This window comes from Lampetra planeri, chromosome 34 (genome assembly GCF_965212315.1).
Source record: "Lampetra planeri chromosome 34, kcLamPlan1.2.h2, whole genome shotgun sequence".
NCBI lineage: Eukaryota > Metazoa > Chordata > Hyperoartia > Petromyzontiformes > Petromyzontidae > Lampetra > Lampetra planeri.
Window position 1 is genome coordinate 5,683,749 of NC_136140.1, and position 121,896 is coordinate 5,805,644.

At 46.5% G+C, this 121,896-nt stretch overlaps 2 protein-coding genes across 2 annotated transcripts in view; both read right to left on the reverse strand.

Moving 5' to 3' along the window:
- RRP9 (ribosomal RNA processing 9, U3 small nucleolar RNA binding protein) overlaps positions 1-9,053 on the reverse strand; it is a 24,559-nt gene extending 15,506 nt beyond the window's left edge. The window contains exons 1-8 of the mRNA XM_078610582.1: positions 8,831-9,053; positions 6,911-7,002; positions 5,913-6,025; positions 5,684-5,751; positions 5,006-5,047; positions 3,939-4,065; positions 2,702-2,829; positions 1,767-1,859 (exon numbers count right to left, since the gene is read on the reverse strand). Of these exons, the coding sequence (XP_078466708.1) occupies positions 1,767-1,859; positions 2,702-2,829; positions 3,939-4,065; positions 5,006-5,047; positions 5,684-5,751; positions 5,913-6,025; positions 6,911-7,002; positions 8,831-8,905 (738 nt within the window). The 5' untranslated portion in view covers positions 8,906-9,053. The remainder of the gene's footprint in view (positions 1-1,766; positions 1,860-2,701; positions 2,830-3,938; positions 4,066-5,005; positions 5,048-5,683; positions 5,752-5,912; positions 6,026-6,910; positions 7,003-8,830) is intronic.
- A 13,100-nt stretch (positions 9,054-22,153) lies between these two features.
- On the reverse strand, positions 22,154-121,455 carry CACNA2D2 (calcium voltage-gated channel auxiliary subunit alpha2delta 2). Its single transcript, XM_078610585.1, has 38 exons — positions 121,198-121,455; positions 92,446-92,527; positions 81,474-81,590; positions 80,265-80,324; positions 78,606-78,647; positions 73,918-74,062; positions 71,667-71,798; positions 68,060-68,120; positions 66,839-66,889; positions 64,872-64,971; positions 63,082-63,240; positions 61,846-61,956; positions 58,793-58,871; positions 57,265-57,314; positions 56,283-56,372; positions 54,110-54,175; positions 52,428-52,502; positions 50,170-50,244; positions 48,567-48,638; positions 45,377-45,448; positions 44,222-44,283; positions 43,729-43,805; positions 40,859-40,925; positions 39,827-39,924; positions 38,703-38,793; positions 37,502-37,564; positions 37,019-37,119; positions 35,166-35,261; positions 33,783-33,880; positions 33,083-33,130; positions 32,557-32,628; positions 31,440-31,592; positions 30,473-30,525; positions 29,292-29,347; positions 27,720-27,846; positions 24,358-24,467; positions 23,881-23,957; positions 22,154-22,729 (listed from the first exon to the last, which is right to left on the reverse strand). Exons 1-38 carry the CDS (start codon positions 121,365-121,367, stop codon positions 22,613-22,615), a joined length of 3,375 nt encoding a protein of 1,124 aa, XP_078466711.1. The 5' UTR covers positions 121,368-121,455; the 3' UTR covers positions 22,154-22,612.
- Between the last annotated feature and the right edge of the window lie 441 nt (positions 121,456-121,896).

The following is a 121,896-nucleotide window of genomic DNA, read 5'->3' on the forward strand; positions in this document are numbered from 1 at the left end:
ACATCTCATAGGTGGGACAAAGTCATTGTTATGCAAGTCCAAGTCGAGTCGCAAGTCATCAAATTCATGACTCGAGTCTGACTCGAGTCCAAGTCACATGACTCGAGTCCACACCTCTGCCGATCTGCCCCGATCACGTGTGCCGGCTCGGGGCGCTTGCGACCACAATCGTGAGCACATTATCCCCGAACGCCCCAATGTTGTCACATTGCGGACACAAAGCAGGGGATGAGTGTGAATAGTACTTGGATGGCAGACAGCTTCAGCACACATTATGTTCACCCATAGTTGTTTTTTTTTGGGTGAAGCCACCTAACAATCGGGTCAAATTTACACCGTGAAACTCTCCCACCACCCGACGCAGCCAAAACCAATTAAAGCTGTCACGCTCACCGGTAAGTGTGATAATTATTTGCGGCAAGTGTGAGAATTATTTGCGGTGCGACCAAATTTAGCAAATCAGATACGACGTTCCGCACCGAAACTGTGCCGAGCATTCTGAGGTCAGATCCGAGGAAGGCAAGCGATACGTTACAATAGGCTCGGGCCACAAGGCAACCCAGGGCATGGCAACACGGCGACGTATTCTAGAATCGGAGTAAATTCCCTCACGTGTTTGGGTTCTATCCCGTTATTTGGGTTCGCCTCCCGAGTGCCAAACCACTTGTTCATGGATTTGGCCAAACATCCTCATGCAGCACTCTTGAGACTGGGCGAGGCCCTCGTGCCTATTGGGCGTTGTCGTTATGGTAATTATTATGACAGGATTCATACAACACCGCTAATCGTAGCACTTAGCCAAGCATAGCAGGTTGCTATGACAACAAATGAAATTTTACGATTAAAAAAACTCCCAAACCAAATTAATGCGAGCATATTTAATTACAACAGCATTACAACTGGGAGCCCCATGGCCTGTACGAAATGAGCGCCTTGATGAAAGTGTTTAAAAAACCATCGTCTGACAATTGGAAGGCTCTTCCTTCCAATATTAGGAAGTTACTGGAGCTGTGCACTTTTAAGTCACCCAGTTTTAAAACTAATTTCGTTCCAGCTGCTTTTGTGTTTAGTTTGTTGTCCCTTCCCCCCGCACCTCCGATTAGCACGGTTGGCTACGTACGGTGCGAAACACGTTCAACGTACATACGTACGTTCAATTTCCTCGGTGCATTGTGGCACTAACACGGTTGCACCAGCCACACCCTCGCTCGTATTTAGCGGCGACTGTAGCCGCTTCATTTGTATTTGAACGGACGGCACCGGCAGACAGGGCAAGCGTGGGCCTTGGTTGGATCGTGAGGACTGCACTGGGCACCGAGTGAAGCAAAGCTCGGGCAGTGCCGGGTCATCGCAGACACAGCGACGGTTTACCACCACCAGACGGCGCCACGGGCCCACCGTGCGGCGCAGAGATTGTATTGTCAACTCAAACGCAATGGTGCGGGGGTGGAGGAGGCGGAAAACAAATATCGACGCGTCGGTGGACGATTAGCACCCAGCCTGGCAGTTTTTGTCTCCCTCGTGGCGATGCTTTCGCACGGCATCAAGTACTCATTTGAGGCAGAGTCGACCTAGGGGAGGCCCAGGACCAACTCAAATATTCGCCACCGCTATTGGTCGTGAGCGGGAATCGAACCCGGGTCGCTGAGTTTGTAGTGCAGCACGCTAACCGCTACACTCCCGCTCTCCGCAGGACACACACATACGAACACACGAAGACACACACACGAACACACGAAGACACACACACACACACGAAGACGTACCGACACGGCGTCGCGATGCCCCTTGAATGTGTGCAGCAGCTGCATCGTGGCCGGGTTCCACAACAGGATGAGTTTGTCCCTGTCGCCCGTTGCCTGACAAGAGTGCACAAACGCACGCGCGCTTTCAGTCATTGGTCATCAGTCATCAAAGTTGGCACAGTAGGGGGCACAGGCGGTGCATCGGCAAGTCATCTCCGTCAGCCGACCCATGGCACCTGGGTCTGTCCCATGACCTCCTGCCAGCGGGCGTTCGATGCTTCACGTAGCCTTAACGTGCACATAGCCTGGCACAAGCGCTGTGGTGATGTCATCGCCACTGAGTGGCAAATGGCCATTGTTGTTTCAGTCATTATCACGTGGCCCACAGCGGTTTAGTTCCCATAGATATGCCTACCACTCAGTAGATTTGATACCAGGCAGGATGGTGATAAATATTGACAGACATATAATAGTGGATATGTAGCACATATAGAGGAGCTATGCTATAGGTAGACCATGAGGCTTTGTGAAACTCCCAAACCTGCTGATCTGCGAGGTGACCAGGAGATAGCAGTAGAGAAAGAGGGTTCCTCGCCCAAATGTCAGGGGCCTTGGGCATTATCCCCTGGTATGCATCCATTGCCTCCCACGAACAAAAACACTCGACCATAGTGAGCGATGGCGTGTGTGTGTGTGCGTGTGTGCAATGCGCTACGAAACCGGCGATTTCCGCTCACGGCCAACTTCAGTGAGAAATAATTGAACGGATCCTGGGCCTCCCTTATAAGTCTACTCAACCTTAAACGAGTACCCCCTAGTGCGTTGCGTGGTGCTGGCCGCCCACCCACCCCGTGTGTCGTGTCGGCCTTCATAGGTGCTCGCTAACGGCATTTGCCCCAACAGTCTGTTACGGCTATAAACGGGGGATCTCTGTCTTTGTGTGTACGTGTACATACCAGGTATTTGCCATCAGAGGAAATGGCCATGCAGAGGACGTGCGCTGCGTGGCCGTCGACACCACTCTTGTTGTCCTTCTTCTTGAGGCCCGGCACGGAGAGCACCCGGCGCCCTGACTCCACGTCCCCTGCGCGCGTCACGACCCGGATATCGAGACAGCAGCTACTACCTGCCTGTGGACATCTGGTTGTGGACACACGGCTAAGGACACCCGGCTGAGGCTGCCAGGCAGGACTAAAGCCAGGATTGCCTCTGCTTGAGCTCTGATCGGAGTGTCCTCGCATTTTAGCGCTATCTGTTGAGGGTTCCCTTGTGAAAATGTTTCTCACAGGCTGGGCCACCTGATCGTACAGAGGCCCGAACCCATTGGTGTCTGCTCCAGTGTATAATCTGGAGTCATGTGTTTTGCCGATTTATGACGGAAGCTCCGAAGCAAATAAATTCTGCGGGGCACCAGTCACGCCACGTTTGGCAAGAGAGTGGCCTGTGGCTGTTGGTACTGCGACTGTACGGGACCAGTTAATGCTGTGGTGAACAGCTGTTTTCTTGTTGCTGGCAACTCAGCATTTTGCAACCTTTGGGCCGATGTTCAGTAACCGTGCTGCGAGATGTTAACTACCTCGCCTGGTATACAGGAGGTCGTGGGTTCCATCTCGGCCCTGACGGCGCCTGCTGCATACTTGGGAGTTTGCATGTTCTCCTCGTGGCCGCATGGATTTTCCCCCGGTTTTTCCCTCCACATTTAGAATCAACATCACGCGTTTAGAATATTTGGCTGCAATAAATTTCCACACAATAAGCCACTTGATCGAGCTATCATTTTCGCCACCAGGTCGCCTCTGAAAAAGAGCGAAATAGCTCAGTGGGCTTTACCTCGTAAATTAAAAATAGTTAAGTTTCGTTTTCGAAAAAAAGCATGTCGAGTTTTGGCGTGTCCATTTTTTTATGCAAACTATAATCAAGTTGTACTATCTTCTTGGTTCTTTCGGTAAAGTCACGTAGAAGGGAAGTAATAAAAATAAAACATAATAAAATAATAATATAATATATTCTTTTATTATTTCCCTTCTACGTGACTTTACCGAAAGAACCAAGAAGATGAATCCCTGAAGTCACGAAAGCTTTAAATCGAAGTTGTACTCTATTTAAGTAAATTCGATTAATCGAGAGCAATAACCGACAGCTCCCGTGGGCACGGCGGCCCCACCGCATGGTGCCGGGGTGATGGCGGCTTACACTTGATGAGCGTGCAGTCCTTGGAGGCGGAGAAGATGTGCTTGCTGTCGGGAGATATGACGAGGCACACGATGGGCAGCTGGTGTCCGCGCAGCACGCGCACCGCGCCGGGGTCGGGCAAGCGCAGCTAGTGGAGCACACGGAGAAGCGCACACACCGTGTATGTACGTACATGGAACCATTTACATTCTACGCGTATGTATGTGCGTATGTTGAACTTCAACCAACCGCGCTGATCTGAGTTGCGGGGAGGGGGGGAAGGACAACAAACTAAACACAAAAAGCAGCTCGAAAGAAATTACTTTTCAATCTGGATTTAAAAGTGAACAGCTCCCGGTGGCTTTATAATATTGGAAGGAAGAGCGTCTCCAGACGGCCGCAGAAGAGGATCTGAAAGTGTGCGACACGGTGACCGTCTTTTGTTCGATGGCAAGCCCAAAAGCCGCCGATGCTGCGGAAGACCGGAGTTCGCATGATGATTTATGCTCCTTGATGAGAAAACGCAGAACACGCGCAGAGCTTAAGGGGTCAGCCACACAAGAGGGTGAGCTTCCGTCTCGTTCTTCTTTGGATGCTCTCTGCTTAAACAGGTCAGGTTCCTGGTTCAAGTTCCCTCCATCCTTCTAGATTTGAAGCTTTCGTGACTGTAAGGATTCATACTCTTAGGTTTTTTTCGGTAAAGTCACGTAGGCAAAATATATATAAATAAATGATTAATTATAGAAATATTTTTTTTTTTACCTACGTGCCTTTACCGAAAAAACTTAAGAGTATTTTCCCTCCATCCTGTCTGGCTGTACGCTTTCCTCCTCACTCTGTCACGCACCCCCCCCCTCCCCTGACGTTCTTCCAAGTTGCAGAGCAGCTCCTTTCCAACCCCTTAGGTCTCGTCCCCAGCATCCATTCTCCCAAGTTTAAGTTAGCCGCATTATATACGTGAAATCGCACAAACCGAAACCGCATAAAGCGAGGCAAACCTGTACAGGGTAAAATACAGACGTTATGGGTGATAAGCGTGAATGCGAACAGGGAGTTTGTTCAGGCAAGTTAGAAAAAAATGCACAAACCTCTTTTGCGATTTGTCGCTGAAGAGTGCCACTTTGTTCCATCTGAAAACACAAACATCCACCCTTAGCTCAAACGTCGACCGGTACACAAAAACATGCGCAGCTCGTCACCGTTCCACACACAGCAAAGGTTTCCTGGCATGTGCTCGTGCTTTGTTTAATTGATACATTTTTCCCAAATATATATTTTTTCCTCATTGTGCTGAGCACCATGTCACAAGACCAAGTATCCATTTGGAGCTCTTGCAAAGCAAGGACACCCATTCGTGTTCGAGATCGGCCCACATAGATGGGTATTAAAACAACTAGTTTTTATTTTACCAGGTAAGGCCCACCGAGCTATATATCTTTTTCAGAAGCGACCTGACCGCAAATGATAGCTCAACGAAGTGGCGGCTTATCATGTGGAAATTTATAGCAAAGGTACCTCGCAGAGCTCCCTCTGAGCTACCTCTGAGGTCTCTTCAAGTGACCACTGTGCAGTCATTGCCCACTGGACTGAGACCATTAACTCTCTCCATTAAAAGTACAACTAATGAACCGAAATTCAGTAATGAATCTTAAGAACCCAGTTTCATCACAGAAGGCTGCCCGACTTAGAACCCAGGGTCTCAGCAGAGCCAGCTCATGCTGTCCACTCCCGAGCCGCTCGCCCATGCATCGTCAAAGGACATTTACCAGCTCGTCCTGCAGCCGGTCCGCTATGACGTCATGACGGAAAGCTCGGTCATCAGCCTTATGGTCCTCTGCACGCGCACGGACACACACACACACGTGAGATTCAGCAGTGGACCCCACTCTGCATGTCGCGGTTTCAAGGAACGGGAAAGGGTTGAGGTGTTTCTTGTACATTTGCAGCCAGCGAGGGGTTTAGATCTGCAAGTGGTCACAGCGGGTGACAGGGTACCTTCTGTCCGCAGCTGCTCCAGATACAGCTTGGTCAAGCGCAACTTCTTCTCCTGAGCCGTCTCCTCCACCTCCAAGTCATTCTCCTCCTCCTTCTTTCCTCGCTCGCCATCGCTGCGCACGCAGCACGCCGAGACGTCGCTTACTACACCGCGGCCGAGGAAGCTACGGTCTGCGGCTGCATTTCACGCGGCCCGCAGCCATGGGGCCTATCACCTCTAAGCGGCTCGCTAAAAAATGGTTTGTAACCAACCTTGCGAACCTCCGATAAGCAAGGTTGGTTACGTCTACCTACAGCGTGAAAAAAGTTCTACATACATACAATATCCACTTATAACTGCATCTTAGCCGCCCTAATTGGGAGAGGAGAAAATTATCCATCTGGCAACAGTTTCTAATTTGAGTGCACGCAGCAGGGTTGTGTGACTGAAAAGGCCCCTTTATACTTTGAAGACACACGTGTTATTTTTCAATAAACGTCAAGGGTGCGTTTCAAAGTGCCTCTTGCCAAGGGTCCTCTTCGGAAACGAGTCAGGAAATAGTCCCCCACCACCCCGGCGCTACTACACCCTTGTAGCAAATGCGTGCAAGTCGCACAGTAATTAAAAAATTAGATGGTAACACTTTGCTACTTATTTGAACAGAATTATTAAATTAAAATGCATTCTCATACTCGACAACATGCAGCAATTTATATCGAAGAATTAACTATTTACAGTCAATGCCATTTTTACGCAATCGTTGCACATTGTACAAATGATACCTACCAACAGATCACATACAAGGCAGGCAATGCAAACACAATAAATAAAATAATTCATTCTTAAAACAAAATCATGATCCTGAATACTGACAATGCAGGAATCACACACAGTGCATCGTTACAGTACTCCGGTACTGTTAAATTAAGGAAGGTATCGAGTTGTATAAGAACACATTTCTATGCATCATGGTGTCCACGTGTTATTCTAACAGATACTACCGACACCGTAAACATACCTCTCTTTTTCGGAATCGCTCGAGATCTCATCGTCTCTCGGGATGTTTTGTTTTCTTTTCGCCTTTATGGCCGATGTTTTGTCATCGGCACCCTGAAAACGCAAAACGGGTCGCAGCATGAATACGACAGACAGCTGCAATGTATATTTGTTTCCTCTCGATTTAAAGCTTTCGTGACTGCAGGGATTCATCTTCTTGGTTCTTTCGGTAAAGTCACGTAGAAGGGAAATAATAAAATAATAAAAATAAAACATTATAAAATCATTCTCACGACGTTTCGGCCACAACGCAAGCAGCCGTCCGCAGGTGAGGTCCTCAGGCGAGGACGGCTGCTTGCGTTGTGGCCGAAACGTCGTGAGAATTATTTTATTATGTTTTATTTTTATTATTTTATTACTTCCCTTCTACGTGACTTTACCGAAAGAACCAAGAAGTTGTTTCCTCTCCTTGCGAGTTCCATCACTGCGTGATCCACAAACCCCGCGCCTTGGTGGGCGCCTCTGTGCAATCCTCCAGTCCATCGTTCTTCATTGCAAGGCGCGCGGGCCATTTGCGGCCTTTTAGTGCGGCCCCCGACAATACAGCAACACGTGACAACACATCCCATCAATTTTAACACGCGAACAATATTATTATCCATAAAAGAGGTGTTTTTTGGGTTAGATCGCGTAAATATGTGTCGTTAAACCCGCCACCAACCGACAGCAAATGATTAAGGTTTGTCACGTAAACAAAACATGCTACCAAACCCCCAATGACTTCAAATGTTGTGGCGGCTCCCACACTGATGATGATGTCTTAACGGCGAAAGTGTCGCCTTCCCGCCACCGATCAAAATTGGTGAAGAACCACTGCCACCAGTCCCAGCTTGAGAACACAGGGACATCTCACGATGTCCCTTGCCACCTTTAAGGTGGCCTTCATCACGTCGACGCTAGCTGCAAGTCGGCACGCACGGCGCTCGTGTTAAAACTATAGGTGCACATTGAGGCCACGGTGCAGTGGTTAAGTTTCACTGGCAGGAAGGTTCGGAGGCAGTCACATATGTTACGCGTTAACAGGCGAGGGCGAATGGCAGGCGCATTACTTGAAGCTACCCACCGTATCAACCACACAGTCGCAAAGACAAAGACCCCCCCCCCCGTATAGCCTAAACAGACTGATGGGGCAAGTGCTGTTAGCGAGCACCTATGAAGGCCGGAACGGGACACACACACACTACCTCACATTCACACTGCCTGGCTCATACCCCCCAACCACACACTTACTTTTACAAGTACACCTTTATTAAATTCACTCTCACGAAAATCAACACTTTCATTCATCGCCAGGAATGTATGCACAGTACATGAATGCATCAATATTTACTTTATGTGCCAATATCTCCCTCAACAAAGTAGGCATCAGTGCAAGTTACAACAGAACGGGAAGAGAACGAGACTGTTGCGGGGCAATTACTGTGAGCGATCGATCATGCTTTCTCATATACTACTAACTCAAGTCACAGAGAATTACACTCGCTCTCAAATCATACCCATTGACACACACACACTCACTCTCGCATCGCTTATGTTTTCTCTTTATGCAACGGTGTTGTTGCTATTGACAAATATGTTGAGTTTGTGTGTTAATCGCGTTTGTTCACCACTGCCAACGCAGCAGCAGCAGCGCACGCGGTCACTTTCACGCGCTCACTCAAAATTACTCACGATGCTTTTCACTCGTACTTTAAATGCACTCTTTACGCTCACACTCATCGTACACATTCCAGTACATACTCGGTACACAGTCTCTCTCGCACTGTCTCAGACACGTGTTCACTACCCCGACTCCAATGGCCTACCTAGACGAACCCTCAATCGCAAGCCCACATTACCAGCATCACCACCACCACCACCATCATCACCACTGCAGCTGTACCTTCCTCTTGCTGCCTCTGACGGAACCGTTGGTCCGCTCCCTGTCCACCACCTTCTTCTTGATGAAGAAGGACATTGCGCGGCGATGGGAAGCGGCAACGAGAACGAGGGGAAACAGCAAACTTCTACTGCGACTTCACTAATGCCGGGACCCACGAACGAACACGTGGAGGAGGGGCAACCACGTGGTTCCGGGTTAACCCTGACCCCAAGCCCCACCCCCCGCGAACGACGGCGAGCGGCGAGGGTCGAAAGCGACGCCCGGGGCCGCGTGCAAACGGAAACGCGTTTTGTAAATACAAAAGCGACTTCCCAGACCGACCCACCGCACCCCCCTGCTCCCCCCTCCCCTCCGCCTATCGTTTGAATTTGTTATCGCAGGCACGGGTAGGCAGGAAGATGGGCCTGTTGGCGAGTGGGTGAATTAGGTAAATTGGCATAGGGGCCGTCCATAAATGACGTCACGCGATTGTGGACGATTTTTTACCCCCCCCCCTCGTCATACGGCGTCACAAAAAGTCAGACCCCCCCCCCTCAAATATGACGTCACAAAGCTCTGCCCCCCCCCCAAAAACCATATTTCCATTGTTAAAATAAAACATGCTTCAAATCGCTTTAAACTATTGTCATTGTAGTGCGTATTTAATGTGGCGCTGCACTCTGATGTTGTAGGAGTGTTGTTATAACAATTCGTGTTGTTATAACAATTTTATATTTATTTAAAGTTGCGCATTTTGATGTGACGTCACATTTCTCAAACCCCCCCCCGTGGTGCCCTTATAAATCTCACCATTCATCCTAAAGTCCCATCACAAGGGAGAAACACAAACAGGCAAAAAATATTGGACTATACAAAAACCTACTCTTGGGTCTTTCGGGAAAGTCACGTAGATATGTTCAAAGAAAATAACAAAAAACTACGACATTTCTATCGCAACACAAGCGGTCGTCTTTTGGCGATCGAAACGTCGTAGTTTATTTTTTATTTTTTGTTATTTTCTTTGAACCTATCTACGTGACTTTACCGAAAGACCCAAGAATATGAATTCCTGCAGTCACGAAAGCTTAAAGTCAAGATTTATTTTAAAAAATTTGGATTAAGTTTGATCATTGGTGTCAATGATACTATAGTGACATAAATGGAGTCACTAGGGCAGGGGTCGGCAACCTACGGCTCCGGAGCCGCATGCGGCTCTTTACGGGCTGCTTCTTGACGATATGTACGTGAGTACAGTATGTACTCAGATGCATTGCGGCTCTTGAAATACTGAATTTTGTACCGAATTGGAAAGAAATGGCTCTTCTTGTTATTTTAGTTGCCGACCCCTGCACTAGGGTGTTCGTGCCAGCTCCTGTTACAGGAGTGCAACTGTGTGTCTGAAGCCTCTCTCTAGCACCAGAGTAAGTACGGCATTTCTCTTTGGTTCTTTCGGTAAAGTCACGTAGAAAGAAAATAAATGAAACAATGGAATACGACGTTTCGATTGCAACACAAGCAAACGTCATCAGGTAGAACTAAATTTGAGAGAGAGACAAATCACAGACACGGAGACACACAGACAGACACACAAGCAGACACACAGAGAGACACACAACATAGACACAACAGAGACCCAATGCCTCTGTGTTGAGAGAGAGAGAGGTGGGTCTGCTGGGGCAGCTGATGGAGCAGAGAAATTAGCATGTCAATGAATCCACCCGGAAGCGACCGAGGGAGAGAAAGATCGAATGGCCCTATGAGAGCCTGGTAAATTTTAGAGAGAGAAATAGGCAGTTTGAGAAAACAAAATTTAGCATATTTTTGGGGAAATGTAATGCAATGCAACACAGAGAGTGTGTGCCTCTGTGTTGAACACTACAATACCACTCATCATGCTTATTGACTGATCTTGGATGCTGATGCTGCTTGCTTGATATGTGGATGCACACACACAGATACCTGTGAACCCCTTATCAGTGCCCTACCTTATTATAAACCAATTCCAACCTTATTGCTCAGCCCGTGCCCTTATACATCTCAACGTTCATCCTACAAAGTCCCATCACAGGGGAGAAACACAAACAAATGTTTTTGCCCGTATTGAAACGGCTGAACGCCGTCTGGACCTGAACTCAATTTTCCTCGACAAGTGTAGTGAGTCAAACTGAGTGGCAAACGTTGTTCTTTAGAGGCAACACATTTATTCGAAGCATCAACACGTAACACAAAGAGGTAACTGCCCCTTAACCCGACACAGCCTAGGGTGGTGGCACCCAGCTAACTACTCTATACGGAGGAGTTGCAGCTACGAAGGGTCTGACCCTCACTCGGGTCCCGACCACGTGTTGATGCCTGCAGAGCTTCCAGCTGGGAGGACCCCGTCCTTCTCAGGGACCCGCCTTATATCCCCCTACGGTCGGGGCTGCTCAGCCCCTGGCCCCGCCCGCCTTCTGGAGCCTTCTAGCTCCCTCTTGATCCCTCTCGAGAGCTCTCCCCAGACACGTGAACACCCCCTAGTCCACCCACATGGGGGCCTCTCTGTGGACACTCCAGATCAAGTGTCTGCGGGGTCAACCAAATGGCCCTCTTGGGCCGGCACCATACAGTGACATCCCTGATGTCACTACACAAGTATACGGGGTAAACCGTATGGGTTGACAGGTATGGATAGGTGTACGTGGCTGTACGTATCTAGGTAGGGACGTGGGTGGATATCGGTAAGGTTTGTGAGTAGGCGAGTGGGTAAATAGGTCGTTGGGGAGGTACGTGGGTATATCGGTTGGTGAACGGATAGATAGGGAGGCGAGTTAACTAGGTAGGTGAGTGGGTGTGCAGGTAGACGGGTGAGTAGGGGGTGGGTGGGTGGATAATTTGAGTCACCAGTATCTATCCTCAATGCGAACACTGACTTTTTTCTGGATCGTGGAACCAATTTTAATTTGTAACGAAGCCCACCTGTTCACTCACTGGGGACGGAGTGCTGAGTCTCACCATGGGGACACACCAGCCCCACACTGCAATCCAATGGCTATGCTCGTGTTGCTCCTAAGGGTTCCCGGATGCTTATAATTGTCTGAAGTCTCCACAAAAGCACTATTTGAGAGATCACGGGCAAGATAATTAAGCATCATTAAACGACGTTATATTAAAAAGTCGTAAAAACTGCAATTATTACATTGCCTGATGGGAACAAATCACTAGAGATTGCTGTCAGTAGTGGTAAAGCTATTCCTAATGTAGTCAACATACTGCCATGCTCAATACACTGCTGCCCGTGGGCGTTTACTCTTCAGACGCAGTGGTGTGCTTTTTAAAATACTTTATATTAAGTTCGCTTGCTTGCTTGCGTGCTTACGACCGTGCAAATCTTTCGGTCGTTTTTTAACCCACTTCCCGTGATCCAATCGAGCTGACATTTTCCACACAGACTCGTTGTGCGTGACAATTAATTTTCGTGAATTTTTTTTAGCAAAATTGTACACTTTTAAGGAAATTTTTTTTAATATTTAATTACCAATTGCTTAATGCTGCCAGGCAATCTGACCCATAGGTGGCAGCCATCTCAAGCCAGAGGACGAGAGGACTCTAGCCGCCACGCATATAAAGGATTTATAGTGAAAAACTTTGTTTTTGCGGGTTAATTTTTTTCCTTTCATAAATCATGAACACTGGCAATTAAATTACAGCAACAGCCAGGAAATGTCCTAGTCTGCCACTGCTTGGCGAAACGACCTCTACTGGAGAACCCATCGAGGAGCCATGTGGCCTGTACGTGTGTGTATGTTGAACCTCTTTCGCACCGTACGAAGCCAAGATTGCTCATCGGAAGTGTGGGGGAAGGACAACAAACAACAGGCAGTTCTAAAGAAATTAGTTTTCAACATATTTCAAAATTGCGCAGATCTCAGTGGGCCCACTAATATCGGAAGGAAGATCGTTCCGGACGACCGCAGAAGCGCATCTGAAAGCGCGCGATGCAGTGACCGTCTGCGTTCGATGGCCAGCCAAAAAGCCGCTGCGAGGATGACCGGCGTTTGCAAGCACGTGTGTGTGTGAGATGAGTGCGACGCTCATGATGTATTCGTTCGGCAACCGGATGCCAATGCAGCTCGGCGAGCACTGGACGGACACAGTCGGACCTTGCAGTACCTGTCACGACACGGTGCCTACTCTTCAATGCTCGCCAGGCGCGTTTTTTTTAAAGGAGTGGGAGTACCCCACACGTTACCGTTGCCATGGAGGGTCGTCTGGAGCCGACTCGGGTGCTCAAATTGCCCTTAAATCCAGTGGAAGGACAACTGGAACAGTGGCGTATAGTTGGTTTTTTACCATTTTATCTGGCAACAAAACTGACACCTTTTTACAAGGAGTCATGTTTGCATAGACCACAATACCTGCAGTCATAATGCAAACAAAAAACATAACTCTGATAATGTATGCACTGTCCTTGAAGTTGATTGGTCCACACCCGAGACAGCTTTCCTTAGAGCCTAGTCTCACATGGTGTTGGACCAGATGACGCCAAAAGGCGCACAACTCAAAGACAATGCACCATCAAGAGTATGAGAGCTCGGGGTAAACATTTACACCATTGGAACCTCATTTGCCAGTAAAAAATATGATCATTGGTTTTTAACCCTTTTTTCTGGCAACAAAACTGACACCTTTTTTACAAGGAGTCATGTTTGCATAGACCACAATACCTGCAGTCATAATGCAAACAAAGAACATAACTCTGATAATGTATGCACTGTCCTTGAAGTTGGGCTGCAGGTATTGTGGTCTATACAAACATGACTCCTTGTAAAAACGGTGTCAGTTTTGTTGCCAGATAAAAGGGTAAAAAAAAATTATCAAATTTTTTACTGGCAAATGAATTTCCAGTGGTGGCGTATAGTTGCTATGATTGTGTGAGTTGCTCGAGTTCACACGTGGATTGGACGTGTCTTTCCTCGAGATATTTCTGAGTAAGACTTTCCCAGAAATACTTGCACGTAAAAGGTCAAGACCACGCTGGTGACAAATTGAAATATTTGATGTAAAATTACATGGTTATCGCTGCTTTCAACATTTTTGATTGACATGTTTGGGTGATGAATTTCCACTCCCCGAATGCTAACGTGAAAAAGCACGTGAAGCAAAATTTGTCCTGCACAATTTGGGACCCAGCCCAATTTTTCTGCCAGATTTAGTTGATTAAAAAAAAAGATGTACAAGCAGTAACTAGAGTTCAAAGACCATCTGTGACCCATGAAAATGCTAGTAGTAACGACATTATCAGCTCAGGGGGGTGTTGCAATCGGTTAGGTAGGGCCCCAATATTTGATTTGTCTCGCACGGTCGCACCTAGAATAAATCTCGGTTCCTCATGCCTAATCATATAATTGCATACGTTGGTGTTCTTTGACACTGTTGTTTAACACATATCTCATGATGGCAACTTGGCCACCAGGGGGGGGGGGGGTTAACGGGGCAAGGCACCCCCTGCCCCCATGCTTGTTACGCTACTGGTGAACATATAGAAATGTTTCGATTTAAAGCTTTCGTGACTGCAGGGATTCATCTTCTTGGTTCTTTCGGTAAAGTCACGTAGAAAGGAAATAATACAATTAAAAAAATAAAACATAATAAAATAAAAATGTAATATATTATGTTTTATTATTTTATTATTTCCCTTCTACGTGACTTTACTGAAAGAACCAAGAAGACATATAGAAATGGTTTGATGTAAATGATCAAGGGACACAGACAAGTTTCCGTCAGTATAAACACATGCAGTATAAACATATTTATTTACCGTTTCATGGAATACATTTAAAAGACGTATTTCAGTCACAGTCACTATGCTGTACAAACATTTTACAAAATGTTTTAATCACAATAAAATCATTACTCTCAAAAAATAACATTCCGAATTAAGCATTTACAGAGTTTGTTTTATTGGAACAAAACCATTGCATTATAAACCACATTGTTTAACCATACCATTACCTATATGTTTCAAGGCAGTCATTCAGACCAATGAAGAGGAGAGCCATTCGACACACTGAAAAGCAACTGTGAAACAATAATCTTAGTAGTGCAATGATGGCTGATAGAGTCTTAGCAATACGTTATCTTATATACAGCGGAGAACAAGTTTTCCTTTTGGCATGACAACCCAACAAGACTGCCTCCGAAGAATTCGCGATCTGACGTGACTATGTTAGCTCCGTCCATCACTGTCAATAAAGATACTGCACAACATTGCGTTTTTCAACCCCTTAATTTCATCAGTGTTGGTGCGAGCGGCTGGAAGGCTGTCACTCACGTGGTTTTGTGATCGTGATTTTAAAGTCTGGCTGTAAATACCCAACGATGCAAACATTTAAAATTCGCCCGTACAATCACCACCTATCCACGCGATTCGCTAAACAATCTAAAAGTCAAAAAATGAGCGCGATTTTTAAAGGGCACAATGTCGAGTGTCTTTCCTCGAGAACCATGCTTTCTTTATTTGGTGCCTGCTGGTTCACTCCTGTAGGGAATTTAACGCTCTGCAATAAGGATCGTGGAACTTTGCAGCAACGAGACAATGCAAAGAAAGATAGTGAAGGGGGGGGGCAGGTGCAGCACTCACTACCATGCCGTGGCATTGCTGTTCTTTCCCGGAACGCGAGGTTCCTCAGCGGTGGCGTGAGATGGAGGTCATCAATGGACTTCAAACTGCACGAATGCAATTTGCTGCTCACCTAAGTAAATAAATGCATAGCATTCACTTAGAGCTCGAGAGGCGATGTTCTTAATGGGCGGGGAGTGGGGGGGAGGGACTTGACAATGCATTGTATAGGAAGCTCTCATTATCAGATGTTAAGGGAAGCACCTGCCTAGGCTCAAGTAAAGACGCTCTGTCGTCGTCGTCGCTTGGACTAATCCACCAAGCGACTGTGCCACGGCGCACGCTGCATTCGGTTTGGGCGTTCCACTTCGTTGCGGCAGTGCGGTGGGAATGGCGCGATGAGCCGATTTGAATTATGAGCGGGTCGACAAAGTGGGTCTCTTGTGCGACTTGCACGAGGGAACCTTTTTTATGGGAAGATGCAACTCAAAAAAATTAACCCGTAAAAACAAAGTTTTTCACTATAAATCCTTTATATGCGTGGCATCGGTTTTATTTTATTATTAATTTCTGTTTTTCTTGAGTAAGAGTTTCATTTTTATCACATTGGTATTTTAAATTAAATGACATTTTTTTCCCCTAAAAAGTGGAAAATTTTGGAAAAAATTTTTCACGAAAATAAATTGTCACGCACAACGAGTCTGTGTGCAAAATGTCAGCTCGATTGGATCACGGGAAGTGGGTTAAAAAACGACCGAAAGATTTGCACGGTCGTAAGCGCGCAAGCAAGCAAGCAAGTGAACTTAATATAAAGGATTTAAAAAATAAAGCGTACGCAAGTTTTGCGTTCGGGGGGGCTTGTCTGACAAGGGGTTCTGTAGCTTTGTTGGTGGGAAACGAACTTTAAATCGAATCTGCTTCCCTCGTGGACACAAAAGCGTGCTCCTTCAGAGTCAACTTAAATTCCTTCAGTTCTTTTCTTGTCTCACACATGAAGCTTCAAATGTACACGGTTTCATTTTTGATAGCACTTTTCATCTACAGCATCCCATCAGGATGCTTTACAGTGATCAAAACAAGAATAATTTAAAATCCATTTCCCTATCAATCCAGCAAAAAAAAGACTCAAACACGTTCTTAAATTTGATTACAAAAAGATAGATTGTGCCAGCAGGCAATCCTGCTTCCCCAACAGGAGTTAGAATTGAGTTCTACGAGGCAAGGAACATCATTTTTCGTTGGACAATTCAGGACACGGAGGTCTAGATCGTACCTGAAACAGTTGTTTTTGTTTGGTTGTGACGGCCGTAACTGGATCTCCAACATCGTTACCAAGTGACACTAAAGCATATACCGCATATATAATGGATATGTAATGATGCATCAATTCAGAGAGATTTACGATCATGATACAAAATTGTAATCTTGCGCGTACGGATCATTTACATACAATTCAAATACGTTGTGTATAATTGGTTAACGTCAGTTTTATTGGCGCTCAATTGAGCTTAAAACCAAAAATTATCGAATTGAATCACGACCCTGGAATAGCGATGATTCATCAAATTGCGAGGGGAACCAAATCGTTACGGGGCCTAATTATCATTGATTGTAATACTTATCTAAGGGCTTAATTTATCGTACAACATGGAGTAAAACCACAGGCCAAGATAAACAGGAGGCCATAACATCCGACAATTCCGTAGAAAGTTTGATATGCAGCTTAGGGTAACTGCCTAGGTTGCTTCAAAATGATCTACCACCAAGTGTTTGCAACTGCAGTACAATCATCGGGCGCAAACGCTTGGGATGTCCAGCGAAACGTTTCAAACACATTTGCAATGTTGTGGGGTAGTACGCTTTTTTAACCATACTTGATTTGCTTTTTACAGCGCTCTATTTTGCATTCAGTTTTCATGTGTTTAACGCTCAATCTCATTATTCAATCATCATTATCATATCGTTTTTAAAGAAGCACTTTAAAACGTGTTTTCAAACAATATAATTGTCAAACTATTTGATTTAAGAAGTCAAAGTATTATTCTCAATAGCGACTTACCAAATCATCATATACCTGTACATAAAACAGACTATCAAACCATGCCAACTCACAGCTTCACATTCAAGAAAGTCCATTACAAAAAATCACTACTATGAAAATACGACAGATGATGGCAAAATGATTCGGCAATAGCGTGCATTTGCATCACTTGACGGCTGGGAGCGGATGCAAGGCTATTTCAGTTAATCAGCAGCATAGGGGTAACAATTACCAGGTGTGTTGGAGGCCAATATGCCTTTTCCATTGGCACATCTGAGCCAAGCCTGTGTGGAGCCTTCATGGTACAGTCAGTTTTCCACTGTCTTTCTGCCAAGCCGAACCAGAACCACACGGTAAATACACAGGCCTGGCTCCGGGTCAAGCAGGGCCAGGGCTAATAATGCGTTCATTGCATTTGCCACCAATCATTACTCTAAGGACGGTGTCATCATACGTTATCTACGTGCATCTCCATTCTTTCACTGTGTGTGACATCAGCGGCACGCAATATAAAAACAACCGGGCGGCCACCTAACCCACACTGAGCTGGCTCTGCAGGTACCTGGCACGGCTCGGTTGCACAGTGGAAAAATATATTTTAAAGGTCTGAGGAAGGAGGGGGTTTGGTGAAGAGGTGTGAGTCATTAATGAGGACAACGCTGTCGGCTGTGTTTTATTTAAATGCCCATGCCACTTTGGCTGCTCAAACAAAGGGAGTCGACCAATAAAGAATTTTCTCAATGCAGTAGACCATTATAGGGTTTCAGGAGGGACCGATATGGGATGTTTGGCCAATTTGAGTAGTTCAACTTACACGATATAATTCATATACCCGGTAAAGCCTCGTTAAGGTCTCACAGCCGGTCATAAGAATTATTTCCATTTTGGACGTTTGGTCAATAATTTTTTTTTTCAGTTTTTCACGTGACAGGAAACCGTATTGCTTAAAAAAAGCCACGCATATGAGGGAATAACGCTCAAAGTCCACAGACAAATCAAGCAACCAACTTCCTACAGGCATCCTCTGCTGCTGCTGCTTTGCTGGTGGGTGCCTCAGCCACAGCGTGGCTTCAACTCGACATGATTCACCACCGCGACTCCACGAATTGCGCTTGGGGTTCGTGCTAAACAATGCAATGAGCAAAACATGGGCCCGACAGATTAGACTCACCTCGTCACTGGCACCCGGAGTAAGAGAACAAGGGCAAAAGAGGCGAGGGGTGTGGGGACCCTTAGATGGTCTGTTCAGAGAGGGAGCTGTCTGGCTCCTTACAAACAACCCCAGCCAAGGTGACGATAATAAATATGCAGACTGCCTCGGCTCTTGGCAGCCCAAAAATTTTTCCCGTAAAGCTGACAAACGTGCCCACTGCCGCAGCGCGTGTTGGTAAACTACTTGACGCCGGCGCAAGTTAGTGGGCAGATGCTGAATCGGTGGCGTAGCTGTCGAGTGGTTCAGGTGGTGCAAACGGTGCCCGGAAGGGCGGGGAAGAGAGCACGGACCGGAAGAGCCCAGGCACGGGGCTACAAAGGAGGGAGGCAAAGTGGACACGTGCCCCCGTATTTCACTCCTTGCACGAGGGGCACCATGCCAACCCGTGCTACGCCACGGCACTTGGCCTAAACGTTATGGCAAGAAGTGGGGGGGCCTTCAAAAGCAAGCCCCGCTGGTGTGTCGGTGCTCCGTCTGCCATTGACGGTAAAATGCGCGCCAATAAATTAATGCAGCCTGAAAATGTTACACTTCACAAAGGGCTTTAAAAATACACAGCCCAAACCAAAAACGTAGCTTATAATGTAGAGTACAGCAATACAAATCTGCTTTTAAATTGATGAGTGAGGCAGTAAGGCTCTTTTCGTTGAGTTACGTATATTATCTACATTAGATATGCCAAATAAAATGATACGTTCCTAAGGTGTCAATACGCTTATATATGCAATAATAAGCAAGGCATTAAAACAATCAAAAGGTTGCTGAGCAAAATATAGTATTTTTTTTCTTTTCTCCCATTTTCAGTAACCACAAGCAAGCAAAATTGAATTAAAACAGGCCAACCCATCCACGTACGACTAAATTTAAGATTGGCACAATAAAATCTTTACTTGAAACGGTGTAAGATATAGATAGCTTTTGAAAGTAACCATGCGAACAGGTCACGGACTAAAAACTGCCACGCAGAGTTGTTTTTTTAAAAGCACACACAATATTGCACGAAGGCAGATAAGGCAAAATCGAGTCTCACGAAGAACTACCGGTAAAAAAAAATCACACCACTCGCTTGTCAATCGACATATCGATATTAATTGAATCGGCACAACGCCCAATGTAAAGACCGAAAATCGATAGATGGCATTTTACTTCCTGCCGAAGAGCCAAACAAATTCGAATGACAGTAACGAGTAAAGTGATTTCAAAAAGTTTATACAGCTCGTTATTTAAACGTGACGACATGCCAAATGTAAATAACAAAATAAATAAGCAGACGATACATCTGTCATCTATCCATCTCTTCAGATAAAAATGTTTTAAAGTATTTCTTACACAGCCCATCAGCCACACGGGCATTCTGGGGAGTGCATCATTTCACCAGCATTTATTCAAGGCAAGCGAACCCTGGACCGAATTGAACATCAAGTGTCTCATCAACGGTCAGGCATGCTTGAAACAATGCTGCTGAAACTGCCGGTGTTACAGGCAAACCCCCCCCCCCTCCCTTCAGGATTATGGGTCTTGGTTCAATGCAAAATTTTACAATAAAAACTGAAAACAATAAAAGACATATGAAGAAGACATTGCTTATTTATTTTGTTTATATCCTGCCAAATGTAAAAATCAGTGCGAAACGCATCTCAAATACGCGGGATTTTTTTGCGTGGCTTTCTCGGTGCACCAACCTTCCACGAGCTAACCCCATTTTTATTCATAAATAATCCCATCGATTGCACTCCTCATTGTGTACTTTACACATTCATAATCTTCAGACTAGATAACAAATAAAAGGGCCAGTTTGTGACTCTCCCAAAAGGAACAGCTAAAATTGCAGCAAATCAGCAGCGTACACGTCGCCTCTCTCATCCACAAAAATGTACATCAACAAAATGGCTTCTGTTGTTGTTTTTATGAAAACCGAGATGCGCGCGGGTGTTGTTTTTTTTTAACACAGGAGATACGAGTTGGCTTCCTTCTGTCAGCCAGCACTGCGAGGAGTGAGCCCCAGCATTAAGATCTCTCTCTCTCTCCCTCCCTCTGCTCGCTTTATAGAAACCCCGCCGCGCAGAACCGCGTTTCCGAAGAGAGCATCGCTTCGAAGAGTGGCGCTAATGATGCCCCCGTGCCCACAAAGTGTTATTAATAGACTCTCTGCGGCGAGTGGCAACAATAATAAAAATGCAGCAGGAAAATAAAAACACCAACAAGCAATCTCACCGAGGGATCCATTTCAAAGCAACGTTTGCAGGAAATAATCCCACTCATCCTCCCAAGGCAGGCCATATGAAAAAATAATGCGCAAGTTAAAGTGGTAACATTTCAAAGATGAGATTCGTATGTAGACGGGAAATGTAAAGGAGAAGCCACAGTCGTAACACTATGCGCGCATGAGTGATGTTTATCGCACAGTTCGTGGAAATTAAAGGATTTATTTAACGGCAAAAAAATGGCTTCTGGTGTTGTGAAATGTAATTATCATCACTAATTATTCAGCACAAAAGCAATTCAGTGCTTATCTTATATTAATGAGTTACTACTAAATTAACGTGCACTTTCCTGGAGGGGAGACTGTGCTACAAATTAGTAAAAGACACCAAGATGTGTCCCATAGAACGTGGGGTTGGGGGGGGTTGGGAGCCTATTAATTACGATACCAGACTAGCCATCCACTGAAGCGATTAATTGAATGTAAATAATTCATTATTATAGAATTACCATAATCCCTTGTTGGCCAACCAGTTGGCCATTTCTCGAACATCCCCAAAGCAGCTGTGAAGGGGGAGAGTGTGCGGCCAATTTTACGACACGTGGTCACGTGATCGCGAAGCCAAACAAAATCTCGTAACACAAAACATTAACACCGACGGGCAACTTGGCTTTTTCGTACAGAAACGTCGATTCGTTCAGAAAAATTTCCGTGCAGGCAAAAAAAAAATCTCCACGCATTTGATGAGCAACCAAATCTGTACGCCGATCAAATTGTCCGTTTAAATGGCCGGTCTCACAACATAAATAAATAGGCTTTAAAAACACCCCACTCGGCGTACGTGCACATGCGTGCAAGTAGCAATAATGCTCAAACACACACGCGCGTAAGTTGATGCTAATTGCTCAGAATGGTTTGGCAAAATTAGAAAAAGTGAAGTTTCCATCGAGGTTTGTTTTATATAAAATAAATTTCAATCGGATGATGGAAAAAAAAAGAGGGAAAAAAAACCCGCCGTATTTTAAACCTGACGCAGACTCCTCGGCGTGGCGCACTAAACGCCCGTCGCACTCGCCCGGCAAACACGCGCTCACGAGAAGCGAATGCAAAAAGAAAAAGATATCGAACGTTGACAAAATATGCTGCAGAATGCAATGAAATCGACAGAAAAAAAATCACAACGTCCAATGCTGGGAACAAGGTGACGGCGCTGTTCGAAGAGCCCTCTCGAGCTAAATGCGGGTCGGGGTCACATCACGGACAAAGCAGCCACGTGATGAAGCAAGGACATCGATGGTCTCCGACTGATCGAGTTGGAGGGGAGAGGGGAGGTGTTCAGCGGGCGTTGGTGGCAGTGCGCGACGAGAGACTCACAATTCAAGGAACTGCCCTCCAATGGGCAATTAAGCACGTGCCAAAACAACACAGCCAAACAAAGGCATGCAGGCGCTTTAGACTCACGCGTGTACACACGTACACAACAGCCACGCGCACGCTTCAAATGCACGCACGCTCTCAGGCACGCCTGCACGCCAACGCACACCATTTTCTTTTTTTCGCGAGGACCATCGCGGGAACACCTCGGCTCATTGCGAGCCACTTCCGTCGGCCAGGCAAGCGCTGACAAAACACATACGCAGCAGCGCATCAAGAGCTGGGAGCGTCAATCCTGGGTTAAGGATGGGAGTGGGGGGGGGGGGATTTTTTCCGGGGGGGACCACTGTGGCTCTGTGTTGACAGCAGAGTCCTCACGAAGGGCAGAAGTGGATGGGGCTGAACAGCCAGAGCGCCAGCACTTGCAGACCGACCAGCGCCAGGAAGCTTGGCTGCAGCATCGAGCCTCGGCCACAGTCCGACGTGTCCTCCTGCAAAAAACCAACAAACAAATCCCACCACCACGACCACCCCGACACACACGGTGACCATTAGTGACGCTCCGTGGTTTACTCGAAGGCTCTAAGCATGCATGTCTACGCACGACGCACAGACGCTGAGTGCTTTGCAAATCCTATTCGTCAGGTGTCCCCCATGGCAGCCAATGTCCTCCAGCAGGTAGTTGTGGTACTACGAACCCAGCAGCTTGGGTTTAAATCCCAGTAATGGTGCACTGCAGTCACCAGTGATATCTGAGTTCATCCTGGGCCTCCCCTATATTGATTCAGCCTTAAATGAGTACCTGGAGCAGTGTATAAATATCAGCACTGGGGAGGCAAATGTGGTTGGGCTTGCCGCTTGCCATACCACCTACCTCGCGCATGCCGGTTTACACCTTGAATGACTATGGGAGGAATCTTTTGCCACACTCCTACAGTCTGGTTTGTGATCCAGTCAAGTGGGCTGGATCCGGATGCCCTCCGCAAGCGTCGGTTGGTCAAGCGAGCGCCAACCACGCGCCGCGTGCGCTTGCCTCACTCGTGGCCCTCATCGCTAAACTCCAGAAGAGTGCGAGAGGCTCCAGCGCTCAGAACCACGCTCGGAAATAGCCGTGATGTCACGAGGTCATCGCGGAATGGTAACGTGTTCCTGCGCAGAGGTCAACCCTCGTGGCTGCGTTTTTGTTTAGATAAAAAAAAAGACGAAAATTGGTAAGAAAGAAAAGTACACACGCGTGTTTTTTGTCTTGGGACAAGCGCAATGATAATGTCGGATTTAGAATGGGCACAGAATTTGTGCGGCGAGTCGTTAACGGAAGACAGAGCGTTTGTTAAACACTAGCACAGAACCCGATGCTCTGCAATTGGAAATAAGAGACGGCTGTCATTTTCATATCCTTCTCACAATCCTGTGCTCGGAGAGCTAAACGGCACGTGCTTTTTTATGCAGGAATAACATAGCGAGATAATGAAGGCAGGGGGCATGGGGGGGCATGGGGGGGGGGGCATGGCTGGAGCCCATGGAGCAGCACTTTGGGGCACAATACGATGCCAAATCATTCCTTGAAATGGTCCGGCACCGCTTTGGTGCAATCTCATTATCAGCGCAGGAACGCGGCGTTTGCCTCTGCGCAGCACGGTACCAGGATGTTGTAGTCGAAGCAGGAGTCCGGGCCCTTTCTGTAGCGCGGCGCGAGCTCGCACATGTTCGGGCCGTCCGCTGTGTGGGGGGTTCGTCAAGGAAGCTGGGCAAAAAAGCACCGCAAAGCAAATAGCGAAACGAGGGAGGGTGGGGAGTCTGCCACGCAACAGAGCCACCAGAAATAGTTTAACAAGGAAAGAAGAAACACAACTGGAACATTTGAAGAACTTTGGGCCACTGCAAGTTGCATAAACCACACCAAACCATCTTTAAGAATATAATGAGTCGGTGTAAAAGGTCAAAGGCTCTGATGGCCAAATTAAGGCGACTTATTAACGACTCTAAGAGCAGCGGGGGAACCATGCAATGCTGAGCTCTCCACAGCTCGGCTTCCTTGTGGTGTAACGCGTCTCCCTTTCAGGAGAATAATCTAGGGAGGTGTGAACACTGCCAGGGGACGCATGGTAGCAAAGGATACACCTCTGCTCAGCCTGTATAAGAGGCCTGTTGTCGCACATGGGACACATGATCTTCTCCGAGACCACGAACACCAGGTTGGAGTTGGCCAGCTTCTCCGCGAAAAAGAACCTGCGGCAGAGAGTTCAGTCGGGAATTGAAGAGCGGCACTGCGGGCGAAGCGCTTGCGGAAGTTGAGCATCCACAAATAGCGAAGCGTCGAGGAGGGGCAACGCCACAACACTCGCCAAGATCATCGACTCAAATTTCTACTCCTGTTAATTGTTTTGTCGGGTGTTTCCAAATGGCTTTTTAATTTACTGGAGTGCTGCTCATTCGAATTCATCTATAGGATGAATTCGATCGCCTATACAGGAGTCCTTTGTATTCTTGGTTCTTTCGGTAAAGTCACGTAGAATGGAAACAATAAAATAATAAAAATATAAAACAATAAAATTCTCACGACGTTTCGACTGCAACACAAGCACTCATCACCAGGTGATGAATTTTATTGTTTAATATTTTTATTATTTTATTGTTTCCCTTCTACGTGACTTTACCGAAAGAACCAAGAATATGAATCCCTGCGGTCACGAAAGCTTTAAATCAGGATTCCCTTGGTTAACGTTTGTATTCCGTTCCACGAAAAGTACTGTAAACCGAAATAACTGTTCATCGAGTAAATGCATTGCATGCGTCTGCAAAGGGCTGTTTCCACAGCCAAAACATAAAGCGTAATGTAAACAAAGCCAGTCAAGGTTTAAACGCCCATAAGTGGGCATCGCTGATTGGCTGACGCATGCTCAGCCCACTTATGAGTGCTCGCATTGGCCGAAATTGGCGCCCGCGTGCATAACGTAAACATATTGTTAATCAAAATTTGAACATTAGTCGAATCCGTGGGGATCCCTATGAGAGGCGAAACGTTTAACCGAAAAAACCGTTAACAGATGTCACTTAACTGAGGGACTACTGTATATATATATGTCCTTCGAACAAATCTATCCTCCTTGCCAACAGTATAAAAATGTACACATCCTCTATATTGTTATGAATAATTGCACCTAGGATGGATTGACTGTATTTTAAGTTCAAGTAAGCTACACACGATTGATTCCTTCCGATTACAGATAGTGAGAAGACATAAAACACTAAATGCAACATGTAAAGCACAATTCAAAGCACCTGGAATGGATATTCAAGAAAAATAAACTATTCCATCTTGGCACAACTGTTACTCAAGTTACAGGAATAATTTCAGATTCGAATAATCCGAGTTGATTTCTCCTTCTGCTCGATGGAAACCCATCGATTTGAAGCCCAATCTAACGATCGCAGCAGTTCACACTAATGTCCACGACGCACCCACCAAAGGGACAAACACGTGGGACAGGGAATAAGCAATTCACACTTCAGAGACACATTGCATAGCTTGCAACAAGCATGACTTAACTTTGTCAATCCACTGCAGGATAAAGGGACTTACCACGTCCTGTCTATTCTATGACTTGCATACGTCATAGATAAGCAATGTGTTCGGGAGCTGGATTCCAATTTCAATGTCGAGGTCTGCTCGCCACAAGAGGGCTTCACGAGAGAGTTTGTGTAGTTTTGCTATTCGTCTGTTGAAGGGGCGTAGACTACAGTGGTTCACTAGATATGGTCCACAGTATCGACCATGGGGAACGTGTTACCAGACTTAACCACGCTGGTCAGTGTGGATTGGTGAAGGGGTTAGGGTTGGGCCAAGGACCAGTTTGTATATCGCTCGTCACCGATGTTAGACCTGGCCAAGAATCGAATTCAGATGGCCAGATTCAGAGCGCAGTGTGCTTACCCATTGGGATGGCGCTCTGCTCGCAAAAGCCATACGGATTGCTGAGTAAACGTGGTTTCTCTGTGTGCCTATGTTTTGTCTTTCTCTATGTATCTCTGTGATATCTGTCTCTACTTATATGTCTGTCTATATGTCTCTGGTTCTGTGTTTTATCTCTCTCTCAAATTTTGCATTCTCAGGAAGAACGTAATCAACCAGGTAGGGGTGTTGACTGTTATGTTATCCGACTCTCTGTTGTATTACATTACATTTCTAAGTACACTAGATTTGTGTTTCGATTTCATTTATACCTGATGATGATTGCTTGCGTTGCAATCGAAACGTCGTATGCAAGTATTTAATTTATTATTTTATCTTTATACGTGGCGACTTTACCGAAAGAACCAAAGACTGAGTGGCTAAGAGGCCCCAGAATCTTGCCACAACGGGTGAAGAAGTGCAGTACCTCCCACGCATTCAAATCCTTCGTATTATCCCTTGGGCTGCTGGGGACCCCGCATTGCTCATGCAGAATTTAAAAAAATAATTTAAAAAATTCAAAGCAAACCTCTGCCTGTGGCGGTAGGACACCGCGACTCGAGATTGCAGCAGAGGAAGAACAAAAAAAAGCACCTGCTGGGGGCCGACCTCCGCAGTCAGGAAGAGTGGGTTGGGAAACCGCACGTGTAGGCGCACCATCGTGAGTCACAATGCCATTGCCTCCCGTGAGTTTTCTGGAGCTCGCCATTCATTGTTTTGCGAAAGCCCAGTTTTGTTGTCCTTCCCCCGCACCTGCGATTAGCACGGCTGGCTACGTATGGTGTGGCAGAAGTTCAACACACGTACAGGCCAAATGGCCCCTCGGGATGTTCTCCAGGTAGAGGGCCCTTCCACCAAGCAGTGGTCGGACTAGGACGTTTGCTGGCTGCTCGTGTAATATAATTGCCAGTGTTCATGATTTGTGAAAGAAAAAAACACCACTGCATCTGAAGAGGAACACCCACGGGCAACATAGAGACAAGCAGACTACTTTGAGACTGTAAGGGCTTTCTGCGTGCGTCGTCCAAGTGACCCTGAGCTTACTTTTTACCCACATCACAAGCAGTCCCACCCTTCAGCACCGTGCGCACCTGAAATCGATGCTGCAATTGCTGTTATAATTATAAATAGCTTCACATGTATGGCCCTTTGGTCAATCCACTGCTGGATGAGGGCCTCCGTCACACACCGGCCATGTGGGTTGCGAGGGTTAATTCAACTTCACCGTGCAGTTCAATGAAGGTTGGCGAAGGCGAGTAGCATACACGTGGCAGCATAGAATCACAGTAACAACAATGAACGTTGCTGCAGCTACCCCGTCGCCAACTACCACGAAGCCCGACTATGCCTGACGACACCCTATTCGGGGCATTGCGGCCGCCCATCAAAGCACCGCAAATCCAGACTCAACCCTACTCGGCTCTCCGAGGTTTGACGAGGTGGGGCGCGCATTCCGGGCGATTTCGTCACTCGCGTGCAGGAGCGACTCCACGCACGGGGGTCAACTCGTAAGCAGGTGAGCAACTGACCTGGAGCAGTTGCCACAGTCCATGAGCTCCTGGAAGGTGGTTTTGTTGTTGGGAAAGTAGTACTGGGTCTGGAGGGTGATGCAGCTGACCTTTTCCTTGTAGTTGGCCCCATCCGCATAGCTGAACTCTGGAAAGGAAAAAAAAGGTGGCATTACATTTCTATTGCCCGTATTGCGCGAGGGTTTAAGACGTAATTACTTCTGACATTTTGAATCCCACTCCGTCATCACCCCCTCCACCTCCCCCCCGTTTGTTAATTTGTGTCTCAAGATACCTGGCAGCTGTGCAATACCACAGAGCTCCCCCCTCCCTTCAAAAGGTCTCCATGACACGAGAAGGGGATTCATGGGAATCCTTTTTGGCAGTGTTCACCAGCAACAAATTTGGCGCAACTATGGAAAATGAGGGGCAACTTGCTATGGCAGAGGCAATGGCATTGCCTTTGGGTTTATTTTCCGTCATTAAAATGTTTTAGTTTTAATGGCATGTGATGAAGGCATATGCAAGCGATACAAATTTAGTGCCTGCGGTGTGGATAATGAGGTTTATTGAAATGTTCTTTCACCAAGGGCATTGCCCTGCTAATCTACATAAAGTAGTTCAAAATGTTAATTTGTTAATTTCATGCAATGACACCGACAGCAGCATGATAATATATATGGTAAAAAAAAAGTTTTATATACATAGAGACCACTTCATAATAAAGTCACCTATTTGTAATTGGGTCATGCGACGGCATTGGTTAGTGGTGATGGTTAGTAAATGACACTATGACCTGGCAACCGGAGTTAATTTCTGGCCAAGGATAATTCATACGAAACACCCTTTTCGTCACTAACACTGCCTCATGAGGAAAAGTAAGGGCCATTATTGCCTGCAAGATCAGCCTATTAATTTTTTTGTTTCGATAAGCCAGTGTTAAAGACAAACAGGGTGGAGGGGCGAGTGGTGGCACAGTGCTTAGCACACTGCACTTTTACTCGAGCGACACGTGCTTGATTCCCCAACCACGAAAACCATCCAGTGGTGAGTGGCTATCTCAGCCAGCCCTGGTCACCCCTTTCCACTGACCATCAACCCACACCGACAGAGGTCGCAAACGGGTTTTGATTCCTTACCCGTACCCTACCCGAAATGAGTGACAAACGGTTACTCACCAGTGACTCACGGCCTACCCGTACCCGTACCCGGCTGCACCGGCCGGGTACGGGTAGCCGGGTATCGGGTAGGGTACGGGTATCGGGTACCCGGTTGCGACCTCTGCACACCGACCAGCGTAATGAAGTATGGTCTAACAACCCTCCACGACGAAAAGGCATGGAGGGAGGGCCTTCGTCCAGCAGCGGATTGACAATATCAAAACATTACTTATTCACGTGTTTAAAATTGAGCGATGAATTGTTAATACGCCCGCGGCTGGCGGCAACCAACAAGCCCAGCTGTGCGTCAGCTCGTGGCTCGCAGCTGTGGCGATTGACGCGACGCCAAAGGCTGCGTTATTTATCGACGAGATGGTGCAGAGACGCAGCAGCGATCGGGCGGTGCGGCAGCGTCGGCGTGCAGGTGACACACCTGCACTGTACCACGTCTGAAGGGTGAGCGAGTAGAACAGCTGCTGCAGCAGAGACCTGCACAGGGTAGGGAACAGGTCAGCGGGGCGCACACGTCGTTACTTATCGCCGCAGGTGTAATGGCGCATCGATTCATTGATCACGAGTAATATTGTTTCGCTCGTGAGACGCGCGTTGAGCCACGTGCGTAAGAATGGATTAGTTTCGATTCGATGTTTGTATCGAGTTCATATGTACTATGTAGCCACGAATGCCCGATAGCATTCACCACGATGTAAAAAAGTAGAAAGCGATTTTTCACTAAATTGCCACCCTGAATCATGACAACTCATGAGAATAAAGCAAGCGAATTGGTATAATTATACCGACATACACGTGCAAAACTCAACATGTCTGACTTTTTTTTTCCCCATCAGTTTACTGAAGTACACCTAAAAAGAACAAGTTAATTTAAAATGAATTATATAAACTAACAAAAATATAAATACACAACATTAACATTAAATGACTAATACTATTCCATAAAAACAGAGCCCACAATGTCCATGTATTATAATTATCCTTGTTAATCCAGGAAAGCCTCACCGAGTCTCAACTCTTTTTCAAGAGAGACCAGCCAAACCTTTTGAAGTTGCTTTGCGCAATCCCAGATGAAACCCCATGCAGAACAGCGGGAGGAGTAGTGCATACGAACCCCAGAAAGAAAAGCGCCCCAAGCTGGGAAGCGAGACCGAGCCCTTCTTACGGAGAGACACGAGCTTTACCACTGCGTTGCCCTGCTGCCCTGACAGGCAATAATGGAATACCAAGTATGCTTCTAGATTTGAAGCTTTCGTGACTGCAAAGATTCATACTCTTAGGTTTTTTCGGTAAAGTCACGTAGGTAAAAAATAAAAAAAACGTTTCGGAGGCAACACAAGCTTCCGTCTTCAGGTGGAACCGTCACAGCACGATTGCTGTATCAAGTACTTGATACAGCAAGCATGCTGTGACGGGAAGCTTGTGTTGCCTCCGAAACGTCGTAATTTTTATTTTACTTTCATTAATTTTAATTTAATTTTTATTTTTTACCTACGTGACATTACCCAAAAAACCTAAGAGTACTAAGTATGCTATCGCATGAGTAGCGGCGACCCCCGATGTGCATCGGTCGTAGGCTCGGTGGTGTGGTAGGGGCCTTACCAAGCGGCCGCTGAAGCCAGCCATGCGACGTTCAGCACGTCCGAAATCCTCGGCTGTGAATATAGAGGGGTCATTAAAAAAAACACATATTAATATAAAAACGCACATGTATGCGACTCCCTTTAATCATTCACAAGCACATTTTAGGCGAGAGTGAAGTTAAATAGATCCCGCACGTGGATTAACTGTGCTCATGCTCGATTAAAATTTGATGAGTGACGGCAAAGGCACGATTCTGCCTGTAAACACAATGTGCCATGAATGGAAGCTGCCCTCTGTAGCCCATTACACCTTTTCTACTTCCTGTTGTCCAATCAATTCGAAATTTTGCAAACGTATTTTACATGATGAGACCTCCTTTGCCAATAGCAAGATATAGTAATAGGTTTTTACCCTTTAATCTGGCACCAAAACAGACACCTTTATACAAGGGGTCATGTTTGCAATAACCACAACACAAGCAGTCGTAATGCCAACAAAAAACACAACTCTGATAATGATATGCACTGTCCTTGAAGTTGATTGGTCCACACCCTAGACGGCTTTTCTTAGAGCCTAGTCTCACATGGTGTTGGACCAGATGACGCCAAAAGGCGCACAACTCAAAGACAACGCACCATCAGAGTATGAGAGCTCGGGGTAAGCATTTACATTGAGACCTATAAGAGTCAGCTGGGTGGTGCAGAGGGGTCAGAGCAATGAGCCAGGATTTCTCCACAACTCTGGCTGTCTGCCTGATGGTGCTAGTTGTAATTACTGGCGAAACGTCGTACTCAAATTGTAAATGTTGTGGGTTTACTGTCAAACACATCGGTGTGCTGAACGAGTAACGAATTGGCACGTTTTGTTTAAGTGACAGACCATACTAATTGGCTGTGTCGGATGGTGGCGGGTTTAACCACACATGAATATTCACGTGATCTAACCCGAAACCATCTATTATGAACTCCCACAAGGCCACACTTACGATAGCGATGGATCTGGGCGCCGCTCCCGCCTTTTGCTCTTTCTCGGGGTCGCAGGTCGACTGATAGTCGTACGACTCGACTTTGGCGAACAGAGACACGTTGTACAGAGCGCGCATCAAACTCGGGTCCACGACACCAAAGAATTCTCCGACCTGCAACACAAAGCAGGCCCTTTGTCAACTTGGCACACGCGCGGATCGCACTACTATTGATTTCCTGAAATGGTGTAAGTCGGTGTGCAACTAGACAACACAGAGTGGTATGAGAATTGGCGACGTAACAACATTCTACGGAAAAAAAAACACTCCTTTTAAGAATGCAAGCTTGCGTATCGATAGAAGATAATCTGGCACGGAGAGCAAACAAAACACCTTCAATGGAGCGATCAGTTGTAACTGCTGCTGACGGGTGTCTGAATTGCAATACAATTTGTTTTCATCATCCTACCTAATTAAACATGTTCAACATTTTCTACGTTAAAACTCTAGATCCAAGAGCGATACACGAATGAGCCTCCGTGAATACGGCCACAGTGGTGAGACTAAGGCACTGCCACAGCTAGTTACTGCATTTTCAGTATTCATGACAAGGGTTTTTTTTCCCCCCCAGAAGTCAACTCGGAGGCGCGAGGAATCCCAGACAAGCACGGCGAGCCGGCGCCAACGATAGCCCAAGTTCAGCGGTCATCTGTACACCAAGATGTTTTCAGCCTGTTACTTAGTATTTATACGTGGCAATCAACCGGAGCAACTGCACAACACCCACGGCGTGCGAGGGAGAAACATTCAATCCGATACAGATGATACGAGTTCACATTCTGCTGCACCGCCTTCTCCTGGCAAGCCGGTGTAAGGCAGCTCGACGCCCACAGGAAGGGAGTTTCGCGACATCCGTGTGATCCACCAACCCTCGCTGCCTCCAGTGCTGGATCACAGGCCATGTGCATAGCCACCAGCGTCCGGCTGAATCCATAACCCCGTGGATTTAGACCGCCTTCACCTTTACCGAGAGCTCAAAATGTAGTGTTCCATTGGCAAGCTCAGTGATTATATAGTGCATGTGAGACAGTTAAGTGTGGGGCAGCATTTTGTGGACGGGCAGGTCCAAAGTTTCCACCTTTTTCTCTTGGTCTTCTTGATTGGACATTATGAGGAACCCTCCATCATCCAGGATGACACACTGCAGCTCCTAAACATACCATACAAAGACAAAAAACAAAGATTCCCCGTATAGCCTTAACCGACTGTTGGGGTAGGTGCTGTTATCGGGTACCGATGAAGGCTGGCACGGTACACAAGGGGGTGGGGGTGGCCAACACCATGCCCAGCCGCCTTTGTCTCCCCAGCAGCACACCGCATCATTTCAGGCTGAGTCGACCTAGGGGAGGCCCATGACCGGTTAAAATAATCGTCGCTGGTGTTGGTGGCCGTGAGCGGGAATCAAACTTGGGTCGCTGGGTTCGTAGCGCAGCGTAGCGCTAACCGCTACAATACCACACACACATTGTAGCCTCTAAGCATACAGCACACATAATACCACAACATACAAACCGTACACAATATAAAAAAACATGCCTTGCATTAATGAGGTACACCCCTATGATCCCAGCGCATAGCATATTTGAAATAGATTGAGCACATACCTTGCTGGACAGATCGCAGTCCATCTCACAGCTTCCAAGACTGTCGCACTGCAAATGTCAAAACATAAAAATGGTTTACATTTAAGAACACATAAGCAACTAAAGAGACAATTGTAAACCGACGTTTTCAGTTTATGTATGCGTTGTAAACAATGGAGGTTTCACAAGGACCCCTCCAGCCACACTGCATTCGCTACCATTCACCACGATGCTAAACAACATCGTTACTGCTTAATTAGATTACTCCATCAATAGCGGGTGTTGCGATATGCACAGATTATTTGTACACACTCGCACGTTTAAGAACTAGCGCTATTTTTACCGGTTCTATCTCCGTGTAAAGAATAGTGGATTTGTGCCAATCAGCTCCTCAGAATCGGAAACATGAAATAATAATTCACGTCACTGTGAAAAACACAACTAAATAAATAAACAGACAAGATGCTTCCATCATATATCTGTCCTTCCACACAGCAAAGTATGTTTTACACTCCTTATAAACCACAAGGCCTTCTGGGAGTTTACGTTTAATGAATCAATGCTGCCGAAATTATTGCATTCCCAGATGGCCTTGTGTGGTGGCCGGGAGCTGTGAAACAAACGTTTGTATACTTTATACGCAGGGAGGAATACACAAAGCATTTGCAGTGCCTGTCCCCGTTATTGTGAGAATCGGGGGGTGGGGGGGCGAGTCGCTCACGTTGCTGCTGCGCTTGCTGCGGCCCTCCCCCGTGTGGTTGCTGGCCAAGAGCTTGAACTTGGCCGTCCAAACCTCCAGCTCGAGCTTGACTCCAACCACTGGGAAACGAGGAAGCCAAGTGCTCGGAGAGAACGCGTGCATACGAGGGGACGCAACGACCCAGAGCCCCACATTGTTCAACGATGTATAATAAACAATTCGAGTGTAATGTATACACCAAACACATTTGACAGCCTATTGGAAAAAAAAGAACTGTTGAAGATGATCGCGCTTTGTATGTAATCATTAAGATAATCTCAATAAATAATCGTCAGATATTTATCCACTGCCAGATGAAGACCTCCCCATGTCGTGTTTGTCAGCGGGGTTGTTTGGCCATACGTCACCACGCTGATAATTGCGGGATGATGAAGGGGGGGGGGGGTGTCAGGACTGGTTCTGATATCACTCACCACTGATGTTAGCCGTGGCCAGGAATTAAACTCCAGTTGCTGGTTTCAACGTACAGAACGCTAACCGCTGCACCACCACTCCGACCCCCCATTTATTAGAAAGGTATTGAGACGATTATGTAGTTACTGCTTTCAATAAATTCGTACAATTATCAGCTTAGTTTAAAAATATTCCAAAACATGTTTTACAGCCATCTAGAGGAAATATCTGAATGCTTCGGTCAACTGGCCTTGAATAAACTGGGCTTCTTTATCTAAGAAACCTTCACAGAGTCCCATGACTTTTTCAGAAGGTCCTTCCAAATTTGTTCGCGGTTAGCGGGGGGGCGGGGGCAACCATTGTGTACATTCCAATCCCGGGTGATGTTTTAACAGATGGTAACTTTGGAGCGACGATGGCGGCACGCAACGGCCTCCTCTTGCGAACGGGCGTCACGGGGGTCTTTAATGTCCACCATGAAGCAGACGGAGCGTATCTTTTAAAATCACCCGAATTAAAAACTCGCATCTTTCCAACTGCTTTTTTGTGTTTTAGTTTTGTTGTCCTCCCCCCCCACCCCTGCACCTCCGATTCACACCGTTGTGCTACGTACGGTGCGAAGGAAGTTCAATATACATGCAAAGCTATTGCACACGCCGCAGGACTAACCAGGGCGGCCGCTGAATTCAAACCATGCAACCTCAAGTGGCGAACTCGCTACCGCTGGGGCCGTTGTGGGGGGGGGGGGGGGCGGGGGGGTGGCTTCGTCAGTCAAAGTGAAACACGCCCCGGGTCAAAAACACAGACGAGAGGGAGCAAGAGGCTCCTGCAGCGATAGCGCCGCGTTGAATCTGCCTGCATGCGTGCCGCTGCCAGGCAAAGGCACCACCCCCCTCCCCCCCCGAGATCCCCCTTTGTTTGAGTCGTCGAGTGCAGGGCGGAGGCGAGCACCTGCTGGCTTGAGCACCTTGCCGTCGATCTCCACCTCCACGGCTCTGCTGGCCAAGATGCTAATGTTGGAAGGGTCGTAACTGCCCCCTTTACCGACTAGCGGCAAAAACGACAAGAGCGACAGCAGCAGCAACCGGTAAACAGAGGAGTTAAAACGTAAATATTAACCAGAAATACTGCGTTGCATGCATAATGTAACATTTGTCTACGACAGGTTTATTAACGCCGCACGGAGTGCGTGCTTGGCTTCGGATACCTGAAGTGAAGGTGACCTCTAAAACCAAATGTGACCGAGACAACAATTTCAGATTTCATAATTTCAAGTGTTTGTGTGTGCACCAATTTCGATGTTAATTGCAGGATGGCACAGGTGGTGCATCTGCCAGTCATCTCAGTCAGTTAATCCATAACACATGGGTCCGTTCCGTGACCTCCTGCCTGCCAGCAAACCTTCCACTCCTCGCATGGCCTCACAGTGGCACCTAGCCTGGCACAAGTACTGCGGTGATGTCACCATCACTCAGCAGTGAATCATAGCCATTGGTTGTGATTTGGTTATGGCTATTGCTAAGAATTTCGCTAGATAAAAATTTTTGTACCACTAACTCTATCTTTACCGGTACACTGAGAACAGTCCAATTAACATTTTCTAAATATTTGCAATATTTAAGGATATAATGTGCATTCGTATATTGCACGTATGTGACATAAGGATGGTTCTGATAATTAATGTGCAGGCTGTCAGTTCAGCTGTGTCTATTTTCAGCTCTGCACAAAAATCCCTTCCATCGATTCCGTCTGTCTGTTATCCGACTGCCTCAGGAGCCATGCCACCTTCACGATCTATTTCAGTTCCTCACCGCTAGAAATTCTCACGTAAATTAACCATCTCTAGTAATTATTTTTGTTTTTTTAAACGTATAACACGAGAACCACCTCTACCTCGGGTTCAGAATACACATTAAGGATATGCTTCAGATTTGGAGATCTGAATATGAAAGATATCAATGCTTTACGTTTCAGAGAATATTCAGAAACAGGCGGACGTGCCTCTATCAAGGAATAAAAGAGCACACATGCAAAGGCAAACTTCAGTGAACACAATAAAAATGAGCATGACAGTCCGAGCACAGTTATAATCTACTGATGAAAAATACAAATATAACATTCTCCAGCATATCGCATATATAACAAGTATTTAAAATGTGCTTCTTCCCGCAGCGCAAGATCAATTTATTGGCGTATGTTTAGAATTCTGTGGGATATAGGAGATACCCAAAGGGTGGCTCAGGGTCAGATCACCGAGCCAGCATGCCCATGGGATCCTGGGTTCAAATCTAGGTAGCTGCTTGTGATTAAGCCCAAGCTGACAAGTGTCGTGCGTCGATGGCCTCAGCCTGGTCACCAATGACTGTGCAAAACAGAAAAAAACTCATCGTGAAAATTGAGGCTTTCTGCTTCATTGGGCTAAATTTTAGCTCTCTGCAACACAACATATATTTAACCATAGCAGCGAGTGTGGGAAAGTTCAACCCATAATTGAGTGGTTAAAGACGGTCGCTCGAAATGAATCTCAGAAGCAGTTCACGTATTCTATGAGAAACGTGATCACTTTGTACGAGTACACTCACAGCTCAGGGAGAGTTATGAAAGGATTCTTGGTCTTATGAAAATGCCCAATATTGGAATAAAATTTGGTCCAAAGACAACAAATATTTTAATTTGGGAATTTCTCACGAATATTTCTGCAGCGCATGTACAGCTGTGCCGGGCACATCTAGGTCATGATCTGAACCCAGGATCTGAAGCGATGCTGGCCAATATTGCAGGTGGGCAGCGTTGGTGGCGCATACTGGGAATCACGGGCTTGTAGACAAAGCCCTCATTGTCCAGGCTGCGCTTGTAGTAGCTGGCATTGTACGGCTCCGGTTCCTCGTCCCAGTCTTCAACCTCTCTGCAAACGCACACGTGCACACGGCCCACTCATGACGGAACTCCGCCGCCCAAACCTGCCGCGGTGAATATAGCGGCCTCGAGCGGTCGCTAGGGGCCACGCAAAACTACCGTCGTGCGGCGTGCAGCAAACATTTGTGGCAGCAAAACCAGTTTATACTGTGCATCTAACGCTCCCTCCCCGCCATCCCCGCCTTCACCAACCCGCAGTGGCCAACGAGGCGAGTTATGGTCGTACAACCCCCACGGGCCTGCGCATGGCGTGGAGGAGGCCCTCATTCAGCAAGCAGTGGATTGACAAAAAGGGCTGCAAGCGTACGAAGCAAACGCCAGTGCCGAACGTTGCTTGGAATCGGGGGGTGGGGGGGGGGGTTAATACTCACTCGAGTGGATAAATGCGTGTGACACCCGAGTCGGTCGCGACAAAGAACGTCTTGATCCCATGCCTGCGGAAATAAAAACGAATCTGAGTCACGGCTGCTGCCCATCGGCATCATTCGGCACGCGTGGCCCCCTGGAGCGGCAGGCGGCCTTTACTCCTGACGGTGGGAACACCGATGCCCTGGCCGCGGGAGAGGTGCAGGACCCAGGGGGTGGGGGAAACGTTTTCCCGATGGGGGGGGGGGGGGCGGCGGCAGAGAATATAGACGTTCAAAACCATCTTTGGCAGGCCGCGCATTACAAACACACACCTTGGCGCTGTCCGATAATAAAACAAATCGTGCGTAAAAGTTACGAGCGTGTCAACAAGTAGAAAGTCCCTTGCAAATGACCCTCCTGAAAAGAAAGTCTTCATGCTCAAGTGATGCGTTCTTGGATATTTAAATGGTATCATTATTTAATTATACATCACCGAATGTGCCAAGTACTGTCAGTGGCTTAGCTCTAAGGTAAGGGGGTGAGGAACCTTTACCCGACCTGATTCAGAGGTGAATAGGACTTTCAGACATCTTCGGGAGGTGGCCACACAAGAACACTCCCTTGGCAGTGATAGAAGTTACGGAGCGCGTGGAAATTGAACAGCGTTACCAGATTAAATTTCATACGTAGGCTTGCACCACCAATATTGCGATTCACAATTGAGTTTATTTTGCTTTCGGTCGTGTAAATAACGTGCGTGTCGGAAACCGTCCTCCACTCAGCACAACCAATTCATAAAAAGTGTTTCCAGGTTGGAGATGTTCCCCTCTAGTTCCCGATTTGTGCAGTCAAGATGCTTGCAGTGATGAAGGGAGATACCATCTGTGGGTCATTTCGTAGTTGGGCAGCCTCATGCGGCCAAGGTTCGTCGGAGTTAAACTCATGGGCCGAAGGTTCCCAACTCCTGATCTCGAGAATGTTTTGTTGTGCCAATCTATAGAATGTGTAGCGGGGTGAATATATAGCATCTACAGTGGAATGTATTTTTACAATGTATAATGGTGTGTGTGTGTGTATATATAACATGTGAGAACTAACAAAATCTATATTGGAACGAATCAAGAGAATCTGCAGTGATGTGAATTTAGGTAACATACAGTGGTGTGAATCTATAGAATGTGCCGTACATTCTTTATTCCTTGTGTAGAACAAGTAAATACGTACGTGCTCTTGTTCAGGTCCTGCCATGCCTCCTTCGCCAATCTGTTGGTGATTTCTACATCCAGGAGGAGGTTATAAATCCACTCCTTTTCACCTGTAAAATAAACCAATAAACACCGCAAACCCATTAACCTTGATTTGTAGCATACAGCTGTGCAGTATTTGCTAGTGGTCTACAGGGCCAAACAAAGCAATCCTGGACCCATGGATTGTCATTTTGGCTTTTGTGTCTTAACAATTTGCATTGATCCCAAAACACACAAAACAGCAGGCAATTAGCGATTAACTGATTAAAATCGATTATTAAGCTCGAGATAGTTGGCATTGAATCGTGCGTGCAATAATTTTATGCAACGGTAGGACTGACAAATGTCCAAGAAGATTAAAAATTATATGCGGTCACATTTAGGCTCACGAAGAAAAGAATGTGAACGAGATGGTATAAATGAGGCAAAAAATAGTCGGTTATCGAATCAAATGGTGATCCCCAAGTCACGACCTCATGCAACCACTCATGCATGGGGAGCGATTCGATCCAGACATTAGTATCGTCGGGAATATGATAAGGTAAGTTCTGTTTTCTTCGACGTATAAATAAATAATTTGCGTACACGGATGATGGAAGTAAGAGCATTTTCAGAACACGATTTAAGGAAACACCATTGCGATGCTACATTTAAACAGCAATACGTCGCCATCGTGAGCAGGTTATCCTTCTACGTGAGCGACAAATATAATACAATTTTGGTGCGTGTATTTATCATCCCTTTTTACACGAAGCTCACCGTGTACATTAAACATTTTCACGAATTTACCTTCTTGCGAGAAGGCAGCCTGCCCTATGGACAGGGTTACCCGACACATAATAACACTCACCTGGCACTCGTCACACATTCACTACTCGCCACTCTCAGACATGAACACTCCCCCCGGGCACACACTCGCACGCATGGCACTCACCAAACACTCACGCTCACCAAATACTCACACTTCACCACTCACCGGGCACTCACCACACACTCACTGATGACAGAACAACACCTGGGAGAGTTCAATGCTCATCAAAAAACGAACAGGGGCAATGCAACGTATTTTTTTTTGCCATATTTAACAACATAACGACTCACAGTTGGGTGCATCTGGCGATTTATTATCTATCTCGTCGATGAAGTTGAGGAGGAACTCAGTGTTGTTTCTCACTATTTTCATATTTTTGCAGTACTTCCTGCAGACAAGAGGAAAGAGCGCAGAGGTGAGGTGGGTGCAGGGTAAACCGACGGACCGACAGCTCCAAATTAAAGAGCGCGAAACAAGTGGCCACTGTCCATGTGCGCTCTGCTGCATGCCCCCCCCCCCCATTAGACATTAGCAATTGTGAGCCTCTTACAGTGGTTGGAGAGGTTATTGAGGGAATTACAACGCACGTGGCTTGGCGTACCCCCACACACACAACACACAAAAAATGGGCGCGGCGAGATTATTTTGACCACGAGTTTTTGACGATTATTCGGGACAATGTCAACCACAACAACAAGTGCAGCAGCAGCAGCAGACAAACAGCAAATTCATCTTATAAGTCTGAATTAGTCGCGTTGATATAAAAATAAATCACGCTGGGAAATGTAGGAAAACACAACACATCGACGAGGACTGGCGGTGTTTGAGGCGGAAGGTCACTCGCCGAGTCACGAGTGGACTTCAAAGTTTGACGTTCACCCTCGACGGCCGACGCAAACGCGGGCACATCGCCATCGGCATGCAGCGTCACCCCCCCCCCCGCCCCCCCACGTCGAGCGACCGCGGCAGCAGCAGCATGCAAGCGTCGGTGCCCGCACCGCACGGCCACGGGTCGAGCAGCACAAGGCGTTGCACGTCACATCACACAAACACGGCGCATGCTTTACACGCCCCTCCCCCAACGCCCCCCCCGTCCTCCCACCCACCAAAAAAATCACAACAAGACGTTCACGCATGCAGTCACGAGTAAAGCCCCCCCCCCGACCCTCTGCAAGCATGGCGTTTGAAAACAAACAAAAATCATGGTCCGCAACGGATCGAGGAAGGCGCAAGGATCATTTATGGAGGCATTCGAGAGAGAGCAACCCAACACGGCATGCCACACATGGCGATGAGAGGGAGAAAAACACACACGTGGCTACCTGGGGGCTATGAATACATGTCCCCTGGTTTCAGAGTGGGAAGATGGAGGTAACATGGACGAAAAATCTGCAATAAAAAGGAACAGCATCCAAGGAACAACCATCAAGGACTGCAGAATGGTAGGGGGCTGATGCGGTGGACAGGGAATAGCCATTCTTCAAATCCGTAAACCGGCACTCTATTTTAAGCTGCATCAAGGAGCTGCTGTTGCACGTAGACCGTATTATACATTTTACCGCGCGCCAGCAAAGGAATGTAAATTTTAGCAACGCTTTACGAGATAACTTGTATATGCTCTACAACTGAGTTTTTAAACAAGGACCACCCCCCTCCCTCGTGGTCTTTCTCCGTGTTTAAGAGGCACTCATCAAGGGGAGCAGTGCTTCATCACGAAGCCTGGTGCCTCCGCGTTCCAAACACGGCTCTGTCCATTTGCCAGTCTCCTCTTAGTCTGTGTGAGCGCACACACCGCAGTGCCAACACAGACACATTTGACAAGATGCTGCATCATTATGAATGTAAATGCCCGTGTATCTGCATGAGTTGCCGCCGACCCGAGTTTGATTCACGGCCACGGTTAATATTAGCGGGGATATCTGAACCGTTCCTGGACCCCCCCTCCCCAGCTGCTTCATCAATCCGCACCGACCAGCGGAGTGAAGCATGGTCAAACAACCTCCCATGGCTGATACAGGATGGGCCGGGCCTTAATCCAGCAGTGGATTGACAGAGGGCTGGATTACCATTACAATTTACGCGAAAATCGAAATCAAACAAGGCAACTTTCACGGCTTTAACTTACACACATTCCGCATGACGTCTCGAATGGCTAAACAACAGAGAATGTTTTTTACAAGATGTCGCATTAATCGCGACCTCGTAACGTGAACAGGATCATGACAAGGCGTTTTAGGATAATGAGACACGTAATCTGACTTGCCAACTGAACAGGGCAATGATGGGGGTGGAGAGGGGGTGGGTATAGGGGAGGGGAATGGGTGGTGGTGGGTGGTGTGGGTAGGTGGGTGGGTGGTGTGGCTCGGGGGAGGGGGGGAGGGTTAGGGGACGCATTGCCGAGACGACGGTACCGTCGTTAGCGTTCGGCGCTGCCCTCCACCCGAGACTTACGGCACAGGGGTTCGGAGAACGAGACGAAATATGCACAGACGCCGCGTTGTAACTCGATGTGGGAAGAGAGAGAATACTGGGAGAGGTCAGTCGTGGACATATTTCGGGGAAAACACGCTACCGCTCGCTCTGGGAGGGTGACATAGGAGGGGCAGTAACAGCGAGGGTGGATGGGCAAGCAGGCTGGGAAGAGGACGGTAGGAAAGGCACCAAATGTACAGGTTCGGGAAGACAGGGTGGGGGACTAATAGTCAAATACTTGCCCTTATTTTTGTTCAGATTGGCTGTACGAGTCCATCAGAGAGAGAGAGAGAGAAAGCAGAAAAGGGTTGGGAGGGGATGGGTTACAAACAATATTTTATTCAATTACGACTTGAATAAAAATATTGTGTGTGCATCATACCGCAAATACTCGCCACCAACAAACACAGTGAGTTCAGACCAGTCAGAGCCCTGCGCTTTTGGCTTGCACAGGGCCAGAAGAACAAAAGGTAAAATAAAATAACTAAATAAGTAACGAATAAAAGGGTGCAAGCTTAGAAGCAATGATTCCAAAGCTGCATCTCGCTACCGACGCTTGCAAGGTACACTACGTGACAGTGAGGCCCTATCTGAGTGTTGACAAGCTAGGTCGGGCAATGAAAGTCATTTTCAGCAAGGTAATTTTTACACATCTAACCAAGATGCAGAATGATGGGGGGAAATCTATGAGATGGTTACGTGCGCTATAAACATCTGAAAATAGTTTTTTTTTTAAAGATCACAAATACAAACGATGCCTGCGATGCTCTCTATATGCCTGTAATCCAATTGTTAATTGTAAAAGGTAGCTATTTCCCAGAATCACGAGGGTCACTAATTACATTGGGAGATAATTTTATCAGATTTAAAATCCAATCTCAGCCAAGAGTTTTTTTTGCATCAACAGTCTAAAGTTAATCCATTATTTGATTAATGTGGCACAGACTTGCTACTGTTCAGCCATCTCTGCAGAATATAAAACAATATCACCCTGGGAACACAGCGCCAGCATTTCGAGTTATTCCCAATCAATGGACAGCGTACGCATACTTTAGTTGCTTCCTTCAAAGCTAGACAAAGATGTGCAAAAATGGCAGTAATCGCTCTACTGCTGTGACGTCAAAGGAAAAAGGGGAATGGAAATAAAGAAAAAAAATTGAAGACTAAGTAAAAACAACATGGACATTATTTTAAGTGTAAACATGTTGGAAAATTTTTTCTAATCATTTTTTTTACCGTTCACCTCTCCTTAGCGCGATTAATAGTGCATGTTCAAAACCTGTTTGTTTACGCATCACCGGCTGATACAAACATTAAACACTCTGACTCGCACGCTGCTCGTGTTGGTTATGTCTTGCAAAGGTCTACTCATTTTTCATCCGACAGCATTTAGTAAATCACGTCAGTGGCTCGTTTAAATCCAACGCACATAAATAAATAACAATACGCATTTAAAAAATAAAATCACCGCTTTGGAATCATTTGTTGTGACATCATTTAACAGAAAGAGGACAGCCGTTTTCCAAATATAGATAATATAGGAAATTGAATAAAGTTGAAAATAAAGGCATAAGGTCAACGCAACAATGAAAACATTTACTATCTTGCAGAAAGAGGAGTCCGTGGACGTGCCGCTGTTGGGAACCGCATGTCGCCTACAAAGACAGCAGGGTCACGCGACAGGGGGTGTGTGCGCGGGTGGCTCTGCTGTGCGCCTTACACTTGGCTTGCGTGATATCGTCACTCAGCCGGGCCTTGATGCGGTAGAGACTGTACGAGGGCATCACCAAGGCCAAGCTGCGGGCACACAGAGGGGGGAGGGTGGGGACAGGGCAGCCAGAGCGCGCCACTCACCGACGACACACTGCATATGTTGAACGTCTTTCGCATCGTTCACGTTGATTCGCAGTTTCGTTAAAAAAGCAGATACTCTAAACAAAGCCGAAGTGATTTTCCTGCTCAAAAGGTCCACATTCCTAGAGCGGGTCCAACCGTGTTGACTTCGCCACTAGGTGGTAATCATATTATCAACCCCAGTGGAATGATGGGGCTGAGTCAAGCCCCAACCGGGACTTTAAACCTGCAACCTTCCGATTGTGCTGCTCACTCTACCACCGAGCCAACAGGCCGGGTAAGACCCCAACACCAACGTGCTCATCATCAACGGCTGCGCAGTTTCCCAGTGGGGTATTTTGATTAAAAAGAAGGGGTACCTGTAGTCTGTCTCCCGCACTCGCTTCCACGTGTACGTCCTCAAACCTTTATCCACGTATCTCTGTAAAAGAACCGGGGGTCACGTTAAGGCCTTCTGTTGCACACAGGAACTGGCCTTTGCTTTGATGTGCACAGTACTCGAAACAGATAATGCACGCTCATACCCATTCCCACAGAGGATTCAAAAAAACTCTTTGTTAAGCTGCTGGATAAGCAACATAGACAAATCGATGGTTTAATCATTGGAATGTATCCATCATGCCACTTCTCCACCCATAACAACAATTCAAGATATTAAATCATCTATATAAAAGGATCTGTAGATAACGTACGTAAGAAGTAATGCGGCCTTCGCAACTGCTTGCTCACGCCACTGCCAGCGGGATAGCATCCACGACAGTGAGCTCTGGAGGGTATTTTGGCCTACTCTTCCTCATTGACCAAACGCGTTGGAAGGAGTGGGCGTACTCACACTCTACCCCCACCGCACGTGGCCGAACGATCAACCAGCCGTGACGTACCCACGAATATTGCTAAAGTGGACAGAGGTGGCGGCATTTAAAAAAGAAAAAAACTCGTACCTTTGTTTCAACTGTCACGCCGAGCATAAATCGGGGGAAAAGGGGTGGAAATTCAAATGGATGTAGAAGGTTGGAGAGGCACGGAAATTTAGGAACGTTGTTAAGGGAAGTGACTTGTCAATTGCAGAGGACAGAAGGAATTATTTACTATTTTTTTAATTTTACCAGGTAAGGCCCACACTGAGCTCTGTAGCTCTTTTTCAGAAGCAACCTGTCCATCACAAATGATAGCTCAACGAAGTGGCTCTTAACGTGGAAATTCATAGCAGCCGAATACTCTACTATACGCCCGTTTCTAAACGCGGAGGGGAATAAAAAAGAAACCTGACGATTACGCCGACGTTGAAAATGCTAAAGACGACGGTGATGTTGACGACGGTTGGGGTAACGCACGCGGTTCCGCGGACCGGTGCACAATGAAGGAGCAAGCGTACACGCGTTTTTAGGTCTGAATCTAAAGAAAGGAATGGGATCGGTAGAGTGGACGATGACCAATGGGAGGGAATTCTGAATGACGGGGGTGGGGGTGGGGGGGGGATGCAAAAGTGAAGGAAAAACAAAAAATCATCTTGCCTCATCCAATGACTTGATTAGCGTTTCAAACGTCTTTGTGCCAGATTCTCCTTTGATCATGAGCTCTCTAATCTGAAAAGAAAAAAAAGACAAAACAGACCGATGCACATCGTCAAAGCTGCGAATCAAAGGTGTCCCTGAGAATGGTGATCGATGCGCCTCTGCTCATGGATTCACTCGAGTTGGCGTTGTTCCATCGCTTCCCTACAATTCGTTTAGATCACAGTGTTGAGTCTATGAGCAGTGTTGAGTCTATGGGCAGTGTTGAGTCTATGGGCAGTGTTGAGTCTATGGGCAGTGTTGAGTATATGGGCAGTGTTGAGTCTATGGGCAGTGTTGAGTCTATGGGCAGTGTTGAGTCTATGGGCAGTGTTGAGTCTATGGGCAGTGTTGAGTCTATGGGCAGTGTTGAGTCTATGGGCAGTGTTGAGTCTATGGGCAGTGTTGAGTCTATGGGCAGTGTTGAGTCTATGGGTAGTGTTGAGTCTATGGGCAGTGTTGAGCTATGGGCAGTGTTGAGTCTATGGTGCAGTGTTGAGTCTATGGGTACTGTTGAGTCTATGGGCAGTGTTGAGTCTATGGTGCAGTGTTGAGTCTATGGGCAGTGTTAAAATAATCATCATAATCATTATCGTGAACTTGACACGGAGACGCATTCAACGTTAAGGACTCGCCGTTCGACTAGATTAACAAATGCATACCGTGTTCAATAGCCTAATTTCATGACAGAACACTTCTCTCCCCTCGCACTTCTTCCCACAGTCTCTTTTTTCAACTTTCCCAATCTTACTCGATTCAAATAAAACACTTTCGTTCTCATCTGCTGTACAATCATTATTACTCTCTTCGGCCGGCTGCTTTGCATCATGGGTCCTCCTTGAGCCTGTTCTCAGCAATTGTGATAAAAAAAAAATCATCATAATCAATTAACAGCTTACCCATGGTGCCAGTGAAAGGCAGAGAGAAAGTAATGTACCCCCAAGTCATCATTATGCAGGAGTTGGCTTTTAAACATATCAAAGACACTCACTAATTGACAGCCAGTAAGATCCGTCAGTCCGCGGCATCGGGTACGCGATGTACTTGCACACGTGATTCGCAGGAGCCACGTGTGATTGGCCAAACACTTTCACAGACAGTACTCCCATAATTGAAGCCAAGATACCTAATTTCCATCAAAACTGTCAACCAGGCTTTGCTAACCAAGGAACAGCTCAGGAACAACCGCATGATAAGGCCTTGATCCACACACTCAATATATAAAATGGCTCCATGGTGTTAGCCTCTGTTGCTCCATCGCTGCTAGCTCTTGCTCCTTGGCAGATGGTGATAGTCTGGATGTATGTTGAACTTCTGATGCACTGCATGTAGCCAACCATGCTAATCGGAGGTGCGGTGTTGAGTCTATGGGCAGTGTTGAGTCTATGGGCAGTGTTGAGTCTATGGGTAGTGTTGAGTCTATGGGCAGTGTTGAGTCTATGGGCAGTGTTGAGTCTATGGGCAGTGTTGAGTCTATGGGCAGTGTTGAGTCTATGGGCAGTGTTGAGTCTAAGGGCAGTGTTAAGTCTATGGGTAGTGTTGAGTCTATGGGCAGTGTTAAGTCTATGGGGAGTGTTGAGTCTATGAGCAGTGTTGAGTCTATGGGCAGTGTTGAGTCTATTGGCAGTGTTAAGTCTATGGGGAGTGTTGAGTCTATGGGCAGTGTTGAGTCTATGGGCAGTGTCAAGTCTATGGGTAGTGTTGAGTCTATGGGCAGTGTTGAGTCTATGGGCAGTGTTGAGTCTATGGGCAGTGTTGAGTCTATGGGCAGTGTTAGTCTATGGGTAGTGTTGAGTCGATGAGCAGTGTTGAGACTATGGGCAGTGTTAGTCTATGGGTAGTGTTGAGTCTATGGTGCAGTGTTGAGTCTATGGTGCAGTGTTGAGTCTATGGGTAGTGTTGAGTCTATGGGCAGTGTTAATCTATGGGCTGTATGTATGTTGAACTTCTTTTGCACCGTACGTAGCCAACCGTGCTAATCGGAGGTGAGGGGGAAGGACAACAAATTAAAGACAAAAAGTAGGTCGATAGAAATTAGTTTCAATTAAAAAATGGTAAGGAAGCGATGCTTCAAGTTGGTTAATAAATCACCATCCTGGTTATGACTGTGGTGTGTGTTAACCAGTGCACGTTCACGATCACGTGACGTCATTCGCAAGAGTAGGCCATTGTACACCACATTTTACTCAATGTGAATCTGTAACGCCATCGTCACCTCCCCCTCGGACCCCCCCCCTGAAAAGAAGCCATCAGACACATTGTGGCTATCCTGGGTAAAATAAGCACATAAGAGAAATATACAGTGAGCTGATGTTTCAGGCAATAACTCTGTCATACATGCGCAATTTATTTTACTTTCTCAAGATTTATTTGATGATCGATATCAACCAACAGAAAACTGCTTATTATGTCAATTCCAATCGGTTGTTTTCGTTTTCAACTTCATTAATATGTTCATAATATAGGTTTTGTTGGGTTATATCGCGTAAATATAAATGTGTCATTAAACCCGCCATCACCCGACACAGCCAATTAGTAAGGTTCGTCACGTAAACACAACATGCCAATGAGTCACTAGTACAGCACACCGGTGTGTTGGAGAGCCAGGCCACAACATTTACAATCTGAGTACGACGTTTCACCAGTAATTACAACCAGCTTCATCAGGCAGACAGCCAGATTTGTGGAGAAATCCTCCTCTTTCCTTCCTTGAATAGAGGGGTAGATGTGATGACGTCACTTGTGAGCCCTTCATGTGCGAAGGGGGGGGATTAATGAATGCATATAAATTACAATGGGTATCCATTACCGGTTGGATTATTCATAAGGTAATCAACGTAGATTATACGCATGCAAATTGTTCTTTATTAATATGTCCTAGGTTTCCCTGGGAACCCAACGAGTAATAATGTCCAACTGTTAAGTCGGTCACCCTTTCCGCTCTCTCTCTGCTCTGAAGGACAACAGCGGGACAAACCACCAGCAGTGCTGCTCCTGGAATGGCTCGGCACGGCTTGGGCGTGCTTATCGACGGTCATGGAAACGCAGCATAAAGGAACCACATTTGGGGGGGGAGTATAGTTGGGCAAGCAGTTTTTGATGGGCCAACTCGAAGCACCGAAAGCAGGAAAAATCGTCGCGCGTTTTTTACCTCCACTTTGATGTCATTCTCCAGCTCGGCGTCCAGGAAGTCGAGCGTCACTGGCTCAGAAAAGCTCGCAAGCTTGAGTCGAGGGGGACAAACGAGAACGTGCGTTAAAAAAAAAAACGTCCAGTAGCTTGCGAGGAGTGTCCATCTCCCGATCCTTGTTCCAATAACACGATCCGCTCAAGCAGGCCAACTGGGGTGGAAAAACCAGGCTGGATAGATGAGAAGCCGCTTCCACCAATTTTTTTGTAATCGCATTTAGGATCGAAGCTTTTTGCGAGTCGTGCGATTGCTCACTCAAGCCACTGTTGGCAGGAGGGGCTCCCCCTTCAGGGAGCTCTAGTAAGCACCTCTATATCGTTTGGATTTTGGCCTACTCTTCCACGCTGACCAGACGTCACCATCGCACTGCACTGCAAGTGACGTGCCGATCGAGTAACGGCGGTGAACCCGTAGATACTGCTGGGAATTAAAAATGCCGCCCTTTCTTCAACTGCTGCGTCGGAAGATTGCAACCAGCAGCCTCTGGATTGCGAGTCCAGTGTGCTGACCGTGGCACCACGTGGGCGGCATTCCACTTTCGAATTTCTGTAATCAAATCGGCAAGGAATGTTGCAAAAACTTCAAGCCACTTGCTTTGGAGCAGTGGTTCTTAACATGGGCTGAATGCATCTCCTGGGGGTGCAAGAAGCCCATTCTGGGGGTGCGAGACATGGCCACATTTTTTTAGAAGGTAAATCATCGAAACACAAATTAAGCACGGGCACGTAAGCACAACTACTTTGTTTCACCAAACCCACGTATTTATTCACATTGTACATTTTTTTTACGATTGAAAACCGAAGGTGATGCAAGTCTGCAGTCAAGGTTAAGAAGTTTAGGCTATGTTAAACGAACAGTGCAGTCTCCTGTCATTAACAATACACGTCTGGTCAACGTAGATTAAAAACAACGAACCTAATACAAATGCCGATTGCACTTTTTGTTTTCAAAATAAACGTTGCTTTGTGGGATTGTTACTGGAATGAAAGCGTTGTTAAATCCAAAGCACAACCGAGGCAATACAAATTAAACTGTGTTACTTTATAAACCACATCTGACCGATGACTTTGTTCAAGGAAATAATTAAACAAATCCCCGTGCACGAACCACTAAATGGTACTGGGAAACAGTTCAAGCAGCAAAGAGAAAGCGTCATGCAATAACATTTTAAATAAACACCAAAGCAATGGTGCTTTGCTTTTGTTTAAATAGGGTTAAACAGAACAGTGCACCACCGAACTAACCGGTGCAAAAATACATAATTACACACTCCATTATAAATCGGCAAAACACGAACTCACAGCCACAACATGATTTTTTTTTAAACAAATATAGACAGTATATAGCTTTTTTTCCCTTTGCACAACATTTAAAATTGTTTACGTTCATGAGTATTCATGTGATGGGTTCTTTGGGTGGCCGATTTGTGGCAGAAAGGCCCCACGCGTTTAAGCAAAAACAAAATTGACTTAATGCTAGTGATAGCAAGTGGTTCACAGTAGATGGGTTTTCAGCCATGCGTCGGTAATTAAACACTGTGATCATGTCATGTGCGAATGAATACCTTGGGCAGCAAGTTGGGGTGCAGAAACACGTATCCGTTGGGATCGATAGCAAAGAAGTACCCATTTGCACCGAGCTGCAACGCAAAATATCCACACAATACACCCATCTGTCAAAATAATCATCAGCATTACCAGCATCGCCGTCATTATCGTGATCAACTTTGCTGCTATTCTGACCCAGAGGAGTCTCTTTCTGCCGAGTAAGCAGGTGTTCTCACCGCACGAAGAAGTCACAATGGGGCCATCCGATAATTCAGCAGTTGTTGGTATTTGTCCAAGTTTTGCCCAAAGCTGCTGGTGAAATTAATCAACGCTATAACGGCACGGTTGTTCACACCCTCCCGAATCAGCAGTCAGTGTATTCTTTCGTAGGGATTCTCGTGCGCATTCAAAGTAGAGATTCCTAACAGCAGTCTCCAGAGATAGTCCATGAAACACGAAAGTCTAGCCAACTCGGCAAACACTGCCAAACGTGTTCACCAAACACACGTGAACGTGAGAAAAAAAAAGATAGTTTTCACCAAACAACTTTAAATCTCGACATTAATTCTGTGCTGTTGCGGTGGGTCTTGGGTTTTGAAATTCATGAATAATAAGCTCGCAAATTCTGGACCAGTCGACGGAAAGCATTTGTTAAAACGAATGCTGTTCAAAAACGTTGTTATAGAAGACCCGAGCATTTTATTGTGTTATTACGCAGTGAGGCATTATCTTTTCTGTTGAACTTAATAAACAGAAGGCAGTTGTCTTAAAGCCCCTGAGGAACAAGACAGCAGGAGGCAATGGCGGCTGGCCATAACTGCACTGACGGTTTCCGTGCGTCTCATTGTCCTGTTCCTCTGATTAGCATACATTGTGTCCTGCTCTTCCAAATCGCACCTCGGATTCGCACGGTTGGCTACGCAGGAAAGCAGTTCAACATATCTACATATGTTATCGTCAAATAATATGGCCACAACTTTGACCCTTTTGAGTTGGTGGTTAACATCAAGGCTGTGTGCGTTATACACGCAGTGTGGTGATGTCAGGCGACAGCTAAGGCATGATTGGGAGGACCAAGCAAATTCACATTCGTGCCTTTTGTCGCCTAGAAATGATCTTTTTGCCTGTACTATTACTCTGCTACACACTCTTCCGTCGTTTATTAAAAAAACGTGTGAGGATATGAGACGGATCCGTGCATATGTGTAACGACTCCGATGACAAAGTAATAAGAAGAGCCACTTTTATTGAAACACTTCTAAAATAAGGAACCCAACTAAAGACTTCCACAAAAAGGGACCCGAAGCTTCGTTCTTGTCTTCCCTGCTTGTACCTTCCTCCGAGCGTCCCCACTCCTCGTGCTCTCCCCTTATATATCCCCTTAGCCCCTTACTCGAACCTTCTTGTCCTTGTTTTTTTACCTTTAGACAATCCCTGTCCGTTCCCTCTAACGGATCCTTTCTATTTTCCCGTTTTCTCGTTCAACCCTTATTCTCCAATCTCTTTAAAAGTCTGCCTCCTGACCAATCACCATGGAGGACTCTTTCTTCCAATCAGACACCTTTGTTTATTTGTAAATATCCGTTAGGCTGCATATGGCTTGAGGTCATTTTTCGGTCATTACACACATGCATTACACACATGCATGACACACATGCATTACACACATGCATGAATCATGTCACAATCCACACGGCTGGCGCACATCCAGTTTTGCACAATTTCACTGTTTGGCCCCTGATGGTCCCCACGGTGTGTTCCATGCAGTGGCTTTGGCCCAAATCATCAAAGTGACCAACAACATTTGATTCAAATGTTTGTTTGCATCCGTATGCAAAACACTTCCGATGATCCATAACGGGAGAACTTCTCCACAAATGTGTCTGTCGCCTGATGATGCTAGTTGTAATTACTGGCGAAACGTCGTACTCAAATTGTAAATGTTGTGGGTTTACTCTCCAACACACCGGTGTGCTGAACTAGCAATGAATTGGCATGTTTTGTTTTCGTGACGAACCTTACTAATTGGCTGCATCGGGTGGTGGCGGGTTTAATTACTGATTTATATTCACGCGATCTAACCCAAAAAACCTTTGCTATGGATAATATTGGTCGCGAAAGCCTACATGTCAAACTGACTTCCAATTATTCCAACGTTGACACATGTAGCATACCCGTTGCTGCTCAGCACAGATTACAAGTGGCATTACAGAAGTTCGAGCAGATTAACGTGCAGGTAACCGAAGCTGCAGCAAGCGGACGACTCGCGACTTACAATATACTCCTTGGTGAGTCTCTTTACATCCTCCAGAGACACGTCGACACCCATCACACCTAGGATCAGCTGATTCTGGAAACCACAGGGAACGAATTAGCTAGAGGCGCTGACCACTAAAAACACGAGCACGATAAGATACACGCACGCGTTTTTAAATGCTTGTCAACGTCGGTGCAAAGTGTGAACGCATTAGTTCTGTCCGGCCGTCTGTCGTGGGTCACGACAACTCTCATGACAATGATCTGATCTATATAACAAATTAGTTGAAAGTAAACACATTCCTGCGGAGGGAGCTGGTAGGAACGTTGGGTTGCTCGGTCAATGGCCAGGGTCAACGGCGGCGTGGTGTATTCCGCAAATATAGCTGACTGTGAGGGCGGGCACAAGCCGGCGTGAGTAGGTTAAACGTTGAGTTTTATAAGGGCACCACGGGGGTGACCAGCCCCTCCCCACCCAGTCCCACCCCTCCCACCCCCCACCCAGCCCCACCATCCCCATCCAGCCCCTCCCCACCCAGCCCCTCCCAACCCTCCCCATCCAGCCCCTCCCCAACCTCCCCTCTCCACCCAGCCCCACCTCTCCCATTTTTGGATGCACGACGGACGGACGGACACAATAATCCCTGTAGGCTGGTGGAACCAGGTGGTTCCTACCAGTATCAAGGACTTAGAACGTAGGTGAGTGGCACCTCCGTGTGAAGGACCGTGGGCCATTGCCCCAAAACGTCGCCAACTAATTATTTTCAACGCGGTATTTTAATGACACAGAATGTGTTCATTTGTTCTTGTGATTTGTGCTCGTGCGCCACTGCCAATGCAGAATCCGAATATTTATTGAGACTGGCGGAGGAATCCGATGAGCTGCGAAGCTCTTTTTCACAGATGTCCAGCAGGGGGTGGGGGTCAGCAAGTTACAACCAAAAAAAGTAAAAAATAAAGAAGCAGCAGCACCATTCATATAGTGTGTACAGTAAAACCTTGGATTGCGAGTACCTTGGTCTGCTAGTGTTTTGCAAGACGAGCAATTTTATTTTAGCAAATATTAATTTGATAAACGAGTGAGGTCTTGCAATACGAGTAGTACGTGTCTACGCTTTGTCTGCCGAGCGTCACGTGATCACAGCTGATGTACGAGTGCTTTGATATACGAGTGCTTTGGATTACAAACACGTTTCCGGAACGAATTATGCTCGCAATCCAAGGTTTTACTGTACCCACAGTGGTACCAGTGTCTGACCCCACATCAGAGGCGAGACGCTCTTAACCCTTTCCCGGAAGAAATGTTTTAATAACTTGATCGGTACACCGAAGCTCACACAAAGGCCATGAGGGAGGGCGTGTGGCACAGTTTGGCGCCAGCTACCGTAGAGTGCGGTCGTGTCGCTACAGTTCTCTGCCGTGAGTACAATGTCTTTAATAACAACGGGGCAACAAACGCCTCTCTAAATCAAATTAATGCCGAACCGCTTGCGGGTTCCGAGATCCAGCGGTGAACTGGACACCCACCCTGCAACTCGCAGATGTCTCGGAACAGGAAAGGGTCAACAACGTTTTACAGTTGCCACAACGTTTCCGTGACTCCCTGCTCTGACAAGGCTAGAGAAGTACTGCCTTTCTAAGTTCACACAGGCTGCGCGCTCAGCTACCGCTGCCACATCCCGAGCCGACGTCTCCCCTCACCTGTTTGTCCCCCTGCATGCTTGTGTTGAACACCGGCATCGTACCTGTGATGACCAGACCCAGCCCCTGTTGAAATAATAGACACGTTCACGCGACCGTAACCGATGTCCACGAACACGCACGGCCCTTTCGCCAATCCACTGCCGGACAGGGACATACACATGCCACGCCACGTCGTGGCGGCGCACGTCTGTAATCCAGAACTGTGGAGCTCAGCGAGGGTTGGTGGATCATCGCACAGACATCGAGAAACCGCCTTCGCGTTGGCGTCAATATGCAATATTCTGGGCTTTCCAGGAGAAGACAGGACAGCCAATGCGTGTTCCCTCCATGCACGCGTGTGTTGGCCAAAGTGCCGAGATGTTAACTACCTTGCCAGAAAAGCAGGAGGTCGTGGGTTAGATCCCAACCCTGACGCCTGTATATTTAGAGTTTGCATGTCTCTCTCCCCCGTGGTCGCCTTCATTTTTCTTCGGATCCTCCGGTTATTTCCTCCACACTTAGAAACATGCGTTTAAGAGTATTTGGCCGCTATAAATTCTACATGATAAGCCACTTCTTTGAGCTATAATTTGTGGCCAGGTTGCTTCTAAAAAAGAGCTACATAGCTCAGTGGGCCTTAACCTGCTAAAATAAAATAAATTGCTTAGTGACAATAGTTTTTAACAATCGGTCCGTTTTAAGAGAGAGAGAGAGAGAGCAAACAATCTCTTGCAGTATCAACATTGATTCCGGTGACTGCACCGCTAATGTAATATCCGCCTTGGAGAATGAAATAAACACATTACAAGTCCGGGATAACGCAGGCGTGTCGTTAAACCAACCGCCACCCGTGCGGCCGCTTTATACAACAGCCTCTCAAACCGCGTGCACGTGGAGCGTGAATGATAATGCACCCCGTGGCTCTGCACTGAGAAGACGCGCATTAGGAAATGCCATCAGCGTGTTTGGCACCTAGGGACCCACGTCATTGGACTCAATGCTGCGATGCAGTTGTCACATCGCGGCTTTAATGCCGCGTCTCTCCTCCCGTGCCGCATTAGGCCCGCAAGCGGCCCCCGAGGCTTCATCCGTTACAAAAACCGAGCTATCACGCGTGACGTCTTATCGCGCTGGAAGTAAACGTGGCAAGCCACGCGGCGATTCGTAAATTTTAAATAAATGTTTTGATTCAAATCAGTTTCTACGGCCACAATACAAGCCCGGCAGCGATTATTTTCGTTTCGTGTAGAACTCTATGCGATATGTTTTTTCACCTTTTGGCTAATGGGCAGAATGAACAAGATAAAGACTAAAAACGAAAACCGTACAGATGACGCAGACCATACAGGTGGGACGGAATGAACGAGACAGACATTGTCAGACAGCACAAGACAAACACAAATGAAACGGACAGGGTTGGGACGATTTGCGAATTTAAATCAAAATCTATTTCTGCGATCACAATGCACGCGCCGGGTTTGCGTGTAGAGAAACGCTCGTTATTTTCAACGTATGTAAGTGTTGCATAATATTTTTTTCATTGGGCTGATAATCTTCGCGAATGAGGCGGAACAAATGAAAATAACCCATGAGAAATACAGCACGGATGAAACAGACGGAGCTTATGAGGAAGTAGAGAGGAGACAGACAGCACACATGAGATAGCCAATAACAACGGAGGCAGCTTAGACAGCTTATAACGTTAAAGAAAGCACAAATGATAAGCGGTGCAAACGAGACTTCATAACATCGCAATACAAGGATGAACGCACAGGCAGCATGAACGAAAAAAATAGCACGAATGAGAGTGCAAACAAGGCATTTTAACAGAGGAGGCATGCAGTACAAATGGCACAGGCAGCTGATGGCACATTATAATCAAAACCGTTCGGACGAGACAATCGGCACAGACAAGACCGTACAAATAAGACAGAATCGTTGCTAGCCGAGGCGTCAGCAGCCAAGTGGCTGGTGGGATTTAACCCCGTTTGGCTGCGTGTACTTACGTGCCTTGAACTTCTTTCGCACCGTACGTGGCCAAACCGTGCTGGACGGAGGTGCAGTTTGACACCCGCACAGCTCACCCAGAGGGCTTCAACCGACAACGCGAGCACACAACCCAGTGGAGGGGGGGCGGGGGGGCTAATGGGAGCCTCGCGAACGGAGGCGTGGTGGAGATGCGGGCACTCACCAGGGCATCCTGGTAAACGTTGGTCCACTGCACCTGCTTGGCAGTGGGCCCTTTCAGCACCATGGGGCGGCTGAGGACATCCAGGTACTCCTGCGCAGGAGGGAGGGTTGGGGACGATCAGAGACTCTGCGTGTCGATAGCACGTATCGCCGATCTAAATTGCGTGTCGTTAATTCGTCGGACTCTGCGTTGCGCGCGTGTAACAAATTGACACCTCTGTTCACAAGAGGAGTGCACATATAATGTATTCGTTTGTCATTGCCTCCCCCCGCATTAAGCGACATCTAATCCACAGCCATCGGCGCTTACGCGTGCGCAGCCTTGCAAATTCTCACTCACGCCAATGCTGGCGGAAGCGCCTCTCAATGAGAGGAGGCTCTAGAAAGCCTCTCTATAGATATTCTATTTTGGCCCACTCGTCCGCACTGGCCAGATGTTTCGGAAAAGGTGGAAGTAGCCACACTTTACTCCACCACACGCGACCCACCGATTGAGTAATTTGGAGTACCCATTATACTTCAGGGGCACGTACAATATATATTCGGTCACAAAAACGTTCTCAAACTCTTTATACATTTGCATATCGGCAACATAATTTAACTTACAAATACATATTGACGGATATTTGGTGTCTGACAGTATACTCTTTGGTTCTTTCGGTAAAGTCACGCAAGTAAAAAAAAAATAGAAAAAAAAAATACAAGTAAATTAAATCACGACGTTTTGATTGCAACACAATCATCATCAGGTGTGAAAATCACAGATTTTTTTTCACCTACGTGACTTTACCGAAAGAACCAAAGAGTATGGATCCTTGCAGTCACGAAAGCTTCAATTCTAGTCTGACAATGTCTACTTACTCATGCCTGATAAACATTCATAGGCAGAGATTGTGTGACTGGCAGGCCGGCCTGAGAGGGCAGGTAATCTGTGACGAGGCGGTCCAGAACAACCAATACATCCGTACCAAGTGACTCCTCACCTGTGTGTTAATCCGAATGGCCCCAATGGAAGGAATCTCAAAGTAGTAACCTACATAAAAAAAACAACAACAAACATTTAACAATCGGTGATAAAAAAAGAACACGTTTTTCCCTCCCAGTAGCAATGTCTGTCTCTCTCGATGCACCACGTCCTTTCCCAAAGATGCTGGCGATCATGGCCTTCTTCCATTGAGCTCTGTCCATGCTATTTACTCGAGGACTCAGAGTTCGATACTCCCAGGTGCACCCAGTTGTTCACATCGATTAAGTACTTATTTAGCTGTCTTCCCCTGCTTCTTGTACCTAGAAGATTCCAAGTCTAAACATTATATTCAGTCTCGTTTTTCTCATGACATGTCCAAGAACTCTAACTTGCCTCATATTATACGGCATATAAAACCTTGTAATAATTTGCCCCACTCACATTTTTAGAAAATGGCAACAGTTCAGAATCATTAATTTTTAAATGCTATGTTAGGTTTACTGTATATTAGCTGCAGGGCTAGCTACCTGGGATCATATCGTTGTAAGGGTCATGTGATGCCATTGCATACACCATATAGGAATCGAAAAATACCAATAAAGTCAGACATTTGGAATATGCAGAGATTTCCTTTGGGATTCAGATGCGAGGGAAAAGACAGATTGGCAAGGAAGGCAGCCAAGTCTGGTACCAACAATTGTCCAGGTTCCGTGGCCCTACATTGGGATGCTTGGCCAAATCCGTGAGTATACAGAGGGGGAAAACGTAAGTACCCGAAGACAACCCGTGCATGGCAGGGGCGGAGGGGGGAAACACTCAATCCCCAGACAGATGGAGATGAGCCCGCTTGCTGTACTGCCATCTCCGGGCGAGCCGAAGGGTATGGCCATCTCGACGGGAGATTCACAATATTTGTTCGATCCACCAACCCTAACTTCCTCGACATTGCCGGATTACAGGTGTGCGTCACCCACCGCCAAGCTATCTATTGTTACACAATTTGTTTAATTTATCCTAAGCGTATGAATGTATTTAATTTGTTTAACTGATGCGTAGCTACATGCCTGGTTAATATATATACACACACACTTAGAAATGTTGGCCTTGTTGTACACAAACCACACTCAATTCTGAACCATCAACATTCACATGCTATCAATGTTAACCAACTCACACATTCGGATTAGGACGTGAACACAACACAGATCCCTCATTTACCTTTAGATGTACAAGGAAAGTGGTGTTAGAAAATACCTTATAAAGGCCAGAAAAGCACCTGAACAGTTGCTGTGGCTTGTACTTAGTCCGCACACCTTTGTCTCCCGAGTGCCGATGTTTACGACTTTGCAACAGGTACTCATTTAAAAACGGAGCTGACCTAAGAGAGACCCAGGAAAGGTTCGGATACCACTCACCACTGCTGTTAGCTTTGGCCGGAAGTCGAACTTGGGTCGCCGCTCTGTAGCGCAGTGCGCTAATACTGCGCCACTGCTATGAACGCATGCGCGTGCACGCAAGTGTAATAGTATAAAAGGCCGTCTCACCTTTATTGGCACACGCCATCCACTGGATGGGCGTGACGTCATAGTTGTGTTGCCCGACTGAGAATGTGAACACGCGTACCTGCGAGAGAGAGAGTGCACAAGGGCCGCCAGAGTCCATGGGCTTGCTGCATTCAAAAGCTTGCAAGACACTAAGGCTCCAATCTGCTCACCATACGTGCCATCAAACTGCACGTGTAACAAGTGATAGTGTTCGATTTGTGTGTTGCATGTAAATGGGGTTACTGTACCCTTGCAGCCACCAGAGGCGCTGCCCATCACACGACTGTACAAACCAAATTTTTGTCACAAATCACAACTCATGACATCACAGTCGAGGAGGGGAGGTCATGTCTACTCTTATTCAGACCTTGACTGTATTTGTTTTTTATCAATTAAAAAAGCTTCAAATGTGCAGCAGGCAGCCCAAGTTTATGCATGCAATATGCAAATGCATGCACTTACGGGTGTGCATATAAAATTACAATCAGATCTCCAGTTCCATATCATTCGCTCAACAGCAACGCAGCTGGACTAGATGAACACCTTGCACCATCCCCGGTTGTGAATCGGCATCGTTGCTTTGGAAATGTGTCTTTTTTTAAATTAATATTATTCGTTAATACGTTTATTGACCAGTTCCTCTACCCTCCTACTTTCCTCTCCCACTCATATACATATGCAAGTAGTGGCCCGTGTGCTATTTTGCCTGGCTTCATTCTCGTCACGTGTCCAAACCGATGCACCATTCTAAAACACTGCAGCCTTTTTACGTAACGTTGCAATCAGGTATACACTGGTACAATTAGACAAGTTGACAGATAAAGCCCATTATTGTGAGAAGCTATATTTAAACACAGCACATAATTGTAGGTAGGACCACAGCAGCTCCTATATAATCTACACAAACAAGGGCTTCTAAAAAAAGGGCCCGAATGGGCCGGGAGGTAAAAGATGGATGTCATTAGTATTATTTATTCATCTTGGTGCACGCTTGCAATGCCAGTCTCACGGGGTCCTTTTCGCCACAAAGACAGACATAATACATGAACGTCTATAATTACAGCAGAATGAGAGACGCAATTAGCGCGGCGTCCCGCGTCACAGCCGCCACCAGCGGCGTGATGTTGGCACGAGCACACAGCTGCACACAGTTATTTACACACCCCTTCACACGGTCATTACGTCGTACTATGCGGTTGTGCTTTTATTATGCATCTCATATGCAAACATAGGGAGGCACGTACATATATACGGCCAACGCTGGGCAATCCACTGCGGATTGAGGGCATCCTGACGCCGTGCGGGTAGCGAGAGCTATTAGACCATGCTTCACGATGCTGCTCAGTGCAGGTTGGTGAATGTGGGGAGCACAGACGCGGCAGCACAGAAGTGCGGTACAACAACATATTGTTCTTCACTGCCTCCTTGTTGACAAACGAACGTAGTGTGGCCCCCTCGGACGCTTATGACAACCTGGCGTGCATGGTGGCCGCCCAATCCAAGCTCAACTTAGGGCTCAACCCTGCTTAGCTTCTCAGATGTGATGAGATCGGGCGCATGTCAGGGCGACTTTGACCACAGGGAAGAAAGTACAAGCGGGACAAATGTAATCGATACTTGAATTTATTCGTGACCCTAAATCATGACAACTCCTCGGATCGTGGGTGAAGGCGAGGGTGAATGACGATGTGCCTGCAACAGATATACACATTCTCCGCCATACAACCACAGCGCTACCAAAGGGAATAGAAATTTGGCGCCATGGCAACGGCAAGCACCGGAATTCATGGTGAACGTACATTAATTTTGCAAACTGCTGACTGTTCTACTTCCCGCATGCTCACCATCACTGCTGTTTAAAGACCGCCTAACCCCCCCTTAGGGGGCCCTCAGCACTCAAGGGGCAGATGAGATGCCCTACATTATATTTTTTACGAGTCAAGCCCGGATTCAAAATTCGAAGTAATTGAATAAGTTACTCATCAACTTCAATCCACATTTTAGCTATCGCCTTCGGATAAGCTCGTCTCGGGAGGAACACGAGACTGCTCTATCAAGCGCCGTGCAGCATCCGCAAGCCCTGACCCTGGGAGCTTTGCGCCACCGCATTCCTATCCTTTGTATGCACAGCAAAAGCTTTGCTCTAGGTGACTGCTCGTGGCTTTAATGTTATTTTTTAATAGCCTTTAGTTCCCGTAAATGTATTCAAAACGTGCGTCACGCAACAATACGACTTGTCCCTGTGGAACTCTTGCGGAGCGGTGCATCGCCTGAGTGCGTTGGAGAACGACCCGCAGAAGCATGTTTCAGAGAACTACTGCCGATATCCCTTCAAAAGTGATCACTCTTATCTACACACGAAAGGATGCCATTTCCCACATGCCGTGCCGCAAGGAAATGTTCATCGCATGGCAATCAAACACATTGGGGTTTTTTTTTCACCCATTCTCAGAGCTGTAATTTAGTCAAATTAAGTGAAAACACAAATTTAATCGTCGGTCTTTTTTTTTTGTTAAATCACAGGTGACTAATCTGAGACTCATCATCCTGGATTTTAACTCAGAATCACAAAAGTTCTAGCTCAGCACTCTGACCTCTGAGATGTACTGCCCTTTGCTGCCCCACAAGGTAGCACAGGCTTGCACAGCCACCTACAACAATGTGGCACGCAAAGCGGTCCCCCCATCGGAGCACAATTCTGGATCGACCACGACCAATCATCTTCCGAGATCCGAAGGCATCGGGTGAATTCCTAGCCATCGAACAAAGACGGTCGCCGTATCGCGCGCTTTCAGATTCGCTTCTGCGGTCGTCTGGAACGCTCTTCCTTCCGACACTAGGAAGCTACTGGAGCTAAGGAATTTTAAATCATTTAGATTGAAAACTCATTTCTTTAGAACTGCTTCCCCCGCACCTCCAATTAGCACGGTTGGCTACGCACAGTGTGAAAGAAGTTCAACATACATAACTACATATGAATATTATTATGATTATCATTATACATAGTATTTTATTCGTGGCATATGGTCAGTGGGGGATGGACAGCCACTCACGGTTTTGTTGGGCCAGTTGTACTTCTCAAAGATGTCCTGGGCACGGTCTTCCCCGCCGTCAGTGAACAGCATGATCATCTTGTTGCAGAAAGCGCGCGATATGTTGTTGAACTGCTCCGGCAGGGACAACAACAACATGCCCAGCGAGAGCTTCAGCTGGGACACTTTAAAAATGCATCTGGCGATTCGATGAATTGCCAATATGTGATGGTTACCATTTAATTTCGGAATGGGTTACAAATATGTATTAGCTGTGTGTGTGATTATAGTGGCCACTCATGGCTGCAGGTGGTCCCAAGGTCCCACACATACAATATACGTCAATGTATTAAACACATCTGTTTGGTCGTTGGGGTACGACGGAGTGATGACTTACGAGAAAGGGTGAGTGGGTTAACATTAGCACATTACACCTAAACAAGTTGTACATTTACAGTCCTTTGTCAGCCAACTACTGAATGAGGGCCTTCTCACACCGTGCGAGTTTACAGGGGTTACTTGACTGTACTTCACCACGCCGGTCAGTGTGCGCGTTTGTGAAGACGGGGGAGCAATAACGCGGGAGCAAGTAATCACGTTAAAACAATGGATTTTCTACACTACCCTCTGTAGATCACCACGGAGGACCACATCCACCTGCGACAGTCAATCCAAAGCAGGCTCAACGTCTGAGAAACGCGGTGTTGCCAGCTCAAAAAAGAATCCCGTCTAGTACTCGATTGGTACAGCTAAGATGCTTGCAGTGACTGGTAAAATGTAAGTGGTAGGGCTCCATGTGCCCACGGGTCATTGTTACAGCAGCGGCTTTTGGCTAACCATTGAACAAGGATGGTGGTCACCGCATCGCACGCTTCCAGATGCACTTTTGCGGCCGTCTGGAATGCTCCTCTTTCCAATATTAGGAAGCCACTTGAGCTAAGCACTTTTAAAAATAGATTGCAAACTCGTTTCTTTAGCCATAACAGGTGTTTTTTGGGTTACATTGCATAAATATAAATGTGTCGTTAAACCCGTTGTTTTAAAACTGCTCTTTGTGTTTCGTTTGCGGTCCATCCCCCGCGGACCTCCGATTAGCACGGCTGGCTACGTATGGTGCGGAAAAAGTTCAACACACATACATACATATGGGTCCTATAAACTGAAGTCGTGGGCCATATCTGCCTCGTGGGCCATAGGTTCCCCCAGCCCCTGCTCTACGGTGAGGGCAGCCAGAGAAACACCAAGCCTTCCCCTTACATTGAGCAACTGGTTGAACGCAAACTCCAGGCCCGCCGTGTAGTTGGTGACCCCTTTGGCCAACATCTTGTTCACGGCGGCCTTCAGAACGTTCTTGTTGCGTACGTTGGCTTGGACCAGGTGGTTGAAGCACGCCACCGAGTTAGCCGTGTTGTTGAACTGCGCAGCGGGAAGTGGCGAGCGGAGAGGAGGCATGGTGGGGAAAGAGAAAACGGAACAGATTAAACATCCCATCCTTAGCGTCCACGTGGCAATCACACGCTCGCTGGAAGCCGGCATTAACTCGGCAATTACTCCATACGCTCCAGTTCCAATGCAGTGCACATAATTGCTCGATCTATTTTAAGCCTCGCGCAGCCATTGCAATTCGGCGCTTCATTAAAATAACCCACTCATTAAAAAATGAGAAGTAAACGACAACGGATGAAGCGTCACGCACGTGCACGGTATTGCACCCCGACATTAAAATGTGAGAGAATCTTTAAAGCCCACACCTTGCTCTCACGGATCGAGACATCTGATTTTGGCCACTGCTGCTGCTGTATTAGATTTGTGTGCATTATTTTACATTTTCCCAAGCTAAATTGGAAGAGGGAGGCTCTTTTTAGCTTGCCTTTGACTTGCTTTTGTACATGCCTGCAATTGCAATCTATCGTCAAGGGCCAATGTTCAGCTGATGAGCTTTGCATACGGTAGCGACGTAATTATTTCAGCGGCAACGTCAAACAGGGGTTGACAGACGTACTTTCCATTTGCAGTGAATTTATTTGTTTCCTTTCAAATCAGGATATATCGTTGATGAAAATTAGCCTCTTAATTGTTCTCCCAAACGTTGCAGAAAATTACGAGCTCCAAAATGAAATGGTTTTCTAAGCGCACTGCCAACAGCGTTAATTGGATTTGCGTTGCGAGTTTGGTGGAGACGCCGCACTTTCGCCGTCGCCACAGAGGCGACCGACAGACAATTAAAAGGATTGGCCTCCGAAACGCCTAATTAGAACGGCCACATTCACGCAACAATAACACTATGAGTGGTCTTGTCCACCTTCAATCAACTGGGTGGACGGTTTAGGAAATTACATGACATTATTTATTCATAAGAGATAAAAAATGTAATCATGTGCAGCCCCATGTGAGAAACCGTGTGGAGGATGGCCTCCCCATTCTGTGTTCGCCATGGGTGTTTTTGTAGACCATACTTCACCACACTGGTCAGTGCGGGTGCATGAAACGAGGTGGGACCAGAACCAGACGTGATATCATTTGCCGCTGACATTAGCCGTGGCCAGGAATCTAACTCAGATTTCCCGGTCCCCAGTGCACACCTCAAAGCGATCTGGATTCTTAAGATTCAAGAATCAATCACACTGGTCAACAAAAACATTTTTTTTTCTGGCCTGGACTTTTGCAGCTGTTTTAGACTAATTTCAGGGTGCTGATTCCAAATCTGATCTCAGATTTGCTCTATCACATCATTTTTATGCTATCGGTATACCCCATTTTCATTGATTTTACCCGAAATTAACTCTGTCACTTAAGATTGCAAGTTGTTGCGAGTCAGTGACTGCTTTAGTGTTAAAATATGGTGTTGTATTTTTAGGATAGTGTGTTTATAATATCATTTTATGTAGATATCCACATTTATTTAATATTTTTCTTCTGCAGATTTGGAATCAGCACCCCAAAATTACCTTAAAACCGTTGGAATACCTTATGCCAGAAAAAGTGTGTTGACCAGTGTTATCTTATGTCGTACGATGAACTTTACACACGTTGACAGGTTCGCTTACCGACACAACATTCACGAAGTCGTCATCGGCCAGTGTTTCAAGCATGTTCAAGACGGATGTCTTGATCAGATTGAGCGTGAGGCCGCTGACACTGCCGCTCCTGGCGCGGGGGTGAGCGTGGAGAAACGCAACAGAGCAATGCATCATCTCTCCGTTGAGCTACCAAACCGTCCTGGTTCATCCAGGACAATCCCAGTTTTAGAAATGCTGTCCCCGTGTCCCCCCACCCCCTGCCCCCCCACCACCACCCCAAGGCATTTTTTTGTTTAAATCACAGTTACTGAGCAGGCCCAAATGCGCATAGCGCCAAGAACAAACAATACTCTTGAGGGCATTATAGATAACAGTGCAACACATTCCTTGAGTTAAGCAAAGGTTGTAAGGACTTGGGAAAAGAGACGATGGGAGGACATTTGCGAGATTTGGAATTTTGTCCCCGTTTAAAATGTTCTGACCTTGTGCTCGGCTCGTGATATGGGCAACGAGCAGGGCTACCTGGGTCTTGGGCAGGACTGGCAGAGGAGTGGGTGGGGCCTTATGAACAGTAGGCAGGGCAAATATCAGAAAGGGCCAAGACCACTCAACGTGCAGGCAGAGCTCGGGTTCAGTAGGTGTGGCTATGTAAAAATGGGTGGAGCTGACAGAGGAGAGAGGCTACCCAGCTCACCACGTTTCCTGGTTGAGCCTCCAATAAATGTGGTAGCTTTATCACCGCATGAATACCAGCGCTTCCGTTAACAGCAGAACCCTTTGGGTGCTGTGCTAAATCGTGCGGGTGACCTTTAAACATGCCTTTACTCTAATTTCATTGTGTTCCGAGATTTGGGGACGCGTGAATAGGATGAAGAGGACTTAACTGTGATAACATTCACGGCGAGTGACAGTAATACATTTTACTTCTACGCTCATTGCGAAAGCTTTGCAACCGCTGTCAAAACAAACATTGGCCTACAACAACAACAAATCTTCTTTTAATAAATCAGCCAATCAAAACGGATTCTTTATATTGGACTACCGTAAGCTTTAAATGCTCTATATGTGGCGATGTGCAGCGAAAAAAGTGGCAGCTCTTTGAATGTTCCTACTCTCTGTTGCTCGCAGAGCTGAAACGCTGGATTCGCTCGCAGTACGACAGCGAGTGCCAGGGAAAATATACAGGGACTCCTCTACTTATGAACGAGTTAGGATCCAGGTCTGTTCGTAAGTCGTTCACAATTTTACTCCTGTACATTCCAAACAGGTTGTACGGCATGTACACTAAACATGGGGAATGGCTTTAAAAGTTGTATAATCTCCTGCAGATGCCACTGGTTATTCATGTTCTGCAGATGTAGGTGCCACCACCGCCATCCATTGCACGGCGGTTGAACTTAAGACTCTCGGCCCAAACAGGCAACTGGACAAACGAACAGGTTTGTTCGTATCTCTTAAAGTTCCTAAGTCGAATGTTCATAAGTAGAGGAGTGCCTGCATTCACTTACAGATACACGATTACGAGACAAAGGTGCAGCCCTGCAATTGCTTCCTCGCGCCACCGCTGGGGGAAGGGCCTCCACTGGAGGACGCTCTACAGAACTCCTAAAGAGGTCCACACTCTTCCACCTCTCGGAAGAGGTGGGCGTACCCACACTTTATCCCCACCACACGTGACCTGCTGACCGACTAACTGCTAGGTGGACAGAGGTGGTGGGGTGGGAGGAATGGGCGGGCGGGGGGTCTTGAAGAAGCATGCTCATCATTTCAACTGCCGTGCACAGAGAGATAGAACCGGCGACCACGAGGTGGAAAGCCTCTCACGCCACGGACACACCAGGGTGCCGGGCGTTTATGCACGTTGAACTTCTTTCGTGCCGTACGCGGCCAAACCGTGCTACTCGGAGGTTTATGCAGAAACTCTACAGTGCAGCACGCGCAAGAAATGTCCAGCATCCTGAGCTGCTAATGGAGAGAATTCCAACAACACTTACACGTCAACAAGTATGAGCATGTCTTTTGGAGAGGCTGCTCCTTGGATGTACCTGCATCGCACGCCACACACATTCAAGTGTTGTCACTTTTTTTCTACGTTTTCAAAGAATTTAAAAGCAGCAACCTCTTATGCAATGAGTGCAACCGAGGATCATTCTATTCAGATGCATCTCACAGAGTGATTCCACACTTCACATTACAGGATCGCACATTGGAAGCCGGACACCACGGAGCTTCCTCCTCCTTTCAGGCAGCCTCTGTTCTCCCACCACAGTAGGGCGGCACTTTCCCACCCACTCTGCCACCGACGGTAATGGTCATCGCATGAGAGCCAACCCCAACGCGATTCATTCTCGGAGCAGAAATAAGCCGGATTAAGTGACAAACGCACAGGTTGGCCATCTTGTGCGGTCATTAGTGTCTGAGCTGATACCATCCTAGTGGACATCTGTGAAAAACAGCTTTGTAACTCATCGGATCCTCCGGTATGAATATTTAGATTCTGATTGACAAGATGCACTTTAGAACCTGGTTTAATCATAGGTGGCCGCCTGGATTCGGGTCCAGGATATCAGCGGTGCCGGCCCAATGCTCTGACATGGTAATGTAATCCACACAGTAGCATGAATAGAGAAGCAATGGAATATATTTGTGGCCGTACAGTGGAGGGAAAGGTCCTAGCTGCCATTGTGTTTCAGTCTCTCAGCCTCTCAGCTCGTGTGCGGATATTTAAATTACACAAAATCCTGACTGACAGATCGAGCTGTTTAGCCCGGCAAAAAATGCAGTACACAATCCTGTATTTACGTGGTAAATACTACACCCGAAATATCAATTTTAGGAGTGCAACGAGATGAACGTCTGAAGGCAAAGAGATAAATAGGAGATTGCCACGAGCTTTGTTGAAAATGAGTGTCAAAATCATTGCCGCTTAGACAACATTATGTCAAGAGTATGATATTACTTTTCTCTTGACACAGCATTGGCTTATTTTCTTAGCAAATCACGTGGTGATACTGCTACTGCGTTTGGCAGTGGCGCACAATCAACAATAAACAAAAATAACCTCACGTTCATCATTAATACTGCTTTAAATATGTATGTGTATATCTGGTGGCATTTTGAAGAAAATGCCCCCCCCCCCTCTTGATAACGCACGATGTGCTATGAAGAAGAACCATTGCCCCGAAACGTCGCCCGATTATGTTTTCTCTTCTCACCAAGGTCGTCTTCGCACATCGTACATGTCCACCCCTTTGCCTTCCTTGTTCCATTCAGACGCTGCGTGGGTGGGGAGGGGGGGGGTTAACGAAAATGATTCGTCAACCTCAGCGACTGTGTGCCACACGGCCACCAAGAGCCGCCAAAATTGCAACGCAAAACTCTGTGGGCAGAATTATTTTGGCTTTGTGGAAAAAAATATGCCTGTTCCAATTTGAATGCAAAGATTGTATTCCACGTTAGGGTTGTCTGTTGATGATCTATGGTTTAGAGTCAAACATACTGCACCGTTCCATGTAATGCTCACCTTTGTGCAAGTGGTATTCATATGTTTGTGTGTCCATGTGTGTGGGAGCAGAAGTGTGGTGGTTAGCGCACTGCACTATAAATTCGGTGACTAAAATTCGATTCCCGCTCACAGCTAACATCGTGGAGGAATAATTGAACCGGTCCCAGGGCATCCCCTAGGTCGACTCAGCCTTAAATGAGCACCCGATGAAGTGTGTAAATATCACCGGTCATTGTACCGGCCACTTGGCCGAAATGTTGACGTATTTATCATTCATCCACCAAAAGTGTAAACTTTGTCAATCCACTGCTGGATGAAGGCCTCCTTCTGCCATGTCAGGCACACTGGAGACTGCTGGTTGCACAAGGCCAGTGAAGATATTACTAACCACTGACGGTAGCTGTGGCACTTCACTTCCAACCCCGCAGCGAGGTGCTTTATCCACTATGCCATTGTCCCCCATTCAAAGCTTCAAAGCTCCCTCGTATAGCCTTAAAAAAGACTCTTGAAGCAAGTACTGTTAGCGAGTAGCACCTATGAAGGCCGGCACGGCACATGAAAGGGGTGAGTAGCCAGCACCACGCCCGGCCACCTTTGTCACTCGAGTGGCAATGATTACAACGCACCGTACTCATTTAAGGCCGAGTCGACCTATGGGAGGCCCAGGACCAGTTCAGATATTTGCCACTGTTTATTGGTCGGGAGCTGAAATTGAACTCGGGTCGCCAGGTTCGTAGCGCCGTGCCGCTAATCACTGCGCCACAGTTCCCCACTCCATTGGACATAGACAATGTTTCGTGACATAGTGCGCATAAGCATTCATGTAAAAATCGCTGCATAAAAAAACCCTAGGAATTTGGTGATGACTGCACCATTTGTAAAAAGGTACATTCAAACATTCAATGTAAAACGTTTTCTTTTCCCACAAACTGTGCCCATTCGTCGATCTACATTACATTTCGGTATAGATTTTTTTTCTCCCCTCTCCATATTGCCTGTTATATGAAAAAGCAAAGAATGCATTATTTATTAGCTCACAGAGTGGTATTATGCAACATTCGGCTTCATTGTGTCCTCTCTCATGAGGATTTATTGCTTGACCCAATGGCAGGAACAACACCTCAGCACTCGGAACCATAAACACGACCACGGTACTACGGACTAGGGTTGTTAAAACGACAAAACCGGTAAACGTTTTGCAAATCGATTACCGGATCAAAAGAAGCCGTGAAACATTGTTTCCAGTGGAATGTCAGTGAAGAATGCACCGATCTAGGAGACGTTACGCCGTTGTTTCAACTGTCAAGAGATGGAAACGAATCGGCGACGTCTGGATTCGCAAGTCAGGTCTGATGACCGTTACCCTTGTTACTCAGTTAAGAAGGTAACGGGGATGTGTGTCTTTGTTGCCAAACATGTCTACGTGCGATTCGTAAGTAGTTTATTTTGGGTTCGATCATCGTAAAGGCATGATGTCAATAATTTTACGAGAACCCTCCATCACCCGACAGAGCCAATCCAATCGAGTTGTCACGTCATGGGCAAACAGGCCAATAGATTTTGTCCATCTTGTACGATAATCATAACATTAGTCGTGAAAGCCTACGTACATAACATGTCTGTGTTGCGTGGCAAATCGAAAACCATGTTTTCGTATGTTAATGTCAAAACGACAATGCTAGCATGGACCCACAAAAGTTCGACACGTCAACCTTTAAAGTCGAGAACGCAAATGCACTCCACACGGAGTCGTAATGATTGACGATTACAGGCTGACGTTCCCTATTCCTGCAACATGTAAAGCATGTACCGACTCTCGGCGTTTTTGACGCGACCTACGTGGCCACGATTGAGACTAAGAGTGGACCTGAATGACGTCTGTACCGTAGCAGGACACCTATGACACACAGCCTTGTGGCCTATTTATCGGGCCTTAATCTTAATTTGAAATCTGAATGAAGAAAATCAGCATGCGCAAGTTAAATAGGACAAGTCATAAATATCACTTCATTATCAGCATGCACAACTGTTAATATGCCACCGTAAGTATCACACTATTTCGACAATTATCGGCACAGCAGCTGATGCTTTTGTAATCCATGAAAAAAATACATTGACCCATTTAGGTATAGATTTCGATTTAAAGTTTTCGTGACTGCAGGGATTCATATTCTTGGTTCTTTCGGTAAAGTCACGTAGAAGGAAAATAATAAAATAATAAACATGAAACAATAAAATTCTCACGACGTTTCGATTGCAACACAAGCAATCATCAGGTGTGAAACCACAGCAAGAAAATTTGAAATAAGTGGCGGTTTATTTTGTCTTGTAAGGAAAAGGGGGAAATCTAGAATACTTTCCATACATTTTAAACTGGTTAATAATCCAGAGCAGATATTTACTGTAATGTTTTTTTTTTCCCCCATTCAAGAATTGTGTTATGTTGTCAAAATTTGAGATGCGGATAAATGAGTGGACTGAAATCCATATCATTGTTTGATGTAGAAATGCACATCTAGAGCAATGCCAATACCCTAAAGCCGTTTTGTGTAATCTTCAAGTAAGCCATTACGAAGATAAATCATTGAAACCATATAACAATTGGTTTATGCCATATAATAAAAAAAAATCTGTTATTGCAGTTGCAAGTTGTGGCAAATATTTATAATCCTACGAACAAAACACTCGGAATGCACCGGATCTTATCGTATCTGGCAAGCCAAGCAGGCTTTCTGAACCTGTTTCGTAGGATTATAAGCCATGTGCCTGCGTGCTTAAAGGTGCACGTTTTCAACGAGTGAATATTACCAGCCGCGGAATACGGATTGGAAACACAGAACAAAAGCCGAAACGTTCCCAAAGAAACACGGAGAGGATGCATGCGGTGAATCACAACCGAGAGACGCAGTGACAAATGAACCGGAAAGACACCCTCTTGACCATCAAGAAAAGCAGCCGTGCACAAATCCGATACCCGAGATCGCAACCACCACGGAGATGGAGCAGTGAGCCCGGCGCGCGCTTGCGGTCGCCGGGAGGGATCGCGGCATCGTCTCTCCAGTAGTGGCGTTTACGCTCTGCACCGTGCACTCGTCTCATGCGGAGTTGACCTCTGGGGGCCCAGGATTTGTTTTGATAGCACCCTATTAACTGCGGGCGTCAGCCATGGCCGGGATTGGAACCCACGTGAGCAGGATTACGGTGCACTCACCGCCGCACTACGGCAGTGGATGGATGACTGCCAAAGACGACGAAAGAAAATTGGAATTGCAAAATAGAGGCGCGGCTATCCGTGCGTCGCAGGCGCCGCGGTTTACCTGGGTAGTAGCGCGTGAGCCCCGTGGCGCTGCCAAACACTTGCCACATCAGTGTGGGGTCCTCCTTCTTGTTGTTAATGAACACTTCATCCAGCCCCGCCGTCCAGTTCAGCTCGTTCAGAATTATCGTCGCTGTGGACGACAAGAGGAGGTTACATGGCGCGTCTGTGCATGCGGCACGACAAGCCACGCAACGCTCGAATAGGTACCAAGATAGGGCCAAAAGATGGCCAAAAGATGGCCCTATCTGTCGCTTCTGGTTGCACCGAGTCCTGCTCGGCGCAACGTCAGAACGCTTACGTCCGCATGGTCGGAAGATTCTTCAGGAAATAAAGGAGCCCCACATTTCGGTGAGCTCCTTCAGTTCCTGAAACGTCGGACGTCGTGCCGATCGACACTCGGTACACGTCCCCAAAGCACGTCGGAGGGCTGCAGAAGGACGATTGCGAGAACCTATGCACCAATACGGAGGTCCCCTGTCTCGCTTTGCAAACCGTCGAGGAAAGTGCTGTTAGCGTGCACTTATTAAGAGCACCGCGGGACATGGCAGTGTGTTAAACGCCGCACCAATCCGCCTTTCAACTGCGGGAGTTGGCCGTGGCCAGGATTGGAAACCATGTGACGAGGATTACGGTGCAGTGCACTAACCACTTCCGCGCCTCAAACACAGACACAGATATATATAAACAACAAAGGCAAAGAACCCCTGTATAGCCTTAAAAGACTACTGAGCCAAGTGCTGTTAGCGAGCACCTATGAAGTCCGACACAGCGCCTGAAAGGGTGGGGGGGGGCAGCACCAAGCCCGGCCACCTTTGTCTCCCTCGTGGCGATGCTTAGACATCGCACCGGGTATTCATTTCAGGCCAGGTCGATCTAGGGAAGGCCCAGGACTGGTGCAGATAATCATCACTGGGGTGTTGGCCGTGATCGGGAATCCAACTCTGGTCGCCGGGTTCATAGCGCAGTGCGCTAACCACTGCACTGCTGATTCCCACACACATATGCACATGCATAATACATAGTGCATGAAACACTGCATCACCACATACGCACGAGAAACACTTATACCTGCGAGAAGCCCATTACCTTTATTTAGGAATTATCTCTGTAACTTGAGCGTGTCATTGATTGGGCGACATTGATTTGACAGCGAAAGGTCAAAATGCACTTGCACTAACAATTGGGTCTTTTACAAATGAGACTCACGCGTATCATTATGTCGAGCATCGTAGTTCCCACTCGGTCTGAGATACAAATTGCATGGCTGGGAATGGAGTCTGCATCACCAGCACCATACATGAGCGCATCAGTCAGGGTACCATCACTCCCCACGCAATATAAATGAACACACACATTCGATATTCGTGTACACAAGTGAATAAATTACACCCGCACGCACGCCAACACACACACACACACCAGCCAAACATAATTAACCTGTTCCCCAATATATGTCTGGCCGAGGTCTCCAAATTGGATTCTTGATTGGGAGCTGTTAAAGGTGCACAGGTCTTGTATATTCAATTGTTGAATTGTCCTGCGTGCTATTCACAGGCCACAGCAGACCCAACAGAACTGGGTGGCCAGTCGGTAAGAGTAAATGTCAGTCGAAGTAATTCATAAAGGTCGGAGCAAAGCTGCGCAATGGATGAGCTTCCATGTCCTCGGTGGATCAACCGTGATTACCGAGCACCTAGACAGGGGCGCAGAATGTCACTCAACGAGTTGAAATAGAAGGGTCGGTTACGAAGCTTTGACTATGTACGGGATTAGACCACGCACTCGAAATGGCAGGCATTGGGGGACAGACTAAAATTAATCTCACCGTCTCCGTGACTTGCACTGCTTTATAATAGAAAAAATATATAATATATAATCAGGCTAATATTTGAGCAATAGCCCTTTCTTCAGAGTATGGAAAGGTTACAAAGATTATGCAAATTACAGTTGGAGATCGTAATAATAAAAGTAAGCACATAACAAGTACATAACAACTTTACGTTGTGGCCTTGTTCATTTCGGATCATCTTTACGAGGTCTATAGTGCCCCCCTCCGCTGTTAGGGACAGGGCTAGCGCATAAACCCTTTAAACAACCTTGGTTGTAAAACATTAAACAAATGCCCCGTGGAGGAGGGTGGGTGGGTGGGTGGGTGGAGGGGGCAAGAGCGTGAGCGCGGAGCGAACTCCTCCATCCCAGCTGGAGCGAGCGGCAGCAGCTTCAGAGACTTTGGCGAACCGGCAACTCACAGCCCCGGTAGATGTCCGTGGGGATGTGCACGGCCGTGTAGCTGTCATTGACGGGACGCTTGAACGCCGGGTCGGTTTCGAACTTGGCGTCTATCTGGTTCGGGAACACCTCCTCCTCCCCCTCGTCCTCGCCTTCGTTCGTCATCTGCCCGTCGCAGAGATATGGGGAGGAAGGGGGGGGGGGGGGGCGCGCACGAGTGCACGGTCAGCCCGAGCACGTAAACCACACACCGCTGCTAGCGGCGGAGTGCAACAAACAAGAAATGCACAAACTCCAAACTGCAAGCAAATCTACAGCAGGCCTCTTGCATGTCAATCATGGATTTACTCTGGAGATTCTACGGCACTTATTTAACCATGCCCGTTAAAAGACGGCGGGGAGGGCCTGTGTTGTTTGCGAGTTCTGTGTTTTATGGACGAAACGCAGCGTGGGCCCCTTTTGCTGTGCCCAGCAGGCACAAGGGGGTCTCTGTTCATCAAGAGTTAAATTTGAAGTTGATTGAGCCAAGATCTGTGAGTTGAATGGGTTGAATGGGTATAAAAGCCAAGATGAAGCAGATGGAGAAATACGGATGATGAAGGTTCAAGCCAAGATTTCTTTGCCATGCCCAGCAGTGGCAAAAGGGAGCTGTGAACCAGGAGTTAAGATCTCGAGTTGAACGAGCATGGATCTGCGAAGATGAAGGCTTGGAGTGGGTTTAAAAGCCAAAATGAAGCAGCGGAAAAAAGGAATGAGGCTTAAAGTGAGGCCTTCTGAGCTCTGAGAACAGATTGTGGTTATGGATAACCACATCACTGTTTGCTTACTGGCAAACTGAAGCAAATAAATGTTCCAAGAGGGGCAATGTCAAAGCAGGCGAGGCATATGTAATAATGCAGGGAATGAGGAAGAGTATTTTAGTTTGTTTGTTCCATTACCACACGTTAAAGGGGAAGGTTGCTTTGTTAATGGTCACTTCTAGCATTGTTATAAAATCGTGTGAGTGTTTCACTTCATTCTGTAGAGGCAAAAAAAAAGAAACTTTGGGAGGAATAAATAAAACACTACACAAGGAAGGAAAACCATGGGTAATTTATATTCCACGAAAAAAATCATGCCACAAGTTTGTTTTTGATCCAGGATAGATCATGGACTCAAAATAATACCAACATCACCTGCTAATAGAGTAACTAATGTGATACAACAACAAAAATCGACCTAATAATATTAATAGGTTTTAAACATTAAACACGAATGCACCTGACGTTAATGTTTTTAAAATGAAGTGATCTTCGGCAGCATCACAGGAGCTCTTAATACTGCTGCCGATAACATCTGCTTATCTGGGAGCATTTCCTTAATGAGTCTGACTGCACTGCTGATGAGTCCCAGAAGGTCGAAACAGGTCCAGAGTTCGCATGCTTAAACAAATGCTGCCCAATAATATTGGACTGGAAAGTCAATAGGCTGACAACTCAAACATATTTATTTGTATGTGGAGATACAGAATCCAGTTTCGCTTACATTCGATTTTTACGGAGTATGTGGGCTAAATGCACGCAATTACTGGAAATCTCACAGTGATTAAAAACAAATTAAGTACGCAATACCAAATAACGCCAATACACCATCTTCTGCTACATTACCCTTAATGATGGCAGGGGGGGGGGGGAAATTGTGTACCCCCACATCCATGCATAGTGGAAGAGTGGTCTGGAGGTCCCTTGAAAGAAGGGGGCACTCAGTCTGAAGATAAGTAACACCAATGCCCATGGCTGCCTGCTGCCGATGCGTTACGGTACACTTAAGTTTTCTCGACTGACCCGCGGGAAGAGATCCCAATATTTGGGAGGCACTCCCTGTCCCCCGATATTAGCAGTCCAGCGCTTGCACAGTGCCACCGATCAACAGACGTGCATCATTTTTTCCACTGCCCAATTTATATATATATATACACCAACGGCATCTAAAATGTGCATATTAATGAATGATTTGCATATCAACGAGAGCTAACTGACGTACGTGTAAATTGATGTCGCGTGTGTGGTCCCCCCGCACCAAGTCGGTGGGATTTTAATGCCGTCGAGCCGAGTGCCAATAGACGTTCAAAAAAAAATCTAAATGGAGTCGTCGTGCTCCGTTATGTCCGGGGGCAACGACTCAGAGCCAGTTTCATTTACTCCATGGCCTGCTTGGCTCCTTTCGCAACCAACCAGCAGCGGCGGTGCTTCATTCGCGCGGACGGAAATCCCGACGGCCAAAACGCACCTCCGCGGGCGGTTTGGATCGGCGCCCAATGTCACCGACGATGGGCAAACGGGCGATGCAAGGGGCAATGGGCAGCCGTGCCCTTTTTTGACACTGAACTTGGGTACTGGGAGCTCTAGGCGCTCGCCCGCCTCCCTCTAGAGAAGGCCCCTTCCGCCAGCCGTGGTGTGGGCAAGCAATTGCCAGGGCTATACCTTTATCCTTTCTGGGCACCCAGTAACAAATAGCGGATATTTAATGTAATAGTCGAGTGGATCTACAGAAACATGGGTTAAAAATAAAAGTTATCGTCTAATTTATTATAGGCCTAGCTGAACATTACAAAGACATTTAAAACTTACTTTTTGCTTATTTAAAAAGCCACTTTGCCAATGCAAATTCCGTCACTTTTGGATATCGCCAGCAAAAATACATTTCAATTTAATACAAGTTATGTAAAGTTTGCTTTCTTAAATATTTAAACTAAATTTTCCATGGCATATCATTGGCGTTTTCTATTAATTATAACAAAAGAATGAAAATCAAATATACATACTTCATGATATGAATTGTAATTAGATCATTAATTGGTGTGATAATTACAAAAACATTATATTCTTGGGTTTTTCGGTAAAGTCACGTAGATAGGTTCAAAGAAAGAATAAAAAATAACAGATTATTATCTTTGAACCTATTTACGTGACTTTACCGAAAGACCCAAGAAATATGAATTCCTGCAGTCACGAAAGCTTTAAGTCAAGTTACAAACACAGTACGCACTGTGTACCGCTGTATAATGTAGTAAAAAACGTTACTCCAAATCTGGAAGTACCACTAACAATGTGTAAAACATGAATTTATTTACATAAAAATTAGATGAAAAATCAGCATAATAATTATGATAAAGATACATGAATAAATAATCTGACAATGTTTGCATGCCAATCTATACAACTATTGTATTTGAAATGTGCCTGAAATTTACATACAGGAACATCTTAATTTCAGGATAACAAATAAGCCTATGCTTTACAAAAAAAAATAATGTTTTGAAAACTCAATCTATCCCTGATGCACGCTGCAAAGTGCTGCCTTTAATGAAAATTTCAGATTGGAAAACATTTAATTATTCATACAAAATTTCACAGACTCCTGGGAGCAAATTAACATAAAGCATCGCCGCTGTTCACCCTCACTCTAAAAAACGTGTGGACTACCAATAAGTGAGGCTCTAATAATAATAACAACAATAACAATGGCAATAACAATGGCATATGAGAGGTGACGTGGTAGTATTTGCAAGAGTTCATGACCAAGGTCCCCTTTATATTTTCAGATCGGATGACAAACTGTTCAGAAACCGGGTAAAGGGAAAGAGAGGATTAGTTCCGATACACAACTTTCCACTGGCACATCCGTCAAACCTTGGGGAACTGCACATAGGGCTTAACGTCGAGCTGAGAAAAATCCAACCATTTTAATTAAAACGCGGACACAACAGCAGAATAACACAATAAAGTAGTTTATTTTCAAACTGCAGTTCAATTAATTTAATGTAATATGTAAACTACGGTCATGCATTAAATGTCAATGCTTGAACATGGAGTCATTTTGTAGACTTTTTGCCACTGTATTTCAATGTTTTGTAACAATTAATTAAATACATTTTTCAAATCCATTTTAGCCATGGATGAGTTTCAAATTCGTGAGAATGTAATGGCAATACTAATTTTATAAGATTTAAATATAGCATTCTCGTAGGAAATAGGATTGCATTATTTGTACTTACATATAATCCTAAGAGCTTATTTATCAGTATATTTTAATATACATGATATGTAATTACCCACAGAGAGTCTCATCGAGTCTCAATACTCTTTTTTTTAATTGGGATGTTTGGCCAATTACATTCATAAAATGTTTTCAGGCAATTAATGATGAGTGTTTATACAAGTGCGGGAAGAAACTGGAGTGCCCGGAAACAACCCAACAAAACTAGGGGTGTAAAGTTCGAAGCTTCACACAGATTTAAAACAATTCAAAGAGGGAGGGATCCAGTCCAGCCAATTGTCTGTGGACTGCACCCATTTGCCATGCTGCCACATCTTGACCACCCCTTTCACAGGCCCTTGTTTACAACACCTGGGTACTGCTCTTGGTGCGAGTCGCTCATTTGAGCACGAACCAGACTCGGCACCAACTTGGCTTCCAAGATCTGACGAGACCGGGCTTATTCCGAGTGAAAGTAGACCATTCATTATCAAAACGTGAGGACATTGACAACAAAAAAAATATCCTTTGTAGACACGGTGCGTTTTATGATGAACAAAAAAAAATTAATTGTACATTTAAAAATGCGGTGCCGTGATATTGTAAGGGACTTGTCAAACTAAAAAAAACAACACTGTTGAGTAATTAACGTACCCGTAACATACGTGAAAATGCTTAAACCGTCGCTTACCTTAATGTGTTGTTTTGCATTAAAATAGGTGACATTTTCTTCCTAAAAAAAGAAAACAACAAAAAGGGTCTCGGTGAATCAGTGTTGATATAAATAATACAGCAAAGAGCAAGGCAGTAAACAGAACCTGCTTCAACTCCTACTGACAAGAGAATTCTCCGGTATGTGTGTGGGTATATCCTGCGCACAGCCAGTGCCTTGCTGTGCCGTCTAAAACAGATGTGCGGAGGAAAGGATAACTATTGCCACCATCATTGCCATGAATCCCGCGACACTGCCCCGGTGTCACCGCACCATCGTGCACGCCCCGTAAGTTACATTTCTTTCGGGGCCAGAAAATAAATCTCGATTCCTCGGGGGCCTATTCCAACATGCACCTTTTTCCAGTTGCAACCTCTTCCTGTGCCATTCCTTTCCATTCGCCGAATCAGAAATTCAAAATCAAAATTCTGGTAGCAGGCACGACTCGCGTGGTTAACAAAATAAGTGTGGCTACCCAAACTTTTAATCGCGCGGTATTAATCAAGCGTCAATTGCTACGCATTAATCACCGATCAACCAAGTAATTACAACGTCACAATGAATCAAGTCAGGGAAATTTTGAAAAGAGACTCATAATGCCTCAATACAAATGGGACATTTTGAAGGCCTTAAGATCTTAACATTCTTACCGAGGAATCTTTCTAAGCATTCTGATTGATTCCAGTCTGCCATCAACTGCAGAATGGGTTTGACGTCAATCAATGCCCGAACGACGGTTGGGAATTTATATTCCAGGCACACGTGCTGATGCCAAACATACGTCGACGTTTATTCAAGCGAGCGCCGCACATTAATCTTTTGTGAATCGCATGATCAATTTGCACGTTCAACGATTAATCGAATATTTCATAAAATATTGAAAGTTACTTGTAAACTCGGGGTCGGCTTGGGGGGGCGACAGGGGGAGGTTCAGTACAGTTCGGTTAAATTGGGATCATAGTTGATACACAGAGCCTTGGCTTGTGGTAGTTTGGCCAAATTGACCAACTGCCTCTGCGGTTCACTATGAGGGGGGGGGGGGGGGGGTCAACAAGTAGCTCTTGCAGCCAATATGATGATTCATCGTTGATTTTAGCTGGTGAGGCCACGAAATTAAGTGACCAAAATTCCATCCATAAGACCCTCCTCCACCCAATAGTTTTCAATTATGAATACGAGAGAGCGTTTGTTCTTTGGGAGATCTGCAAAATGCTGTCCGCTGCACAATGGGGCTCGTGGTTGGTTGATTAATTCATAGAGCCAGTATGGGGCGATTGAACCCGGGAAAAGGCCTGTGACCGTGCATGTGTGGCTGTGTATTAACCATAACCTGTATTGTCATTTACACAGTGGGCGGGGAAAAAAAACCCTAAACAATTGAATTGGGCAGGAGAACAATCGTCCAGAACATCAGATGGGGATAATTAACAACAGGACGGAGAGAAATGAAAAGGAAGACGAAAGAAAGGTTGACAGAAAATAAGATGGCGGCGGGATGAGATGGTAAGATGTGGAGCAGCGCACTGGATGGAGGTGGCAAGCGATGGTGCAGAGCGGAAGGGCACTGGGGAGGCAAGTCTCTTGCCCAGCAGTGGGATGTTAATGGTTCCTGAAAGAAGAACTAAATAAATAACACACCTTGATGTCATCATTCCACTGGTGATTTTTCTGTAATGTTTCTGCCGTTTCCGTTAGCTTCTGCAAAGGGCACACAGCGCACAAAGATACAGCGTTATATTACAAGTGGCGATTACGTTTAGACTTAAGTATACGAGTGGCGAGATGCAACCATTAAAATGGAATTAATATTGTTTGGATTTATAATGCCACGGCTCTTGCATCGCATGGCAGCGGTTGTTTTTAAGATGTCGTATTATAAATCTTTTTAACGAGCTTGAATTTGACACCGTTTAAGTTTAGCTGAAACCGTAATTGTTGTTAGCTTCTAGTGCACGGTATTTCAAGAATCATTACCTTGTTAATGCCATAGTATGCCGCCGTAACTGTTGCCCCCTAATGCACATTCTGCTATTTTTTTAAATGAAAATAATGTTTCGATTTAAAACTTTCATGACTGCAGGGATTCATCTTCTTGATTTGTTCGGTAAAGTCACGTAGAAGGGAAATAATAAAATAATTTAAAAACTTTATATAATAATATAACAATTTTATTTTACTATTTCCCTCCTACGTGACTTTACCAAAAGAACCAAGAAGATGAAAATAATGTTTTAAGAATTAAGAACTGGTGTAGATGTCGTTTTAAAGCAATCGTTGTTGAATTGAGATAAAAAAATACTCGACAGCACATGCTTAAAGAAGGAGTCTTCTCTAATTGTGTTCATAATATACAATTTGCTTTATTGCAATCTATTACCGATACCATTTCCAACACTGGAATACCGGTCCCCAAATAACTCTCTCTATTGCACTTTAAAAACAATGTCAATGCATTGCTGTCACATTTCACGTAGGGGCTTCATTCCATTAAGAAGGGCAGTAGCAACAAAGCAAAGTGTCCTCATAAAGACATCTGGGGTATTCTCATAAACAATACACAACAATTTCGATTTAAAGCTTTCGTGACTGCAGGGATTCATCTTCTTGGTTCTTTCGGTAAAGTGACGTAGAAGGGAAGTAATAAAATAATAAAAATAAAATATTATGTTTTATTTTTATTAATAAAATAATAAAAATAAAATATTATGTTTAATTTTTATTATTTTATTACTTCCCTTCTACATGACTTTACCGAAAGAACCAAGAAGATGAATACACAACAACTATGCCGTTGGTGTTCACATCGGATCTCAAGCCCAGCAGAGAAGACCAATCATCTGTACTTGCCTTTAATGCTATTACTTTGTTCGTCAACAGCTTCTCAATTTCGGCCGACACGTTCTCCACCAGTTTCTTATCTTCATTTTCTTCAATATCAAAGTCGTTCTTTTGTTCTTTGTACAGCTGCGGGAGAGGGCGGGAGGGGAAGACGTGTCATCGGGTTTACGGATGGCTTGGGCAAAAGCGTGTTCTGCCAGAAGCATCTTTTACACTCAAATAAGCAGGTCTTGGCAAAAATAGCAATTTCGAAAGAACGGCACGGGTCAGCAAAAGTGCCATGACAACACGATACATCTCCTACACGGCCAGGGAAACCGGGGGTGTTAATATGAACCCGCTGACAATAGTGCGATGTACATATTTGCCTTTGTATCAGTAACAGTTCGCTGGCAAAGTATACAGAGAGAACCGATGTAAAACGCAGCCGGCCTTTCAGTCGCCCTTAAGTCAACGGCCCGACAGGTGTCGGGCGGCAGACGCTCTCGTGCCGCGATCTGCATTACCTCTCGAACGACACGCTATCGGAGACGCACAGCGACAACGGTGACGAGCGCGCACATGGTCATGTACGATACGGACAGCCAAAAGCAAAGTTACATTCTCGATAATAATGTCTCGTTTGGGTTGCGCAACCCTTCAGACCGTGTGTGACCCCCCTCCTCCACTGTTTTAATCATCGTGGCCAGAATGCCCAACATCGCAGACTCGATTTAAAAAAAAAAAAATCTGTTCTGTCAATCAACTGCTGGATAAAGGGCTCCTCGCACAATATCAGTCATGGGGCGTTGCGTGATGACGGTTCACCACGCTGCACAGTGCGGGTTGTGAAGCAAGAGCCCAGGACCGGTTGGGAATCCGGAAATCGAAGTCCCCGTTCGTAGTGCAGCGTATGTACGTGTATGTACGTTGAACTTCTGTCGCACCGTACGTAGCCAACCGTGCAAATAAGAGGTGTGGGGTGAAGACTTAGCCACCGCTCCCCCATTAAAAGTGTCAGACAATTAAGAACGGTCGTGGCACACTTGGCACTTGCTGTACCCGTTTCGGTTAAACATTTGACAATGATCGGGCTGTCGAAAGCCTTGGAGAGCAAATCAAAAGTGCCAGCGGCTTGAAAGCGTCACTCCAAGGAAGCCAGTGTGCACTTTGATCAATCCTCCTGCGGAGGCTATTTCCAATTAATTTCTACACACCTTTCAACCGACGGCGCTGGCTGAGCAGAGGGATTTTTCCTTCTGCTTATTAATTCAACTTATTTATCTTCTCGGCAGACGGCCCGGGCCCCTCGGACCGATGCCCGCCACGAAGAGGAGGAGGAGGGTGTTCAGTCACCCGGGCGGACGCGTCCCAGCGCGCGTCCCTCAATCCCACGGCGGGGGCCCCCCATCCGGCGCACGACGAAGGGGGCCGGCGCTCTCGCGGCATTAGTGACCGTCGGAGGTGCTGCCCCCCCCCCCCCCACCGCAGAACTGCTGCCCCCCCCCCCGCCAACCCACACCCCTCTGCCGCCCCCCCCGCCCCAGCTCCCTCCACCGCCCCCACTCCCGCTCCCAACCATCCGCCTTTCCCACCCCCACCCCGATCGTTAGGAACTCTCAATTATTCATGCGCACGAAAGAAAACAGCGCAAGCCGGCGTCGCCATGGCCACGCGCAGCCGGCACACTCTTTCAGGTCTCCTGCCATTTCCGCTGCGGAGCCCATAAAGCCCGCCACGTGTGGGGGGGGGGGGGGTCTTAGCATTTGGCGATGGCATATGGCGTGTCTACAGGGTTCCTCCGTGCCATATTCCCAAAGTCGGCTCCGCGCACATTATCATATTATGGTTTTTCTTCTTGCATGTCATCGCTCCTTTCTCACCTCCCCCCCGCCCCCTCCCCAGTTCGGATGTTTACAAGCGTACTGTAATGTTACGAGTGTAGCGGGGTAAACGTATGAACATCGATTTCTTCACCTAGAAAATGCTTATTGAGTCTAGGGACTCCTCCGTCCCCTCTCTCGCTGTAAGAATGGCGTCTTGCAGATTGCATTTTGGACGCGAGAGGCAAAAACCTGGGCGGCCAGAGAAAGCGGCCGCACACGAGGAATTAACTCAAACGCCGCGGTCACAGCCAACGATCTACTTGTTGTGCTGCCTAATCCAGGTGCCTATTTGCCCCCGAAGGTGGATGTCTCCAATACAATCGCTTAATCTCTACGAAACCATGGAGTGATATAAACCTTTCCCAAAATGATTTGATTTACATAATTTTGAGACAAGGCCCAATTCAAGTCGCGATTAAAATTTCAAGTCGCGATTAAATATTCATTAAAGGAGGAAGGGATCGGAGATTTTTTTTATTTATGAAGGCTTTGCCAAGGTGGCTCAAAGCTGAGCAACGTTGTATTAATTTCCCTAAAAAACTGTAATCTTACCCAAGCGAGTGGAGGCGTCTCTGCTTTCCAAGCAACATCACTTGAATCTTGATTTGAAGCTTTCGTAATTGCAGGAATCCATACTCTTTGGTTCTTTCGGTAAATATTTCACTTCAATTGAAAATTAGTCACAGCGATCGTCACTCCTCGACTGGCAAGAGCCGGCGTGCCCGGGTCTCCTTGTTCCGCACGGGGACCCCGCTGCTGCCGCTGGGGCGGGTTGCCACTTTCTAATGTGCCGAGGACGAGAGGCGATGTAAAGTGATCCGAGACGCCCCAGCACGTATGAGCGAGAGGGGGGTGCGCGATATCAACAACAAATCAGTCAGTCGTTAAGTGTCACACCCGTGGACCAATTCACCCAGGAATTTGTCCGGCCTCGGCACAGTTAGGCAAGCTTGGAAAGTGCCTAAATGGGTGGCCCCCGTGCGTAACAGGTGGTGTAGGTGACACGGGGGGGGGGGGCTTTGTTGTGGGCGTAAGGGGAGCAGTGCAGCAAAATCCAACGTTGCACTGCACTTTTGCACTTCACCAACCGGCACGGTGAAGAGTGGTCAGACAACCCCCCTACAACCTGCACGGCGTGGCGAGGGTCTCATCCAGCAGTGGATTGACAAAAGGGCTGAGCGTGTTGCGTGCAGTGTGTCCATGCTTCCACGAGCAACACGCTTGCTCAAGGTACCAAAGCTGCTTTGGCAAAGGCCAGCACAGTGTGGTACCGAATGCGACCGAACACGAGATCACATTTTCCAGTGCAGAGATCGTTCAACAACATTCGTTGCCGATATTTAATGGACATGGCATACTTGCGGATTGCGAATGGAGCGGTGGGAAAAAAAACCGCCATTCAAGTCGCTGCGCATTCTTGTTGTGCATTCAACAGCCGGGAGACATGCTGGCTTTCAAGAAGTTGAATAATATACGTCACAGGTGAGAGATTGGGGAGGGGCGGGGAAATAAAAAGAAAAACATGACAACCCTCCCGCAGACAACGGGAAAGGTGCCTTTGATGTACAAAGGATTCCGTATGCACATTAAGAGTTAAACACCCCCCACCACCCCTATTCGGGATGGCCAAATGCCAAAACTGTGGCTCATAGCATTGAACTATATAATTACAGCCCACCCTGTGGCACTTTACTCACGGCCGTCATCTCTGAGCCCATATAAATTTTAGAATTGAGCAGGCTTACACGAGCGAGCCGTTTTGTTGGTTTCCTTTACGACGTAGGGCCTGGCACTTCTGGGAACCCGTTGCCACACCGCTCGAGGCCCATCCTGCTGCTCGCCGACGACGGGCACAGAGTCGGACTGAGATCCTACAAAGCCGCAGCCACCAGGGCTCAATTAGCTCTCAGCCAGAGTGTGCAGCTGCCCATGGGCTCGACATAGTACGGGTGGAGAATGCGTAAACGATGCTGGCTTACGACCCACAGCACCCTCAATCCGGGCCTGAATATCTCAGCAGGTGGAATTCTCTAGGCACCATCGGCGGCAGTGGCAGCAGCAGCACAACAGCTACCGCAGCAGGCGTGCAAGCGGCATCCAAGTGCAGAGTTCTCGTGCACAATATACAGGCCGAGCACGAGATGAACACGGCGCTGCACTCGCGTGCGCAGCAGGTTATGCCTTGACACCTTGGGCGATCACTCCGGCTTATTGTCGTGTGATCTACGTCCTCCACCACCTCCACTGCTCCTGCATGTAATGAACGTTGCCTCATTCGCTGGGACGTCACGCGGCACGCGACATTATTTCACGGTGGACACCAAAGCCTGGTGCGATCGGGTAACGCATTTAAATTGAGCGGAATATAAATAGACAGGTGAACGGCAAAGTGGGAGCATATCGGCAACTGTTTGGCAGATGGATATACAGTACATGGAAGTGGAGGGCTGGGGCTGTGGCTTGCGCAGTTGCTGCGCTATGAAACTGGTGACCCGAGTTGGATTACCACGCATGGCTAACATCATCGGTGGAATGATATCGGAAGCGGTCCTGGGTCCATCTCCCCTTCACCAACTCGCACCTAACCAGCGTGCGGTGAAACATGGGTCAACGAACTTCCACTGTCGATGTCATGGGCAGGCCTTCATCTAGCAGTGAATTGAAAAAGGAGTTGTCAATTATTCATGATGACATATTTCGCACGAACAAAAAAAAAATCGCTTAACAAGATAAGTGTAGAATTAGACAACTTACAAAAAACATTGACACACAACCAAAGAAATAACAGAGACACTATTCTAAGCCAGGCACAAGATAATGTGACCAAGTTCGTGTCCTTATGGCCCTCCACCACCCAACACGACCAAACAAATCGAATCACCTCGTTTGCACCCATATAATTGTGGCGTCGCGTTATTCGCTTACGGTTCAACGGGTCGAGTCCCAAATGACACAACCTCACGACAAAAATTTGGTACCGGAAACGCAATTTTTCCACTTCTGCAAGGACGGCAAGGCAACGCAGGGCTCGAGGCCGAGCGCGAAGTTGGATACCCTCACAATGAGCGCGGTCATAATGAGCGCGGTCGTAACGACCCATCGGTGATGCGCGTCGGAGATTGCTCGGCATTTAGGGGAACGCCGGCGATAATGAAACCCCTGCGTCGTGGCGTGGTTGCCTCATTTATCAGGGTCAGGCCAAAGCTAACCCCCATTATTAAAAAAACACATTGATTTTCACGTACCGCTGCACTAATTAAACAATGACAAAGTGGCTACACCTACCAGGCATGGTAACTATTGCAAAATAATATATAGGTTTAGGAGTGGCCAGAGATTTTTATTTTAATGTAATCTTGTTCACCCGGGGCCAGCCTAACTATACACATAAATAAATATATATATACACCCCCCTCTCTTTGAACTGCAGAGCAAATTGTATACAGATGCCAGTAAACACCACATTACTTATGTACTTTAATGCCACTTATTTGTCGCGTGACTAATATTTTCTTGCGGCAAGTATTACTGCGAAGCCACTGGAGGTAGCCTAGCAGATCGCGCATTTGCCAATGAGGCACTCGGCATGGGTTCATCAGTTTAAATCTTGCCACCGCTTGTTAATTTAACAGGGCATGGGCAATCCAAGCATCTGCTGTGAACCGACTCATTAGACTAGAGAGCATCATTTGCATTAAGCAGTGTCACAGAATGACAATAACGGATTACAATCTAAAAAGAGCCATTGCTTTTTTCTATCTCACGCCGGAGTAATTTGTAAAAATACATATTAATTTTGTCTTAAACATAAATCAGTGGCAATCCATCATCTTACCGCACAGTAAATGCACGTGCAAATTAAAATGGATCACTGCCACTAATTTGCAAAGTAGATGACATTCCTAAAAGCTAGCAGAAGAGGCAACATCACAAATAGGTTGGAAAGCCAGCTCATCAAGGAAGTGCTCAAAATATATTTTTCTCGTATTCAGCATCATATCGCAAAACGAAAAATCATTTCAGAAAATCACAGACCTGCAGGACCCTCCGTATCAGAGGTTAGGCCCATGGATGCAGACATCACAAAACTCCTTCTGAGATCATGTCAAGTGACTTCTGGTCCACACAGCGGGCAGCAGAGAGCAATGTCTATCATTTGGCAGTCAAACTAATATTTTGAATTCTTAGACATGGCACTTTAAACACTATGTCCAGAATCAAATATATTCAATGCTACGGCTGTTTGGAACAGACGTTGACGACCGGGTTGAGACCACCAACTCATTAAACTTGCGAAACTCAGTTTAACTCACAGGCGAAGACTGCCTGGACAAACCCGTGAGCTCGGTAATGCCAGGTCAGTGCTCTGACCTCTGAGCCACCCGGCCACCTCAAAGGAGTCTCCATACTGTTAGGAGATTCAACTTTGCAAAGTAATTCTAGATTTGAAGCTTTCGTTACTGCAAGGATTCATATTCTTAGGTTTTTTCGGTAAAGTCACGTAGGTAAAAAATTAAAATTAATAAAAGTTAAATAAAAATAAAATAAAAATCACGACGTTTCGGAGGCAACACAAGCCTCCGTCTTCAGGTGGAACCGTCACAGCACGACTGCTGTATCAAGTAAGAGGATTTTTATTTTACTTTTATTAATTTTTATTTAATTTTTTTACCTACGTGACTTTACCGGAAAAAATATAAGAATTTGCAAAGTAATGTTTGCATGTGTAAATATGAAGGCGCCCAGCCAAGTCGAACGCGTTGAGCGCACGAATCACAAAGCACTCGTCAAGCTTGCGACCAGGAAGTCAGGGAGCTCAATCGTGATTTGAAGCTTTCGTAGCCCAATCATCACACTTCTGCTGAATGGAAGGAAACGAATAACAATCATGCTGGTACTCAGCATATTGTTGCGCAGATTTGTTTTGTAGTACTGTAACACTTTCTCTTTGACTATGTTGAACTGCAGCGTGCGATGACACCGGTGTCTGATCTCTGCCTGTGCTCAATTTGTTGAGAGCGGCCCTCAGACATCTCCAGCGGTCCTTGGGGGTTGGGAGTATTTTGTTGCCTCGATTGCCACGCAAACGACGTGGCAATAGAGGCAGCTGTACCGCAGGTTTTGTTTATTGTGGAAAAATGACTTCAGGAGGTTGAGTGCACTGGATTTGAATGTGTGAAGCCACCGAAGAATGGACATATTTCCAGGGAATGGCAACACGTAGCCTGCAAAGACCAACCCAGTGGTGCTTTGACAACAAGATTCCAAATCGAACAGACGATGACTTGCGTGTGTGTCTAACAATACGATGTCAGTGTATATAGCGGCAAACGTTACATTCTCCTCTATGTATTGGACAGACGTTGTAGGGCAAGGTTGTTTTGAAACGCCACATTAAGGTATGATGAAGATACGTGCGGAGATATTGAACTGCACATCGAGACAGCGGGCGAAGACCCCGGGGCCGGCCAATGACGCGCTGGCGGGGACTGTCGCTCAGCTGGCCTGGGGACGCCTGGGAATTCCCCAGGAAGAGATACGTCTGTGTATAGTAGTGGAGTGTATAGTAGTGCATAGTGTAGTGTATAGTGTAGTGTATAGTGTAGTGTATAGTGTAGTGTATAGTGTAGTGTATAGTGTAGTGTATAGTGTAGTGTATAGTGTAGTGTATAGTGTATTGTATAGGAGTGTATAGTAGTGTATAGTGTAGTGTATAGGAGTGTATAGTGTAAAGTAATGTATAGTGTAGTGTATAGTGTAGTGTATAGGAGTGTATAGTGTAGTGTATAGTAATGTATAGTGTAGTGTATAGTGGTGTAGTGTATAGTGTAGTCTACATTAATGTAGTGCTGGAGTCCGTCACCAGGGAAAGGGAGGTCTGGACCACCCTACTGTTACACGCTGTCGCCGCGACACGCACCAGGACAAGCAGACTGAGAAACGAAAAACATATAGAGAGGCAGCTCATATGCGGTTGTGATTATTTTTGAACAATAATAGACGATGATAATGATGAAGCCCACAGGACTTCCCTGATTACAAGCAGCCCCAGTGAACAATCGTCTTGTGCGAGTTGAACGAACCGTTGATTTCAGTTCACTGAACTTTCTTGAGCTTTCCTTTCCCAACAACAATGAAACAATAATATTTATAATCACGGGGTGGGTGGGGGTTGTCCGGCTACATTATGACAGCATACCAAGTAGATTCAACACCTACTACCGGCTGACTTGGTCTACCAACACAAAAGAAATGGATGACTCAACACCTCACCTCTTCCACTAATCACAATCGCCATAGACCCTTCACTATTCGATGATGTTACAAAATAAATCGCATAGGAATGGGCCAAACACTGCAATGCAGGATTCTCCCTGAATAAAAGTGTCTTGGGCTTGAGCAAGGTTTTTTTCCTGAATGAGTCCACGACAATTGAAATTTAAGCTATGATTGTCTTGAAAAAAATTATTCGCAAGGAATTAGCCAAACATCCCAATGCAGGCACCTCCTGAAAGAGTGTTTGCGACTCCGTGAGACTTTCCCAGATATAAATCGATAACAATTGACCGGTACAACTTTTTGGATCAAATCTCAATCCATTTTACAGTGCATACACGTGGCTCTATAGCCAAGCATATCTCTCAAACAAAAGGCAAAGATCACCCATACAGCCTTGACAGACTGTTGGGACAAGTGATGTTAGCGAGCACTTATGAAGGCCAGCATGGCATACAAGGGGGTTGGTGGCCAGCACCACTCCCAGCAGATGTTGTCTCCCAAGTGTTGATGATTACACACCACACCAGATGCACGTTTGTGGCCGAGCTGACCTAGGGGAAGACCGGCGTCAGTTCAGATAATAGTCACTGGCGTTGGCCTTGAGCGGGAATCAAACTCGGGCCACTGGGTTCACATCGCAGCACGCAAACCACTGCACTACCGCTCTCTATAAGACCTCCGACAGGCAGCTAAGGCATGTGCAGCCTCACCCCATGAATGTTTAAAGGGTTGCCCATGCTCCCTCTCCTTGCACAAGTGTGTGAGTTGCCTCGCGACGGTGCATCGTACGCGGTTGTGTGCGAGCGCTGGCTGAGAGCTCTCTCTAAAACAGGCCTCTGTCATAACGGATTAGGGAAGCGCGTGCCCCTCAATATTTAAACACCTCATTACACGGCACAATCAGCGGGTTTGGTGGCCTTCCCTCATCTCTTCGCCACTCGGAGGGCTCTGTGGTTCGTGGATGACTCCTCCAAGATGGGCTCACTGTGACCACAATTTTAAAAATAACATTTGCTCCTTATTATTTATTACTATGCTTGTTACCCAGGAAAAATCCGGTTTTTTTTTCGTGAATTTTATCCCAGCTATGGCATGAGCTGGGATAACATTTTAATGAGATTAAGTATCCATTTCGATCTCTGGCAAGCGGTGTAACCCTTCGTGTTTACAGACCGGCCCACAGAAGTGCATCTCATCATAGTGGACAGCACTTTAATCGGTCAAAAAAATTTGTATCATTTCAGTGCTGGTTTAATGATGTAGCCAAAATAAGCATGGAATCAAATTCAACTTGCTGATGAGGGCTTTTTTTTGCAACCATTGGGTGACCAGGATGAGAGCAGCAACTCACTCCACTTGCAAATCCGATTTAATGACAGGCGGTTGAAACCTGGATGTCAATGCCGGATCTCAGCGGTGCTTGCTCAGCGCCATGACCTCTGTGACCACAACTCTTAAAATGAGCACACAGGAACGGAGTAAACCGGCGTTGGTATTCACCCAAGATATGAATTAATGATATAAATCATAGAACCCCCCACACACCTTTTGTTCGGCCGTGCACGTGCATTGCATACGATGCATTGGAAATATATTCACTAATCACTTCGGGATAATGCCCAGGCACAGGGCATGCGGTGGAACAACTTTGTGGTTTTAACACGGGATGTTTTATTCTCCTCGGTGACTCGTGTGGTGAGATTACATCAACACGGCGGACTACATCAACTCGAGACAAATGAGCTTTCACAAGAAAACACCTCGAGTGCCTTTGAAGTGTGTCAGAGAATGACGGAAAGCACATGCCCTTTTGTGGTAAGAGGCAACCATCTCTCATAAGGACATCGAACGATGGACGACAAAACGGTGATGTGCATTTTCGTGATTCATAATTGCTTAATGGCAATGTTCATTTATAAATTCAAATTAGCAACAACTGCTAATTAAGTCTGATTGAATAAAAAGCAATGATGGTGTACCATCATCGGCGACAATCGATCTGTTGATCGTCACTGCCTCCCATAGCTAAGCCATCGCCATCTCTCGCCGTCCTGCCAAGTAACAATCCACCGAGCAAAAGCACATGAGCCGATGTCACCACTCCATTTCCTCGGTGGATGGCCTTTTGGAGGATGTTTGGCAAATCCTTCATGTTTGGCCAATAGGGATGTATGGTCAGTTGCTTTTTAAATAGGTATAATTTGTGTGCGGAAGGCCTTTGGAGCACCCGACAAACAACCCACACATGAGGAGGTGTAAGTTCCGATTTAGTTCAGTTTACAAAACTTCAAAACCAACATTGTCCAGCAACATTTGTTTCATGAAAACAAACCATGGACCGGTTTCGGCTTCCACGAGTGTCATCAGCATGGCATAGCCGATTAAACAAATGCTAACGATCTGTCTGGTGTCACAGACCAAGGCTGGATACATTTTCTGACACCATGAGCCTTTACGCCAAAATCTTCGCATGGCCGGGTCACATGATGTGCTCAAGTGGGATAGTGATACGGCGGGTTCGCTTGTGCTAGTTGGCCACCAAGGTTTGAATTTAGAAATCTGCGGGAGCACTCACGTCTGGCTCTGCTTCCAGGGGTGAGTACTCTCCCCCCAACCGCTCACGCTTTCGCAGATTGTTGCCCATCGCAAACAATAAAGTTAAAACTAAAAAGTTACAATTTACCTGCGCCCCTATTGAGCAATGCCTGAATTGCCTCGGAACTGCATTTGATTTTCAAGCTGCGCTTTGGCCACCCCTGGTGCAGACAACAGCTGTGCACAAGCAGCGTGGGACCACCGCGGAGGTGGTGGTGGTGTTATTGGAGCTGGCCTGGCACCTGTTTCAGCTGGTCCACGCCACTGGCAAGCTGCAGCACCCGGTCCAGTTCGTTCTCGATCCTCCGCGCCCAGTACCTGATGCTGCAACACGCAAGACATGAAGACAGCGATGGCCGAGGTAAGTATAACGGAACACCAGTGACCGTATACACCGGTGAGTGTCTTTAGATTGGCAAGGCACGTGACAGAGCGCTGTGGTCGGCAAAAATTCCGAGCTACCTCCGTCTCCCCACATCACCCAGACTCAGTAGAAAGCAAACATTGTCAATTGTCTGCCTCCCTCCTCAAACCCACTCCTCCAACTATTCAGGCGAGATGCCTACCAATTTCCAATTATGGTTTATAAAAATCTGAATTTTCTAATCAGCGGGCTTTTCATTCAAATTTTTTTTTCTCATTCATAATTTAATGTACAGTTATATTATTGGTTCTTTACTGAAAGAACCAAGAATATGAATTCCTGCAGTCACGAAAACTTTAAATCGAAATTTAATGTAGAGTTGTTTCAATTATGAATAGCAGTATTAACATCCATACACTTATTAAGTCATCGTTGTTAAAACATGTGGCCTATTCCCAGATCACCAAGAATGTGGCCAATATCAGATCTCACAAGCTAAGCAGGGTTTGAGCCTGAATATTGCTTGGATTGGCAACTACCATGCATGAAGCAGTTTACCTGTAAAATACTGCATGGTTGTCTGGTGGGCAGGAGAGGGCAAAGTGCAGTCAATTGTATTGTTGTACAATACTACGCTCCAATGTCTATGCATCCATTCTCACTAATCCACACTCAGCAGCGTGGTCAAACAACCCCTATGACCCACACGGTGTGAAAGCGGGGGGGGGGGGGGGCCCTCCAGCAGTCGACGGACAAAAAACGAGGGCTCAACTTGCATGCAACACGCGATCCCGTTAGCAAAAAAAAACATTCACGCAAAGCTCGCAAAAGAAAACAAAAAGCATGTGCCGCTTACCTTGAAGAACACACGGGTTAAATGCACAGTGCTCTGTGTACCGTGCCCTCCTAACAAAATACCAGTGTGTCTAACAGCCTGCCTGTGCTCTCAACACCACGCTGGGGGGCTGCTCGTATGGAAAACGCAACAAATCCCACAAAACCCCCAAGCACCCGTTAGACCGAGATGCCGTTGCATAGCCGTGCGGATTAAACTAACGAGCCACCACGGCGTGTGCGTGGCGAGCTTGAGATATGGGGGGGTAGGGTAGCAGGGCAGAGTATATTTTCAGGTTTCAGGCACTGGCAAGCCATCTGGACAGCCGATTCAGGTAAGTGAGCTGCCGGCAAACAAGTGCCAAAAAGCCCAGCGAACGCGGGAACACAAACTTGACCCCCCCACTCCCCCTCCTCGGAAGAGCAGGCTGTGAATCCGTGACGCTGCCTTCAAACCGCTCGCCGGGCATGGCGTCGAGGCGGCTTCGCTTCGCATCGCAAGGGTTATCTTTGCAGGGTCACACAAGAAGGGGAAGCGATGCCCCACTAGCGTGGCCGGACAGCGGAGGTGAACTCAGGACGCCTCCTGTCCCCGAGCTCGTACAACTCGCTACACACGCACGCCTGTTTTTTGTATATTCGCTGCACTAGAAGGGCCCTCCCCCCCCCATGCCGCTGTGCGGGATCTAGGCGGGTTATTTCACCGTGCACCCACGACGCCGGGCAGTGCACGGCCTGGTGAAGGCGTTGATCGTGTACATGGCAGCATAAAGATTGCTGGACTACGATCTACTGCCCACAGTGTATCGCCACAGCCTAGAACAACCTGTCATACTAAACTAAACCATTTTCTTTTTATTATACCAGGTAAGGTCCACTGAGCTATATAGCTCTTCTTTCAGAAGCGACCTCGCCACATAAAATAACTCAACGAGAGTAACTCATCACGTGGCAATTTATAGCAGCCAAATATTCTAAACGCGTGTTGAGAAAAATGTGGACAAAGAAAACCGGAGGACCCAAAGAAATCCACGGGGAGAGAGAGGACACGCAAACTCCAAATATTACAGCAGGCATCAGGGGTCGGGATCGAACCCACGACCTCCTGTATACCAGGCGAGCATGCGTGGTGGTTGACTCGTCTAAGCACTATGCAGTCTAAAACTCACTGCTTAGTTCCTGAGATCAGATAGGGATCGGTTGCATTCCGGGTGAATTGGTCAAAGGCTATCCATTTGACGACGTACAATAAATACAGTCAGCAGCATGTGGCTTTATTAGCAACGTCATCGTTTGAAGTTTGAAGGCATGGTTTATCCACTGCTGGATCAAGCCAACTCATGCTGGCTGTAAGGCATCGTACTCCTGTACATGAACCGATCTCAACACCCGGTCGTCCTCCCAGGCACACGCTCTCCTCTGGCTGCCATCCGTTCATCAACCTTGTCCATCGGTGGTAAATATCTTCAGATTGTGTCTTCTGCCCCAGCCCACTTAACTGTGTTGAACAACAGTGTAATTTTCAAAACAATGAACGGACGCAAATGTACTTGAAACAAATAAGTACAAATTCTTGTAACGGACACGCTCCGTAAATTTCTGAATTGATAATATTGTTTGTAATTTTAATGGAGTGTTGCAGAGACAAGCAATTGATTTTTGAAAAAAAACAAAACGCGTTATAAATGAGGTCTGGGTCCTCAACAGCCTTTCCTGAAAGCTGACGAATTGCTGCGGCTCCACCTTACAATGGTCTTGATGGGCAGCAGCTGGAGGCTCCCACGCTTTGTTCCACTCCAGATTTCGCGCGATGTTACAATCATTTGTATCCGCAACATAAACGATGTAACAAACAAAATAAACTTGGCCCGAAATTTGGCAGAGGAAAGAGACGTTCATTCTCTCTGCACTGCCGCACTAAGGCCTCTTTTTCCCCAAGTGACTCGCTTCCCACCGGAGTACGCCAAACGGCTCAGTGTGGAAGAGCGAGGAAGAACCAGCGACTGTGGGACGGGCAAAGAGGAACCCGTCATCTTGGGCAGCGCGGCAGCCGAGCAGATGGCGAGCGCTAACGATCAACGAGAGCGGCCGCGGCGGTCCCAGGGAGGTGATGGGGGGCGAAGGGGGGCGGACGCAACAAAGGTCACGAGCGTAGGCACTCGTGGCGACGTAAAAAAACGACACGCGAGAAGGCCTCGGCGCGACAAACGGGGGGCGCAGTTCGCTAGGCGTGCGCTCGCCAACTGCGCGCGGGACTCGCAGTCCGCTTGGCAATGCGCATCCCCCCCCCGCCACCTCAAAATCGGCGCGCCAGACCATTTGACGGCACACGCGCCGGCGTACTTCTCTCCGAAGCAAATGCACCGGACACTCGTGACAGAGCGCGCGATTAGCGGAGCTTTGTTTCAACCGGCAAGGTGGCTAGGCGGTAGGCTGAGCGGCTCGCAAATCGGAAAGTTGCGAGTTCCAACTCCTTGTTGGAGACCGGCTCGGCTCATCATTCCCCTACGGTCGATAAATTCAGTACCGCTGTCGGGAAGCAAATGTGTGCCCGGGGGCAGAGTGAGAGGCTCCGAATCGGAAGGTTGCAGGTTCAAATGCTGTTTGGGGGGTTGACTCAGCTCGACATCCCTCCCGTAGTCAATACAATTAGTACCACAGTGATTGTCCCATGCATAGACTCGGATTTTCCAGAGGAATGTTGATGTACTACCACTGGCTCAGGGGCTGTGAACAGGAGATGAGCACCGCTTCAATGTTCAATAGAGCAGAAAATCACTGACACTTTTGACGCTCGTAATAACGTTTTTTGGGTTAGATCGCGAAAATGTAGAATGTGTCGTATTATCCACCTAAGGTTCGTCACGTGAACAAAACGTGCCAAATAGTTACTACTTAAGCACACCGGTGTGTCGGACAACAAACCCGCAACACTTACAAATTGAGGGCGACGATTCTCACCGGTGATGAATAATATTGGTCGCAAAAGCCTACGTGTTAAATCGACTCCGACAATATTTAAGATGCTTTCTTTTTACGCTCGAATTACATTTAAACATTATCGACAATTTCTAATTATTTCTCTTGCCCCCCTTTATTTTGTTTTGTTGCAACGTCGATGCCAATTGTGGCGTGCGCGATCGTCGTCCAGTCCAGAGGTCAAGAACCCAAACGGAATCCGGCGGAACAGTTCACCACCCCACGTGACAAGAGAAAACAGCGCATTTCATGGACCTTTAATTTTTATTTTATCAGGTAAGGCCCGCTGAGAATGGACACAGGGGGGGGGGGGGGGCCATAGAAGTACGGTACGATGGATTTTGCTGCACTGCCCTCTGCTGACAATGTAGCCACTATAAACTAAACTAAAACGAAAAACTATTTTTATTTGACCAGGTAAGGCCCACTGAGTTATATAAGCTCTTTTTCAGAAGCGACCTGGCCTCAAGTGATAGCTCAATGAAGTGTCCAATCAAGTGGAAATTTTATAGCAGCCAAATAACTCTGAACACACGTTTCTAAATGTGAGGAGAAAAACCGTGGGACCCAGAGAAAAATCCATGCAATTAAGGGAGAACATTCACACTCCAAATATACTTCTTCTGAGATCACTTCAGGTGACCTTTATCCTTTTATCCACACACAATTCCTCTCAGCTCTACGGCGAGACATTTGTGTAGCAAAGTAAGTCGAAACAAACGTTTATATGATCATTGGAATTTAAGCCAACGTAAATGAAAATCTAATTTAATTTCGTGGAGGTTTTCTTTTGCGTGGCCCATAAACTCACCACAACAGAGCACCCTTTTTAATTGTGGCCGATTGATAGCCAGGTTTAAAACCAAAATCTCAACCGTGCCAGCTCAGCATTCTGAATTATTAGCTACCAAGCCATCTCTTTCCTAAACGTTTCCTGTATTTTTTGTTGTTTTCCATGAATTGAAAAAAAAATCTTTACATAATTGTCTTAATACTACAAGTTTTTTTTCTTCAGTTTAAGGAAGAGACAAATGCACCAGAAGAAGAATTCGCGGTCAGGATTCAGAAGCAGCAACTCTAATATCTAAGTTCAGGCTAAACGCAAGAGTACAAGCAAAGAATGGCTGCCTTCATGTCCGAAAAACACTCCCCAAGAGAACCATTTACATACAATTTGGCCCCGATGGCTTGTGAGTGTCTATTAATGGCAGTGTGTGCAAGAACCAAACACATTAAAGCTGTGTTTGGGGTGGTGCAGGTGGCTAATATTCATGGCGGAAGACTGAGCCAGCAACAGAGAGACACTGGGTTCACACGTGGGTAGCCACACATTATCACACTGGGTTCTAAAGTGTCGTGTGACAAGACTATCACTATTACGACTTTTTGCATGCCCCAAAAACAGTTATTTAGATGAAGATGTTTAAAATTATTTCTTTCAATCCACATCAAAATGATATCCAACTCCTGTGTAATACTTTGCAATGGTGTGAGAAATAATTAAGCAGTATATCCCTGGTTTTACATTATTTTTTAGACCTCTTCACAAGGCAGGCCCTTTGGCCAAAACCATCCTGCCCGGTCTAGAGCTTTCTTCTTTATTTCCATTGATGGTTCAGTAAAGTTGATTACATTAAATCCATTTATATTCCTTCATGTGACGAGAGCCCAACGGGTGCAAAACAAACAAGCACATTTTTTCCCCCTCTTTTAATTGACCTGGCCCACCGGTCGACTGACGTGGGGGAAAATCACACATTGCAGAAGGTAAAGAAACACCTTCTATTTGTGGATTAGAGCGGTTTGTTGAGGCAACTCAAGAAGCAGCTCTATTGTGCCACCTTCCCTGACACGAGGCTGCGGCAACTCGAGGATTTAGGCTTTAAGAGATAGCTGTTCCTTTGACTCGTAATCCAACAGATATATTTACACCTCGGCTAAGAAGGCTAAAAGTGGTTCACCATTGCGTGCTGTGCGTAGCCCCCCCCCCGCCCCCCCATTGACGTATGCCTCATTTCCATGGTCACTGGGAACCGGGTTTTGCGAGTAGCGACAAGCCCAGGTTCAACACCAGAGCACGGGTTCCATGTCCACACTCTACCAGCTATGACTCTGTGGGTTCAGCTTACCTTCCTCCCGTCCTCATAATGGCCAGTTGGTTGGTGCAGGGTACATGTGGACACGCACAGCCATTTTTTTAATTCCACCACTGGATGAGGATAAGGGCCTCCCGTGCGATGCGGGTTATTTGGCCATACTTTCCCATGGTTGGTAAATGTGGTGAGCATAGAGGTACACAGTACAACAACGGATTCTGTTTTCCACTGGCTATGGTAAATTAGGCACCGGTGTTAGCAGGGCGGGCAAGCCGAGTTCCTGCGATGGGTGAGATTGAGTGGACCAGCTGATGTAAACGGGAGAGCCAGTGCAACCCTCCCGCTCCGCACAGCGGCGAGTCAACGTTCCAAACAGGCCATCAAATATAACCCCATCGCAAAGAATTAAGTAAGAAAATAGCCAAACAGCTTTCCAAGAGCCAGATCAACTTAGGTGGCGACGGACGGACCTCTTTGATTTGTGACATTCACACTAAATTACCATGTTCATTGGCAGGCCTTAAATTGGTGGGCTTTGTGCAACTAATGGGCGTTTAAATTAAATGCTACACTGCGAATCAGCTTACATGCCAACTGCTGACAGCGAGCTTTAATTGGAGTTCAGCCCCACGATCTTCGTAGCGGAACTCGAAAAGGTAATTTATAGTTTTAATAAAATTGCACAAAACCGCATTGGCCTATTCTCAAAGCGCTCAAGAAAGCCTTATCCATGTTGACGACTTGCCTGTAGATGTGTTTGGGCTTAGAAGGTAATGCTTGAGGACATAGGTTCTGAAACTCCAGACCTCGCCACCTGCCCTGATCCAGCTTTGCACGTTAGATAATCTCCAGCCAATGCGCGTGTATATTTGTTGACGTGGGAGATGTGAAAGGCCATGCAGGAGGTCGTGTAAAGCCACGGAACGTGTGAACCAGTATCTCGGGATAATAAGATTTGCAGAGAGGCGTCATTTGCGACTTCATAAAATACATCTGAAATCACCACCATCGGCATCGGCCATGATCCATCCGCAGCTGAATGTAAAACCTACCCAAGCCGTTGACATCTCTCACGGTCTTGTGACCTGTACACGCGCCGATTTTATTGCTCCACGTATGCGGCGGACTTTCTCTTGGGCGCCTTTCCCTCCTTCGGCTGCCACTCCATAGTTAGTCTTGACCACCGACCATTATCCCTTCGAGCGACGCGTCCTATCCAAGCCCACTTTTCTTCACGGTACTTTTTTGTTATTAATTTGCACGTTCCTCGAATCCAGATGTACCTCTGTCTCTCAGTGCAATTCCAAACACGCACTGCTCCACGCTTCTTTGCTCACATTAACATTTTTGTTCCATTTTATTTATCAACATTCATGATTTCTGATTCATGTCATAGCAGGTAATAGGCACAGATTAAAACATATTCTACTTCTGTCACTAGTATGTCCGCTTTCATTGTGAAGTAAACATTTACAAAAGCACTAACTATTTACCTCTATGGGGCCGTCCATAAATGACGTCACGCGATTTTGGACGATTTTTGACCCCCCCCCCCTTCGTCACACGGCATCACAAAAAGTCAGACCCCCCCTCAAATATGACGTCACAAAGCTCTGTCCCCCCCCCCAAACCATATTTCCATTTTGAAAATAAAACGTGCTTCAAATCGCTTTAAACTATTGTCATTGTAACGCGTATTTAATGTGGTGCTGCACTCTGATGCTGTAGGAGTGTTGTTATAACAATTAGTCTTGTTATAACAATTACATATATATTTAAAGTTGCGCATTTTTACGTGACGTCACACTTCTCAACCCCCCCCCCCCCTCGTCACACATCGTCACAAATGTCTGAACCCCCCCCCCCCCCCGGTGCGTGACGTCATTTATGGACGGCACCTATCCTCATTCCTCCTTGCTTTCCAGCTGTATCCCTCCAACAGATATTCCCGGTATGTTTTGCAAGCCTGATTTACTTATACTTTTTGCCATTAATAAAAATAGAGAATATATTACCCATCTTGGGCTCACTAGCAAAATTGTCATTATAATATCCAATATATTGGGGAATAACTAAATAAATGCATGGTATGAGAACTTAGGAAAGAAGGCTTCAAAGGTAGACTCAAGTTAAATTATGTAAAAAAAAGTAATTTGATATATACTCCTTTGATTGTATATCGAATCGAAATAGTACGAGCATCTCAACAACCAATAGAGGGCAGCTTTAAATCAAAAACCCAGCACATTCAAAACAAAACAAGGGAAAATGTTAATCAAAACAAAAAGAGATAATCTGGACAGAATGAAGAGCAGGATGACACACCCTGCACAAGCAGTCTCAATTACAATCACCCCATGCAGATGGCGAGGATGAAATGTACGGCGGAGCATGCACCAGTTGCAATGCTAAACCTCCCTCTACCAGGGATCAAAACGCCCTCTTAGAGGTGGAATGCTGGCTGCTGGCTGCAATCCAATTTGCGAATGCCACCAACAGCAGTGCGATATTCAGAAATGAATAAACATAACTGACTAAAACTAAACATTCCTATCTTCGCGCTCTCCTGAATTCATTCAAAGTGCTGCCACGTGCCAGAAGTGAACATTTCAACTTTGGGCTCCGCTGCGCGAAGGCGACACGCAAACGAGTGAACACCGATGTGATTTACACGGAACAGAAAAACCATACTGCTTGCAATTTAAATCAGTCCTGTTTAGCCAAGAACTGCAAAACGACAGTCATGTTTACAACAAGAACGTGAAGAGCCATTCTTTTATACGGAACAAACAGGTGCATATTGTAATAGTCGGTGATAGTTATCGCTTCAATTTAGAATTACATTAACCGTGAAATTCTAAATGCGCTGCGTGATAAACAGGGCTCCGCGTGAATGGATTTTCAGTTATCCAGACGTTTTCTTTCCCCTGCGTAGACTTCTACCGCGTGAAGGGCAAAAAAGGGGGTCCACGCATGATTGCTCAGGGGCAGATGTCAGATTGGGAGGCAAAGCCAAGCAGTATTTCCCATTGGTGAAAAGACCCCCAAACACAAAGGGCTCTTATCGTGTAGATATTGCATGTAGCAAAGCAGAGCATTAATGGGGCTGTTTGAAATGTTCCAGTCACGTCATCGAGGTGATGTTTGTGAAAATACAGGAGTGACACTGCAGGGACGTGGTTAGATCACTCCTGATACGATGTTTGAGGTCCTTTTTAACCTTCAAGCTCATGTTAGTCTGGGACACACAGTAGAGGTATTCGGCATGCAATAATGCATCGATGCCCTCAAACTAAATGTATTCTTAGGCCCACGATACATGCAACTACTCGTGTAAGAAAATTCCTGCATTTGCAATTCATATTCATCCAGGCCTGCAAATTATGACCATTTATTATTTGTTGCACATGATTTGATCATGCAAAAGCATGCAGCCACTTAGAGGAGCTAAATTCATTACAATGGCAAAACGTTATTTGATTCTTTACGAGAATGATGACCCACAAATACCCTCAAACATGATTTCAAAGTTTATTTTATCATTGCCAATGCTTTAAACTAATGTTGGACAACCCCCAGGGACACACGGGCAATATATGTATCCACAAGACAACTTGAGCAGCCAATATTACGGTTCATAACAGATTATTGGGGTAAGGCAAATGTAATTGTGAGGCCAAATATTGTGTCGTGTGCCTTCTGACCCAAATAAGCTTCAAGCAATCAAGCAAAAAAATGTCGTACTTTTAGGTTTTTTCGGTAAAGTCACGTAGGTAAAAAATTAAATTCAAATTAATAAAAGTAATAATAGAAATAAAATAATAATAAATCACGACGTTTTGGAGGCAACACAAGTCTCCGTCATCAGGTGGGACCGTCACAGCTAGATGTGCTGTGTCAAGTGAACGGAGACTTGTGTTGCCTCCGAAACGTCGTGATTTTTTATTATTTTATTTCTATTATTACTTTTATTAATTTTAATTTCATTTTTTTCCTACGTGACTTTACTGAAAAAACCTAAAAGTATGAATCCTTGCTGTCACGAAAGCTTCAAATCTAGAACAAAAAAAATGTTGTATCCAATTTCTACATTTGGTCAAGATTATTATTCTACAACATATCCGTGAAGCCAAAACAATAACAATTGGCGCCTTAAACTGTTGCACACGTGACAGTTTTCATTGCTTTGGCTAAATCAGCTGTTGGAGGGTTACACGACCAAAAAAATGTGCCCGGATCATTAGGTGGCCAAACACAAATCCCATTACGGAATCGTACGACAAGAACGGTTCCTCTTCTTGGTTCTTTCGATAAAGTCACGTAGAAGGGAAATAATAAAATAAAAAATAAAAAATATAATTAAATACAATTCTCACGACGTTTCGGCCACAACGCAAGCAGCCGTCCTCAGGTGAAGACGCTGTCTTTCCGACAGACCTGTTCTTCACCTGAGGACGGCTGCTTGCGTTGTGGCCGAAACTTCGTGAGAATTGTATTTTTATTATGTTTTATTTTTATTATTGTATTAGTTCCCTTCTACGTGACTTTACTGAAAGAACTAAGAAGATGAATCCCTGCAGTCACGAAAGCTTTAAATCGAAAAAAACTGTTCCTGTTTGGGATCGTATCTTAAGCCTTGAATTGGAAGCTAGTAAAGTACCGAGAAGCTGTTCTACATTAATTAGGTAGCATTACTGAGCTCCGTTTAGCTCCAAGCGTGTAATAATATTACAGTATACGCTTGAAATTAGCACGCCGATGTTTTTTTTTATATTTAATTTTAAATTAAACGCAATGCGTATCCGATAAAAAGAACATATGGCGTTGAGCAGCGGTGCAGTGGTGTTCGGACCGTGAGCCCAGTGACCCAAGACCAATCTCGGACACGACTAACTTCAGTGGAGCGCAAGATCTGAACCACCCCTATGCTCCGACCCCCCCACTAACCAAGACTGTGGTGATGTATAGTCAACCGACATGGCATAGAGAGGCCTTCATCCAGCAGTCAATTGACAAAGGGCAGCAAATAATTACTATGAGAACACGCTTTACCATCAATATCTGTAACCGTGTTTTATTACGCTCTGATATTCCGTAAATGTCACATGCTGTTTCTCAAAAAATAAGACTTGAAGTAGAGTGCAAAAAGAGAGAAAATTGCACTGGAGAGTGGGATGTTTACAGAAATTACAGGCGAACCTGTACACAGGCCATTCATTGCGAGACCTTTTACAAAACCACACATTTTACATTACAGCTCTCAGCTTGTTCAGAAACACTGCAATCACTACTGCAAGCAGGCGTACATGTACGATGAACTTCTTTCGCAGCGCGCGTACCCAACCGTGCCAAATTGAAAGGTGTGGGGGGGGAATGGATGTCTGAAAGGGTCTGTGCATCTCAACGGTGCGACTTTAATGCTAGGATTTGGTGCAGCAGAGTAGCTAGCGGTGGTTGACATGGACCCTGGTACTAAAGTGAAATGGGGTCTCCTGTCTGTTATAGCCTGGCACCTGGCACCCTCTAGCCCGTGTACTTTGTAATCGGAACCCCCAAGAAAGTTATGTAATGGGCGAGGTTGCATGCTTATTCGCGCAGTCAGAAGATACGCTGAACAGTGAATCAAGACACTAATGCACAGTGGCCGCACGGAAAACCTTTTACGCCGTCTCTATTCCAACGCCTCTGACCAAATCTCACAGAATGTGCCCAATCTCGTCAGATCTCGGAGCCAAGTCGGGTTTGATGAGCAGGCGGGGCAACCACCATGCACAGCAGGTCGTTATATGCTGCTGTTGGGCTAAGTGACGAGCAACAAAGCGCAGTGCAGCAAAATGCATTGTTGCAATGTAGTTCTATGTTGTGGCGCCTATGCTCCATGCCTTCACCAATTCACACGGCCTAGCGGGGTGATGGATGGTCAAATAACCCCGACGACCTGCACGGTGGGGAGAGGACATCATCCAGCAGTGGATTGACAAAGGGCTGTACATGCACATTCTGCCATGCAGCCAACTGCATAGCCGAAGGAACAGATGCCGCTACAGCACGGTTCATGACGGCGAGTGTCCTCTACGATCCATCACGTCTCCCTCCTCCTTACAAAACACACACAACCATTTGTCATTTCAATTTTCGTTTATTTTGGAGTTCGCAAAGTGGAAAACCCGAGACACAAATGCCTTTGCCTTTTGTCCTATAAATTATATTCCAATTGTGCTACGGGGTGTCACGTTGCGAGATTAAAATATTTTTGTTATAATTTCTACTTGGAACGCGCCGTGGCACAGCGTTCGCTCGCGCTCGCAGCGAGAGAAAATGACTCAACGATGAAGAACCACAGACAGGTGGGTAGGCTGAACAAGCAAGGTGATGCATGCCTTGGCTAACAAAGCACCACCCTGCCACAGAAAAGATAAAGAAAATGTCATAATTACTTCTGAAGTCACCTGCACTCGGGACACATTTTGTTTATATGCTCTGCAAAAAAAGAGCGTTTGTCAATGAAAATGGAAAAGGTGGATACAGTATTCTCCAAACAAGAATAGTCATAAATAATTTGAAAACCCAGGTTTCCCACACTTTGAGGGTTCGGTTTGTGCGATTTAGCATATACGCGGCTAACCTGTTTCTATCCAATGTGCACTGTAGAGTACGTGCTTTTAATTTACTCGTATGCGGCCCGACGTGGGACAACACTGTGTGCGTGCTGCATGCGCTACTCGGGAGGCAGCCATCTCGTAGGGGTTTCGCTACATGCCCCCCTTGATTCGGAACGCATCTACTACCGCGTAGAGCGAGGGAGACCAGTATTTGCTCGCGAATGCATTTTTGACAGTTGAAATGACCAATTTGGTATTAATTACATTTTTTTTACAAATATTCCTGAGCGCAAAGACCCCCGAGAGACTTCAAGTGGCCAGCAACAAGCAGAACTATTTGGGAGGGAATTCCATTCCTTGACAAACCTGGTTTAATTATCACGAGTGCTTTGCAATGGTTTGAACCCACGATCTCTCATGCCGGTGCCAGCTCAACACTCCCAACACAGTTGTTAGACCCCAAAGCCAGCGGACCACCTCTGTGCGAGCGTGACTTGGAGGCGCTGCATTTATATCCAGGCTTTTGTTGTTACCGCATCGTGGATCCGTTTAGAGAATGCCCCATGGTGAATAACACTCACACGTGAGACTGCCACTGCAAGCTCGTCTTCATTCGCTGTCAACCCGCTGTTGATCACACAGGCCAGCGCTTTTGAATTGTCAAAACCCTCAGCCACCCCAATTACAAAGCAGCTTTTAAAGCCCTCCTGATAAGATGACGTTCACAATGCCGAATGGCGGAGCTTCTTATGTAATCCGCACACAGCCACATAATTCCAGTGCGCTTAAGTCAGATGGGCCCAACGCAGTTAATTGAATGACTGACGATTTTACCCATGCAGTTGATATTGACTGCATCGGATGAAACCAAGAAATTGGCCGTTGAGAAAAATCCGTTTTGGATTATAAAATATATATATAGCCACGAGACCAGAAAACGTCTCCAATTTAAACGTAAATGCAAGAAGATTATCCGAAGCATCTTAATCCTGTTTTTGGCCACAAGGACTTAAGTTAATTCCACCATATATTGTGCAACACTATTCTACGTAATATTAACATTTTATTTCATACAGTGTCATTCATAAAAACTGCAGCCCGAAATGCTGAACAATGTGAACCACAATACTATCAATAACGGTACGAGAACACCACAAAAACAAAACGAACGCGACCAAGGGTACGGAGGCGACTGCAACATGAACCAGGCGGGGAGGACAGTAAAACACTTTAGCTCCTGAGATCAGCGAAAGTCTCGAGAGAAAAAAATTACAATAACGATAGTTCGATTTTACACGGAGCCATTCGTGAAAACAGCACCGCCAAAACGCTGAACATCACAAAGCCCCAGCACACATCAGCTGTGGGCAGCAATAAACGACAACTTTTCTGCAGAGCGATTTCAAAATATAAAAGGGAGCCGATTTGTCGTATGGTCAATGGGAGCTTATTCCGCATAGAAGAAGCTGCAAGAGCGAAAGCACCCCCTGCCAGAAGCCACGTTAAATGGGGTCACCTATGCCACATTCACGTGGCCGCTTAAATAGCGAGCCGGCCTGGCCTTCTTCTTTCGTGCGGCTGATGTAGATGCGGAGCAACAACTACAATTTCACATTCAGGTGGTCAAGCCGGATAACGGCGTTAGAAGCGGTTATCGTATTTGTGCATCGGGCCCGGTCACTGAACTGGACAAGCTCGGTCCAATTCCTGCACCAGCTTTACTGGGCCTCATGCGATGAACCCTCCGAGACAGTCCGTAACTCCTCCACAGGTTTCACGGCGCAAGAGAGACGAGCCGGCAGTATTTCTTTTGTTTCAAGTGGAATGACCAAAAATATAAATTTAGCTTGGGGAAGAAAAGAGGTAAGGGAGAACGGAATGGGAGGGGCCGAGGCTTTGTGTGTTTGGCAAAACAAACGAGCCACGTTGATACTGTTAGGTTTTTTTTCGGTAAAGTCACGTAGGTAAAATTTTTTTATTAAAAGTTACTAAAAAGTCACGCAGGTAAAAAAAAAAAATTAAAAGTTAATAAAACTTTTAATTTTCTTTTTTTACCTACGTGACTTTACCGAAAAAAAACCTAACAGTATGAAGCCTTGCAGTCACGAAAGCTTCAAATATAGAATGAGCCACGTTGAGCCATTCCAAGGACAACCAAGCACGGCACGGGTCCAACTTCTAATGGTCATGGAGACGTCGCATCAGGTATCCCAATCTGAAGCAATCCCTAATAGCCTCGGATCCAATCTCGCTGACAAATCAACGTAACAGTTGGAGAAGCAGAACACAGTTCGAAGGCTTGAGGCAACGGCCACAAAAAGCTAACGGGAAGGTGCACGAGTTATTGTTTAATAACGTTCGCTTGTTATATTTATTTGCGAATCATGTAGCTGCAAGTCAAAATAAGCATGGAGCACTTATAGGAGTGTGTTTTGGAACACAATGTTTTTCAACACACAGCCATTATGTGTTTACAGCTCAGTCAAGCACTCTTGCCCTGTGTTTGGTGTGTCCAACACGATGGCATACAAGCCCATTCAACAACAGCCAATTCAATGGCGTGACTCATTTTTCCCAGGAAAAGCTGATAGGGTTCGGTCTTTGTGTTGTGCTTATTCATGCCAGTACACAGCAGCTGCTCTTAAGAGTTAGGAACACACTAAATCAGTCTGCCCTTTTTTTTGTAACCACCACAGTATAGCACCTTTTGCTTTGGTTAAAACTCTCAATGTGAAAAATAACAATCCGTTCTTTCCCAATCCCCTCTTGTACGCGTGCAGCCCTTAATCATGGGGGGGGGGGGGGTTATTTGACCGCACATTACCACGCTGGTCAGTGCTGGTTGGTCAAGGTGGATGCATAAACGTGGGGGTGGAGGGTGGGGGGGGTGCATAGCAATACAGTACAACAATAGATTTAGCTGCACTACCACTAGCCTCTGCAGACCACAACACCCTAAGGGCCCTTTAATGCAGGAGACAATAGTTAAACAAATTAACCCGTAAAAACAAAGTTTTTCACTATAAATCCTTTATATGCGTGGCGGCTAGAGTCCTCTCGTCCTCTGGCTTGAGATGGCTGCCACCTATGGGTCAGATGATTGCCTGCCACCATTAAGCAATTGGTAATTAAATATAAAAAAAAAATTCCTAAAAAGTGTAAAGTTATGGGAATTTTTTTTCACGAAAATAAATTGTCACGCACAACGAGTCTGTGTGCACAATGTCAGCTCGAGTGGATCACGGGAAGTGGGTTAAAAAATGACCGAAAGATTTGCACGGTCGTAAGCGCGCAAGCAAGCAAGCGAACTTAATGTAAAGGATTTAAAAATGGTAAGATGTAAAAGTGCAAGACTGAAATTGCCGGCTCACGGCCACCGCTGGCAGAACGGCATCCACTCGAGGAAGTTCGCGAGCCCATCGAGCGACAATAGCAGGAATCGGAATCTGAATTTATACTGGAGAAATACGATGAGCTAAAAAGCTATTTTCACAGATATCCAGTAGGGCCAGGTTAAAACGCTACAATAACAAATAATACAAAAAACACGACAGGAATTTTTCGATTTAAAGCTTTCGTGACTGCAGGGATTCATCTTCTCGGTTCTTTCGGTAAAGTCACGTAGAATGGAAATAATAAAAATACGACAATCAAATAATTCTCACGACGTTTCGGCCACAACGCAAGCAGCCATCCTCAGGTGGAGAGCAGGTCTGTCGAGAAGACACGACAGGAGTTCAAAGTATAGGAAGGGTAAGCCAATCACTTTAAAAATAAAAGATACAAATAAAACTAAAAACTATTGTTATTCTATCAGGTACGCTCCACTGAGACATATCGCCAAGCGACCGGGCAGTCACAAATGACAGCTCACTGAAGTGTCCTTATCATCGCGTGGAAATTTACAGCAGCAAAATAAATATATACAAGTAATCTGAAGGACACGAATACCACATCCCACGTGGGTGGACCCAGACTGCTCGATTCACAGAATATCGCAACAGACGTCACAAGCGAGCTGACGCACTACGTCATCGACTGACGTCATTAACGACGCTGGACAGCGCCCACACCTCCTGCTGCTGATGCAGGGAACCACGTTGCCAGCTGCGTGGTGCGTCACACAACAACAACAAACAAGTAAACCCGTAAAAACAACGTTTTTCACTATAAATCCTTTATATGCGTGGCGGTTAGTCTTCTCGTCCTCTGGCTTGAGATGGCTGCCACCTATGGGTCAGATGATTGTCTGCCAGTATTAAGCAATTGGTAAATAAATATTTAATTTGTTTTCCCTAAACAGTGTAAAATTTTGGGCATTTTTTTTTCACTAACATTAATTGTCTCGCACAACGAGTCTGTGTGGAAAATGTCAGCTCGATTGGATCACGGGAAGTGGGTTAAAAAACGACCGAAAGATTTGCACGGTCGTAAGCAAGCAAGCAAGCACGCAAGCACGCAAGCAAGCAAGCAAGCGAACTTAATATAAATGATTTAAAAAAACCCACACACGCTCATTGCGCAGAAACTACAACCGGGCGGTGGGAGTGCATGGCTTGTTAAATATGTATACTGGAGGAGGGGGAAAAAAAACAAACACATATCCTCCGGGCACACGCCGAACAAAAGACCGACCGACCAAAATGATGCCACAGTCAAATGGCCAGAATATTGAGCACACGTGCATCTACGACAGGTATCACGGAATCATTGGTACGAATTGTTCGTACGGGGGGGGGGGGGGTGGTCGAAAGAGGGCCCGATTGCTTGCGTCTGTGAAGCGGCGGCCTCTGCCCCAGGTTTGTTGTCTCCAGGGTTACTTGCTGATGTCATATCCTCGTGCGCCTCCCAGCCATCACACCGGGCTGATAAACAACACGGTGGGAGCACTCGCGTGAACTATTCTCTTTACTGGAAATGAAGGAGGCATGTCACGTGTGCGTATTTATTTTGTCACTCTACAATGCAGGCATTTGCACATTTTTTTTATACAACTGTCATCACCATCACCTTAATTAATGTGAGCACGATTCTCAGACATGCTCTACTGCTGGTTCAGATCCTCTCCATGCTTAAGCCTCCCTATTCATGTTTTTTGAAACAGAGATCGATTTGTAGTGGTGATACAGATGATAAACCATCAGTTATTCTCTGTTCACTGTTGGACAAAAGCACTACTTGACACTTTTATCGCACAGTTCCTATAAAGTCTGCGAGTGCTTGATTATATCTGCACACTTCAATAACACGCACACTTCCACCACGTACAACACCACCGAACACAATGTTTACTTGAACGTGTTAAGATGTTGTACAATGAGTAGGTGTCCAGGTGGCCCAGAGTTCAGTGCATTAAGATGGTACCGCTGATATCCTGGGTTCATATCCAGACAGCCCGGTCACCAAAGACTGCAACGCATCATATTAAGTTTGGTGCTGCACTAAGTTCGGCTCAATTCGAAACCTGAGAATGAAACAAATTGGTTTGACTGTCACGTGACAAACATTACTCTCAGTGGCAAAGCAGGTGGGAAAGTGGTGCTCTCTACTGTGTGGAACAGAGGTAACTTGAATGGATCTCAGATGTAGATCTGTGATACCCACTTCTGTCGGCTGATCTCCAACACAAATTGTTGCAATCGCTCTTCCAGTTTTAAATGGATACATTGTTTCATGACAAGATGCACAGAGCACAATCGGGATTAAATATAATGGCAGAAAATTATGATATTGTTAAAATGCGATCAAAGAGCGCAGGGAAAGCTGGGGTCCGTTTCAAACATTTGCAGCAAAATACCAATCTGCCAGACACACGTTAAACTCCAATACTCGAGGCTCGAAATGAAGTATTTATTTACACAAGGCCAGCAAGCCACTCCGTAATAACAATTTAGCGGCAGGCGAAGGGCAGCTGCCAAAACTGCAGCAGAATATATTGCTAAGCAAGAGCAGGCTGCCAAATAAATGTACATAAATGCAATTAAAAGCCAACACGATCCAATAAAGGAGCCCCTTGTTTAGCGTGGCCCATGAGGTTAAAGAGCACCCACTTTAAAATTATCTTTACCCCTCTGTTTATGAATGTGCTCCCAGGAGGGGGCAGGGTTACTCGGAGGGAGATATTGCCACGACCGTACTGGAATCTCGTCGGTCAACAGCGCACCACCGCCGAGTACTCCGCTCGAATCCCAGCGGCCACCTGCGAATAAACTGGAGTTTCAATGTACATAAGTTCATCGTTTCAGCCCAGTTACCAATGACTGCACAAAAAACATAATTGCATGAAAGGTCGTTGTTATTTTTTATGCATACTGTATCGGTAAGAATAAAAAAAATGGTCGGATTGACGCGTGGTAAAAAAATATGTTTTACAGACGTACAGAAGCACTCTGCCACAACTTCAGCAGAATTACTGTCATGTCATCTTCTGGGTTGCTTCTATGACACATGGTGGGTGCAATGCTCACTGCGAGAGTCACGAATCTAAATACGTTTGTCCCACGACATGACGCCGATAGAACAATTGGGAATATATTTTTGTCCATTTTGTGCTTGTGTCACACCATGTCACCTGTCTGGTAATTTTCGCCCACAAATTCCCAGATGCCCCACTAGATGGTAAGACAGAGCTCCAATTAAGCAGGCAGGCAGACTGGTGGTCATTCGTTATATACTTTTTTTTTCAGGGGTTTTCATAAATATATGCAACACAACCCATTGTGTCCATCGTATATTTTTTTTCCAAGAGGCGCAGAAATATAATTCTGGAATTCTATTGTCAGTCAGGTGAGCGTCACGCCAAGTCAAGAGATTGGCTCTGGAAAACAATGCCACAAAACTACTTCTACCTCCAATTCTGTAAGCCTCTCTCTTTACCCAAAGCCACACGGCACTCTTTCACGTTAGTTTCCACTGCTCGCATCTTAATGGGAATACTGGAAACGCATATCCCTAAAACAAAAAAAGACCCCGAAATAATATCAAATGGATAAATGAGCTATGTTTCAGTCAACAGAGCGCAGTGAAGCAAACTCCGTTGTTGTACTCGACTTTCCAACGTATATACACTCCCCTCCTTCACCAAACCGCACTGACGCCCACCCAGTGCGGTGGAGCATCGTCAAATAACCCCCACGACCCACTGCGCGCGGGAAGGCCCTCATACGGCAAGTGAATTGACACAAGCAGGGCCATGGCTTGTACGTACTCGTACAAACGAGCTCGTAGCGACAGTCCGCGAGGAGGGCGTGTGGAGTGTATTGCTGAAGTGCCTTTGTCTTCCGACCGACATGAAAATAGGATTGGAGAGGGGCCATGAGGAGCACACTCTCAATGCAGCGGCTGCAGCAGAAGGGGGAGGGGGGCAGGCATTTATTTAAGGACGACCTGGCCACGGCTCTCATTTGGGATGGAACTCGGAGAGCAGAGAAGCGAGCGAAGCAATCACGATGCCACTCCTCTCCGAATACTTAGCGTACACGTGCACGCATGGACAGCCCTTTCGTCAAACCACTGGTGGACGAGGGCCTTCCCACACCGTGCTGGTTGCCGGGGGATTACGTGACCATAACTCGCCACGCTGGTCAAGCGCAGGATCAGTGAAGGCGATGAGAATGGACGCGGGGGGGGGGGCCATAGAAGTATGGTACGATGGATTTTGCTGCACTGCCCTCTGCTGACAATGTAGCCACTATAAACTAAACTAAAACGAAAAACTATTTTTATTTGACCAGGTAAGGCCCACTGAGTTATATAAGCTTATTTTCAGAAGCGACCTGGCAACAAATGATAGCTCAACAAAGTGGCTTATCGTGTGGAAATCTATAGCAGCCAAATACTTGAGACGCATGTTTGTAAATGTGGAGGGAAAAGCCAGAGTACCCGGAGAAAAATCCACGCGACCACGGGGAGAGAGACACGCAAACTCCCAAATATACAGCAGGCGTCAGGGTCGTGGATTGAACCCACGGCCTCCTGTATACCAGGCAAGGTAGTAAATATCTCGCCACCGCGGTGCCTGTGGGGGGGGGGTGGTGGTCGCTCATCCAAGTGCTATCCTGCCTCAGCGCTGCTTAGCATCCAAGATCTGATGAAACTGGGTGCCTTGCAGGTGATTTAGTCACAGACGCATTCAAATGTCATCACACACAACATCTCTCTCCACTGTCTTACACAACATACATACCGCAGGTGTAAATAATTATACACGCTTCGAGACCAGTACAGCAGCTTATAAATAAACTAAAACTATTAAGTAGTTTTTTTTCTTCAAAATCTGTAGATCTCGTCTCATTTCATAATGGGGGTTTTGTTCTATTCCATTACTTAATTGGTTTCTCTCAGAACACTAAACTGCTACAATTTAATCTGCCTGAGCGGTGGGACTAGACCGGCTACGTTTGCACGCTTAAAACACTGCCAAGAAGCACTACTTTTTCCCAAGGTGTTTTTTAGAGGCATTGTTTATTTGCTTTACGATGCACGAAGCAGACAACCGTGGCATTTCCTGCATTGAATAAGGGGGGGGGGGGGGAACCGGCTGCACAAAATTTTCTCTGTCAGCTACACACAACCTCCCTCGTTTGAAATGCATTTTGAGTGATGAAAGCGTTGTATTTGAGCCATCATAGCTTTTTTTGTTTTGAGGAAAAAAATACTAAACGAGAGCCTTGTCCAGAGTAAAAGCCAGCAACATTAAGCTTTAGTGTGGATTACAACGAACAATGAGCCCCCATCACTCAGGACAGCACCTATCCTGTAGGTCTCACAGATGGAATATAACATTGAGAAAATTCAATGGGAAGGTGTAACAGAGGAGAAACACACACAGCACGTAATCTGTAGGCCATTTAGCAGCAAACTTTCTTTATACTCTTAGGTTTTTTTCGGTAAAGTCACGTAGGTAAAATTTTTTTTATAAAAAATTACTAAAAGTAATAATAGAAACGTGAAGTCATTTATGGACGGCCCCTTTGCAGGTAATTGTCCAGAAAGCCATACTAAAGTATCTCGCCTATTTTGAGAGCGTGCATTTTCAACATCAGACGGTATATTTATTTTCGTGATAAGTAACATGGACCAGGTTGACCGTGCATTGTGAACTTGTACTCAGAAGAATTCCGATATACTGTAGTTTTCAATACACATAAGCGCGTTCACTTTGGAAAAACTTTCTTCCAATATAAAAGGCTGACTTTTATCCGCATTGATTTATATTTACTGTCTCGATATTGCACTACGATAACAAACAAAATCTACAGACTGTTAATGAATACATCGAGATTTGGGTTTGTGTTTGTCCAAGCAGAAGTTTGTATCGTTTCTGTGCTTTGCACCACACAATACTCCCTCTTCACACGTTAAGGACATTTGCGTTATGGTGACACGTAATATTTTGTAGAGATTATTAACATTTTATCAACAGGGAGTCTTTGCAATCTTTTAGGTGGCCGCGGTGGATGTATGTTAGATAAGCGCCACAGATTTACTTGTATAATGGATCAACTTTACTAAGAGGTGGCACGATATAATCTTACAAATGTTGCCTCTTATCTCAGCTGCTTTTGAACAAAGGTTGACCTGTGCTACGCTGATTTAAGTGTCTGGTCGTCTGCTTGGAAAGCCACAAGTCCTTTGATGAAAAAGGGATGAGAAAGTAGGGGTTGCAACATTTCAATCTCCAAATGCAAAATTATCCCACGGGTCTTGTTTGGTTCTGATTGAAAATGCAATTAAATCTCCCCCCTCTCTCTCGACTCAAAGTGTACTACGGTCCATACATGTCTGGACACCTGCCTTAACGATTTTAAAAGTTATGCACTGCCCAAACGTACATTTCTTTTGATTAAATCACACTCTGTTACAGGTATGTAAAATAAAATAAAAATTGTCAAGGGTCCGTCCGTCCGTCCGTCCGTCCGTCTGTCACGCTCTGGATCTCCCAAACGGTACATGGGAGGAAAACACGCACGCAAAGAAAAAAACATCTTGCCTACGACTTCCCCGGGAAATTGTGTAAGGTGAGTAAATATACGTAACACATCTACCCAACATTGATGTATTACTTACAATTAACATGCTGCAGCGGGCAAAAAAAAACACAATATTTAATAGGCAACACTCGCATGCACAATTCCCTTGCTCTCAGAGTCCGAGTTGGTACAGTCCACATTTGGGGAGCGAAAAGTGGCATGGCACCTTCCACTGAGCGCACCGTCGGTTGTGGTTATATTGCGGATGTTGTGGTTACAGTTGTGGTTATATTGCGGATGTTGTGGTTATAGTTGTGGTTATATTGCAGATGTTGTGGTTATAGTTGTGGTTATATTGCGGATGTTGTGGTTATAGTTGTGGTTATATTGCAGATGTTGTGGTTATAGTTGTGGTTATATTGCGGATGTTGTGGTTATAGTTGTGGTTATATTGCGGATGTTGTGGTCACAGTTGTGGTTATATTGCGGATGTTGTAGTCGTAGTTGTGGTTATATTGTGGATGTTGTGGTTATAGTTGTGGTTATATTGCGGATGTTGTGGTTATAGTTGTGGTTATATTGCGGATGTTGTAGTTGTGGTTATAGTGCGGATGTTGTGGTTATAGTTGTGGTTATATTGCGGATGTTGTGGTTGTAGTTATATTGCTGATGTTGTGGTTATAGTTGTGGTTATATTGCAGATGTTGTGGTCACAGTTGTGGTTATAGTTGTGGTTATATTGCGGATGTTGTGGTTATAGTTGTGGTTATATTGTGGATGTTGTGGTCGTAATTGTGGTTATATTGTGGATGTTGTGGTTATATGGTATTTATAGTTGCGGTTATGTGTATGTAGAACTTCTTTCGCACCATACGTAGCCAACCGTGCTAATCGGAGGTGCTAGTTGTGGCTATGTGGGAGTTATGATTGTGTTGAGCAATGCATAGCTGTCAAACCCATACGGTTTACCCGTATTCTTGTACAGGGAAATTGAGTTCAGGTCCATATGGCGTACAGCCGGTTTCAATACGGGCAAAAAAATATTGGTCTATTTGTTTGTGTTTCTCCCTTGTGATGGGATTTTGTAGGATGAACGCTGAGATGTATAAAGGCACGGGGTGACCAGGAGGGTCTGAATTGGTCTGTAATAAGTTAGGCACTGATAAGGGGTTGACAGGTATGGAAATTGGGTGGTTGAACTTATGGGTCTCATTCTGTGGTTAGTGTTATAATGGCGTTGTTGTGGTGATGGTTATGTGCTCATATTTTTTTAAATAATATTATGGCTGTGGTTATGTCGATGTTATATGGTGGTTTTAGTTTTGTTCATCATGTGGTTATGGTTATAATGTGGATTTTGTGTTTGTGTGTTATATTGTGCTTGTGATTTTATTCTGACAATTCTGGTTGTGGTTATAAATTGGTCGTTATATTCTGGTAATAATGTGGTTAAAGGTGTGATTATAATGCGGGTGTAGTTATATTGCAGATGTTGTACTATGTGGTTTTCGTAGGGGTTATGTGGTAGTAATTGATATACTGGTTGTGGATATAGTGTGGCTTCAGTTCTGGTTGTAAAGTAGTTTTACATTTATCTTGGTAATATTTATGCATGTGCCGTGGATATTAACATGAATATTGTTGCAATGACGTAGATTTTGACTTAAGGCTTTCGTGACTGCAGGAATTAATATTCCTTGGGTCTTTCGGTAAAGTCACGTAGATGGAACAAAAAATAAAGTGAATAAAAAAATAATAAAAATATCACGCCGTTTCGCTCGCAACACAAGCAATCGTCATCAGGAGAATTGCTTGTGTTGCGATCGAAACGTCGTTATTTTTTATTCACTTTATTTTCATATTTTATTGTTCATTCTACGTGACTTTACCGAAAGACCCAAAGAATGACGTAGATTGTTGGTGATATGAACAATGATAAATGTTGTTTATGTCATGTGATTGTCACTGAAAAACAAACAGGAAGACACCCATATCGCTTGCACTCAACTTAAGTTATATACCGCGCAAAAACATGGCCAGTAAAAGTCAACACATAAATAAAGAACACAGACATGTAGAAATATATGAAAGGAACAATGGCATGTGGATTTTTGCACAATAAAATATTGCACAAAGAACACAAATAACTCATCTGGAGAGTAAATATATATATTCTTTATTTGTAACATTATTTATACCAAATAAATAATACATGACACATTAACAAAAGAGAATAAACTACACAGTGCTAAAAATATTTTTCCAAACATAAATAAAATAGGCCTCAACAATTGATGACCACCGCAACGCAATCCATAACTTATAACGCAATCATATCACACGCAAGTGTCACGAGATCAAGTCACATGGGGCAGCTATCACCCTGGGAACAAACGGATCCTCTTTCTCCTCCCTCAGATCCGTTCAGCCCGAAACAGCCTAAGGAACGACACTTGAGTGAATGGCAAAGGTGAGCAAATTGTGGACGGGGGAGGGGGGGGGGCAGGGGGCTGGCCTTGGCTTGACAGTGGTGGCAGGGCACGATGAAAATGTACCCACGTCCCCAACCCCTGAGTAGTCTCAACACAGCTACTCCGGCAGGTATTAGTGTGCCAATGCCTTCCCCCCACCCTAAGACGGCCAGTCAGCGAAGCCGGCTGCCTGGCTGTGTGTCCCCCCCAAACACCCCCCCCCCCCCCCCAGTTGCTTGGTACAGTAGCGTCTAAAGATAGCCAAGCACACCAGCCTTTTTAAGGCAAGCATTGGCTGTCCGGACCGGCTAAAATAGCCGGCTGATCACAACCTCGCCGGCCGGTCTCCCTGTTGCACAAACCCAACATGTGGCAAAATGGCATACGTGAAGTAAATGCGTACACAGTTGTTTGCGTACTGTATGCGAAGGTGTAAAGCAAAAAAATGGGGGGGGGGGGGGGGGGCAATGTTGTCACAGCAATTATAATGACACGCAACAAGAGTAGATAGGTAGGCGGGCGAGCGTGGCTCGCGCTCTATATGAGCCTCACGCATTCAGAGCCAGAATCCAGAGAGCTTTAATGCAGGGTTGGTGGGTGAGTGGGGTGGTGGGTGATAGGGTTGATGGGTGAGAGGGATGGTGGGTGATAGGGTTGATGGGTGAGCGGGATGGTGGGTGAAAGGTTTGGTGGGTGAGAGGGGTGGTGGGTGAGAGGGTTGGTGGGTGAGAGGGTTGGTGGGTGAGAGGGTTGGTGGGTGAGAGGGGTGGTGGGTGAGAGGGATGGTGGGTGAGAGGGATGGTGGGTGAGAGGGATGGTGGGTGAGAGGGATGGTGGGTGATAGGGTTGATGGGTGAGCGGGATGGTGGGTGAAAGGTTTGGTGGGTGAGAGGGGTGGTGGGTGAGAGGGTTGGTGGGTGAGAGGGTTGGTGGGTGAGAGGGTTGGTGGGTGAGAGGGTTGGTGGGTGAGAGGGTTGGTGGGTGAGAGGGGTGGTGGGTGAGAGGGTTGGTGGGTGAGAGGGTTGGTGGGTGAGAGGGTTGGTGGGTGAGAGAGGTGGGGGGTGAGAAGGGTGGTGGGTAAGAGGGGTGGTGGGTGAGAGGTATGGTGGGTGAGAAGGATGATGGGTGAGAGGTATGGTGGGTGAGAGGGGTGGTGGGTGAGAGGGATGGTGGGTGAGAGGGGTGGTGGGTGAGAGGGGTGGTGGGTGAGAGGGGTGGTGGGTGAGAGGGGTGGTGGGTGAGAGGGGTGGTGGGTGAGAGGGGTGGTGGGTGAGAGGGGTGGTGGGTGAGAGGGGTGGTGGGTGAGAGGGGTGGTGGGTGAGAGGGGTGGTGGGTGAGAGGGATGGTGGGTGAGAGGGATGGTGGGTGAGAGGGGTGGTGGGTGAGAGGGGTGGCGGGTGAGAAGGGTGGTGGGTGAGAGGGTTGGTGGGTGAGAGGGTTGGTGGGTGAGAGGGTTGGTGGGTGAGAGGGTTGGTGGGTGAGAGGTTTGGTGGGTGAGAAGGGTGGTGGGTGAGAAGGGTGGTGGGTGAGAGGGGTGGGGGGTGAGAAGGGTGGTGGATGAGAGGGGTGGTGGGTGATAGGGATGGTGGGTGAGAGGGGTGGGGGGTGAGAGGTTTGGTGGGTGAGAGGGGTGGGGGGGGTGAGAGAGTTGGTGGGTGAGAGGGATGGTGGGTTGGTGGGTGAGCGGGGTGGTGGGTGAGCGGGGTGGCGGGGGGGGATGGTGGAAGAGATCGCACACCCATGCTCGCCCCGTAGCCCCGCGAGTGCTATCCCTCCTCTCCCCTCCTGACACGAGATGAATATCGCTGGCAGCTACGGCGGCGGCGGCAGCTGCTGCAATATGTAGGGTGATGGAGATTGGGGACAGCGATTGCCCACGGAGGGCGGAATCGTGCCGATAGAATCTTCTCAGCGCAAAGATCCTTTCCTATACGCCTCCTTTCCATCGCAGTCATCTCCATGACACTCTTTTCCCTCCGCTTGTGATCCGCTCGACACACACACGCGCGCGCACACAGCCTTAGACGTAATTCGTAGACTATGCGTACACATGCAATCTGTACGTCGAGCCGTTGTTGTGCCTTCATTTTTTTACGGGCTGCGTTTCTTACGACACGTAAAAACGCCGGTCTGCAAAACGCAGTGCCCTATACACTATGTGGTAGGGGAAATACACGTTATATTTTAATAACAATGATACAACATACGCGAATACGTTGATACATTTAACGCAATAAGTGGTCACGCAGCAACCGGCATCAATATTTTAACACGTTGCATACATATTAATGTGGAAAACACTATAAATGAGAGCATTACGAGGACATCAATAATAACATGGAAACACACAATCGTCGCAGTGGTAATAACAATTCAGCAGTGATAACGTGAACAGCAGCGAGATGGGAATGAGTTGGCAACCCCAGGGTGACATGTCCATCACGTAGAATAGACATGGCCACGGGGAAGCCACTGCCCTTGTTCACAGACACCGCTCACCCTCATTGACACTGCCCATTGAACTAAACTGCCCTCTCTCTCTCTGCCCCTCCCACACCGACACTGCCCCTCTCACACTGCCCCTCTCAGACTGCCCTCTCACAGACTGCCCTCTCACAGACTGCCCTCTCACAGACTGCCCTCTCACAGACTGCCCTCTCACAGACTGCCCTCTCACAGACTTCCCTCTCACAGACTGACCTCTCACAGACTGCCCTCTCACAGACTGCCCTCTCACAGACTGCCCTCTCACAGACTGCCCCCTCTCTGCCCTCTCAGACTGCCCTCTCAGACTGCCCTCTCAGACTGCCCTCTCACGCTGCCCCTCTCACGCTGCCCCTCTCACGCTGCCCCTCTCACGCTGCCCCTCTCACGCTGCCCCACTCACGCTGCCCCACTCACGCTGCCCCTCTCACGCTGCCCCTCTCACACCGACACTGCCCTCAATTCACTCACTGTTCTTAGCTGTCCCACTGCACTTTGAATGCCCCCCTCTCTCCTTCTATAACTGCCCTCTCTATATCTCACTTCCCTCTATTCATATACAGTACAGCATTATCATTCATTAGCCAGGAACTCTTCCACTCAGCATGCCACCCCCACTGCCCTCCCTCCCTCACTCACCATGCCCCCATCTTTCTCACTGCCCATGCCTCTCTCACTGCCATCTCTGAACCCACCATGTCTGCTCTCACTTCACATTACCCCTTCTCACTGCCCATGCCCCTCTCCCTTAACCCTATCCATGTCCTCTCTAAGTAACCATACACTCACTCCGCTCTCATTAACTATGCAGTCACTCTCACTTCTCTCTCTCTCGCTGTCCATGCCCTCTCACGATCCTACCTCCCATTAACCATTCACTCTCTCACCGCCAATGCCCTCTCACTAACCATGCTCTCGCTCTCTTACTTACCATGCCCCCCGCCTCTTACACCACTGCCCCATCCATGCCCTGTGGTCATAACTGTCACCAAACAGGTCCAGTCTCCTGCCACTCACAATGACACATGGACCACTTGAGGCCCATGCCCTCCCTTCTCACTGCCCCCACGCGTGCCCTGTCTCACTGTGGCCCCATCCACCACCACCCCCCCCAACGTCCCTCACTCACCGGCAAACAGCCGCACACAAACACCTCACTCACTCACTCACGCACTCAGCACGCACTCACTCACCTCTCCCCCTGAGGGAACGAGTCCTGCGCCCCGGGCTGCACGAGCGAGAGCAGCAGCAGCAGCGACAGCAGCAGCGGCTCGAGCAGCGAGGCGAGGGACGGCAACCGTAGCCCGGGCGGTCGCCGGAGCGGCGAGAGCGCCGCGTCCGCCGCCGATCGCCTCCTCGCCATCTTTCAGGCGGCGGTCCTTGCCGAGCGCCGCTTAACGGCGCCTCCGCCAATCCGCGTCCTCGTTACGTCGGGGGGCGGGGCGAGCATCGCGGGGGGTGGGGGGGGCGTCGCTGACCAATCACCTCACGCTGTGCCAGGCGGGGCGGGTAGCTTGACAAGCTGGTGGGGGGGGGTGAGGGAGGAGATGGAGGGCGGGGCTAAGGTAAGAGGCGGGGCGTGATAATTAACGGGCGGGGCTAGTTATGTTAATTACAGAGGGAATGGGCAATTGTAGTGGGTGGGGGGAATGGGTTTGGGGGGTAGGGTGGATAGAGGCGGGGCGATATATGCATATGAAGGGGTGGGGCGAAGGCTAAGGAGGAGGTGGCGATAGACGGGAGGAAGATTGAATGGGAGTGGGGCGGGGCGCAGAGGGGGGGGGTCTATTGTTTGGGGAGCGAGGGTGGGGGGGCTCGTGCAGCACGTGGGGTGACAGCTGATGGCTTTTAAAAAGGCGTGGTCGGTTTGACAGGCACGCGTTAGACACAGC

Excerpts from the sequence above, each read along its gene's own strand:
- CACNA2D2 (XM_078610585.1), bottom strand. The coding sequence starts at position 121,367 with ATGGCGAGGAGGCGATCGGCGGCGGACGCGGCGCTCTCGCCGCTCCGG. Across the intron at positions 58,872-61,845 it reads ACAACTGGCCCAACAAAACC|GTACGCGTGTTCACATTCTC; the intron begins GTGAGTGGCTGT and ends TCTCTCTCGCAG. Across the intron at positions 56,373-57,264 it reads CCATTCGGATTAACACACAG|GAGTACCTGGATGTCCTCAG; the intron begins GTGAGGAGTCAC and ends CCTCCTGCGCAG.